Source organism: Oryx dammah, unplaced genomic scaffold (genome assembly GCF_014754425.2).
Source record: "Oryx dammah isolate SB20612 unplaced genomic scaffold, SCBI_Odam_1.1 HiC_scaffold_26, whole genome shotgun sequence".
Classification (NCBI taxonomy): domain Eukaryota; kingdom Metazoa; phylum Chordata; class Mammalia; order Artiodactyla; family Bovidae; genus Oryx; species Oryx dammah.
The window spans coordinates 35,159,212-35,303,390 of NW_024070210.1; the positions used below are offsets into that span (position 1 = coordinate 35,159,212).

Consider the following 144,179-nt stretch of genomic DNA (forward strand, 5'->3'; position numbering starts at 1 on the left):
CTAGCACAAAAACAGACACATAGATCAATGGAACAGAATAGAGAGCCCAGAAACAAATCGATGCTTATATGGTCAATTAATTTATAAGGGAGGCAAGAATGGGGAGTGTAGAACAATAATGGGGAAATGATAGTCTCAATAAACGGTGTTGGGAAAAGTGGACAACCTCTTGCAAAAAAATGAAATTGGGCCACTTTCTTACAGCATATAAGAAAATAAACTCAGAATGGGACTCACCTGGTGGTACAGCGGTTAAGATTCTGTGCTTCCAACTCAGAGGGTACAGGTTTGATTCCTGGTCAGGGAGCTAAGATTCCACATGCCACATGGTGTGGCCAAAACATAGAAGTAAATAAATAAACTCAGAATGGATTATAGATTTCAATGTAAAACCTGAAACCACAAAAGCCCTAGAAGAAAACGTAGGTAGTAACCTTTTTGACTTTCTTCTTAGCAGAGTTTCTTGAATATGTCTTCTCAGGCAAGGTTAATAAAAACAAAAATAAGTAAAGGGGACTTCATCAAACTAAAAATCTGCAGAGTGAAACAAACCAACAAAACAAAACGGCAACCCAATGAATGGGAGAAGATACTTGCAAAAGATAAACCAAAATGGGATTGATAGCCAAAATATATAAAGGAATCACAACTCAACATCAAAAAAACCCCCAAATAACCTGATTAAACAAAAAGATATGAACAGATATTTTTCCAAAGAAGACATACAGATGACCAATAGGCACATGAAAAGGTGCTTAGCTCACCCATCATCAGGGACATACAAATCAAAACCACAGAGAACTACCTCCTCACACCCGTTGGAATGGCTATTATCAAAAATATTAAAAAATAACAAGTGTTGGCAAGTATGTAGAGAATAGGGACCCCTTTTGCATTGTTAGTTGAAATGTAAATTATTGCAGTCACTATGGAAAACTGTACAGAGTTTCCTCAAAACACTAAAAATAGACTACCATATGATCTAACAATTTCAATTCTGGGTATTTATTTGAAGAAAAGGAAAACATAATTTGAAATTATAGGTATGCCTATGTTTGCTGTTGTTGATTAGTCACTAAATCATGTCTGACTCCTTGCAATCCCATGGACTGTAGTCTGTCAGGCTCCTCTGTCCATGGGATTTTTCCAGGCAAGAATACTGGAGAGAGTTGCCATTTCCTTTTCCAGGGATCTTCCTGACCCAGGGATTGAACTCGTTTCTCCTGCTTGGCGGGTGGATACTTCACCACTGAGCCACAAGGGAAGCCCTACCACTATGTCCGATGTAATATGTAGCAAATTTACAATAGCCAAGATATGGAAGCAACCTAAACGTCCATTGATGGTTGAGTGGATATAGAAGGCATGGTATACATATGTACAATGGAATATTACTCAATCATTAAAAAGGAATAAAATCTTGCCATTTGTGGCAACATGGATGGACCTGGAGGGTAATATGCCAAGTGAAATAAATCAGACAGAAAAACAAATATCATATAATTTCATTTATATGTGTAATCTAAAAAAAACAAAACAAGTGAATAAAAAAAACAGAAACAGACTCATAAATACAGAGAATAAACTGTTGGTTGTCAGGAGAGGGAGTGGGGGGAATGGACCACATTGGTGAAAGGGATTCAGTTCAGTTCAGTTCAGTCGATCAGTTGTGTCCAACTCTTTGCGACCCCATGAATTGCAGCACGCCAGGCCTCCCTGTTTATTACCATCTCCCGGAGTTCACTCAGATTCATGTCCATCGAGTCTGTGATGCCATCCAGGCATCTCATCCTCTGTCGTCCCCTTCTCCTCCTGCCCCCAATCCCTCCCAGCATCAGAGTCTTTTCCAATGAGTCAACTCTTCTCATGAGGTGGCCAAAGTACTGTGGTTTCAGCTTTAGCATCATTCCTTCCAAAGAAATCCCAGGGTTGATCTCCTTCAGAATGGACTGGTTGGGTCTTCTTGCAGTTCAAGGGACTCTATTAAGAGGTACAAATTTTCAACTATAAAACAAACATCACAGAATATAGTAAATAACATTATAACAATGTTGTATAGTGATTGATGGTAGCTGGATTTATTGTAGTGATCATTCCATAATGTATAAAATATTGAGTCACTATACTGTACACTTGAAACTAATACTATGTTAATTAGAGCTCAGTATTAAAAAAAATTTTCACATTTATATTTCTCTAAGAAAAATAAAGCATGCCCACAAAAAGACTTGTACAAGATTGTTTACAGCCACTTTATTCATAATAGCTGAAAACTGGAGCAATCCAAATATCCATCAACAGGAGAATGGATGGCAAATTATTCAATGGAACACTTCAGTTCAGTTCAGTCACTCAGTCGTGTCCGACTCTTTGTGACCCCACTGACTGCAGCAGGCCAGGCCTCCCCATCCATCACCAACTCCTGGAGTTTACTCAAATTCATGTCCATTGAGTCAGTGATGCCATCCAACCATTTCATCCTCTGTCGTCCTCTTCTCTTCCCGCCTTTACTCTTTCCCAGCATCAGGGTCTTTTCAAATGAGTCAGCTCTTCGCATCAGGTGGCCAGAGTATTGGAGCTTCAGCTTCAGCATGAGTCCTTCCAATGAATATTCATGGCTGATTTCCTTTAGGATGGACTGGATGGATCTCCTTGCAGTCCAAGGGACTCTCAAGAGTCTTCTCCAACACCACAGTTCAAAAGCATCAATTCTTCGGTGCTCTGCCTTCTTCACAGTCCAACTCTCACATCCATACATGACTACTGGAAAAACAATAGCTTTGACTGGATGGAACTTTGTTCGTGAAGTAATGTCTCTGCTTTTGAATATGCTGTCTAGGTTGGTCATAACTCTTCTTCCAAGGAGCAAGCATCTTTTAATTTCATGGCTGTAGTCACCATCTGCAGTGATTTTGGAGCCCCCTCACCAAAATAAAATCTGTCACTGTTTCCACTGTTTCCCCATTTCCCATGAAGTGATGGGACTGGATGCCATGATCTTCGTTTTCTGAATGTTGAGGTTTAAGTCAACTTTTTCACTCTCCTCTTTCACTTTCATCAAAAGGTCCTTTAGCCCTTCGCTTTCTGCCATAAGGGTGGTGTCATTTGCATATCTGAGCTTACTGATATTGCTCCCGGTAATCTTGATTCCAGAGTGTGCTTCATCCAGCCCAGCGTTTCTCATGATGTACTCTACATATAAGTTAAATAAGCAAGGTGACAATATACAGTCTTGATGTACTCCTTTCCCTATTTGGAACCAGTCTGTTGTTTCATGTCAAGTTCTAACTGTTGCTTCCTGACCTGCATACATTTTCTCAAGAGGCAGGTCAGGTGGTCTGGTATTCCCATCTCAGAATTTCTCACAGTTTATTGTGATCCACACAGTCAAAGGCTTTGGCATAGTCAATAAAACAGAAGTAGATGTTTTTCTGGAACGCTTTTGCTTTTTTGATGATCCAACGGACTTTGGCAATTCGACCTCTCATTCCTCTGCCTTTTCTAAATCCAGCTTGAACATCTGGAAGTTCATGGTTCATGTACTGTTGAAGCCTGGCTTGGAGAAATTTGAGCATTACTTTGCTAGCATGTGAGAGGAGAAGACTCTTGAGAGTTCCTTGGACTGCGAGGAGATCCAACCAGTCCATCCTAAAGGAGATCGGTCCTGGGTGTTCATTGGAAGGACTGATGTTGAAGCTGAAACTCCCATACTTTGGCCACCTGAGGTGAAGAGCTGACTCATTTGAAAAGACTCTGATGCTGGGAAAGACTGAGGTCAGGAGGAGAAGGGGACAAGAGAGGATGAGATGGTTGGATGGCATCACTGACTCAGTGGACATGAGTTTTGGTAAACTCTGGGAGTTGGTGATGGACAGGGAGGACTGGTGTGCTGTGGTTCATGGGGTTGCAAAGAGTCGGCCATGGCTGAGCAACTGAACTGATATGATATTGATACTGAGATGAGTGTGATTGTGCTGTAGTTTGAGCATTCTTTGGCATTGCCTTTCTTTTGGACTGGAATGAAAATTGACCTTTTCCAGTCCTGTGGCCACTGCTGAGTTTTCCAAATTAGCTGGCATAGTGGGTGCACCACTTGCACAGCATCATCTTTTAGGATTTGAAATAGCTCAACTGGAATTCCATCATCTCCACTAGTTTGTTCCTAGTGATGCTTCCGAAGGCCCACTTGACTTCACATCCCAGGATGTCTGGCTCTAGGTGAGTGATCATTCCATCCTATTCAGCAATAAAAATAACAGGGCTGATTCATGCAAAGGTAGGGATGGATCTTGCAAACAATACAATGAGAGAAAGGCAAACAGGAGAGTCCCTACCACTCCTATTTTTAAGATGACAGAAATCAGAAGAGTGAGCACCTACACGCTGGGAGATTTAGAATGGGGCCTGAGGAACTCAAAGGTTTTGAAAATGCTCTCATATCCTGACTGGGTGGTGGTTACACAGCTGATTACATTTAGCAAAACTCATCAGATTATACACTAAAAAAACCTATGCTCCTGAGTGTAATTACTTTATATCTATTTTTTTAAGTAGACGAGAAAAAATAGACAAGTAACAGGTAATAAAACTAATAATGATTTAAGGAGCAATTTGGTGTGATAATAAAACTTTCTTTAAAACTAAGCGAAGAAAATATTTCATTAAGTTCAGCTGATTTATGTAATTAAACAAGGACATTAAAAAGCCGGGCAAATAAAAAACAACAAAAAGCCCTGCAAACTCTGACTCCCCTCTCCCCCATCCGTCCTTTCTCCGACACCCGCGAGGGCCAGGTAGCTGCAGAGCGGACGCAAGCGTAGCTCACGGTCAACCACCCGCCACTCCCGCTTCTCGCCGGCCCAGCCCTTCCACCGCTCCGCCCTTCTTCAACAGAGCATCCCAGACACGCCCAAAGAGTCCGCTCACACCTACCCTTTGAATGGTCCATTCGCCTTTCAATCAATTCAGCAAGGAGCGAGCCAATAGCGAGTCTCGTCGAGGGGAAGAGGCGGGCACTTTTTACCGGAAGTGTTGGTTAAAATACCTCCAATCAGCGGCTCTGTGCGGGAAGTTTGAATTTTGTTGATTCTTGCTGTAGACGTTCTTTCTTCGGAGGCGGTGGTGGTCTTCCGGGCCCAGAGGGTTCCTTTTAGTTTGGTTGAGGTTTAACGCTAGAAACTGCCTCAGGTAGGTGGTTGCTGGGGAGCTGGAGGAGGACACGGTTCGCTTCTTTCTAGAAGTTATAAAAGGGTCCGAGGACTGGCGGCAACCCTCTGAACTTCGCTTGCGGGAGCTTCTTCTAGGACCGCATTACCTCTCCTTCCGGAAGCTGTTGACGCAGTCCTCTGGAAGAGTAAATATTTGTTGAGAAGATCTGTGTAGCAGCAGCATTTCGCCACCGGGGTGTAATTGGCATTTGGCCCCAACTTTATCCCAGTAGCTCCTTACAGATTATGAGACAACTAAAAACGCTTGGGTTGACAATCCCTAGGCAAGCAAGACTAAGTAAGGCCTTCTAGACTTTCAGGCTGGAAGAAACTCCAGTCAAGGGTAGAGAGAACTTAAATGTGTGTGAAGAGCCGGGCTGCGGGGTTGGGGATTTCATCTCCACTACCTTTTAACAGTGCTTATGTGGGCAGTTAATTTATCTCATCTGTATAAGGGTAGTTATACTACCTTTTAGGATTTAGATGATAATAAAATATGCCTTTAGTGTTAGTCCTTTCTCGCTTTGCTGTGTACAGTACAGTGCTATGCCGTATTTTAAATAACATACATAATTTTTATTTTTTCTTTAATAACTGCTTAATATTGTTGCAGGAAAAGCCAACTTTGACTCCAGGTTGGAACTGTTTCTTTGACTTGCTTTTCCGTTGCTTTTGTTATTATAATCATACATAATGTCCTGCCTCAGAGAATTCTACCCCTCTGCTTTACTCTTAAACTAAAATTAAAATGCCTTTGTTCAGAACCCTAGACATTAGTGTGCCATCTTCTTGGTCAGTTCTCAGGAATAAGTGCTTACCTCTACACGTTGTCTCCCCTTCATTGGCCTGCTGTGCAGCAAGGAGAGCAAGTGTTCCATAGTATTTGTGAGAAGTGGTAAAGTAGTAGAGGAAAGTTCTTGATAAAAAGCACAGTTCTTTATCACTTCCTCTGGACCCTTAAAAGAGAATGTTTTTAGCATTCAGTTCAGTCGCTCAGTCATGTCGGACTCTTCGTGACCCCATGGACTGCATCTTGCGAGGCTTTCCTGTCCATCACCAACTCCTGGAGCTTCCTCAAACTCATGTCCATCGAGTTGGTGATACTGTCCAACCATCTCATCCTCTGTCGTTCCCGTCTCCTGCCTTCAATCTTTCCCAGCATCAGGATGTTTTCTAATGAGTCATTCAAATCAGATGAATTCTCATATTTTATACTCTGTTGATTGCTTGAAATAGCATTTTAATTTGCCTCACTTATGCAGATTTTTATGTGCAGTTTTCTAGGGTACTTTCTTAGTTATTGTTGTTGAAGAGCATTGTGTGCCTATATATTTTTAAAATTCCTAGTGACAGACTTTCTATCCTTCCCTGCGCCCACCCCCCACCCCCCACCGCCCCGTTTTCTTTTAAGTTGGCAAGACTCTTTAGAGAATTGGTCCTTTTTCTCCAATTTGGCTTAGTTGTTCTCTCCACTAGTTGTTTAGGGAGGCTCTTAGGTTTTCCAGTTTCCTTTATTCTCTTCCTCAGTTGGAGCCTGGTAGGCTATATAGTTGATGAGGTCTCAAAAAGTCTGACAGGACTGAGCGACTTCACTTTCACTTTCATTTGGATCCACAGTTTCTTAGAACCCATGACATCATCTTTCTTGTTCTCTCTTGTTTTACTTCAATACATTCTCAGGGATCTTTCTAAGCAAAGAGTATATGCCAAATAAACGATATGACTTCTTATATAGCTAAAAGAATTTTATTCTGTCTAACCAAAGCAAGCATATGGTTATCCTTCTACATCATTATGGTACTTCTGGAAACCCTTTTTTCTCAGTCTCATATTTGACTGCCTATTTATCTTCTCTAACTATATAATAGACATCTTGTGGGTTGTTTTTTTTTTTTTGTCTTCTGGGTTGAGAAAAAGTGCTAGGCTGCCTGCATTCATCAGGGGAAGGTTAAGGCAACTATTCTGTATACTGTCCTTTGTTTACTTTTTCACCTGTTTTCACCTTTACTTCATATATTTTGCAGTGTTCTCTATGGTAAGCCTAGAATCTCTTGTTTATATTCCAGACCCTGGCTTCTGGACTTCACTTCACCTGTCAAACAAGTTCCTATTCAGAACCCCAAAAAGTTTGTAGCATCTTCTCTTTTGATAACTTTCTTCCCACTTTAAGTCACATGTATATTCCATTTTGTATTTTAACATTTTTATTTCAGAAAGCTCTGAAGTGGTATAGGAAGTGAACTGGAATCTTGAGTTTTTAAAATATAAAATGAAATTCCACGTAAGTTGGTCTTTCTCTCTTTTTCCTGACAGGATGTCTTCATCACATTTTGCCAGTCGGCACAGAAAGGATTTAAGTACTGACATGATTAGAACTAAAATTGCTCATAGAAAATCACTGTCTCAGAAAGAAAACAGACATAAGGAATATGAACGAAATAGACACTTTGGTTTGAAAGATGTCAACATTCCAACCTTGGAAAGTAGAAGTCTTCTTGAATTAGATGAGACATCTCAAGAGCTTGTTCCAGAAAAGGCCAGTATCAAGCCAAGTAAGTAAAGGTTGATTGTAATTTCAAGTGCTTTGAAGAGTAATATCTGAGAGTATTATTACCTGAGTATTATTACCCGAGAGTATTAATATCTGAGGTTTAAAAAAACCCTGACCAGAAGAATGGAGTTTTGAAATAACATTCTAAATAACTGTGTTTTCTACAATTAAGTACTGCCTATTTCAAGCAAAGACTGAACATCCCTATCTAGGCTAACGCCTTTCACCTATGGAATATTATAACATTTTTTACCTATATGGCCTTATAGGAATCCTAATTTCTTACTTCTAGAGCTTAGGTAAGATAAACATTAACAAGATAAGTTGATAAGGGTTATATAAAAATATAACCGATTATGAGAATTTGCATGCTGCAATTAAAAATAAATATGGATATGCTTGATTGAAGTATCCACAAAGTAAGGATACTAAATCAAAGTATTCATCCCTGTAGTTTTCCTAGAAGGATTTGGGGTGGTTAGGAGGGGAAGAACCAATTAAAAAAGAAAGGAATGGTCTCAGCAAAAGATAAAGATAATAAAAATGAGTGTCTTAGAAGGCAAGAGATACTATAGAATAGAAGGAAGAGAACTGGAGAGTGGCATGCATTTGCAGAATGAGTCATTGGACTCCTATTTAGGTGTGTTTATATAGCAGGTACTAGGAGCTAGATTGCAGTGAAACAAAGCAAAGATGAAGTTTGAAGAAATAGCAGAGAGATAGTCTTACAAGTTTTATAGAGAAATGAGATGTCACATTATTCGAAGTGTTCACTGCTTCAGTTTTTATTGTTTTTCCAGAACCAGTGTAATGCTTGACACACACAAGACACTCAACACATAAAGCTTAATTGCTTCTGTAAAAAGGAGGGGTGGGTTAAAACTTTCTCTGCTAGATTTGTCATTTTTGTGAGTCTAAAAGAAAGTGAGAGAAAAGAATTGGATTAATATGTTGTAGCGTTTTTGTTTTTGAGATGAAGTGATGGTTTATGTTTGAAGATCATAGGAAGTGGGTTGGTTGTTGAGAGGGATAGAGTAAAGGATAACATCTGTTAGGAGTTCAGAGGAAATGAAAACTGGGTCATAGAACTGAATAAGATGGACTTTGAAGAAAGAACTGACATTTTCTGTGAGAAGAGGTGATGTTATTGCCTTCTGAGTTGTCTTTTTGCTTCTACTTGGACCCTCTCAAACACTTCATTCCTCGGCCAAAATCTTTCAAATGAAATTTAACTTTGTCAGTGTACTATTAAAGTGTCTTTTATTCCTCATTTGCAAAGGCATAGAGGTAGGAGTCGGAGAAGGCAATGGCAACACTCCAGTACTCTTGCCTGGAGAATCCCATAGGCGGAGGAGCCTGGTGGGCTGCAGTTCATGGGGTCGCGAAGAGTTGGACAAGACTGAATGACTTCACTTTCACTTTTCACTTTCATGCATTGGAGAAGGAAATGGCAACCCACTCTAGTGTTCTTGCCTGGAGAACCCCAGGCACGGGGGAGCCTGGTGGGCTGCCATCTATGGGGTCGCACAGAGTCAGACAGGACTGAAGCGACTTAGCAGCAGCAGCAGAGGTAGGAGTGGGCCAGGTGTGTTCCAGAGAAAGTGAATAGGGAAGCATGGCTGGAGAAAGCAAGCAAGTTCCCATAGAGCCCTGATGGCCTTATTATTATAAGGACATTGGCTTTTACTCTGAAATATGAAATGTTTAATGGGTTAATGAGTGTTTCTCTGATTTATGATTTAAAGGCATCTCGTTGGCTACTGTGTTGAGAATAGATTGTGGGGTGGCAAGCATAGCCACAAAGAGACCAGCTTGAAGACTGTTGTAATAATTTAGTACATGGTTGACCACAGTGGTGAAAGTGTGAAAGTGTTAGTCGCTCAGTCATGTCCAACTCTTGGCGACCCCATGGACTATAGCCCACTAGGCTCCTCTGTCCTTGGAATTCTCCAGGCAAGAATACTGGAGCGGGTTGCCATTTCCTTCGCCAGGTATCTTCCTGACCCAGGGACTGAACCTGGGTTTCCTGCATTGCAGGCAGATTGTTTACTGTCTGAACCACCAGGGAAGCCAGAGTGGTAGCAGCAAAAATAGTTGGTTGAATTCTGAATGTATTTTGAGGGTTGAACCAATACGATTTCTTAATGGATTCAATGTAGGGGTTGATAAAGAGAAGTCAAGGAAACTTCCCTGGAGGTTCAGTGGTTCAAACTCCACTCTTCCACTGCAGGGGGTGAAGGTTCGATCCCTGGTAAGAGAACTAAGATCCCACATGCTGAGTGGCCAAAAAGTTAAATAAATATAGATGAGTAAGAAAGAGGAATCAAGATGATTCCAAAGTTTTTGGCCTGAGCACCTAAAAATATGAAGTGGCCATTTACTAAATTGTAAAGACTGGGGGAGTGGTAAGATTGAGAGTTCAGTTTTACATGTGTTAAACTGAAGATTCTTATTAGATTTAAAAGAGATTTTGAAAAGGTAGTTGGATATCCAAGATGAGTTCAGAGGAGAAGTCTGAGCTAGATGTATAAATTCAGGTGTTGCCAATTTATACATGGTATTTTGGTTTTTTAAATATTTATTTGTTTGGCAGTGCCAAGTCTTACCTGTGGCACTCAGTCTTCAATCTTCCTTGCAGCATATGGGATCTTAGATGTGGCATGTGGGATCTAGTTCCCTGACCAAGGTTCAAACCTGCATCCCCTGCATTGTAGGATAGATTCTTAACCACTGGAGTGCTAGGAAATCCCCTGGAATTTTTTTTTTCCTGAATATTTTCCGTATGCAGTTGGATGAATCTGCGGCTGTGGAACCCAGGAATATGGAGAGTCAACTGTAGAAAGGAAAGAAGTAGCATGCATTTTGTGTGCTGTTCCAGCCATATTCATTTGCGCATTGCAGGTGGGAAGTAGACGAAGAGAGGCCTTTAATTGGAATTGGGATTTTGCCAGAGTGTGAGAGGGGCCAAAAAGTTGAAGTAGTGATTATGATGATAAATCATGGACTCTAAATTGGATATGAAAACACTTGATGTGAGGGAGGTGAAAGACGGTGAAAATATGATCGTAGATCAGGAGCACGTAGGTACGTCCTGGTGGAGCCAAAGAATTGTTGGAAAGATAAGATATGGTAATCAGAGAGTGGATTTCTTAAAATTGGGCTGATGAAGGACATAAAGAGACCTCATAATAATGAGGTCTCAAGTGCCTGGTTATCTCATGAATGAATACGGGTGTGACAGGAAATTGGTCCTCTGAGCCCTTGAAGTTTCTGGCAGGGCCTGGATTGATCAGACCTCTCTCTCTTTGGCTGGTTAGTTGCATTTGACCACAAGCAGTGTGGTCTGTGAATATTATTTTATGTGTGCCATGACATGAGAAAGGTTGAAGTACTAGTATGGGTGTGATCGTAGGAATGGGTACCTGAGATACAGTGGAAGAAAGATCACTGGAAGAAAGAACACCTAAGAATTGAGAAGCTAGGGTACTGGATGAGTCATCAAGATTTGTGCAAGAATAGTGATGGAGACAATGACAGTGAGCCACGAGCTAAAGCCATCAAGGAAGGAGAAACAAACGTGGAAACAGATTGAGATACTGGGTAGTTAGATCTGATGACACGAAATGTAAAGCTGGGATCTTTAAATGAAGAAGAAGAAATAATCAGGAACCAACAATGAGGTCGTCTCTCCTCTTTAGGTGCAGTGATACTCTAGTGTGGGAGAAAAAACAGTCAGCCTCCTGAGAGGACAACTAGGGAAGCAGTGACTTCAGGGGAGAGCCAGGTTTCAGTTCAATCAAGAGCTGAGGGGAACCTTCAGAGAAGTCAAAGATAAAGGGGTTTGTTGGTGATTGACCACTTGATCATCTGTGCTTTTGCATATCCTGTACTCTGCCTGGGGGTTTCTTTTATTTAACAATTTTATCAAGGTCCAATTTATATACTATAAATTTCCGTCATTTTAAGTATATACCTTTTTGTAGTAAATTTACTCAGTTATGCATTTATGTATGGATTTATTTTTAATCCTTACCCAGGGGACAAACACTTACTTATTCCTCTGAACCCTTTTTAGGTGTGCTATCTTAAGGAAGCATTATCTGATCTCTCCAGATTGCTGTTGTACTAATTCTTTATTATGTGCATCCTCCTTTTTATTTCATGCTAAACTGAAACTGTGTTCCCTTGAGCCCCTCAAGGGCAGACATTTTATTTATTCTTCCTACCTAAAAATGTCTCACATATGGTAGCCACTTATATTTTTCATATAAAAATGTTTCAGCAAACCTTATTATATTAAATAAGCGTTATATTGTAAAGTGCGTCATAGTTTAAAGAAACATAAGAAGATTTATGTAGAAAACCTAAACTGAGCTAAAGAAACTGACAGGGAGCCCAAATATCAAAAGAAAGAAATAGTATTAGTTACCCCAAAATTCAGTGGCTTAGAACAATAAATGTTTATTAATTTACACAGTTTTTGTGGGTCAGGAATTTGAGTGCAGCTTGGCTAGATGGTTCTGGAGACTGCAGTCAGGATGTTATCCAGGATGCATCTAAGGGCTTGACTGAGACTGGAAATCTGCTTCTACCATACTGTTTGATTATTGTAAAGGATTCACTTCTAAAGTGACTCGTTCATGTGACCAGCAAGTTGATGCTGGCTTTTGGCAAGAGGCCTTAGTTCTTTGTCACGCGGACATCTCTATGGGGCTTCCTGAGTCTCCTTACGGTTCCACGTGGCCACTGGCATCCCCCCAGAACAAGTGATCTAAGAGTGTATGCTAAGTTGTGTGTGCTGAGTTGCTTCAGTTGTGTCTGTTTGTGACTCTGTGGACTGTAGCCCTCGAGATTCCTCTGTCCATGGGGATTCTCCAGGCAAGAATGCTGGAGTGTGTTGCCATGCCCTCCTTCAGGGGATCTTCCCAACCCAGGGTCTAACCTGCACAGGCATGGAGTTGTTCTCCATCATTTCCACAGTACTTTCTTGGTCACACGGGTCGGCCCTGTTCAGACGGCAGGGGATGACACAAGACATGGCTGCCAGAGGCAAGAATCCCTGGACGTCAGCTTGGAGTCTGGCTGTCATAGAAGTTAACTAATTTAAAAGGGAAGTAATACATCCCTAGTACATAGCAAGCAATTAGATATTTGAACAAGTGAAGTCAAAAGAAATAGGAATTTTAAAACAGAGTTGGAAATAAATTGAAGGACTAAGGAATTAACAAGAAGTTACTAAAAGCACTTCTTAGCAACAGTTGAAGTTAGAAGTTAAGATATTTGCCTAACTTTCTATCTGAAATATTTTATATACTGTTTTTTCTTTTTTCCTACTTAGAGTCAACAAAAACTGTTGTCTTTGATCAACGAAAACAGATGCTCCAAAAATACAAAGAAGAAAAACAACTTCAAAAATTGAAAGAGCAGAGAGAGAAAACTAAACGAGGAGTATTTAAAGTGGGTCTTTATAGACCTGATTTGCCTTGTTTTCTTTTCTCAAACCAGAAGGCTATGAAAGCTGAGCCAAAAAAGGTTAGTATCCTAACTTGATACAGAGAAATAGTTGCTTTTAACTGGTATTTTCTTTAAGAGATTAGATGACTAAAATAATCATTTCCCTGAGTCCCCTAGTTGATAGGGGTGGGAATGACATCATAGTAACTCTGAAGATGAAAACAGAGTCTCTTGATGTAACTGCTGGTAGGTTGAGATTGGATAAAACCAGGGGAGAGATTGGAAAAAACCTGGTAGAGTCAGGCTAAACAGTGAATGCTGTGCCAGAATATTTACCTCATGAGATATGCAGAGTTAAGGGAGGCTTATAAATGAGATTGTACCATTATCAAACTAATATTCAGGAAGATTACCTTGCCTTGAGGATTATAGTCTAGAAAGGCAAGCTTTTATAGATGGGAAGACCAGTTGTGAACCATATATTATGACTATTCTCTATACATAGATAAGGAGAAATGAGATAAGTGGACTGGGCCGTTGGTTTAAAAACAAGAAGTAGGTTTAAGACATCATTTTTCCTGAGATATAATTGACATTAATTTCAGGTGTGCAACATAATGAGTCATTATTTGTATACGTTATAAGATGACCACCGTAATTAGTCTAGTTAACATCTATCACCACACATAGTTACAAAAATTTTTTTCTCATGATGAGAACATATACGGTCTACTCTACAATGCTCAAACATACAGTATAGTATTATTAATTGCAGTCACCATGCTGAATACTATATTCCCAGGACTGACTTATTTTTGAAACTGGAAGTTTGTACTTTTTGAATATATTCACCCTTTTTGCCCATATTCACCCTTTTTGCCCAACCTGCACCTCTGGCAACCACCAGTCTGTTCTTTTTTTTTTTTTTTAAGTTTCAATTAATTTATTTGGCTGCACCAGGTCTTTAGTTATGGCACATGCAAGGTTGTTGATCTTTGCTGTGGCATGTGAGATCTTCAGTTGTGGCATTCCAACTCTTACCAGTGGCATGCCAGATCTAGTTCCCTGACCAGGGATCACACCTGGGACCCCTGCATTGGGGACACAGAGTCTTAGCCACTGGACCCTCAGGGAAGCCCCCCACCAGTCTGTTCTTTATCTAGGAGGTTGGGTTTTTTATTATTATTTGTTTAAACTTCCGAATATAAGTAAGGTCATATAGTATTTGTCTTTGTCTGACTTATTTCACTTAGCATAATGCCCTCAGTGTCCATTCATGTTGTCACAAAAGGCAACATTTCCTTCTTTTTTCATGGCTGAATAATATTAAACACACACAAATGGACTATTAGTTTCTTTGTTCACTCATCCATTGATGGACACTTGGCTATTATAAATAATGCTGTAGTGTACACGGGGGTACATGTATCTTTTTGAGTCAGTGTTTTCATTTCCTCTGGATAAGTACCCAGAATTGGAAATGCTGGATCATATGGTAGTTCTAGTTTTAATTTTTTGAGGGTCTTCCATACTTTTTCCATAGAGGCTACACCAGTTTACATTAACAACAGTGTAGTAGGGCTCCCTTTTCTTCATATCCTCACCAATGCTTATTATTTCTTGTCTTTTTGATAATGGCCTTTCTAACAGGTGTCATATAAGACATCTTAAGAGATAAATTTGACAGGACTGCTGACCTCAAGTAAGTAGTAAGGGGTAAAGGAAGTTGAAGAGTTAAAGATGATTGTTCTGAAGATAATAGTTTGAGCAATAATACAAGTTTTATAAAAGGCTCTAGGTTTGTCCACCTCAGTTCAACTAACTCAAGTTCATGTTTATTTTATGATTGACTATTATTTCATTGTATATAGGTACCATAACTTCTTAATCCATTCATCTGTCGATGGACATCTAGGTTGCTTTCATGTCCTGGCTGTTGTAATTAAGTGCTTCAGTGAATGCTGGGGTACATGTGTCTTTCTGAATTATAGTTTTCTCAGGGTATATGCCCATTAGGGGGATTGCTAGAAAAATGATACAGATGAACCTATTTTCAGGGCAGGAATAAAGATGCAGGTGCAGAGAACAGACTGCAGACACAGCAGGGGAAGAAAACGGGGGGATGAATTGAGAGAGGAGCATTGAAATGTATACATTACCATGTATAAAGTAGATAGCTAGTAGAAGGTTGCTGTGGAACACAGGGAACTCAGCCTGGTGCTTTGTGATAAACTAGAGGCTGGACGGGAGAGTGCGGTGGGAGGGAGGCTTAAGAGGAAGGGGATATGCATATACATATAGCTGATTCATGTTGTATGGCAGAGACCAACACATCAATGTAAAGCAGTTACCTTCTGATTAAAAATAAATTTTAAAGAAAGAATGTATGGGGAAAAAAATAATATTACAAACTTCGCTACTGCTAAAAGAGATGAGGAAGGCAAGAAAAGGAATAAGCGTAAGTGGGTGAATATTAATAACCTTTTAAAAAAAATCCTATTTGGAAATCAGGCTAGAGATTCATGCTAAGATGTGGATTTAGGATGTAATATTAGGAGTTTAAGCTGTAGGACTAAATGAAACCACTCCAGTAAGAATATGTACAATTATCTGAGTAAGGTCTAGAGAATAGCTTCAAGTGGGCAGCGATATGTTGACAAGGACTGATTAAATGGCAAGAGAATAAATGCTAAGGGGAGGGGCGATGTAAAGAGAATGATGAGTAAGTCAAGGATGAAGTTTGACATATACCCCAGCGTTCATTGCAGCACTGTTTACAATAGCCACAAAGTGACTTAGATGACCATTGACAGATGAAAGGATAAAGAAAATGTGGTACAGGTATATACAATGAAGTATTACTCAGCCATAAAAAGGGGTGGATTTGAGTCAGTGGTAGTGAGGTAACAAGAGCTTATTATACAGAATGAAGTAAGTCAGAAAGAGAAAACAAATATATTAATGCATTTCTATGGAATCTAGAAAAATGGTACTGATGAACCTGTTTGCTGGGAAGGATTGGAGACACAGATGTAGAGAACGGACTTGTGGACACAGCAGGGGAAGGAGAGGGTGGGATGAACTGAGAAAGTAGCATTGGCGTATATACACGGTCACGTGTGAAAGAGATAGCTGGTGGGGAGTGGCTGTATAAGCCAGGGAGCCCAGCCAGGCGCTGTGACGACCTAGAGAAGGGAGGCTCACGAGGGAGAGGAGATATATGTATGTGTGTATATATAATTATGATTGTTGTATGGCAGAAACCAACATTTTAAATCAGTTTCCTCCAGTTAAAAAGTAAATTTAAAACCTTAAAAAAAAAAAAAAAGATGAAATTTGAACAGATCAGTTGGACTGTAGATTAGGTAGACATTGGTGGTTTGCAATTTAAAGATACATATAAATGAACTCATTGACTATATACTCATTTAATACTGATTTAAGTAAGAATTGAATAATATAAAGCCCCAAGATACTGCTTCTTTTTTAGGCCTCATGAATCTCAATAATTCATTTGACAGATCTTTGATTATTTACTCTGTATGATCTTAGGATAATGTAGAAGAGACCAAAATTAATAGAATGTAGTTCAAGTGGAAAGATATAGATAAATATGTTCTATATATTAGAGGAAGGAGAGACTGTTTGCATTGGAGGAACATCAGAGAAGACATCTTGGAAGGGATTAGATTTAAGCTGTCTTTTCAAGAATATATAGGATGCCATTCATTGGTCTACACCGTAAACAACTTTTAAAATATGATAAGAAATATGTGTAAGAGAAACAAGAGACCCATCATTGTGTTAAATAGTATGATTCAGTGAGGAGTCAATAATTGTTCTTCATTTTGTTTAGGCAATAGCCATTGCTGAATTTTAATCTTTTTAAGTACTGTTAAGAAAAGCCTAATTTCTTTAGCACTAGGTTTTCATTGAGATTTGGAGAAGAAAAATGATTTCTCATCTAGAGAAGTCTGATTATGCTTCTTAAGAAATTTTATAGAGTTAATAAATACCTTATAATTTTTTAATCAGTCTTTTGCCTCAATTTTTCCCACATTTTTTGATCAGGTCTCCATTTTCTTACTGACAATGAACAGCTGTGTAATCATGAGATTTGAAGGCAAATTGTCAAAGCTAGGGAAGTAAGCTATACAGTATCTTTTCATAAACAACAAAAGAAGATCCTAACACTCAAGTTTGTTCATCTGTGTGCTCAGTCACTTAGCTGTGTGTGACTCTTTGTGACCACATGGATTGTCGTCCTCCCGGCTCCTGTGTCCATGGAATTTTCCAGACAAGAACACTGGAGCAGGTTGCCATTTCCTACTCCAGGGAATCTTCCCAGTTTGTTCATCTACCCCATTCCATATATGTCCAGCTAATCATACTAATGAGGATCCTAATATGGAAAATATGCTTTGAAATTTCTTCTCTTTCCTCATTGAAAAATATGAGTAAGTTTTGAAGCTATTAAATTAAACATATTTTAAATCAAACTAGAACCAGAAAAAAAAAAAAAAACACAGTAATTTAGGGAGTTCCCTGCCAGTCCAGTGGTTAGAACTCGGTGCTTTCACTGCTGGGGCTGGGATACAATCCCTTTTCAGGGAGCTAAGTTCCTGCAAGCTGTGCAGCATGACCAAAAAAACCCACAAAAGTTAAAAAAAAAAAAAAGAAAGAAAAGAAAACAGTAAGTTAGCAAGTATCTTTAGCCGTAAATGATTAATATAAAAATATAAATTTAAAATATAAATATTTTTTATTTATAACTTTAAAATGAGAACTTTGGACTTCCCTGGGATTCCAGGGATTAAGACTCCGAGCTTCCATTTCAGGAGGTGAGGGTTTGACCCCTGGTCAGGGAACTAGGATCCCACATGGCATGCTATGCAGCCACTCAAAAATAAATATATAAAATGGGAGCTTTATGGGAATAAATTTTGCAGTTTATTTAATATATTTTTAAAACTTTATCTTCTTTTGACTGTTTTAAGGATGTTCCATCTTCTGTACGGATTACAAGGTCAAAGGCCAGAAACCAAGTGGAGCTGACTAAGGTATAGTTGGTAGTTTAGTAGGTCACTGTTACTAAAATGACAAATTGTACTTTTTTTTCTGAGTAAGTAAATTTATTTTTAGTTTAATGTCAGCTTTAAGCAATAGTGATTGTTTTACCAGAGTTAATAGTACCAAAATAGATGCTGCTATATGGTGACAGAGCAGATTTGGCTACATGCCAAGGAAGCAGTCACTTAGAATACTTTGCACAGACATCCTTTATGAGATCTATACTAAACTCTGGCACATTCTTTTTCGTTTATTTACTGGGCTTTTATTATGTATCCCATGTCACCATGAAGCGCACATAGAAATATAAAGCACATAGGGTGAGTTTTATAAATTTATGGGTCTTCAAAACACTGTTTTGGATAAAGTTGCTAGGAGGATTACTGAAGTCAAGTGGGCAGGGAGAAAAAGAGTGTGCTGCTTTGTCAGGTCAGGAAGCTGTTTCAGGTAGTCACTGAATTTGAGTGACTGTCACGTTCTAGGCTCTAGGATATAATAGTGAATAAAACAAACAAAATTTCCTATTTTCAAGGACTTTACATAAGAGATAGTGTTAAAAAAAAAAAAAAAGAACCATGTAGTGTGTCAGATGGTCAAAAGTATTATGGGGGAGATGAAAGAAAAGAAAGAACGGAGCTGGAGAGTTTTGAAGTAGGTATAGGGTAGAATTTTGATCATGCCTCACTGAGTTGGTGGCAGTTTAAATGCAGTCTTTCAAGAAGTAGAAGAGTGAGTTGTGGGGAAGATCTTTCTTCCAGGAGAGGAATTTTCTAGATAAAAAGATACCTGTTGCATTTAAGGAGTCTCAGAAGATTATATAGTCAGTTATTTTTTTGATAGTTTTTCTAAATTCTGGGATTCTGAAAAAGTTTGTTAGGAAATTTATGTAATGGAAAACTTGTTTCTTCATCTCATTTAGGGTAGTGGATTTTTTGCTGGTTCCTTTACAGTATCAGATTTCAAATGAGATGTCAGTTTACACCTTAAAAATGTGGTGGTTTGGTTCATTGTGCAATTAAATCACCTAATTAATACCTTATCTTTTAAATAGAGTGAAAATGTGATTGATGTTCGAGCAATCCGACCTAGTCAAAGACAGACTTCTGAGAAGAAAGTGTTGGACAAAGAGAAAAAAGGTAGAAGTATTAGCAATTTTTGTAAGTTCTGATATTGCCACAATAATTTAAAACCACCAAAAGCAATCGGTTTTATTTTTTTTCCCCCGCAGCTGTACAACCTGTAATGCTGCCAGTGAGACTGACTCGATCATCTACTCAAGCAGCAAAGCAGATTGTCAAAGAAATCCCATCTACAGCAGCAAGAAAGCCAGAGACAAGGGCTATTAATGGTAAGAACAATTTCTTGATCAGTGACTGAACTAGGATTGTTTTGATCCTTGAGGGTTTTTGTGTTCAGTTTTTAAGATCCTTCTACTTCTTTGAGTAGGACAGGAGGAAATGGGAGATTCTAACTCCTGAAAGCAGGTTTTGTGCCCTGATATCATGTTAGCACACAGTGGGTGCTCTAATGTTGAAATGCTGAATTGGTGTAAGCAGTGATTCAAAGTAAAAAATTAATAGCCCCAATAATAGTCCATCCATTTGGTGGATTGAAGTGTAATTATGTAAGAAAGGTGTGAAAAAACACTTAATGATATAGTTAATGATATTAAGTGGGCAAAGAGAAACAGGTAAAACCCTGAACAGTATGATCAAAATTCTATAATGAAATATGTATGTAAACTTTTAAAAACATATTCTTAAGTGTCAACAGTGATTACCACTGAGTAATGTAAACTTTAGAAAAATTTTTGGTTTTGTGCTTTTTACAATTTTTTCTAATTTTCTATAATAAATATGTATTTTATATTTAGAGGCAAAAGGTAAAATACCTTAACACCTTTTGTTTTGTTTGGTTTTGAAAACAGATGGCCTATACTTGAAACAGGAAATTTCATCTGTTTCTATCCTGTTTTCTAATATGATTTTTAATCATAATGTCCTTTAAGCTGTACATTTCTATTACGCCTTTTTTCCTTTCCCAAATTACCTAGTATTTTTTTTTAACTTGTACTTTTAATGCAGAATTTTTTAATCTAGTTAAAATGGGTGTCTTATTTCACTTTTATTTTAGATAATGAAGCAGACAGAAAGGCACCAAATCAAGGAAAACCTGCCAAAAAGATAGGAACAAAACCTGACAAGGTAGAGTATAAACATCTGTTTATCTCTAGATACTTTGAAAGTCTCATTGCTACTTTCATTAAATGGAAATTAAGCATATAGAACTGCTTCAAGAAGTTGACTTGCCATGTGCCTTGAAACCTCTTGAACCATAAAGAAGCATCAGGAGGCTTTACTTGTTGTTTTTCAGATGTCTTATCCTCAGAGTTTTATAGTCAGAGAAAGCATAATTTGGTTAACAGGAAATAGAGAAAAGTGATAGAAACGCAGCTGACAGAAACCTTCATGTGGGAACTAGCTGAGAGAGGATGGAGTAGGGTGAAATGTTTTGACTCTGGATTCAGTTAGGCCTGAGTCTGAATATTGTCCTATTAGTTGTATAACCTTGGGCAAGTTATGAATTTGTTTTCCCAACTCCAACAGATAATACCTACATAAGAGTAGTTTTAAGAACTAAGTACTCTAATGTTTCTGACAGTGTCTAGCATAGTACCTTATAGGGTCTTCAGAAAAGAGTCATCATTTTGAGGCCCCAATGCCTTGGTTTATAATCAATGCTATAATTCCTTAACCTTAAAAAAGAAAGTTATACCGAAGTATAAGAAATGTGGCTATGTTGTACAGCAGAAACTGATACAACATTGTAAAGTAATTATACTCCAGTTAAAAACTTAAAAATTAAAAAAAAAAGAAATGTGGCTAGATTTTTAACTGAAAATTAAAAATCAGAATAAAATCCTCTAAAAATTTTGCTTGTATGGGTGGGTGAAATGTGTAAAGGTTGTCAAAAGTTACAAACTTCCAGTTACAAAGTAAGTTTGGTCTGGGGATATAATAAACCAACATGGTGACTATGGTTAATAATACTGTGTTGTATATTTGAAAGTTGTTAAGAGGATATAGGTCATAAGATTCTCATCATAAGAAAAGACATTGTAACTATGTATGGTGACAGATGTTGATAGACTTATTGTCTAGATAACTTTGCGATACATATAAATATCAAATCATTATGTTTCATGCCTAAAACTAGCATCTTTAAAAAAAAAAACAAATAATTAAATTGACAAAGAAAATAAGCTTCACATTAATCTCACTGTGTCACACTGAAAAATATCTTTCTTATCCTAAAGTTTATTTATAATCAAGGTTATTGTAAAAGGATTTGTTACTTGACAATAATAGTCGTCCAATAAACACTGGATTTCTGATTCCCAAATCATTGTAATTATCCACATAATTTAAATAAAAAGATGGGTATTTGTTAGTTGGGTAATTTTTCCACCTTAATTTTCATGTATTATAATTTGCTGTAATACCTAAAACCTATTATTTAGTCATTTTAATGAAGATTGGTTCTCTCTGGATCATAACAATGGTTTAGTTAGCTGGTCTACTGATTTCATATTTACATTCAACTGTATTTATTTTTCTTTCTTATATTCATGGGACACATATCTCAACTCTAATATTTTCAGACCTATAAAAATTGGCTTGACTATATCTCCAGGAGACAAATTCTCACTCTTTTCTGTTTCCTTCCATCCAGGTCATTTCTTTTAAAGTTGATAATGAAGAAAATACTTTGGATTCACAAACCAGTGCAACAAATGGAATGAATCCAGATGGAGTCTTATCAAAAATGGAAAATATATCTAAGACAAACAGTGCAAAAATGAGAGGGAAGAATTCCTTTGCACCTAAAGATTTTATATTTCAGCCACTAGATGGTCTGAAGACCTATCAAGTAACACCTATGACTCCCAGAAGTGCCAATGCTTTCTTGACACCCAGTTATACCTGGACCCCATTAAACACAGAAGTGTAAGAATTTAAAGTTAATAATGAATTCTTTGCTAAGATGGTTAACAATCACCTTTCTTAAATTTGTCTTGTGCTTTTTAAAGGTTAATGTTTAGTTAGTAAATTATTTTAATTATAAATCATGAAAGTTTGGTCTTTTAAAAAAATTCTTCAGAAGGGTACAGTAATGTACTAGACAGTTTTACTATTTCCTATACATTGTTTTTATCTGTATTTTCATGGTACTCTTTGTGGGTTTTTTTTGCTTTTAATAGGTGATGTTTTTATCAGTTCAGTTCAGTTCAGTCGCTCAGTCGTGTCCGACTCTTTGCGACCCCATGACTTGCAGCACGCCAGGCCTCCCTGTCCATCACCATCTCCCAGAGTTCACTCAGACTCACGTCCATTGAGTCCATGATGCCATCCAGCCATCTCATCCTGGGTCGTCCCCTTCTCCTCCTGCCCCCAATCTCTCCCAGCATCAGAGTCTTTTCCAATGAGTCAATTCTTCACATGAGATGTTTTTATAAAGACTTAGAAATAAATTTTTAGAAGAAAGAAACTGTAATACTGTAGCTCAGAAATGGCGGAGTTTTTTGTCTTTTTTGCTGAGTGTTATTTTAGAAAAATTACTTCTAAAGACAAAAATAATTAACTTGCAAAGTGAGGGAAAATCAGTTGGAATCTTTAATAGAAACAGCATGGTTGTTTTGCAAAAACTAGCTGGTAGCAAATTTACTAGAAACTGCTCAGCAGCATGCAAGACTATAGAGTGCTTATGTTCCATGAAGAGATTTTTGTAAACTTTGGATCTCATAATTAGTAAAGACAGACATTCCCACTATAGGTGTTTAAATGTGTCCAGAAAAGACACATTTTAAATAACTAGAAATGTTTCTATTTAATCCCAGATTTTTAAAAAGCAACATCATTTTGAAATCCTTCATATGAGGCTTATGTTTTAAGAGGTATATTTTTACTATTGTTTTTAGTGATAAGACTGAAGCAACAAAAGAAATCTTGGCACAAAAATGTAAAACTTTCTCTGCCAAAACAGTACCTCAAGATTCAAGTAAATCACAGTGTCCTTTGGGTTCTTTAACAGTTTGGAATAAAGGTATTGAATTTTAATTACTTTTTTACTTGCTTTTCTGAATTGTGATTTATCAGGTTATTAGGCCCTTTTCAACATATAGCCCAGGAATGTGATCTCAGGGTCAGGAAAGATGTGAAGACATGGTGAAAGGTAGCTGGAGAGAGAGAGAGTTGGAATGAGGAGTACAGACTGAGAAATAAATGTAACTTTGAAGAGATGAATATTGGGAGGCACTTTAGAGATATGTGGTGAATGGAATCTTTAAGTCAGAGATAAAATTTGAAAATTCATATTGGAAAATATTGGAAGATTTAAACAGATTTGTCTTGTGGGGGACATCATTTTGTGAGTGGCTGCTTTGAAATTTATATGTAATGTTTCCTTTAATCTATAGAACGTATCTCAAATAAAAATGGAACTACTAATGAAAATTCAAATGGCCTTTCAGTAAAAGAAGTCCCATCACATGAAGTAAATGAAGATCAGTTATCTCAGCCACAACATGATGTACCATATTTCAGGTTTGTCCATTTGTTCCTAGTATAAGAATTTTGTATTCATGTGTAGACAATTAAAACCAAGATTAACTATTTTTAGCCTGAATGTAATAGATGAATTGGGGGAAACTGAATTGTGGTGATTTTCATTTATCTTTTAAATTTTAATAATTTTTTTTTCACTAACTAGTTCCCAATTCAAAAGGTAGTAAAAGATACAAGTGAGAAGTCTTTTTCCCAAATCTGTCTCACAGAGGGGATAGTTCGAACCTTCCACAGAGGCAAGTGTTATTCATTTCTTGTGAATACTTCCAGAGTTAGATAATGCATATGTAGAATAACAAACATATTTTTTCTTTTTTTTTTAATATAAACAATAGAATGCTGTTTTGTTTCATATAATGTTAACTGTAACAGACATTCCATTTTAGTATTTAAAGAGCTTTCTCATGTTATTTTGAGTGTGTGTTTCCTAAAGGCTGCATAGTATCCAATAATATGGATATACCATAATTTACTGAATAAGTCCCTGTTGCTGATTATTTGCATTGGGTTCAATCTATACTATTATAATCAAGGCTGCAAAGAACAACATACATTTCGGTTCTCTCATGTGCAAATATATGAGGACCTCAGTTTGCATCTCCTTCAGCATGGTATGGGAGTTCCTATTTTCTCATACCTCCCCACCCCCCAAAGAACCAAATTAAAGTTTATTTTAAAAAAAAAAGAATAGGAGGCTCAGTGGCCCGTCAACTCATGAGATAGGATTATGTTTCTCTAGCTCTGAATTGAAAATTAAGTTCCTGTTTGGGGAACTTCAACATGTCACCTAAATGCCTTGGAAATGTATCAGAGGTGTGCATTTTGAGAAAGGCCCTTATATTCCACATCATACAGAAAATTATTATATCCTACAATTTTTGAATGAATATAGCAAGAAAATTCCCATACCATTTCCAGTACAATATTAACAATTTTTGAACTTTACCAATCAAATAAATAAAAATATTATCTTACTCTAGTTTTACTTTTTTTTAATTTATTTTTCCTTTTTTTGGCATGAGATCTTAGTTCCCTGACCAGGGATCAAACTGTCAGAGTCTTGAGCACTGAGACGCCAGGCAATTCCCTTTACTCTTGTTTTAATAGTCATTCTTCCTCTCATGAATGAGTATCTTTTTATATGTATAATGTTTTGGTATTGTAAGGTCTTTTAGAGGTTAACTAGTCTACTATATTGTTCAGCTGAGACATTGAGATGATAAGCAATTTATCCAATTAAATGATGTCAGATCAGAGTCAGGTGTCCTTTCTCATTTATTAAGCTATTCTCTGTTGCCATTGATTTAAACAGCTAAATTTGTCTTCTAAGAAAAACTATCCTCAGTTTTCCTGCTCAGATGTTTTTGTAAAGAAACATACTAAATTTACCTTAAGCCATGGTTTCTTAACCTTGGCGCTGTTGACATTTTAGGCTGCATAATTCCTGTTGTGGGGTCTTCTGCATTATAGGTTGTTTTGTAGCATCCCTGGCCAGCAGCACTCCTTTATTTCATGATAATCAAAAATGATTCTAGAGAGTGCCAAATGCTACCTGGTAGGAAAAATTGACCCCACTTGAAAATGCCACTGTCTTTGGATAAGCAAAGCCAAGTAAAATCTCTAAGCCCTTATCACTGTAATTTGAGACTTACAGGTTTTAGCTTCATCTTACTCACTCTTGGCAATTGGGTTGGTCATAGTTCCATGGAAAATAACTAAGAGCAGAACTAAGGAATGTCTGATTCTTTCTGCTCAGCATTTGGAAAATAAGAACAGAAATAACTGGAAATATTAGCCTGAAAAATGGGCTCTTAGTATTAACCATCCACTTAAGTTTTAGGTGTATAAGGATGGACATGGAATATCAGTATGTATTCATGGGCTTTAGTATATCGCAGTTCATAAAACAACTCAGCATCAGCTCTGGGAAATCAGTGTTGTGTAAGTGTCATAGTGCTAATGTATGTCATCATTGTAGAAATATTCTCCGGTCAGAAACTGAGAAGTTAACTTCACACTGCCTTGAGTGGGACAGGAAACTTGACTTGGACATTCCAGATGATGGTGAGGGAACACTTATATTTTTTTAATGTCTTAGCTTTGTTTATTTTAATATGGTTGCATTTACCTGAAACATAAAAATCTAGTGTTGTCCAACTTTATAGTTTCATTGTTATTCAAAATAGCAAGAATTTTCCATATGACATATATGTTCACTAATATCTCTGTGCTAAAATGGTACCTAACTTAAAAGATGTAAGTAGTTAGAATATTGACTATCATTCCTGAGAGTTAGACATTTGCCAATTTTATTATTAAATTTTTTTTACTGTGATTCCATGAATGACAACTATGTCTGATATTGCTTAATTATACAAAAATATTTTCTGAATGAAGATTACTGAAATCAATATGGATCAAATTTTGTGAAAAATTCCATAATCTTGCCTATTCAGGAAAGCTGTTTAGAAAAAATAAGTCATTTGTGTGCTGCCAGCTCAAAGTCCTTAGATATTGATGTACAATAAGTTGTTTAAGGCTGAGTTCTTATGCAATACAAGGAGAGATAGAATGCTTTGCTGTGTAGCTGTTGAGTATGAGAATGTATATTGCTAATTTTTAGCAGGAATTGAAACAGATAGTAAATGCTCTGTATTTGTATGACAAAGTTTTGTAGTAGATATTTTTTGTTTTGCTATAAAGTAAGAATTTGATTCTATAACTCTAGGATATTTAGAATGAGGTCACCTTATCAGCTGGTTGGATTGCAATAAAGATCTTGTTTTGTCCTTTAACTTTTAAAAACCTTGTATTTCCTCTAGCTAAAGATCTTATTCGCACAGCAGTTGGTCAAACAAGACTCCTTATGAAAGAAAGGTTTAAACAGTTTGAAGGACTGGTGGACAATTGTGAATATAAACGAGGTGAAAAGGAGACTACCTGTACAGATCTGGATGGATTTTGGGATATGGTTAATTTTCAGGTATGTGGTCAAATATTTTGAATATATTAACTTTGAGTCTTTTTTTTTTTTTTTTTTTTTTGAGTTAACAGTAATATGTGCTCAGTTGATAAGTCGTGTCCGATTCTTTGCAACCCCATGGACTGCAGCCTCCCAGGCTCCTCTGTCCATGGTATTTCCCAGGCAAGAATACTGCAGTGGGTTGCCATTTCCTCCTCTCGAAGATCTTCTTGACCCAAGAATCAAACCCAAGTCTGCTACAGCTCCTGCCTTGCAGGCAGATTTTTTTTTACCACTGAGCCACTGGAGAAGCCCCTAACAGTAATATAAAAGGGTTAGTAGTAGCTTCTGGGGCTAACCTCGTGGCTCAGTGGTTAAGTATCCACCTGCCAGTGCAGGAGACATGGATTCAATCCGTGATCCAGGAAGATCCCACATGCCTTGGAGCAACTAAGCCCATGTGCCACAACTATTGAGCCTGTGCTCTAGAGCCTGGGAGCCCCAACTACTGAACCCACGTGCCCAAACTTCTGAAGCCCTTCTGCCTTAGAGCCCATGAACCTCAACAAGAGAAGCCACTGCAATGAGAAGCCTGCACACCACAACTAGAGAGTAGCCTCTGCTTGCCACAAGTAGAGAAAAACCTGTGTGGCAATGAGGATCTAGCACAGCCAAAAATAAATAAAGTTAAGAAAAAAGAAAAGTAGCTTCTTATGCACCTGTAATATTATTGGGTTGGTGTAAACATAATTGTCATTTTCCCGTTGTTGAAATTTGCTGTTTGATATCGGAATACATTCTTAATAAATATGGTTAAGTTATACATCATTTTTAATGCACATTTCTCACTTTATGTTTTTTGCTGACTTATTACTTGCTGTTTGTTTTATATTTATTTTGGACTATGGAGATGTTTGACAAAAGGCGAATTTGAGCGATTTCTTTTTTATTCAAATTCAAAATGTGTTGTAAAGCAGTGGAGACAACTCGCAACATCATCAATGCATTTGGCCCTAGGAACTGCTAATGAATGTACGGTGCAGTGGTGGTTCAAGAAGTTTTGCAAAGGAGACAGAGCCTTGACGATGAGGAGCACAGTGGCTAGCTGTTGGAAGTTGACAAGAACCAAATGAGAGCAATCATCAAAGCTGATTCTCTTAAAACTACAGAAGAAGTTGGTGAAGAACTCAGTGATGACCGTTCTGTGGTTGTTTGGCATTTGAAGCACATTGGAAAGGTGAAAAAGCTCAACAAGTAGGTGCCTCATAGCTGACCTGACAAATCAAAAATATCATCATTTTTAAGTGTTGTCTTCTCTTAGAATTCTATGCAATGATGGACCATTTCTCAACCAGACTGTGACATGCAACCGAAAGTGGATTTTATACAACAACTGGTGATGACCAGCTCAGTGTTTGGACCAAGAAGTTCCAAAGGACTTCCCAAAGCCAAACTCACACATGGTCACTGTTTGGTGGTCTACTGCTGGTCTGATCCACTACAGCTTTTTGAATCCTGGCAAAACCATTACATCTGAGAAGTATGCTCAGCAAATTGATGAGATGCACCAAAAACTGCAATGCCTGCAGCTGTCATGGGTCAACAGAAAGGGCCCAGTTCTCCACAACAATGCCCGACCATACATGCACAACCAGTGCTTCAAAAGTTGAACAAATTGGGCTATGGAATTTTGCCTCATCCACCATATTTGCCTGACTTCAGTAGTCATCTATGGATGTGAGAGTTGAACCATAAAGAAGGCTGAATGTTGAAGAATTTCAAATTGTACTAGAGAAGACTTTTGAGAGTCCCTTGAACAGCAAGAAGACCAAACCAGTCAATTCTAAAGGAAATCAACATTGAATATTCATTGGAAGGACTGATGCTGAAGCTGAAACTCCCAATGCTTTGGCTACCTTATTAGAAAGGTGGCCAAAGAGCTGACTTAATAGAAAAGAACCTGATGCTGGGAAAGATTGAAGGCAGGAGGAGAAGGGGAGACTAGAGGATAAGATGGTTGGATGGCATCACCGACTCAATGGACATGAGTTTGAGCAAGCTCAGAGAGATGGTGAAGGACAGGGAAGCCTGGTGTTCTGCAGTCTGTGGGGATGCAAAGAGTGGGACATGACCTAGCAACTGAACAACACGCATATTCACCCAACTTCTTGCCGACCAACTACTACTTCTTCAAGCATCTCGACAACTTTTTGCAGGGGAAATGCTTCCACAATCATCAGGATGCAAAAAATGCTTTCCAAGTGTTCATCAAATCCCAAAGCACATATTTTTATGCTACAGGAATAAGCAAACTTATTTCTTGTTGGCAAGAATGTGTTGATTGTAATGGTTCCTATTTTGATTAATAAAGATGTGTTTGAGCTAGTTACAATGATTTAAAATTCACAGTCTGAAGCCACCCTTTTGCACCAACCAAATAAATGAGATGTTAGTACCTTTGTAAACTGTAAAGTGCTGTCAAAATGTGATGACCGATTTCTTCTCCCCATATAATCAGTGTTTTCTATTTGGGTTGGAAATTGAGTTATATTCAACTGTTGAATAATCTGTTATGCTTCTACATGTGAGAAAATGAAATCTCTTCTTTAGTAGTTGAGTTCATCTAGCAGTTACTGAGTTCCTGTGTGTGCTAGACATTGTACTAGGAGTTGATAAAATAAGGCACATTTTCTGCCCCAGAGAAATTCCAATCTAATGTAAAAAGTGCTATTAGAGAGGGAATCACTAGGAAGATTAGTAAAGGCATGGGAGGAGATGACAGTTTCCAGCTTCTTGGGCATGTTTTAGTAATAAGTATATAAAAAGCCATTTCAAGAACCTATAAGAAAGAAAGTGAAAGTGAAGTCACTCAGTCATGTCCAACTCTTTGCGACCCCATGGACTGTAGCCTACCAGGCTCCTCTGTCCATGGGATTCTCCAGGCAATAGTACTGGAGTGGATTGCCATTCCCTTCTTCAGGGGATCTTCCCAACCCAGGGACTGAACCCTGGTCTCCCGCATTGTAGACAGATGCTTTACCCTCTGAGCCACCAGGGAAGTCAAGAACCTATAGCCAACACCTATTAGACATTTCAAGAAAGCCTCAAACCTGAAAGAAGGAAGCCAAGAAAAACAAAAGAAAGGTATTTGGATGGAGGAAGTGGACCAATCTAGGAGGTATAGTATCCAAATAATAGGGATTCCAGAAAAACAGTACAGAAAAAATAGGAAATCAATGAAGTGGTTTAAAAATTTCCCCAGAACTGGAGGACATGAATTCAAGATTGAAGGTGCCTATTGAGTGCCCAGCACTGTGAATCAGAATAGACCCACACCAGCGTACTTCATTAAGTGTAACTATATGACTCTTGTGATGGAGAGAAAACTCTAGAAGCTTCCAGAGAGAAAACAAGTTTCATATAAAGGGTCAAAGATCAGAATAGCCTTGGATTTCTCAACTGCAACATTTAAAACTGGGAAAAGAATGCCCTCAAAATTCTAAGGGAAATAATTTTCCAACCTGGAGTTCTGTAGCCAACCAATCAAGTGGATGGGCATTCTCCAGGCACAACAGTCTCAGATACTACCTCCGAAGCACTCTTTCTCAGGAAGCTAAATGAGAAAGTATCTCACAAAAATGAGGGAATGAACCAAGAATGGGGGAGAAGATGAGTTTGATCCCCAGAAAGAGACCAAGAGAATTAAGGCCGGGGGGAGCCAGGAATGTTCCAAGCAGAGCAGGGGGCCTCGGGCTCCTCCAGACCTAATTCTGGAAAGTGAAACTGAGTAAAATACTTGATTTGTTTTTAAAATTGCATTAAGAGGAGATTTATACTTACTGTGCAGAGTTTAGAATGAGTCAGTGATAGATATCATACATGAACAACTAAGCAAGTGAAAAGCAAAATGAGAGGAACTCCCCTGGTGGTCCAGTGGCTGGGACTCTGCGCTCCCAATGCAGGGGGCCCATGTTCGGGCCCCAGTTGGGGAGCTGCATCCCTCATGCCACAGCTAAAGTTCTGCTTGCTGCAGCGAAGATCCTGTGTGCTGCAACTGAGATGCAGTGCGGCCAAATAAATAAATAAAATATTAAAACACAAGTCTAGAGAAAATGAGTAAAGGAACATAATTGTCTAAATAACTGTATGACTCAGATGTGAATAGTGTTTTGTTCTTTTTTTTTTTAATGTGGGCCATTTTTAAAATCTTTTTTTGAATTTATTACAGTATTGCTTCTGTTTTATGTTTTGGTTTTTTTTGCTACAAGGTATGTGGGATCTAAGCTCCCAGACCAGGGATCAAACCCGAACCCCCTGCATTGGAAGGCGAAGTCCTAACCTTTGGACTGCCAGGGAAGTCCTGTGAATAGTGTTTATGTAATCATACTGTAAGCATTACTTTGTGACCAGTTTTTATATATCTGACAATTTTCACATTGATGAGTTGGTTCACTGCTGCTGCTGCTGCTAAATCGCTTCAGTTGCGTCCAACTCTGTGCGACTCCACAGACAGCCCACCAGGCTCCCCCGTCCCTGGGATTCTCCAGGCAAGAACACTGGAGTGGGTTGCCATTTCCTTCTCCAATGCATGAAAATGAAAAGTGAAAGTGAAGTCTCTCAGTCGTGTCCGACTCTTAGCGACCCCGTGGACTGCAGCTAGTATACTTCAATGGTGATCAATTAATTTTGTGTTTCCTAGTATTGTTATTAAATTATAGATTTAAAGATATTGGATGTGTTTTCATTGTTTATAGTTACCATCTTTATTGATGCTCATTTCTCAGCTTTGGTCACTGGGAGCCTCTTCAACAAATTGGCTGTTGGGACCTTTTTTTTTTTAAGAGTTGTATTGAAGTATGATCTACATATCATAAAATTAGCCCATTTCAAGTGTTCTGTTCAATGATTTTCAATAAATTTACAGAATTGTACAACCATCACCATGATCCAAATTTAGAACATTTTTGTTATTGAAACATTTTTTATTTGGCCTTACCACTCAGCATGAGGGATCTTAGACCCCTGTACAGGGATTGAACCCAGGCCCCAGCAGTGAAAGCACTGGGTCCTAACCATTGGACCACCAGGGAATTCCCAAGACAACTTTTATCACCACAGAAAGGCCCTCTTTGCCTATCTGCAAATCAGTCTGCATTCCCACTCCTAGTCCCCCAGCAACCACTAATCTTGCTGTCTTTGTAGATTTGCCTTTTGTGAACATTTTGTATTAAGTTAGACTAATGCAGTACGTGGTCTTTTGTATGTGACTTTTTTCACTTAGCATGATGTTCTTGAGGTTTATCCATGTTGTAGATTGTATCTGAACTTTAACCAACTGATGTATGTTTAGATTGTTTCCACTCTTTGGTGATTATGAAGTCATCTATGAATATTCACGTATTGTGTGGATTTATGTTTTTATTTCTCTCGGGTAGATATGTGGAATATTGCTGGATCATATAGTAAATTTATGTTTAACTTTTAAAGAAACTGCCAAACTATTTCCCAAAGTGATTACAGCATTTTTCTTACCAACAATTGGTGTGTTCCTTTTTTACCGTATTCATACTTGTTATTGTCTGTCGTTTTTAGAATAACCATACTAGTGGGTGAGAAGTATCTCGTTATATAATAGTTTTGGTTTGTGTTTCCCTAATGATAATGATGTTAAGCATCTTTTCATGTGCTTATTAGCTGTTCATATTTTTTGGGGTAAAATATCTAGTGAAATATTTTGCGCATTTTTACATTGGTTTGCCTTTATTATTGAGTGGTAAGTGTTTTCAATATATCATGGACACAAGTCCTTTATCAGTATTATTTGCAAATATTTTCTCCCAATTTGTGGCTTGTCTTGTAATTTTCTAAATAATTTCTTTTGAAGTGTAGATATTTTAAATTTTGATGAAGTTCAATTTATCAATTTTTTTTTCTTTTTGTGATCATATCTAAGAACTCTTTTTGCATAACCACAAATCACAAAGATTTTCTGTTAGTTTTTTTTCTAAAAGTGCTATAGTTTTAGCTCTTACAGCTAGGTCTGTGAGCCATTTGGAATTTTTGGTGTGTGTATAGTGTAGGTAAAAGTCTAAATTCATCGATTTTCTTGAGGATATAAAATTTTCCCAGTACTGTTTCTTGAAAAGACTGTCTTTTCCTCATTGAACTGCAGTGGCACCTTGTTGAAATTCAGTAATCATAAAGGTAATTCTGAGTCATTTTGACATTTAAATTTTTTTTTGAGAGAGGTTGAGAATACTTATGAATATAAATACATAGTAAGGGCACTTGAAGAAAATTTACTAAACTGTTGACAGTGGGTACCTCTTTGGAGGAGATTGGAAATATCAAAAGGATGGGGATATTACTTTGAATTTTTTAAAGTGAGATTGTGAGAAGGCAAACCACAGACTAGAAGAAAAATATTTGCAAATGATATATCTGATATTTGATACAGACATATCTGCATCAAAATATACAAAGAATCCTTAAAACCACCTTTAAAGTGGTTTTAAAGTGGAGAAAAGACCTGAGCAGACACCTTGCCAAAGAAGATATACAGATGGCAAGTAAGCATTTGAAGAGATAAAGCTCAACATCATAGATCACTAAGGAATTGCCAATTAAAACTACGATGAGATGCCACTGCATGCCTATTAGAATGGCAAAAATCCAAACCACTGACTTCACCAAATGCTGGTGAGCATGGCAGGCATCAGGAACTCTAATTCATTGCTGGTGGGAATGCAAAATGGTACAGACAGTTTGGCAGTTTCTCACAGAGCTAGATATGCTCTTATCATATAATCCAGCAATCACAGTTCTTGGTGTTTACTCAAATGATTGAAAACATGTGTCTACACAAAAACGTGTACACAGATGTTTATAACGTCTTTATTCATAATTGCCAAAACTTGGAAGTAGCCAAGATGTCCTTCAGTAAGAGAATGGATAAATAAACTGTAAAAAAGAGAGAGAAGGGTTGTGTTCAGATTGTGTAATTTAGGAAACAAAAACATTTAGGATATCTCTCTTAGCATTTTAGTGATCAAAAATAATTTAGGAGAGTTATTCATATATGACATCCATTATGTGGATTTTGAAGGTTTAGAAGACAAAAAATAACAATAAACAATTTTACCATAAGAGTTTTTTACTTGAATACTGAATTGAGAATGATTTAGTCTAATTTATGTTGCCATTCTCAATTTTTTTTAAGCTTCAGTTTATTAGTTTATCATTTTAATGTGGGTTTTTTTAATTGATCTGATAAATTTATGCTTTATTTATTAACAGATAGAAGACGTGAACCAAAAATTCAGCAATCTGACCAAACTTGAGGAATCTGGATGGCAAAACAATAATAATACAAGCAAAAAAGTTTTTCGGGTAAGTCTGTGGGTTTCTAATATAGACTCTTCTAAAGAATTTTTATTTTCCAGCTTCAAAAACATTTAGCTTCAGATTTTTAAAATCATTTTATAAAATAAGTTTCATATCCTGATTGTCTTTAAAGAAAGAATAAGGAAATGAACAACACGAAATTCAGGATGATTATTTTTGGAGGGAGGAATGATAGGGGCTGTGATGGCATTAGGGGCACCCCAGGAGCTTCTGAGGTACTCAATAGCGTGTATGTGTGTGGTGGTTTTATTCTTTAAATTGTGTTTATACATAGCAGAAGTAAATAATTTATATAATGCTTAGTATGTGCCAGATGTTGTTCCAAGTACTTAACATGTTTTAACTCATTTAATCCTCAACAATCCTATTGAGGTGGTACTGGGTACTGTATCTGGAATGTGAGGCCCAGAATAGATTAAGTTACTTGCCCAAGGTGGAGCTAGGTTTCAGGCCAGACTTGCACATTCCAGAATCCCTGCTTTTATCCAGTACAGTGGATTGTGTGTCTCTTTTGAGTGATACATTTCAAAATGAAAGAATTTTAAATAGAAAAGAGGAACATTGACTCTTTAGAATGTCTGTCTTTTTCCCTACATTTTATTTTGTAAAATTTCCTATTACTTTTCTCTGTGAAATTCACTTTATCATGATAGATTCCAATGTTACATATTTGTAGATTTTTTTTTCCCTAATAATGTTTATTTATTTATTTGGCTGTATTGGGTCTTCATTGCTTTGTGAACTTTTCTCTAGTTGTGGTGAGTGGGGCACTACTCCAGTTGCAATCTGCTGGTTTCTCTTGTTGCAGAGCACAGGGTCTAGGGTATGTGGGTGGGCTTCCGTAGTTGTGGCACATGGTCTCAACAGTGGTGGCTTCCAGGCTCTAGAGCACAGGCTCAATAGTTGCGGCGCACAAGCACAGTTGCTCCATGGCATGTGGGATCTTCCGGATCAGAGGTCGAACTTGTGTCTCCTCCATTGGCAGGCGGATTCTTTACCACTAAGCCCCAGGCAGGCCTTCTAGTAATGTTTTAAACTCATTGGTTCAGATGAGCACTTTTCAAACCTCCAGTTTTCCTTTTAGATTTTAGAAAAATGCCTGTGGTTATAAAATTAGGCTTCCAGATTCGTACTTTATTATGCTGTGTAATCCAGATAAAAAACTGTTTTGACTCCTTAGGAATTTAAGATGTTAGAGTATTAAAGAAAGCTTTTAATAAAATTGTTTTGCTAATTATTATGACAAGGACTCGAAGGACACTGACAAAATTAAACGAATGAGTTTTAAATATACTAAACAGTGAAGGATACTTGAACATTTTGAAGCTACTGTGGATATTTCTTATTGAGTACTTAGTCCTGGAAACATCAGTATCATCAGTGATGGACATAATGGCTGTAGCAATATGGCAGAGCCTTGTAATTCTGTATTTTATCACCAGGTGTCTCTCTCCTCCTACTTTATTTATAAGCTACTGTTAAGCTATGGACAAATAAGATTTATCTTTTACCTATATTTGATACCGTTCCCTTCTGATTCCTATTTATTGACTTCTCATTCCATCACTTAGCCTTGTTTTCTACCTTTCCCTCTTTTTTCCATCTATTTTTAGATATATTTAAGTGTCTTATCTTTGTTTACATTAGAAAAAACAAAAACAACTAAACCTATGAGGTCCACATCTCCCTCTAGTTATCTGTACCTTCCTTTTCTCATTCCCATTTCTTTCTTCCCAGTCACAAAGTTCTCTATACTCTGTCTTTACTATTTTGATTCCCATTTACCTCTCCAACTCACTGCCATTCAGCTTCACCCTCTCCAGGCCTCTAGAACAGCTGTAACCAAGGTTATTGACCCACTAGTTCTGCAGTTAATAGACAGTTAATTATAAAATCTAGTCCCTCTGCATTATTAAATACAGTCGACTTCCTCTTTCTGAAATTATATTCTACTGGTCTTCCTCCTACCTCTGTATCCATTCTTCAGTCATGATTGCAAGTTTCTGTTTCCACTCGTCCCTTAAGTGTTTGTGATATTCAAGTTTCTACTTCAGCTCTCTTCCCTCCTTCCACTTTCTTCGTGTGCAGTTGTACCCACCCTGCAATGATTCCCAAATCTATATTTCAAACCACACTTACTGCTGACACAGTAATACTTTAAGTATCAAGATACATATAAGCTATTTATCCCAAACTGAAACCATCTGCACACACATTGATGTTTCCCTGTTCCAGAGAATGGTGGTACCATCCCTCCAGGGGCCCAAGATGGAAACCTGGTTATCTTCTATGATCCGTTCTGTTTTTCACCATTTTACCCTTGCATGTCTAAAAGATTGCTAAGTCCTCTCAATTCTTCCTCTTAAACATCTCTTGAATCTGTTTACTTTTTTCCATTTTTCCCCCTCCTTAACCTCAACTACTGGCATCTTTTCCCAGTGTCACTGTGGAAGTCTCCTTCCTAACTGGCTTGTCACCCTCCAGCCCGTTCTCCAGGCTGGACAGAGTGAGTGACCTTTCTAAAAGGCAAATTCGGTAATCCTAACCTCCTGCTTAAAAGTCATAGGTAATCTCTCTTCTTTTGTCCTCTGTGTAAATGGCCACATGTGAAGGATTCTGATTAACTGTGCTCACCTCATGCCAACTCCTCTGTGCTTTTTCACTTCTGGTTTTGCAAACATGCTCTTCTCTCTGCCTAGCCCTTTCCTTACCCCATCTTGTAGCTCACCTATTTCTGATTTCAGCTTAGGTGTGACTTCCTGGAAGCCTTCCTTGGTGCCTCTGAAGGTTGATTAATTCATAAATTCAGCCCTCTGAATTTAGTGTGAACATGACATTTATTCTTCTCAGTGTCTTTATCTAGCTCTTCCACCATGAGGCTGAGACCTCCTTTAACATTTGGCCCCAGCATTTTAGCACATACTAGGAGCTTGGTAAGTATATATTGAACATGTTAAATATTTTACATATGCTTTATTTGTTTTTCTTTTAAAATGATAATGTGTGAAAGTATTAATCACTCAGCCATCTCCAACTCTTTTGTGACCCCATGGACTGTAGCCCACCAGGCTCCTCTGTTCATTGAATTCTCCAAGCAGGAATACTGGAGTGGGTAGCCATTCCTTTCTCCAGAAGATATTCCCAACCCAGGGGTCGAACCTGGATCTTCTGCATTGCAGGCAGATTCTTTAGATGATAATGAGTAGCTTTAATAAGTGTTATAATTTCTCTTCACAGAAAAAAGTTGTCTCGGGTATAGCAAGTAAACCCAAACAGGATGATGGTGGAAGAATTGCTGCTAGAAATCGCCTCGCTGCCATAAAAAATGCAATGAGAGAGAGAATTAAGCAGGAGGAACAGGCTGAGGCAGCAGCCTCTGTAATGCCAAAGGAAGTGGATAAAATAGTGTTTGATGCTGGATTTTTCAGAATTGAAAGTCCCATTAAATCATTCTCAGGTTAGTTTTTTCTGCTGAGACTACTTAAGGGAAATACTTTCGTTGGATGGACACTTGCGTAAGAGTTGAAAAACAGTTTTCATGTGAAGATTTATGTGTTTTCACTGTGATTTCTGAGAAATAGCTTATGGAAAATAAGTTTGGTTTCCTTTTCATTTGGAGTGAAAATTTTCCTCCAGTGTTTTTGAAATGTAATGAAAGTACCTATTCCCTGACTTTAAAATACTGCCATGTAACCATCTCTTAATACTTTAGGAAGTCATTCTTTCTTATGATTTTCTAACTCTGGTTGTGTTTTTCAGTACCTGTTTTTCATAGGCTATCTTTATTAGATTGAATTTATTTACTTAGATTGAAATTAAATATAAGCCATAAATGAGAGGTCATAGTTGAAGTAATCTGTTCCTTAAATCTTGGTAGACACTTCTATTAAAGCTTTAAGTGCTAGATGTTTATTTCCAAGGAGAAGCAGACCAAGTCCTCTTTAAGTACTAATTAGCAGAAGGGATTTTTTTTTTTTTCTGTTATCTGTGTCCACTAGGAAGATTTCTGACAATAAATTTGAGTTGCTATCTAATATTTACTTTAAAATGTAAATTTATCACCAAGTATTTTATAACCTCCCAATCAATTTCGGTATCACACCTAGTGTGTGGTTTTGATGTGTTTCCTTTATTCTAAGCAGCTATGCTCCCTGGATGCCCAGGAGTTGCCTCACTCCTGATGACACGGCTCCTTGCTACTTACTTTCCAAGGATCCTAGTAGTTTGCAGGACTGTGGGTTCACTGCTGTGTGTTCTTTCATGTCCCATCTTGGCACTATGACTAGAGAGATCAAGGGTTTTGACCAAAATTTATCTTTTTGAAATTGGGAGTTTTAATTATAGAACACATAGGTTATATGAGGTTTGTTATAAAACAGAAGTCCCCCAAGAAGCCCCTATTTGTTTTGTCCTCAAGACCACCACTTCCAGTGCTTAGAGGAATTTATTTATGGCCTTTTCTAAATAAAGTGTAGATTTTTTTCTTGAATTATTTCTTTGATATACTTTCCTTGGTTCTCTGATCTTTATTCCAAAAGCACAGGTCTTTCTCCTGGTAATAGGCTATCATTCTTTCCTGTACTTGTCATTTTCTTCTACTTCCTGAATTTCTTCAACTTTCCTGTTGACGATGTTTTTAATTCCTAAGAGCTCTCTCTCATTCTTTGGATGTTCCGTTTTATAACATTCTGTACTTGTTTCTTAAGTGTGTTGTCTTATCTTTCTGCAGACATTAATGATAACTTTTATGTATTCTTCTCCTGGAAAGTCAATATTTGTTCCAAAATACTCTTATCTGTTTGGTTTTGGTTTCTGTCTCTTTATCAGAGGCTTCCCTTGGGTATCTAATGGCGGTTCACTGCCTGCTCACAGCGATAAGCAGGGCTTTGCATGGCAGCACATGGGTGGTAGGGTTTTTACTGTGGGGATGATTAAGCTGTATTATTATGCTATATTTAAGTCTTTCTCTCATGGGCTAGTCACATTCTCATGGGGTTGCTAAGAGTCTGAGCGACTCACTTTCACTTTTCACTTTCATGCATTGGAGAAGGAAATGGCCACCCACTCCAGTGTTCTTGTCTGGAGAATCCCAGGGATGGTGGAGCCTGATGGGCTGCCATTGGGTCGTACAGAGTCGGACATGACTGAAGTGACTTAGCAGCAGCAGCAGTCAGGTTCTCCAGAGATCTTTCCAGTCTGCTGCCTGGAGGGTATAATTCTGGCTGTCAGTCTTTCAGGAGCTACATGGAAGGAGGGAAGCTGAGTGTATCAACAGTTTTAAAAATACTCATTTCATCCCCCCTTTTCCACATAGTACTCATCTTTGAATTGTATCCCCTAAACCAGAGACCCTCTATTTCAACTTTTTAGGGGAAATAAGCCTCTAGTTTTTTTTTTTAATCTTTATGGTGGGAGGGGATTGTTCACAGCTGCCCAGCTGTGCATAATGAGGAAAGGCATCTGGACTCTTAATTGTTTTTTAAACTGACTTTGAACCAATCTTCCTGTTTTTACCTGTGCTCCTAGCGATTCTTGACGCCACCAATTCTTTTTGAGGAGTACTGTGGTATAAACTGGGCTGATTCACATCTTTCCTGACTGGTGGCTTAGGATTTATTTTCTCAGGTTTACTAGGAAATACACTACTCATCCATCTATATTGCACTTCCAAAATTTCCTGAGTTTTGTTGTCTGTTTCGCCTGTCCTTGAAAATTATATTTCAAATTTTAAAAGTCTCTGACCTTAAAAAAAGAGGATGCTTTGTCCTTGTAGTGTTCTCCCTTTTAAGATTATCTCTTTACTGTTTATAGTAGTGAAATGTTAAGAGGAAGCCTTTAGTGTGTGTGTTCAGTATCATCTTTAACTGAAAGTCTCAGGCATTTGACTTTAACAAACATTGTTTTATAGGAGAAAGAAGCTAGTTGGTAGGGGAATAGGAAGAATTGGCACTGTCTCTCTAACTATAGTAAAAAATGAATGAAAGAGCTTTTTGGTGTTGAGATGATTTCTTTCATCTTCTAGGACTTTCTTCTGAATGTGTTTCTCAAAGACTTAAAACACCTCAGTCTGTCAGCAAAACTGTGTCTGAGACCAGGGCTGAGATGGGCCTTCTAAGACAAAGTACATCACCAGAAAATCCTGGTCCTCAGGGTGCCAAAAGTGAACATGTTGATAAGACTTTGATTTCAAATATTCCTGGAAACAGGTATTTCTTTAATGTGTTATTACTAAGAGTTTAACAGATGTATACGTTAAATACCATTTCCAATTGTTAACCTGTTAAGTATGCAACACATATATTTTTAAATTTCACAATGACCATAACATATAGGCAATATTTCTGTTTTATAAAGGAAGAAATTAAGACTTCAGATTTCAGATTTGGAAATGGTCATATCTAGAAGGATAAAATAAATTCTGCAGAACTAAGAAGAAAAGAAACAATGTAGTGTTCTTTGGTGCTAAACAGTATAGTGTTCTTTTGTATGCAGTTTTGGTGCTTGACACATCTGAGCTCAAAACCAGTCATGTGACATACTATGAAACTTCAGGTCAAGTTTAATTAACTCAGCTTCAGTTTCATCATGTATAAAATAGTGCTGTTACGTCCCTGCAGGGTCATTAAGAGGTAGGCACTTTTGTACCAGCCTTTATGGAAAGTACCTTGGGAATCCTGACTTGACAGATGGCAGAGCAGACAAGAGGGAGCTAATACGTACTGAACAATTATTAGGGGCTGGACATGGTTCTGGGTTCCTATCGAATATTATCTCATTCAGTCCTCAAAACAACCATGTGAGGTACTGAATCCCCATTTTTCAAAAATGAGAAGATTTGGAAAGTGACTAAGTTACCCAAATTCACCTTGAGAACACCCTATAACTTGAAATGGGGGAAACAAATGAAAGTTTTTCTTCATAAGTATTTCATGGAACAAGTTGTAAAATTTCTAGTTTTTAATGTAAGCCACAGTGTATTTAGCATTTGTGGCAGTTAAAATACTTTAGATGCTTTAAAACTCTGTGGATTATAAGATACCAATTTATTGTCATTTCTTATCCTGCAGTTCATTTTCTTGTACTAAGAAGATCCAAAATTGTATTTAAGTGATATTACATGTGCTATTTAGGATTTCTCTTTACTTTTTAATTTCTAAAAATAGTCTCAAAAGAGCCTTTTTACAAACAACTTTGTACAATGAAGGCAAAGTGAAGCTGAAAACCAGAAAAATAGAATATACTTAAAAAAAAAAAAACTCCAAGAGATTGAGACAGATGTTTCTAATAAAATGTGAGTTAAGAACTTCAGGATTTGAATGTATTGTGCTGTAGCTAACAAGTAAATGTAGCCAACTCCAGCTATACAATACTTGCATGTTGCTTCCATCCCCTAGAAATAAGCTTTAGCTTACCCTTCCCTAGTATGTGGCTCTGGATTTGGCTGAGGTTCAAAAGATTTCCAATAGACTGACCAGCATGGTCAAAGGCTTGCAAGCATTCTGGGGAAAATGCATTTGGTTTCTAAGGCCATCCTGTAGTAGCTATCATCAAAAACTAATCTATTTGGATCAGGTCTGATCTTAGATGAGGGCCCATCTCTGACCCATAAAGGATAGTCTCAAAACAAGTCAAGACAGCAATATGTTTAATTTTCTGAGTACAGTGCTTCTTTTTTGTTTTTCAGGAACAGCATAGGAGAAGATGCTAAGTGTCTTGGATTACAAGATTTGATTGAAATAAACCATGTAAGTCCTGTTCCGATGCATTAGGTAGCCCAGGATGTTATCTATTGGTATCAATATATATAGTAACTCCATAAACAACCCCCAGAATTTCCACTGGAAATCTTAATCAGTCATATGAAATGATAGTTCTTATTTCAAAGACCTTTGGCTTGTTTGAGACCATAGTGCCAATTTGTATTTCACCTTACATCAAGGTTATTTTTGTAAATAAAGTTTTATTGTACTACAGCCACTGTCATTCATTTATATATTTGGCTGCTTTAAAAAGACAATGATAGAGTGATCAGTGTTTGTGTCAGAGACTGGCTTACAAAGCCTAAAATATTTATAGTTGACTCTTGAACAACAGAGGGCTTTCCAGGTGGTATAGTGGTAAAGAATCTGGAATCGAGCCCTGTATCGAGAAGATTCTTTGGAATCGGAAATGGCAACCCAACTCCAGTATTCTTGCCTAGAGAATTCTATGGACAGAGGAGCCTGGCAGGCTGCAGTCCTTGGGGTCACAAAGAGTTGGACACAGCTGAGCACATACACTTGAACAACAGCAAGAGGGCTGTGCCATCCCTCTGCACAGTTGAAAATCCACGTAAAACTTATGTTGGCCCACTCCTTATACTTGGTTCTTCCATGTTAGTAGTTTCGCATCTGTGGGTTCAACAACTGCAGATCCTATAGTATTTACCACTGAAAAGATTCTAAGTGGACCCTTGCAGTTCAAACACGTATTGTTCAAGAGTCCATCATACACCTGGCCCTTCACATAGAATGTTTGTCAGTCTCTGAACCGGGATATTGGTACTTGCTGAGAAACTTTTCTTCAGTTATACTATCGCTGTAATATTATCTGATCTCATTGTTCAAGAAGCAAGATAGTAGGATGGATTTATAGTGTTCTTTAGCTTGTACTCAGAATGTCATCCCTTTATTATTATTTTAAATAGTGACAAGACTTTTTATGTTTATTTAACTTTTGGGTAACTAAATATAAAAACCATTTTTACTTCCAGGATATAAATAAGATAAACTTTGAGATAGATTACTTATCTAGTAAAAGAATGAATTCGGCTTTCCACGCTGGCAAAGTAGCAGATGATATTAATACTAACAAAAAGGAAGAAATTTCAGATGTTGTGGAAGGAATGGAACTAAATTCAGTTACAACGCAAGATGTTTTGATCATTAGCCCTGAAAAAAATATACAATCACAAAATAACATCTCATGGGAAGAAGAAACAAAAACTTCTCAGCCAGGTAAGGTTTTTTTAATGTATTTAAATAAGGTTTCATTAAAAAATGAACTTGTCCTAAAGTATAGATTATTGTAGACACTTCTGGATATAGTTTCCAAGAATAAAGGTTGAGAAACTGGACACTTGCTGTAAATATCTAATGAGAATTAGTTCTTGTTGTGGTACCCCTTAAACTTTTTTTAGTTTTCTTCTTTTCCATCAAAGAACCTCAAACCTTTCTTTAAAACGTCCTTTTTTTCTGCCCTAATACCTTTTCTTACCTATTTTGTTGCGATTGTTCTTCAATAGGAAATGGCTCTTGTATTTATGTTATAATGTAATGTGTGATGGTTTCACCTCGTGTCTTTACCTGTTACCCTATGGTGCTGTTCTGGTTGGGGCCTAAGGTAAAATAAACATTATAACATTGGGCAGACACTTAATGCACTTCTGCTATGTTCTTATAGCGTCTTTGGGGTACCTTTAAATTACAAGCATGAGATTTATTTAGAGAAGACTTAGTATACTGAAATTAAGGATGAGAATTTTACAAAGAAATTAAACTACATTTAAAAAGATATTATAGCATAAGATGGCCCACATTTTTCTTCGCCTTTGATATTTGGAAGTTTTCATATCTTTTAAGTCTGTCATTTTCTAACAACCCTTAACTGCGAGAATATTCTTTAAAAAGTTAAAAATTATTCTTTTTTTTTTTTTTTTCAGTATTACGTGATAATAAAAGTCTCACTACTGGATGCCATCTTCTTGATTCAGTAAGTTTTCAATTTATTTGAAAAGTTCTTTGTATTTTATATTTGTTTTATAAAATGAGTGTTATTTTTCAGTTTATATGCACAGTTTAAAATGTACATCTTATCACTATTTATTCTGAAGTCCTTTTTTGTTCATTTTTTTCTCAAAATGGGAAAAAATTTTTCATATACTTTATAGTATGCTCTAGTATTAAACTGAAGATTTAATTCTTTATATGGTTTATGTATCAAATTTGTTGTGACAGATTGGTTGAATACTTGAATATTTAGTATGCTTAGTATTTCTCAGTGATGCAAGAAAAGGATAACGCAAGATTTATACCCTTTTGAAGTATACAGTTGAGAAGAAAATGTCTATCCTATCTCCAGTCATCAATGCTTATTTTCATTGTAATTCTTTTAGATTGCTATTTTTATGTCCTGTTATTTTATTTGGAAGCCCCCCGACCTTTACTTTTTAGTGACCTCTTGCCTCTAAGTCTAGTCCAAACATTTGCCTGTCTGTGAAGCCTTCCTATAAAAGCTCTCATCTCTCACCTGTTCCTCTGTAGACAAAGGCGTACAGTACATGCAGTACACACATTTAATCTCTTTTTGAGAGTATAATATGAATAAACTATTGTATTCATAAAACATATGATGCTTTCAGGAATCTATTTCCCTTATTAACTATAAGTTTCTCTTTGGGCAGAGCTGTCTGATTCATATTCATGGATGCTGGCACTTAACAGTAGGACATAAATGGAAGCATGCTCTCTTGCCTACTGAGTGTCTGCAGCATTGGTTTTCAGCCCCACTCCCAGATATTTTTATTTCAGTGATCTGGTTTTGGACGTTCACCAGGCAATTTATGTAGCCAGGGTCAGCAACTCTGGTTTACAGCCTTACCTGGAAATTTTCCAGGGACAATTGTTAAAATGAGTCAGGGAATGGGCTTTTTTGGTAATCTTCAATCTCAGAATATAAAAAAATCATTAAGGCAAATGTAGGATAAAACAGCAACAATTTTTGTTAATCTCACGAAGCCTGACAAATGCTTGGCTTTCTTACACCACTAAGTCCTTAAGGACCTCTGACTATGTTGACTTTTTATTATCTTTCAAAGCTGCCTTCTCCATATTCAGCCTTCAGGGCTCGCTGCATCTCAGGAGCAGAATGGTCACTGTGACGTGCACTGTTCATTCTTGGTTTCAGCCTTCTTTACTCAGAGGCTGACACCTAGACGGACAGGGATTTCAGCATGAGGCCAGTTTATAGAAACCTGATTTAATCTTGTTCCCAGTTTTCAACTCTATATGATTGGTTCTGATAATATATGATATTATAAATAAGTCTAGAAGTTAATCATAACATTATGGTTTTCATATATTATTAGTAATAAAATTGCTTCACAGTTATACATTTTCTTGTTGATAAATCTTAGTATCTTATAACTTAGTCTCCCTGTAAGTTATTTTCCATTCCCATATATATTAGGATTTATATTCTAGGATTTTTTTAATAGGTATACCTTTGGACCCACATTATTACCAGCTCTATTACCAGCATAATTTAAACCTGAAGTAGGGCTTGAGGGAGAACAAAGAGAAGGATCCTGGCAGGATCACACCAGTAAAAGTTCTGTTAATTACAATGATGTGGACTAGGATCTGTGGAATCTGCCTAAGTGGCTTCAGTTTTATTCATCCTGCATATGTTACTGAAGTCTGTCACCTTTTAAGGCATGTATTCCTTTTTTAAAAAATTTATTTTTTTTAAATTTATTTTTAACTGGAGGATAATTGCTTTCCAATGTTCTGTTGGTTTCTGCCACACAAAAGCATGAATCAGCCATAAGTATACATATGTCCTTTCCCTCTTGACTCTCCCCCTCACCTCCCATCCCATCCCACCCCTCTAGGTTGAGCTCCCTGTGTTATGCAGCAACTTCCCACTAGCTAGCTGTTTTATATATGATAATCTATATGTTTCAGTACTTCTCAATTTGTCCCACCCTCTCCTTCACTGTATCCAAAAGTTTGTTCTCTATGTCTGCATCTCTATTCCTGCCTTGCAAACAGGTTCATCAGTACCATTTTTCTAGGTTCCATATATAAGGTATATATTCCTAATATACTTTTCAATTTTAAAAAATCTATATTTTGAAATTAGATCCATGGAGGGTAGCATAACATTATGTTGCTAAGAATTTTATCACTGTGTACGAAAAATGTTGTTTATATTATTAATTAATCCACGACTAATTTGAAAGATTGAACACTCACTTGGTAAAACTCTTGATAATTACTTTAGTGGCTTCTCTTAAATTTCTTCTCCAGCCAGGCCTAAACTGCAGTAATACCTTCATTCAGGTGGGGGGAAGACATCAAGAACAGGCCAGACACATTTCCTTTGGTGGTAACCTGATTTCCTTTTCACCTCTGAGGCCTCTCAGTGGAGAACAACCAGAAGAATTTTAAATTTAAAAATAAATCCAGATATGTTTCTTCATGTCATCAGTGCTGTGTTCTTAGAATATTGAAAAGTTGAAGAGTGTTTGTGTTCACTACTGTTCCAGCCACTTGTAGACTGTTGACCCTCCTTAGGTGGATGCAGAACCTGTGGATACTGAGAGCCTGCTGTTAAGAGATTTAAGCATCCTTGAATTTTGGTATCTGTGTGTGCGTGAGGGGACGGGGTGATCCTGGAACCAATCCAGCCACCCCCCTCAGGATTCTGAGGAATGATTGTTTAATATTTTAATATTCAGTGTTCATCAAAGTGTATTTTAGCTATGATACTATTTCTCAAGGGAACTGGGGATATGTTGTATATTAACCAATGCAGAATAAAAATGTACTGTGCCTTGCCTCTCTTGTTTAAAATGTATAAGCTTAAGTATACCTGCTCAGAGCTTACTAACATTCTTCAATTTAATTGAAATATGTTAAACTTTGACAAATATTTGCATTCTTTTATACTTTATTCTTAGTTTGAACTCTTAAATTTGTTGATATTGAATAGCTTGCATATTGCATTTTCAGGGTATGTGGAGTTTCTTTAGCTATCAATCAGTATATTTGGAATACTTTCTCCTTTATAAAACTCTTGACTATAGGATTTTAGAAGACAGGGTCATCAGTACAACAGAGCACTAAGCTGACTCATAGTAGCGGAAGCTTCCCATCAGACCTGGGGCCAGTTATTTCTGTTTGCAAATGAGGTGAGTGTTTGGGGTATTCACTGAACAAGCAGCACCTTTTTGGAAAATTCTTTAAGATGAGGGCCTTCCAAACAAGAAAGGAAAAGCACATCCACTTTTGTTAGAGGAAGTTGTGTTGGGCTTGTAGAAAAGACAGTATTATCAAAGTTGGGAGTTTTCTAAGGGTCCAAGGCCATGAACATGTAAAAGAGATGAGTACAGAGCAACCCAAGACTTAGAACATACATAAAGCGATATGTAATATAACAATAAGATAACATTTGCCCTCAAGGATGAAGTCAGTGTGTGCATGCTCGGTTGTGTCTAACTCTTTGCGACCCCGTGGACTGTAGCCTGCCAGGCTCCTCTGTCCATGAGATTTTCCAGGCAAGAATACTGGAGTGGGTTGCCATTGATAAAGCAGATGAGACTAAAACAATGTCAGTCAGTAAACATTTTTTTTAGGTTTAATAAGATGTACTGTTGAATCACTTAGAAAACTTTTGGCTTTTAAAGTAACAATGCAATGAACTCCAATTGGCTTAACAACAGGAAGTTCATTATTATAATGTTGTCATGGTGATTTCAGGCACTTCACAGTCAACAGCTCAATGATGCATCAAGGTCCAATATCTGTTCACAGTTCATTCTGGCATCCTTGGTGTCAGCATCTCTAATGCTGGGTGCTTGGGGGTGATAAGATGGCTGCTAGTGGTAATCAGAGCTATGTCCTTCCCTTTAGTTTGGTTAGGCCAATTAATGCCACGTCTCCATCTGCCTCTCATCTGGGATTTACTTAATCAGGATTCCCTGTTTTACCTGGGATTATACCTGGGTAAAACCAGGACTGTTAGGTAGCAGGGAATGAGTCAGTTAGGCAGCCGTCAATATGCCCTACAACTGGATGGAATGTCCTTGGGCTACTGGATTCTAGAATTATGAGGTATTAAGAAAACCTTTAAAGACAAAATGAAAGAAAACTGGGTAGAACCAGAGCTTTTCCAAAAATGAAAAAAGAAATGAGATGAAGTGAAAATATGAAGGCCTATCCCCCTCTCGACAACTTTAAAGGATCATCCCAGCTCAGAATCCCTGTAGGGTAGACGGAGGCGTGGATGCTGCACTTCTCTCTCTGCCCAGTCATGTACTTTCTTGCCTTCACAGCTGTTGAGAGAAAGGGCATATACTCCCTCATAAACCTCCTGCATTCTGATCTCTGCAGGAGATCATGGTTGAGATGGTACTGTAGAAACAGTAACAGATCAAATAATAATTTGGTTTTCTGTAAAAGGAAGTGGTCTGAGCATATCCTAGTTTTGAAATTATATTAATCTTTGACCTTCCTGGTAATGAAGAAGGGCAGAAAGGCATGGTTGATAGAATATTGACAATGGGATTTTCAAATAAAAACCTACTTTTTTCCTTCTACAAATCTGGAGATTTCATAAAACCAAAAGAACCCAAAGGAAGATTGATGTTGGTATAAATTAATGATTTGAAACCATGAAGTATAGTTTAGAGAGATAAAATAGTTAAAAGAAGTCCAAAAGTTTATATGTATGTAAACTTTTCTTATTTCTTGAATATGTTTCCTTAAGTAAGACAATAGAAGAATGATTTTTTTGTAGTATCCATTGGTTTTTACCAAACTATAGAAGAGAGAGGTTAATTTTGTGGTAGTATTTACTCCTCATTTCTTTTTAAAAATACAGTTTCAAATATTGAAAACTGGGAGACTCTAATGCAGTATTAACATTGCCACATATTTCTTTTTCCTTTAAGTCCATTGTGTATTATCAACAATAAATTGCCCCAATTAAATTACATATAAAGACAAGTAACTCTTAGAATATTTATTAAATCAGTGATTTACAAGAAGGACATTGATGAATAAAGGTAAAATTTTTCACTCAACATGAAACCTTTAAATGTGTAAGGTTTACGTTCAAATTCATTTCTTTACAAAAGTATCTGCCCATTTAAGATTATAGCATAGTGTGCGAAGCACTGGTGAGAGTTATGTCACCAGAAATTGCCAGCGTGCTGATTTCCCCAAAATTTTTCACCCGATGATTGTACTCCAACAAGTGAGCATCATTGACTGCAACCTTGAAAACGTCAGGTTCAACCAGCACTTGTATCTGAAATGGCACGTACACAAAACTGTGAGAAATGCCCATTCCTTTTAAAACCTAACCTCAGGGTGTCTAAAATTTCATCTTTCTGATCACTTGTAGAACTAATTAAAGTCAGAAAAGTAACTTTCCAGAAAAAAATAAATTCCAAATTATTCAAAGATTTAAATGGAACAAAATGATAAATTTTTAAAAGGGTATATAATTGAAGCCACAGAGGAAAAGATTAATCATTCCTCTACATAAAAACTTAAAGCTTTTGTATGGTCTCAAACACTGAAAGTAAAAATAAAAATAAATGCTAAAGTAGGAATTGTCTGTTTAGAGAAGTGAATGTTATGAAGATGGATAATAACCAGTTTTGGCAAGAGTAAGAGAAACAAGCTCCCAGTAGTTAGAGGATGTGTTAATTCTAACATCATTTTGGAAGCAGCACTTTGGCAATATCTTCATCTAAATTTTAAACATATATATTTTTTGAGTAAAATTACTCTTCTAGGAAGCAAAGATGTATTAGGATAGTTATCACAGTATTTTCGTAAAATAAATAAAGCTTTCCAGGTTTTATCTGTTTGTAATATTTCCATACTCCAAATTTTAATCAGTAGGGTACTGGTTGAATTACTGCATGTCTAAACAATGAAGTATTAGGTGACAATGTTCTGAGAAGGAAAGATGTCCACCAAATGTAGAAGATAGACCCTGTTAGTCCCTGCCCCTGAGGAACTGATGGTCTAGCTGTTTTATTGCCCACTGTATAGTCAACACTAACCCAACACTGTGGACCTAATATTTGTTGAAGCCATGCTTAAAAATAAAAGTGTTGCTTGTCATAAGAAAACACTGGAAAGATAACTCAAGTTGTAAGTTTTGTGAGGATGGGGGAGGGGTAAAGGATGGAGGACTTTTTAGTAAAAAAAATCTGTAAATTTTTCTTTTCATAAACAAGCATGAATTAATTTTAGAGTTTAAAAACTAGTTTTGATTGCCATGCTAACCATGCCATTTTAAGGAATTAAATCTCAGCCCAACTATATCATAAAGACTTTCTAGGAGACTTCCCTGGCAAGTAGTTAAGACTTCTTGCTTCCACTGCAGGGGGAGCAGATTTGCCCCACAGGCCTCACATTACAGCCAAAAAAGAGAGAGATTTTCTGCCTTTTAAATTAAAGATGCTATGTTTCTCATTTCCAGAAAATCAGTTTAGGGGTGACTAAACTCAGAGGGCTGGTAACAGGGACAATGGTGAGGTGCCTAAATGGAGTTGAGGAATGTTCCACTATTTCTGAGACCATTCCCCTGGGATGGGGAGCAGATGTACTGGTTAGGTGTCCCAGGACAACTGATGAAAATTAATTTCCAGTGTGTTGTGGTTTAAGCTTGATTCCCCATGAGAAATATACATTATCAATATATAATAGCAGTAACTTACTTTGAAAGGTTTACCACTTTCAAATGGGAAAGCCATTTGTCTTTCTTCCTTTCCCCAGTTATTATTCAGCTTTGAATTACAAACGATGACTCTCTTGTTCTCATCGAAGCGTGGGTTAAAGTGGAAGGCGACATCATTCCCTCTCTTGAAATCTAAAGCAAGTCTGTTTTAAGTCAAAAGTCAGAGTTAGTAAAATGATTCGAGTTGTACATTTGTATCAAGTGAAGAACATATACTTTTCTAAAGAGCAAATCATTTATAAAGTACAGGACAATTTTCTAAACAGAAAGCAAATAAACCATAGAATGGGTTCAAACTGGAAAGTATACTGGGCCAAGTACAGTACTTCTACCTCGTGCATGGGATGTGTGTTCCAAGACCCCCAGTGGATGGCTGAAACCACGAATAGTATTGAACCAAATTATCTGTCCAACTATACACATATACTTTTTCCTATATGGACATATAATAAAGTTTAATTTATAAATTAGGTACAGTAAGAGATTAACAACTAATAAAACAGAAAAACTATACAATATATTGTAAAAGTCATGGTCTCTCTCTCAAAATATTGTATACATTTAATACCTTTCCTATCTGAACTAAGCATTTATGCACTGGGGCCATAACTTCTACAGTTTGAGGTATGACAAAAAAAAAGCATGAGTTTCTTTTCCCTTTCTCATAATTTCATGGACAAAAGATTTGTATTTACTCTAGATCTTAGCAACCTCAGTGTATAATTGTTTCTTTCCTTATTGAGTACTGTCCCCTTTTCACTTCAAGAGAGCCCTTTACAGCTTCTCTTTGGCATATGTGAATTGCCAGCATCACTACTCTTGCTTTTGGGGCCATTATTAGGTAAAATAAGGGTTATGTGGACACAAGCACCAGGGTGCCGTGACAGTAGATCTGATACCTAATAGACCAGATATGCAGCAGAAAGGGATGGTTTTGTAGCCTGGGCAGGATGGGGCTGGACAGCATGAGATTTCACCATGCTGTGTACAGTGTTGGCAACTTAAAACTTATGAATTGTTTATTTCTGGAATTTTCTACTTAATATTTTCAGACTGTGATTGACCTTGGGTAACTGAAACTGTGGAAAGCAAAACCTCAGATAAGGGGCACTACTATATTCGACATACTACCACAGTATCCCACAGTAAACAAGACAATATGTGTTGAGTTTTTAGCCTTGTTGTCTTTGGTTATATCCTATTTATCTGTATTTCCCTTTTTACTATCTCTGCATATAAACATGGTCAAGGTTTCTTTGCAGAGGTTTGGGGCCACTTTGAGGGCACTTTATACCTGACATTATGGGAATATGCCTACCTCTTTCCTGTCCTCACAGTTTACTTTCAATCCCTATTAAAAGTAAACTAGTCACATAAAGTGCTATCAAATCCCTAGCTTCCTCATAGTTAACTGGAAAACCTAGTCCTAAAACAGCAAGAATGATATAACATAGTTAATGTTCAGTATCCTGTTGCTGAGTTGTAAAGTCATAATAATAAATGTGTTAAACATTCTGTGATGTGAAGTGGAATTAATGGAAGTGCTGGATAAACTTTCTACCCTGATCTCTCTCCTTGGATGTTAATACAAACACAAGTTCTCTGGCTATTAAAGCACTACCCTTTCCACACAGTTTCTCAAAAGTGTGCTCCCCAGAGCACTAATATCAGAAGCAGCTGGTTCTGTTAAAAAAAAAAGCAGCTCTTGTTTTAAAGCAAGGTCTGCATTCTAGACCTATTAACAATGATCCTTTGGGTGTTTTCATTCACCCAGTAACATACATACAACCATCAATGATTAAATTCACAGGAAAAGAACCAATATAGTCAAATGGCAATAGAACTTGTATTTGATGGGCAACACTTGTACTTTCTCAGCAGTGAAAAGGTAATTGTCATCTCTACCACTTCAAGGCTTTTTCTTCTTTCATGTGATTCCTCACAAAGATGTTGCAGCTCAAAGCAATACATTTCTCAGTTTACTACCACTTTAATCATTTCAACCAAAATTGGTTGTAACCTGCCACAGTCTCTAACCTTTCTAGTGGTGATGGTGGTGGTTTAGTTCCTAAGTCGTGTTAGACTCTGCGACCCCACGCACTGTAGCCTGCCAGGCTCCTCTGTCCATGGGATTTCCCAGGCAAGAATACTGAAATAGATAGCCATTTCCTCCTCCAGGGGATCTTCCTGACTCAGGATTAGAACTCGTGTCTCCTGCTTAGCAGGGAGATTCTTTACCACTGAGCCACCTGGGAAGCCCAGCCTTTCTAGTGTGATAGTCCTAAGTAAAGCAAAGATGCCATTGTGGTTCTGCTTAACAGCAGCTGCCTCAGGAGAGCAGATATTACCTAATCATGAGTGCTGCCTGCACAGGAACGGGGCTCTGGGTCCTGTGTTACTTTGGGAGGCAAGGTGGATGAGGATACAGGCAGAAGATATATTGAGTATATGTTTTATAACTTGCTGTGAGACCAGTTTTTACTGTGTAGGGAAGTACTGTGCTGAGAGAAGCTGTCTAGGCTGTGTGGCAGGAAGAGCTAGCTTAAGATAGTGACTACCATGTAGAACCAGAAGAGGCTGGCTGGAGGTGGAGTGAACTGGTTGGCTGAATGTAAAATGATCTGATCAGAACCTGTCCACCTCCTGGTAACAGAGGAGGTTGCTCCAGCTGATTCACCAGGATCAAAGTGACAGGTACTCACAGAGGCTGTTTACAGAATTAAATAAACCTGTGTACACAGCTTGAATTTGTACCTTTTGTGTATTGTCTATAGACAAGACCCAGAAACAGATTAATTAATGGCTATTGGAGCTTTAATGGTACCACCAACCTCAAGGACAGACATACTGAACAATTTCAGGATATATGTAAATATAACCAGTGGTGATAACCAGAGTCCGGTGTTCCAAGGCAGCTGTAAATCAGCATGGATTTTCCGAAGTGAACTCAAAATCTTAGCCCCTTCTCGTTCACCTCAACCAAAGCAATACCAATGGTGAAGACTGATTTATTTTGACAAATTACTTTAACTTGTAAAGTTTTTTCAAACCTTTTAAGTAAATAGTGTCTACTCAGAACACTAGGGTTCCCCATGTCACTTATCATCTGTAGACCAGGCCAAGAGTATGAACATGGAAAAGGCAACCAAGCTCACAAATCTGAGAGTGTATCATGACCTTCACAGCTCCAGGGAGATTGTACCAATATGAAGACAGGAGATATAATATTTAAGCTCTCAGATCAGCTAGGCATCTTTTTCTTCTTGACCCAAGACTTAGCAAGGGATTTGTCCTCTTGGTGAGACTGTGTATTGATTTATGGGGAAATCAAACTATGGTATAGCCAAGATTCTAAATGTTATTTTTAAAATTCCATTAAAATTTAAAACAGATCACCCTTTATTCCAAAATCAATCAATCAATATGTTAGACTTGCTAATTTTGCTCTTTACCTGTTCGCATTGGGCTTTACTGTACCCAGGATTGTTATCAGCATGCGAGGCATGATTCCTCCAGGAAAAGGCAGGTCATAAGGCACATTCTGGGAATAAAAGAATGCGTATATATCAAGAAAGAGTCATGTTCCAGGGGAGTTTCCTGGCAGCCCAGTGGTTAAGATGCTGTGCTTTTGCTGCGGGGAGTGTGAGTTCACCCTAGTTCACCCCAGTTGGTGAACTAAGATCCCACATGCCATGCAGCTACCAACCGCCCCCCCCCAAACAAGTCATGTTTTCTTGAGAGAAGAAAGAAAAAGACATTGCTAGAGTTCAGCCACTATTAATATATGTGAATAATATGTAACCCTACTTTAAACCATCTTTTCAGACTCTCAGGCCACCTTGTCCAGGGTCTGAAGAGAGATGGCTCCCTACATAACTACAACAATCAAGAAAAAGGCCATCAGTTAATCAGTGCCAAAGACAATATGTTCCCTTCTGGAGACTGTATCTCTCATGATAAGGGCCATCCTAATCCATAATTCATCCATGGAGCCTGTTTTTTGGAGAGGCTTAAGCTAGACCTTGCAATCAACATTAACATCTCTGTGCCACTCTTAAGATCCTTGTCATATGACATGTTCGTCCTGGTGGCTCTGCTCCCTGCAGGCAAACACTGGCACCTTCTAGGCCTCTGAGGCGTTCTTCTGTTTAATTCACACAGGCCCTGTGTGGTGCTTTAAAGGTGGCAGGTACTCAATGTTTGTTGAATGGGAACTTTCCAGTTAATACCTTCCCCAGTTCATTCAACAAATATTTACTGACCGTCTGTGTTCACGGTGTTATAAATAGTTACACTGCTCTATCTTGGCTTCTTCTCTTTTTCCTTTAAGATTATTTCCCCCTGGGTTGGACCATTGCCCAAGTCTTTTTCTCTCTAGCTCTGATCTGATCTGTATTAGTCCTGTGCTTCTTCCCATCTGGCTTTGCTACTGGTGCCACAAATCCAACCAGTGTGAACTGCAATGGTCTCCCCTGCCTCTCCCCGATCTGATCCCCTTCCTGAGTTCCTGGTTTGGGCTGACCCTTGGCTGACATTCTCCCTGTCCAGCCTTGAAAAGCCAGTCGTTTTTTGACTCTTTGTTGTTGGGGTTTAGTCACGAAGTCATGTCTGACTCTTTGGCGACCCCATGGACTGTAACCTGCCATGCTTCTCTCTCCATGGGATTTCCTAGGCAAGAATACTGGAGTAGATTACCATTTCCTTCTCCAGGGGACCTTCCCCACCCAGGGATCAAACCTGTGTCTCCTGAATTGGCAGGCGGATTCTTTGCCACTGTTAAAGTGCTGTACTCAACATGTCAGAAAATTTGGGAAAGTAAGCAATGACCACAGGACTGGAAAAGGAAAGTTTTCATCCCAATTCCAAAGAAAGGTAATGTCAAAGAATGTTCAAACTACCATACAGTTGTACTCTTTTCAAATGCTAGCAAGGAAATGCTCAAAATCCTTCAAGCTAGACTTCAACAGTATGTGAACTAAGAACTTCCAGATGTATAAGCTGAATTTAGAAAAGAACAAGAAATCAAATTGCCAACATCCATGAATCATAGAAAATGCAAGAGAATTCCAGAAAAATGTCCACTTCTGCTTCATTTGACTACATGAAAGCCTTTGACTGGATCACAACAAACTGGAAAATTCTTAAAGAGATGGGAATACCAGGCCACCTTACCTGCCTTCTGAGCAATCTGCCTTTAGGTCAAGAAGCAACAGTTAGAACTGGACATGGAACAATGAACTGGTTCAAAATTGCAAAAGAACTCGTTCAAAATTGCAAGAGGAGTATGTCAACGCTGCATATTGTGACCCTGCTTATTTAACTTCTGTGCAGAGTACATCATGTGACATGCTGGACTGAATGAAGATTGTTAGGAGAAATATCAACAACCTCAGGGGCTTACCTGGTGGTGTAGAGGTTAAAGCGTCTGCCTGCAATATGAGAGAACTGGGTTCTATCCCTGGGTCGGGAAGATCCCCTGGAGAATGAAATGGCAACCCACTCCAGTATTCTTGCCTGGAGAATCTCATGGACGGAGGAGCTTGGTGGGCTACAGTCCACGGGTCGCAAAGAGTCGGACACGACTGAGCGACTTCACTTTCACTTCACTTCACTCAGATATACAGATGATACCACTCTAATGGCAGAGAGTGAAGAGGAACTAAAGAGCCTTTTGATAAGGATGAGAGAGGAGAGTGAAAAAGCTAGCTAAAACTCAACAATCAAAAAAACTAAATCATGGCATATGGTCCCATCACTTTATGGCAAATAGATGAGGAAAAAGTGGGAAACTGGCAGATTTTATTTTCTTGGACTCCAAAATCACGGCAGATAGTGACTGCAGTCACAAAATAAGAAGACTCTTGCTCTTTGAAAGAAAAGCTATTAAAGAGTAGAGACATCACTTTGATTCCAAAGGTCTGTATAGTCAAAGCTGTGGTTTTTGCAGCAGTCATATGCGAATGTGAGAGTTGGACCATAAAGAAAGCTGAGCACCAAAGAATTGATGCTTTTGAATTTTTGGTGCTGGAGAAGACTTGAGAGTCGCTTGGACAGCAAGGAGACCAAACCAGTCAATCCTAAAGGAAATCAACCCTGAATATTCATTGGAAGGACTGATGCTGAAGCTGACATTCCAATATTTTGGCCACCTGATGTGAAGAGCCTACTTATTAGAAAAGACCCTGATGCTGGGAAAGATTGAGGGCAGGAGAAGAGGGCGACAAGGGATGAGATGGTTGGATGGCATCAACAACTCGATGAACATGAGTTTGAGAAAACCCCAAGAGGTAGGGAAGGACAGGGAAGCCTGGTGTGGTGCAGTCCATTGGGTCACAAAGAGTCAGACTCGACTTAGTGACTGAACAAAAACAAGACTTAACCACTAGATTCTGGGGTTCCTCCTCTTCAATCTCTTTCCCACTGCCTCTTCCTTCAAGAATTTCCATTTTCCTGTCTAAACTGACTACCTGTGTGTGGTCCAGGTCCTGCGCATCGCCTCTCATGCGCCTGATGCTGTCTGTCTGCTCTCCTCTAAGCTGACCAATAAGCAGAGCAAATACTCCCTGTGCCATCACACTCCTGGAAGGGGCTGATCTCACACTGCTATTGAACTCTTTTCTCATATATGTATCTTTTCTCACAGCTAGACTGTTTGGAGATGGGTCTGGAACCCCCAGAGTTGGGTTTTACGGTTAGAATTCATTTATTAAAATGAGTTTTAATATAAATGAAAATTCAACCCTTAGATCACAAAATTATCTTTAGAAGGTTTTTAAAAACCAGATTACTGTGGTTGCCCCAAATTTCCCCTCTATGACCATGGGAAGGTTGTATAACCCTTTATTGCCCTATTTCCTTATTTGTAAAGTGGCGATAATAACAGTATCTTACAGGGTGCTTATGGAGTTGAATGGGAGCATCCATGAATAAGCACACAGCTGGCGCATGTTATATATTCGGTGTTTATCAGTAATAATGACAGCCATTACTATGATCTTGATTTATATTAAAGCTGCTTTACAGTTGCCTTCAAAACACATTGGCTTCTCTTTAAACTAACAGTACATATACTAAGCACCGGAAACTAATTTTTCTATTGAACCAACATACACTGTGCCTGGTCCTTGCAAAATGGCTCTAAGCAGTGAGTTTCAAGCTTCAGGTCTCCCGAAGCCCTCTGCAGGTCACTAGTGCCCAGCGCCAGCTTCCAGTCAGAGCACTACAAAGTGATGACAACTACCGCTCCAGACAATTACCATTTTCTTTCTTTTTTAAATATTTATTTATTTGGCTGTGCTGGGTCTTAGTTGTGGCATGTGGGATCTAGTTCCCCGATCAGTGGTCAAACTCAGGCCCCCTGCACTGGGAGCATGGAGTCTTAGCCGCTGGACTGCTAGGGAAGTCCCAGCCGTGTTCTTTATTAACTTGGTCCTGAGCACACTGAAGTTTACTAAATGATTCACTCCATCTTACCAGGGGTCCAGAAGGGATGCCATAGAAGCTGGCAGCAGGGTAGCCTCCAAGAGCACTTGGCTGTGCAGGGGGTGGGTAGGCCCCAGGTCCGGGGTAGGCACTCGGTGCAGTTGGTCCAGGATAAGCAGGTGCTGTTGGGCCAGGGTAGGCCCCAGGAGGTCCTTGTCCAGGGTAGGGGCCAGGAGGGGACTGTCCAGGGTAGGGGCCAGGAGGTCCTTGTCCAGGGTAGGGGCCAGGAGGGGACTGTCCAGGGTAGGCCCCAGGATAGGCCGCTCCTGGGTAGCCTCCTGCCCCGGCAGGCTGGTTTCCCCATGAACCAGGCCAACCTTGGGGGTTTGGTTTTCCAGATCCACGTAAGGCATCATTAAGCTGGAAAAAAAAGACATTAAAAAAATTATAGGATGAAGAACAATCACAACAGAATTTTCAGGAATATGTGATCTAAGAATTAGAGGGATGTGGTGAAGATACGAAATTCACATCAATAAAGTTTTTCCAACCTTTTAGTTTTGAGTTCCTAAGACCAAAATTTGACTATGGTATTATACATGCTTTATCACTTTACTCTTGCCTCCCATCATCTCAGATCATTGAGGGTTGCCTTTTTGTAATTTGCATTCTTTATGTAAAAGCACATACTTTCTAACTGACATGGAAAAAAAAAGTCACAAAACTCAGTATACTCTTGGGCTGCAAAACCTGCCACCAAGGTGGCCCTGGTTGTGTTGGCCTTCCCTTTGCGGGATGTCTACTGCACTTTGGGTACACCAGGTAAGTTACCACTTAGTGGCATCCAGGCTAGTACCAGAGAGGCTGCCTTGTACACAGGGAGAAGCCTGCGATGTGGAGTCAGAAGATTTGGTATAAAATTCAGTGCCATCCATCAAGAAATCCAGTGTTATCGATCAAGAGCTCCAGAGTTTCAGAGCTATCATGTCACCTGTTTAGGACTTAGTGTCTTTGCTTGTAAAACGGGGATAATGATCTATTTCACATGATTGTTGTGACAAACAAGTGAGGCAGCATTTGGGACGGCTCTTTACAGACTGCAAGACTCTGTGCTAGTGTTGGATTGTGTCCTTTCTAGGAAGAGACTGCTTTCTCCCTGCCTGTTTTCTACAGTATTTAGCACGCTGCCAGGTGGTACATGGAAGATGCCCAGGAAAGACTTCTCCACTGACCGAATATGATCTGCCAGGATTGCCTCTGATGCATCGGGAACACAACCCTAGATCTGGTGTTGGGGTAACACAGTGAGGCTGTGAAGGGAGCCGGTGTGGCCTGGGGGAGGGGGAGGGAGAAACAGAGGGCTCCGTGATGATGGAAAGCAAACCTGACTTAGCAAACAAACCTGAGCAGAGCTCGTGGCTCTAGGTGACGTGTCATTCCATTAGGGAGTTGGGGAATACATAAGCATACTAATAGGAATTGGTTTTGGCTGCTTCTTACTCCAGCATTTGGGAAGGGAGAAGGAGTTGAGGGCACTTTAGGGTTAAAAAAAAATCAGGTTGCTCAGAATGAACCACACTGCCCTCTGCTCAGTTGGCTTCTCAGCTCCTGCCAGCAGAATCCACCAGCTTCTGTCCTAGGCCTTTGGTAAAGGGGTTACGGTTAGTGAGGCCTCTCTCTGCCTGGCTTTCTTCCCAAACCTGTTGCTGCAAAAACAAGACTCCACCTAACAAGCCCTCATTGGACAGATGAGGCCAGAGGAAGCCACGTGGTGGGAGAGTTAAACAGGAAACTTGAGTGGTTAAAAAACAAACAAAAACCCCTCATCCTGCATGAATGTATATATATTAAGGTAGGAAAACAGACATAAAACACTTACCGAAAAACCGTCTGCCATTTTCCTGAAAGGAGGAAAAAAAACAGGGGTTATCATTTGAGCCTAAAAGATTTCACTGGTTTCTGTGTGAACATCACAAACAGCTCATTGCGCAGGTCAAGTCAACGTACAGGCATTCTCTTAACACAAACAAGTCTGTTCTCCAAATACGCCAAAATCAATGGTGGGGAACCACAAAAATGTCTCAAAGGGTGAGGATGCTCTCCACCTGAATCACCAGGCCCTATTTAACTCATAGCTGAACTCTAATCACACTATCTTGTGGCTGAATCCTGGAAGTAACAGGCTATACAGTACAAGTGGGAGAGCAGGAAGTACAATACTCTGCTGTTTCCTAGGTAACAAATGTAAACAGTCCTGGTTTGTCTTTGGTTCTCCTTCACCTTCCTTCCTGTGCTCTTTTTTTCCACCACCTCATAAAAAGTGTTCATCAGATGAATCTTGCCCACCTCTCCTCCGGTTCTCCCTGATAGCCCCACACCCCCTTCTAGGTTTTAGGAGGAGGCCGTTGGTTCTTCCTCCTAGTGTTTGAAAGATAGTCTCTGCCTTGCCCACTCCACTGCCTAAGACATAGCTGCTGCTGCTGACTTATTTCTTCATTTGCACAAATGTGTGCCTGTTCTGTGCCAGGCACTGGGCAGGCTCAGGTCCGGGTGTGCAGACAGAATTGGCTAAGATATATCATCAAAGGGTCCAGAGGCCAGAAAGGGTCACAAGTAATGGGTGCTGTGAGCCAGACTATGTGCTACGAGAAGTCACAACTGGAAAGATGACTTCCAACAGGGACAGTGTTGAGCTAAACCTTGAAAGGAAGGTAAGACTGGGGATATGAAGCAATAGCAAAGAAAGGTGAGCACAAGATGTACTTTTTTAAAAAAAAAAGGTGTTTGTTATTCCAAATGAAAATATCTGGCAGTATAACAAACCAAGTTTTTTTAAAAGACAATTTGGAGGAAAATATTTTGGGGTAGGATGCTACCAAAGAGGGTTGGCCTTGCCCAAAGCTGCCTCAGTGGGGGCCATGAGACCACTACTCCTGCTTCTCTGGCTCCTCCCTCAGTGCCAGTTCCCAACAAACAAGATGTTCTACACTTGCTCCTGGAGCTGGTGCTCTGGCGGTGAGGAGAGAAGGGCAGCTTGGGACTCCTCAGGCCTGGGTTATTTTCTCAGCCCAGAATCACCTGTGCTATGGTCAGTTACCTGGATCTTCAGTAATCAGAATCTTTTCCCTTAAGCTGTCTACATGTGTGTGCTGAGTCACTTCAGTCATGGACTCTTTGCTACCCTATGGACCCATAGCCCACCAGGCTCCTCTGTCCATAGGATTCTCTAGGCAAGAAAACAAGTGGGTTGCCATGCCCTCCCCTCCAGGGGACCTTCCTGAGCCAGGGATCAAACCCACATCTCTTACATCTCCTGCACTGGCTGGTGTGTTCTTTACCACCAGCACCACCTGGGAAGCCGTAAGTTGCCTACTTGTTAAAGTTATTCAATTATTCTAAGAAATGATCCATTAAGTGGTGGCTGCTTGATAGGTCCTAAAAATACAAAATCTAGACTTTTTGGTAAAACAAAAGCAGACAAAAAGTCCTCCTAGAACTTAATGTATGTTTCATGTATATACCAGATATTTTATCTTACTCTGCTGTTACTTATAATACAGTTCAATATTACCTTCCATTAATTTTTTATTTTTGCACACCTCTTTTAAAATCTGGACATTCTCAAACATATTTGGATACACTCAGGTTATCACTATGCCCATCTTCCAATTTGGAAACTGCAGGTGATCTAATTGGGAAGTCACAGTGACTCTCCCAGGGCTTGTTTCACTGCATTTAGTATATAATATTCTACTCTTTAACACAAAAGTCGGTGCTCCTCTGTACTTCCTTCCCCAAAAGACTGCCACTGCCTAGAGAAGTGTGCTGCTACCACAGGAGGAACTTAAGAGTTGTTACAGGGACTTCTCTGGCCATCCAGTGGTTAAGACTTCCCCTTCCAATGCAGGGGGAGCAGGTCCGATCCCTGGTTGGGGAACTAAGATCCCACATGCCTGGTGGCCAAAAAATCAAAACATAAAATAATATTGTAACAAATTCAATAAAGATTTTAAAACCAGCTTAAAGAGTTCTTACAGAAAAGGGAAAGAAAGGACATTTCTTTCTTTTCCTTTTTTGGCTATGCCATGAGGCATGTGGGATCTTAGTTCCCCGACCAGGGATGGAACTCGTACCCCCTGCAGTGGAAGCACAGAGTCTTAACCACTGGACTGCCAGTGAAGTCCTTTGAAAGGATATTTCTTAAGTCAAGAAATAAAGCTTCTCACTTTGGACGCCAGAAAGAAACAATTTTGGACTTCACAGTAGGCAGAAAGTTTAGTTCCTTTGATTACACAAATTCTTCCATTCCTGAGCAACATAGCAGTGGCTTAGCAATAACTTCGTAAGTGTTTTGACTTCTTTTAAATATCCCCATTGTGCTGGGGCTTATCCCTGACCTCAGCACCACTGACATTTCCGGTGGGATTCTTCGTAGGGAGGGGCCCTTCTGGGCATCATGTGCGTCCCTGGCTTCAACACACAAGCTGACAGCAGTGCCCCCTCCCCCCGGCCCCTGCACTGTGATAACCTAGAATGTCTTAAGATGTTTCGAAATAACCCTGGGGAAGCAAGAGGAGGGCAAAACTGTGCCTGGTTTGAGAACCACTGGCCTGAGCTAATGAAGATGTGTATCCTCACATAAAAGTACCCATTCAGGTCAATAAAAAACAGGAAGGCGGTTTCAGTTGTTACAACTGGCTAAAGCTGTGCCCCTGGCCTCATAAAGGGTCATGAATACGTGTGCTTAGTCAGTCATGTCCAACTCTTTGCGACCCCATGGACTGTAGCCCACCAGGCTCTTCTGTCCATGGGGATTCTCCAGGCAAGAATACTGGAGTGGGTTGCCATGCCCTCCTCCAGGGGACCTTCCCAACCCAGGGATCAAACCCAGGTCTCCCACATTACAGGCTGAGCCACCAGGGAAGCCCATCTATGAATATAAATCCAATTAAACTTAGATATGCTTAAAGGCTGATCACAACCAGAAACTCATACGAAGACAGCTAGCCCAAAATGTAACATTTATTCTTTTCCAAGTCTCTGTTCAAACATATTCCGTTTATTTTGGATTGGAGTGGAGCGGGTTGCGCTCTCCCTCTCCAGTGGGTCTTTCGACCCAGGGATCGAACCTGGGTCTCCTGTATTGCAGGCAGATCCTTCACCATCTGAGCCACCTGGGAAGCCCCCTTTTCCAACTCGACCAAAATAACTGGAGCATCAAAGCAGATTCCACTGTTTCCGCTGTGTTTCATGTAACACCAAGGATGACAGATTGGATTGTGCTCTGACACATTAGAAGCCTGTTAGAATAATGACACCCTGTATTTGTGATGTTTTCAGTTTATAAAGCACTTTCACATACCTTTCTTATTTTGATTCTGATAATAATCTTATGAGATTGACAGGGAAAAGTTAATATCCTTACTTCAAAGGTGAGGAAACTGAGTCTCAGAGTTAACATGGTGGCCCATTCTGTCATTGGCAGGCAGGGACCTGAGTCCAAACATCCTGACTCCTAATTCTGACTGATTTTATACTGGTAGCAAACCTCACACTGACATTTTAAAGTATAGTCCTTCTAAAGTATTAGTTACTTCATTTAGAAATTAATTCTCTGGCTTACTCATTCGGAACTGCATAAAGATGCTGAAATTGTAAACAAAAAAGAGATCACGCTTTTGTCAAAAACTAGCTGGGTGACTCATGCAGTGTGCAGTGATACTGAATACAAGGATGCCATTTTGCACAGTCACTTTGCTAATTATAACCACGTTTAAACTGATAAAGCTTACTTTCCTAAAAGTTGGGTATTCGTTGTTTTGATTATATCAGCTCCCAACCATCAGCTCTCTGATGGAAAGGTTTCTAACCAATGTTCTTTTTAAATCGAGGTTAGCAACCTTAGAACTTAAAAGGAGAACCAAAAAACAATTTTTAAAAATCTGTTTGGATAAACATCTTCCTACTTGCCTGGAAAATTTCTTTTTAGATGAGTAGCTTATATAAAGAGACAATCAAATGTAAAAAAGAAAAAAAAAAAAAAACTTCCCACTGTACAAATACTATAGGTATGTGAACTCTGGCATTCCCAGAATCAGAGAATTTTGAAGTCAGATAAGAAACACCTCATCAAAGGCAAAAACATTTTAAAAATACGATCTGAATCCTCACATTTGGAAAAACCTACAAGAATTAGTTCAGTATCACTTTAGAACAAGGAATTTAAACATGAGTCAGAATGCAGACCACTTTTAATTTGCTGTTAATTGCAGCTTTGCCTTTTAATAAAGAGTTGCTATCCACTATACTATGTTATTCTAGACCCATGTAGCAATTAATTCAGTTGCCTGGATTCCCAGGAGGACTTATGAAATTTCTGCCCACAAAGGGCCCCAACTTTTATAAAAGCTGTAAGGGAAGTAGATCATAAACTATTTCCAAGCACTGCCCGCACTCCTCTCCAAAGAACACAGGAGAGGCGGGCTACTTCCTGGTCTTACTGAAACATGGAACAAGGCTTGAGAAATGCTTATTTGCAAAGCCAAATTCAGAGATGCTAGTTTAAAGGAAACTGGTCCTTTCCTAGGATTTCTTTTTCATCCCAGTTCCTCAGCCATAAGGAAGTTAAAGTTACTTTGTACCTCTCAGTTACTGATTTGTTTTTCCCCATATGGAAAAGCTGAGTATCAGTTAAGAGAGAACACATGATACTTAGTCAGCAGCAAACTAGAATTACTGCCCTGGCAGGCTTACCACTCAGAATTTAATGAGAAGAATTCATTCAGGCACCAGACCACAAAATGTTAACTAGCTGTCCTCAGCAGAAGCCTCTGTCCCAAACTAAAAGGAAAGAGAGGCTAAGTTTTTGATCAGTTACCATGAGTCTCAGGTACAAGAAGTTTACAAGCCAACTGGTACTTTAGGTAACATAAGCACCTCAAATTTTATTATATGAACATAGATCTCTATTAGGGATAAGATGTAGAGTCTGACTGAAGAGAGTTCTAGGCAAACAGTATCTAAATCATAGCTGAGACCAATAACAGCCTTCTGACCTCACTAGAAGGCAATGGCGACCCACTCCAGCACTCTTGCCTGGAAAATCCCATGGGTGGAGGAGCCTGATAGGCTGCAGTCCATGGGATCGCTAAGAGTTGGACACAACTGAAGAGACTTAGCAGCAGCAGCAGCAATATGTAATGGAGAAGGCAATGGCAACCCACTCCAGTACTCTTGCCTGGAAAATCCCATGGGTGGAAGAGTCTGGTAGGCTGCAGTCCATGGGGTCGAGAAGAGTCTGAGATGACTGAGCAACTTCACTTTCACTTTTCACTTTCATGCATTGGAGAAGGAAATGGCAACCCACTCGTGTTCTTGCCTGGAGAATCCCAGGGACGGGGGAGCCTGGTGGGCTGCCGTCTATGGGGTCGCACAGAGTCAGACACGACTGAAGCAACTTAGCAGCAGCAGCAGCAATAAATAAAAAGTCTTTTTATAAAGCTCTGCTGCGTATTTGTAGCAGAGCAAAATATCATTGAACTGAACGAACTGAAAGACCTTTCAACAGAGCGAGACTAGCCTCAGTTCAGTTGCTCAGTCGTGTCCGACTCTTTGCGACCCCACGAATCGCAGCACGCCAGGCCTCCATGTCCATCACCAACTCCCAGAGTTCACCCAAACTCATGTCCATCGAGTCGGTGATGCCATCCAGCCATCTCATCCTCTGTCGTCCCCTTCTCCTCCTGCCCACAATCCCTCCCAGCATCAGAGTCTTTTCCAATGAGTCAACTCTTCGCATGAGATGGCCAAAGTATTGGAGTTTCAGCTTTAGCATCAGTCCTTCCAAAGAACACCCAGGACTGATGTCCTTCAGAATGGACTGGTTGGATCTCCTTGCAGTCCAAGGGACTCTCAAGAGTCTTCTCCAACACCACAGTTCATTTTAAAAAATGAGCTTTTGGGGTCAATCTATCAAACAGTGCTCCTCCTCTTCTGCTTCTTATGTAACTTGGTGAGGCATCCGCCTAATACTTCTAAGCTCAAAACGTTCAAGACCCATCATCAAACTTCTCCCCGGAATATGGAGAGAATGCTGATTTTAAGCAAAAGCCCCCCACATGATTAATTTAGGCAGCTCCAATCTCCCAAAGATTAAGGGTGAGGCACAGTCATCAAAGGGATGGATGACATGACTCTGGGGATTCAAAGACAATGTCTGAAAAGGACATTCTTGTGGGACAATGAATTTTATTATTGAACTTTTATGGAAACACTGTTTCCTAGCATGAAAGATCAACTGTGTGAACTTGGGGCAAGTGAGTCAGAATTTTGGAAGTTGGTGAAAATTTTTTCTCATGCTCTGTGCCAAGTGGTCAATTCTTATTGCCACCATTTTCTGCAGAACAAAATGAGCCTCTCTTCCATTCCTTTTCCAGAATCCTAGAAACAGACTGGGTCACTGAAGTCAAACCGTCCTCATTGTCCAGCAACCCAATTCCCAGGAGTCACTTTACAAATATTCCAGGTATCTGAAATCAGGATCGCTAAGGACAGGGCATGAAGCCTAAGACACAACCTCAGCCCCAGTGTCCCAGAGCTCCTACTCGTAAAAGCGCAGGCATAATTAGTGCTTTGATTTGAGCAACTCACAATTTAGAATATGTCCTCAAACATGTTTTAAAAGCAACCCCTCCCCACCTCAACTAGGGCTCTGCACACTCGGACGAACATTCAATTCTGCCACACCCCACACGTCCGCAGCACAGGTCTGAGATCGTTCATGCTCAAATCTGGACTGGGATATGCAAAAACTGAGGGTGTGCGGTCTTTGCCAAGCCGGGCACATGCCCACTCAGCCTAGGGGCAGCACCATTTTCTGCGGGATCAGCATCCAGAGGGCGGCTGCAGCCCCGGACTCTGTTGGCCTGAAGCAGAACACATCCCCAACCCACAACCAAGCTAAGAGTCGAGGAACCGCCCGCAGAGTGCCGGGGCAGTCTCCACCGCCGACGGAGGCAGGAGCACCTTGTTCCTCCCGCCCAGCTGGAGCAGGCAGCTGGGAGGATGCGCGCGCGCCCACCACACACCACGGGCCAGCCGGGGCGCGGGGCGCGAAGCCGGGGCTGAGCCTCCCAGTCGCCGCAGAGAGTGACACGCCCGTCCACCGCGAGAAAATGCAAGTGAGTCTTTGTAAGTCGTTGCTAACTTTCCTCGAGTCTCAGACTCCTCTCTTGAGGGCTCGAAGCCAAGGAACCTGGGCTCAGAACGCGCGGTCCCCCGGGGAACCCAAGCCCCCTTCTCCGGCTCCCGCCCAGCCCGGCAAAGGGGGCCGCGCACCGAGCTGCGCCGGGGCGCCCTGGCCTTGCAGCAGGCGCGCCTGCACCCCCGTCCCGGCGCCCCCGCCACTTACCCGACGCCTCTGCACTGGCTCGCGCGCCGCGGGGGAGGCTCGGGCAGAGGCGGTGTGGTCCTGCCGGGGCGGTGGCCGGCTCTGCGCCTCAAATACGCCCGGCCCGGCACGCCTCTCCCGGGGCGGGGCCGCCACCCCGGCCGCCCCCGGCCTCTCCGTGCGAACTAGGCTGGGCGAGTCCTGGCCCCGTTGGACACCCGGGTGCCCAGGCGCCGCGGATCCAGGACGCAGAGGAGACGCCTGACTCAGGACAGCGGTGCGTGGGACCCGCGGCCTCCATCCCCTCAACGTCCAATCGGTCCCCTCCGCAGCCGCCAGAGGTTGGGTTCACCGCCCTCTCAATAGATTCACCTGCCAAGTCCTCAGGCCAAGATAGGGAGAGTCTGCGAAGCTTTTAGTGACAGGGAGGGTCCTGTCACGTTTTTTGAGATGCTGGGTGAGAAGCTCCATGTCTTGTTTTTATTCCCCTTCTGAACTGTGATGCGGGTACACACCTCTCAGACCAGGAGCCCTAGACTGTTTTGCTGTTTGCTTCCCACTGCCTCCTCAACATCTGCCCTGTATTTGGTAGGTCCTCAGTAAACTGGTTAAATTTGTTTAGTAAATGAATGATTAAAATAGTGAATCACTTCCTAGGAAGTCTGTTTTCTCAAAGATTGGAAAGAGTCCTGATGGAGGGGAGAGTTAAATACAAATGTACCTTTGAGAAAAGTAGGGAAAAAATAAAGGTATGGCTCTAAGAAGGGCTTCGCTGGTAGCTCAGCTGGGAAAGAATCCACCTGCAATGCAGGAGGCCCCGGTTTGATTCCTGGGTGGGGAAGACTCGTGAAGAAGGGATAGGTTACCCACTCCAGTATTCTTGGGCTTCCTGGTGGCTCAGAATAAAGTAAAAATAAAGTAAAATGAAGAATCTGCCTGCAATGCGGGAGACTTTAGGTTTGATCCCTGGGTTGGGAAGATCCTCTGAAGGAGGGCATGGCAACCCACTCCAGTATTCTTGCCTGGAGAATCCCCATGGACATAGGAGCCTGGGCTGCAGTCCATGTGATCACAAAGAGTCTGACCTGACTCAGCAACTAAGCACAGTACAACATTTCTCTAAGAAAGATTGTTACAAGTAGTGATGTTTCCAAGGGAAGTGGTATTTGTCAATAGCATTTCACTGGATAACAGCTGAGTAAAATGACTAAGGATGTCTTAGATATGTATGTTTTTTTAATTCAAATTGACACTCACAAAAGTTGACACACAGACATAGAAAACAAATTTATGGTTATCAATGTGATAGTGAGGGGAAGGAACAAATTAGTAATTTGGGATTAACAGATACATACTCCCAGACAAATAAGATATAAATAATAGACAACAGGGACGTACTGTGTACCACAGGGAACTATAATCAGTATCTTGTAATACCTATAATGGAAAAGAATCTGAAAAATAATGTGTGACTGAATCACTTTGCTGTATGCCTGAAACATTGTAAATCAACAATACTTCAATTTTTAAAATGAACTCAAAATGGATTAAAGACCTAAATGTATGACCTGAAACTATAAAGCTCCTAGAAGAAAACAGAGAAAGAGCTTCTTGACATTGATCTTAGCAATAATTATTTGGATATGACACCAAAAGCACAAGCATTAAAAGCTTAAAGTAAACAAGTGGGACCTACATCAGACTAAACAGCTTCTATACAGCAAAGGAAACCATCAACAAAATGAAAAGGCAGCCTACAGAATTGGAAAAAATGTTTGCAAATCATATATCCAAATAAGAGTCTAATATCCAAAATATATAAGGAACTCATTCATACAACTCAATTGCAAAAAGAAAAAAAAAATGGGCAAAGGAACCAAATGTTTCCAAAGAAGATATACAAACGGCCAACAGTACATGAAAAGGTGCTCAGTGTCACTAACTGTCAGGGAAATGCAAATCAAAAGCACAATGAAATATCACCTTGTGCCTGTTAGAATGGCTACTGTCCAAAGACAAGAGATATGTGTTGGAGAGAATGTAGAGAAAAGAGAACATTTGTGTACCATTGGTAGGAATGTAAATTGGTGCATCCATTGTGGAAATGGTTTAAAGTTCCTCAAAAACTTAAACCAGAATTACCATATGACCCATATGGTATGTACTTCTGGGTACATATCCAAAGGAGATGAGATCACTATCTTGAAGAGGTATCTGCTCCACCATGCTCATTGCAGAATTATGTATATATAATAACCAAGACCTGGAAAAAACCTAAATGTCCATTGATAGATGAACAGGATAAAGAAAATGAGAGCTTTATATCTATGGCCATGTGCTGTGCTCTGCTTAGTCGCTTCAGTCATGCCTGACTCTGCGACGCTATGGAGCATAGCCTGCTAGGATCCTCTATCCATGGGATTCTCCAGGCAAGAATTCTGGAGTGGATTGCCATGTCCTCCTCCAGGGGATCTTCCTGACCCAGGGATCGAACCCAAGTGTCTTACATCTCCTGCATTGGTGGGCAGGTTCTTTACCACTAGTGCTGGTCGGGAAGCCCATCTATAGCTATATACTATGTCTATATCTCTACACATTCATACACACACACACATGTTGACTTAAAAAAAATGCACAACATGAGAGTTGCAAGTTAAGTTTTATTTGGGGCAGTGTGGGGGCTGCAGCCCAGGAGACAGCACCTCGGATAGCTCTGAGAAACTGTTCCAAAGAGATGGGTGGAAGGACAGTATATATGATTGTGGTAAAAGGGGGAGTACATGCAATCAAGCACATTTATTTTTTTTAGAAAGTTTCTGTTGGTCTCATGAAGCTTCTTCTAGTCATGAGAAATAGTCATTGCCATGAAGGGTTTTAGTGCTTTTCTAGATATGAGACGATACACGAATTGGACTCATAATATCAGCTCCTGAGAATAACTATCTGAAGACCTGTCCTGCCAGTTTCCAGGAGCACAAAGTGCCTCACTCCAGCTCTCCACCCTGAACTCCTTCAGCGGGGTGTGGGAGGTCAGCAGCTAACAGCAGCACATGATTTAATTCTTGTAGCGGTAGATGGCAAGTGCCAATTTGTGGTTAACACACACAGTGAAATATTATTCAGTCATTAAAATGGCAGGAAGGAAATCCTGCCATTTGTGACAGCATGGATGAAACCTCAGGGCATTATGCTCAGTGAAGTAAATCAGAGAAAAACAAATACCGAAATAATCTCACTTATATATGGAGTCTAAAAGTCAAGCTCATAGAAACAGAAATGTAGAAACATAATTTCGTTGCCAGAGGTTAGGAGATGAGAGAAGTGGGGAGACGTTGGTCAAAGAGCATAAACTTCCAGTTAGTTACAAGATGAATAAATTCTGGGATCTGATGTATAGCATGGTGATTATAGTTAACAATGCTATAGTTAACAAGGGCTTCCCTTGTGGTTCAGCTGGTAAAGAATCTGCCTGCAATGTGGGAGACCTGGGTTCAATCCCTGGGTTGAGAAGATCCCCTGGAGAAAGGAAAAGCTACCCAATCCAGTATTCTGGCCTGGAGAATTCCAAGCTGTATAGTCCATGGAGTTCCAAAGAGTGGGACATGACTGAGCAACTTAAAAAAAAAAAAAAGTTAACAATACTTAGAAGTTGCTAAGACAGTAGATCTTAAGTATTCTCTTCACATACACACAAAAGTAACTGTGAAGTGATGGATATGGAAACTACTGTGGTAATTGTTTCATATATATGTATATATATTTATTATATACAGATATATCTCATTTTATATGTATGTATAACTAAAGTTTCAGATAATGTTGAATTGGCCAAAATCATTCGAATGGACTTTTTGGCCAGCCCAATATTAACAGCTACTGTTCATCAAGCACTTATTATGGGCTTTTGTACTTTTTGTTTTTTATATTTATTTATTTAGCTGCATTGTGTCTTTAGTTGAGGCATGAGAACTCTTAGCTGTGGCATGTGGGATCTAGTTCCCTGACCAGGGATCAAGCCTGGGCCCCCTGAATTGGCAGCATGGAGTCTTAGCCACTGGACCACCAGAGAAGTCCCTGTTTATTTCTGTTTATTGTTGGTTCCTCTGACTTTCTTTTACTTCCTTCCCTGACTGCACAGTTCTTTGCTGTATGAATGATGAACCCAAGAGGGATATAATAGGACTCCATATTTGCTAAGTAAACAAATTCATAGTGTGGGCCCTGGAGAAAATTCCTGAGGCTGTTTGATTTGATTACTTTCAATGCTTTTCACTTGTAGTTAACTATTTAATGCCTATTAAAATGACTAAAAATTTAAGAATGAAGCACTCAGTAGGTTGTGGGTGCTTCCTAATAGGTTTGCTATGTTTGTAAAATACAAAAAATAAAAAACAAAAAAATGTTAAAATGTCTTTTCTCCAGGGAACTAAAAGCTGACCGCTTATTTCAGATAAATAAACCTATTCTCAAAACAACTCCACAACTCCGTGATGAAGCAGTTATCAGCCAACTCTTTAGTACATTTTTACAGGAAAGTTAAATTATGTATACTCTCTTTTAACTTTGCCTTATCTTTTTGCTGGAAGATGTAGATAAGTATTATTGTCTCCATCTTACTATCAGGGAAAGTGATAGTTACCCAAGATCATCCATGTTTAGGAACAGAATCCAGAAGTCCTGACTTTTACAACTCATCTAGACAAACACTGATTGGAGAATCCTTGCAGGGACTCACTTATGTAGACTATGGAGGAAATAAGGTATAATCTGGTTCATAAATAATTCCTGTCTTCTCTAAAATAACCATATAATTAATTGTGTAAAGATAAATACTTTCATCCAGATAAGTTTTTCACTGTAGGAGGGTTCACTTGATGGAGTTGGAAACGGGTCTGCAGCACTTAAGATACATTTGAAAGTGCCTTAATAGTTGGTACTGCTCTTGCATTGCTGGCCCCTCTAGATTTATACATAGAAGTCACTGTATGCTAGGGATTGTTTATGAAAATAGAGCCCTTCTCTGAAGAGGGTACCTGGCAACCAATTTACTCGACAGAATCATTCATGGTAAATGACTCATCTAGGAGTATTCAAAAGGAGTTACCCAAAGGAATGACCTTCGCCTCTTCAGAAAATGCTGTAAATCTTAAGACTTTGAGTCATGAGGCCACAGGGCCAGGAGTGGCATTGCGTAAAGGGCTAACCTCTGGTAATAAGAAAAAGGGATGGCCAGCTGGTTGTTATGGAGGCAAGGGATGAGTCACCCTCTTCTCTTTCTTTCCAGTGATCTTCCGGGATAGATAAAGCTCATGCCCTTGCTATTTAGTGGGCTTGCTTATGCTAATAATCATGTGCTCAGAAATCTTTTTGGCTTCACTTCCTTAATTGCACATCCTCATGCAACAATCTTTGGTGTCAGATCCATGCCCCTTAAGCTAACAGAAGGGTTTTGAATGATCCAGGTGTGTCTAGGAATTTATAATTTGTACACATGCAGGAAATGGGCTTAGTAGTACCCAACCCAAAGCGTATAAAACTCTTCCAAGATAAGTGTATAAAGCAATCTAATAACATTGATAAAAACACTATTGAGTAACTTCTATATACAATCACTATGCTATTTGAAATAAGGAGCAAGCCCAGCATTAGCCCTCAAGCAATAGTTTTGCTGATTTCCACTGATAACAGATTTTTAGGCCCTTGATATGGAAGCAGTTCAGTTCAGTCGCTCAGTCGTGTCCGACTCTTTGCGACCCCATGAATCGCAGCACACCAGGCCTCCCTGTTCATCACCATCTCCCGGAGGTCACTCAGACTCATGTCCATCGATTCCGTGATGCCATCCAGCCATCTCATCCTGGGTCGTCCCCTTCTCCTCCCACCCCCAATCTCTCCCAGCATCAGAGTCTTTTCCAATGAGTCAACTCTTCACATGAGGTGGCCAAAGTACTGGAGTTTCAGCTTTAGCATCATTCCTTCCAAAGAAATCCCAGGGTTGATCTCCTTCAGAATGGACTGGTTGGATCTCCTTGCAGTCCAAGGGACCCTCAAGAGTCTTCTCCAACACCACAGTTCAAAAGCATCGATTCTTCGGCGCTCAGCCTTCTTCACAGTCCAACTCTCACATCCATACATGACCACAGGAAAAACCATAGCCTTGACTAGGCGGACCTTAGTCAGCAAATTAATGTCTCTGCTTTTGAATATACTGTCTAGGTTGGTCATAACTTTTCTTCCAAGGAGTAAGCGTCTTTTGATTTCATGGCTGCAATCACCATCTGCAGTGATTTTCGAGCCCCCAAAAATAAAGTCTGACACTGTTTCTACTGTTTCCCCATCGATTTCCCATGAAGTGATGGGACCAGATGCCATGATCTTCGTTTTCTGAATGTTGAGCTTTAAGCCAACTTTTTCACTCTCCTCTTTCACTTTCATCAAGAGGCTTTTTAGTTCCTCTTCACTTTCTGCCATAAGGGTGGTATCATCTGCATATCTGAGGTTATTGATATTTCTCCCGGCAATCTTGATTCCAGCTTGTGTTTCTTCCAGTCCAGCGTTTCTCATGATGTACTCTGCATAGAAGTTAAATAAGCAGGGTGATAATATACAGCCTTGACGCACTCCTTTTCCTATTTGGAACCAGTCTGTTGTTCCATGTCCAGTTCTAACTGTTGCTTCCTGACCTTCATACAGATTTCTCAAGAGGCAGGTCAGGTGGTCTGGTATTCCCATCTCTTTCAGAATTTTCCACAGTTTATTGTGATCCACACAGTCAAAGGCTTTGGCATAGTCAATGAAGCAGAAATAGATGTTTTTCTGGAACTCTCTTGCTTTTTCCATGATCCAGTGGATGTTGGCAATTTGATCTCTGGTTCCTCTGCCCTTTCTAAAACCAGCTTGAACGTCAGGGAGTTCACGGTTCAGGTATTGCTGAAGTCTGGCTTGGAGAACTTTGAGCATTACTTTACTAGCATGTGAGATGAGTGCAATTGTGCAGTAGTTTGAGCATTCTTTGGCATTGCCTTTCTTTGGAATTAGAATGAAAACTGACCTTTTCCAGTCCTGTGGCCACTGCTGAGTTTTCCAAACTTGCTGGCATATTGAGTGCAGCACTTTCACAGCATCATCTTTCAGGATTTGAAACAGCTCAACTGGAATTCCATCACCTCCACTAGCTTTGTTCGTAGTGATGCTTTCTAAGGCCCATTTGACTTCACATTCCAAGATGTCTGACTCTAGATTAGTGATCACATCATCATGATTTTCTGGGTCGTGAAGATCTTTTTTGTACAGTTCTTCCATGTATTCTTGCCACCTCTTCTTAATATCTTCTGCTTCTGTTAGGTCCATACCATTTCTGTCCTTTATTGAGCCCATCTTTGCATGAAATGTTCCCTTGGTATCTCTAATTTTCTTGAAGAGATCTCTAGTCTTTCCCATTCTGTTGTTTTCCTCTATTTCTTTGCATTGATTGCTGAAGAAGGCTTTCTTATCTCTTCTTGGTATTCTTTGGAACTCTGCATTCAGATGCTTATATCTTTCCTTTTCTCCTTTGCTTTTTGCCTCTCTTCTTTTCAGAGCTATTTGTAAGGCCTCCCCAGACAGCTGTTTTGCTTTTTTGCATTTCTTTTCCATGGGGATGGTCTTGATCCCTGTCTCCTGTACAATGTCACGAACCTCCATCTCACCATGATGGAGAGGAGGAGCTTTGAGGAAGCTGGTGGCATGCCAGAAGATCCAGAGGGCATCTGGATGAGGGGAACTTTTGTTAAGGAGTGCCAGGAGAGAGTAGAGAAGAGAGAATAAAATAAGTGGAGGAGAAAGCAGAACCAATTTTTAATAGGGAGATAGAATTGGGGACTTCTCTGGCAGTCCAGTAGTTAAGACTCTGTGCTTGCAATGCATGGGGTGAGAGTTTGAACCCTGGTCAACCTGATATGTGGCCCAGCCAAAAAAAAAAAAAGTAGAATTGGAGAGGATTATAGAGAGGACAGTAGGAAAATTATGGACAAATAAAAAGTGTGAGTGAGCTGAAACAAGGCAGAAAAGAGATGATGAAAAACTACCCAGAAACCAGCATTGACACTGGGGCCAAATAAGGAAAGAATGTCTGACAAAAGATGAAGCTCTTATAAGATATAAACAAAAATATGTTGATAGTAAATAAAGGCAACAGAATACAGGAAAGCCAGATAAGGGAAAACAAACAAATCTTTCCAGTTTTTATATTTGGACTCTGGGGAATCCACGGCAAGTTTGGCAAATCTGTGTCCAAGGAATATTAACACACAAGTGACAAGTGAGAAGTGGAGTCGGGCACTGGGACATTTGGTCTATCTCATGCCAACACCTGGATTCTGAATTTGGAATTATGTGGAACATGTGGCTGCCAGACGGAGGGACTGAAGGGGATACTAGTGTTATGGGGAACAAAATACATCTTGTGAAGCAGAGAAATTTCCAGATCTAGGACAAAGTGATTGTGTCTGTGTGCTATTTCAATTCCTGGTTGTTTGCACATACTCCCCTTCATTTTAGAAGTATTTAATGGGGGTCTAATATATGCCTCAACCATTTTGCAAAATCCAGGTCTTGAAGGAGTTCTTCAAAGCCTGGTCAACAAGTGAGATGGGATCAGTGGCAGTGACAAGCTCAGTGCTGGTTTTGCAGGTCCCCTGTTACACTCTAGAACTCCTCGGGAGTACAATGGAAGCCGTAGCCTGCTTTGAAGGGAGACCCCACCCCTTCTTGGATGGGAAAGACAGTATCACCAGAAAAAAGGTCTCTTGGCACCACAATAGGTAGAAAGGGCCTTCTCCAGCCATGTATCAGCCTGGCCATCTCAGTGATGCCTGCCCTGGAGCCTGACACTAGGCCTGGCTTCTTCCCAGCTACCACCTAAACCCCCATGCCTGCCACAGCCACTTTTCTCGATAACTGGGCTTCTGGAACATCCAGCAGACCCTGCCACAGCTGCTGCCATTACTGAGAAAGCCAGAGCGAGGATCTGTGCATCAACCACTATCTGAACTGCCTCTTTATTTAGTGATTTTTTTTTTCTTTTTGGCTGTACAAGCTTTTCGTTGCAGTGTGCAGGCTTATTTGCTCCATGACATGTGGGATCTTAGTTCTCCCACCAGGGATCAAACCCTCATCCCTTGCATTGGAAGCTAAATTCTTAACCAGTGGACTACCAAGGAAGTCCCTCTAAGGTGCCTCTTTGAGGGACCATCAAACTAGGAAAAGGATAGAGAATATATTCACTTGCTAGGGCTACTGAGACAAAGTTCTACAGGCTTGGTGGCTTCAACCACACAGATGTATTTTCTCACAGTTCAGGAGGCTCGAAGTCTGAGATCAAGGTGTCAGCAGGGTTGGTTTCTTCTCAGCCTCTGTCCATGGCTTGCAAATGGCCACTTTCTCTCTGTGGCCTCACATGTCTTTCCTCTATACATATTTTTGTCCAAATTTCCTCTTCTTATAAGGACATCAGACTTTCCTGGTGGCTCAGACGGTAAAGCATCTGCCTATAACGCGGGAGCCTGGGTTCAATCCCTGGGTTGGGAAAATCCTCTGGAGAAGGAAATGGCAACCCACTCCAGTACTCTTGCCTGGAAAATCCCACGGATGGAGGAACATGGTAGGCTACAGTCCATGGGGTCACAAAGAGTCGGACATGACTGAGCGACTTCACTTTTATAAGGACATCAGTATATTGAATTAGGGCCCACCCTAATGACTTAATTTTAACTTAACCTCTTTAAAGACCTTGTCTCCAAATACAGTCACATTCTGAGGTACAGGGTGTTAGAACTTCAACACATGGATTTGGAGGACACAGTTCAGTTCACAACAGAGAGAGAATGGGAAGGAGTGGGGAGGGGGTGACCGTATTTCAGCTGGTGTGATCAGGGATCCTGTCTCCAGGGAGGTGAGAACTGAGCTGAGATGTAAACAATGAGGAGCGACCAGCAGGAACAGCACTGAGAGCAGCGGCAGGGACAGGTGACAGGGCAGACACCTACTTGGCATCTTCTCCCGCCCGTTTCTCTCAGAAGCCCCTTCCTGGCGTCTGAGCAGGAGAGGCTCCCAGCAGCCATGTTAGCACCACCTCTCGCCCCCATAGGAGTCGATGGAATCAGGAGCAAACTCTTGAAACAGGCTGAGCATTTGGATTCTCTCACCTGGGAGCTTGCATGTGGGCCTCTGAGAGACTGTCAGTCAGTCGGTACCTGTGGCTGCACCTGTACCATGTGGACTTGGGAGCTACGTGAAGAGCAGACAAAGCTGAAGAGATCAATCAAGAAGCCTCAAGGGGAGAAGAGACAAGACACACAGAGCATTCTGACATATTTAAATGTCTGGTTCCAGGCCTTTTCAGAGCCCAAGTCTCATTTCTGCATTTGGATTTTATGGGTCACTCTTGCCCACCACCCCTAACACCCTACCTTTAAAAAAAATCCTTTTTCTGCTGAGGTTTGCTAAAGCTGGTTTCTGTCAGTTGCCATCAAGGAGCCCTAATATAGAACCTAGGCCCTCACAGGACTTCGCTGAAGTCCATGTGACTTGTGAATGGCTGGGTCATCTGTGTGTGAGTGCATGCTACTTAAGATCTGAACCAAAAAAGAAAAGAAAAGAGAGAAAAAAAAAAATTGAGGGAGTGGTTAGGATTCTGGGCTTTCACCACCATGGCCTGGGTTCAGTCCCTGCTTGGGGAACTAAGATCTTGCAAGCCACATAGCACAGCCAAAAAAAAAAGAAATAAAGAAAGACTTGAATCAGAGAGAACTGGCTTTCAGTGTTGTTGCCATAGCTACCGCTACGTGACTCATGTTCTAGGATTTCTACACTGAATCTTAACGCTGCCCATCCACAACTCAGGGGCCTGGGAGATACCCCGCTCTTGGGAAGTCTTTTCTGGGATCTTGGCATTGGGCAATACCTTCTCTACTAGGTGGCCTGTCCACTGTCAGCCCAGCCTTGCTTAGATCCACAATTTTCTGATCTTTGTCCCCAACAATCACTCATGAGTGCTGGCCTCCACCTTGCTGCATTCTCCAGAACTGTCATTCTACTCCTCACATGCTCCTTGGTGGATTCTATCCTCTTCTTCCTCCCCAAATCATACACACACACACCCAAATCATGCAAACCCCTCTCCCCACACCGCAGAATCACATAGGCTTGCTTAACATGGATTTCCTCCAGCCTGTTGCTAACACTGGAGCAGCTGAAACACTCCCTGGGCGTGTCTCCTCCAACGTGCTGGTCTGTTAGGTTAGGAGAAATGGAGAGGAGGAAACCAGCTGGAAACCAGCCACTATAGATAAGCTTATAGATAAGCCTCCACAGAGCTACTGCTCTCAGTGCAAACAGAACTCTGGACACGGCCAACCCCGAGGCAAGGTGGGGTGGAACAGGATTGACAGACTCCCACTGGGAGATCAGTCCAATCTGCATACAGGCACCATGTCAGCAAGCGTGAATATCTCCATGGAATGAACTGGGAGCTCTGTTTTGTGTAGAAAATAGGAGAATATGGAGGAAGATTCCCCCCTCTGCACATTTGAAGGGCATGCCATGTGCTCTGAATCCACAAGGGCAGAACCAAGGTCATAAATCTCAAAGAGAAGCTGAGAGGCACACAGGTAAGCTGAGAGGCTGTTTACTATAAACTGCGGAAGTCTATTGCCTAGAAAAGTACATTCTGAATCATACCCAGAGCGTGAGGCAGGAATAAGTGGTAAGTACTTTTCAGAGGCCTTTTTCTTTCTAATCCAGGTTGTAAGTCAGAGCTCTCCAAACCTCTTGTTATCATTCAGTTCAGTTCAGTTCAGTCGCTCAGTCGTGTCCGACTCTTTGCGACCCCATGAATCGCAGCACGCCAGACCTCCCCGTCCATCACCATCTCCCGGAGTTCACTCAGACTCACCTCCATCCATTCCGTGATGCCATTCAGCCATCTCATCCTCCGTCGTCCCCTTCTCCTCCTGCCCCCAATCCTTCCCAGCATCAGAGTCTTTTCCAATGAGTCAACTCTTCACATGAGGTGGCCAAAGTACTGGAGCTTCAGCTTTAGCATCATTCCTTCCAAAGAAATCACAGGGTTGATTTCTTTCAGAATGAACTGGTTGGATCTCCTTGCAGTCCAAGGGACCCTCAAAAGTCTTCTCCAACACCACAGTTCAAACACATCAATTCTTCGGCGCTCAGCCTTCTTCACAGTCCAACCCTCACATCCATACATGACCACAGGAAAAACCATAGCCTTAACTAGACGGACCTTAGTCAGCAAATTAATGTCTCTGCTTTTGAATATACTCTCTAGGTTGGTCATAACTTTTCTTCCAAGGAGTAAGCGTCTTTTAATTTCATGGCTAGAGTCACCATCTGCAGTGATTTTGGAGCCCCCCAAAATAAAGTCTGACACTGTTTCCACTGTTTCCCCATCTATTTCCCATGAAGTGATGGGACCAGATGCCATGATCTTCGTTTTCTGAATGTTGAGCTTTAAGCCAACTTTTTCACTCTCCTCTTTCACTTTCATCAAGAGGTTTTTTTGTTCCTCTTCACTTTCTGCCATAAGGGTGGTGTCATCTGCATATCTGAGGTTATCATTAGCTGTCAGATTAGAGCTGGATTGACAAGCTCCTGATATGATCATGGGACCTGAGAACTATTTGCCCATGATCCCAGCAAGAGTAAAAGTCAATGGCCTTACAGTCCAATAGGAATTGGTCTTACAGCCCAATTTCTGTTTGGGCTAAATCTAGCATAGAATTGGAGGCTGGGGTGGAATTGGACCATGGAAAGTGAAGTTCATGTTTATAGAGTTGAAAATGAGTACTATAACATTTACGTTAATAAAAGCTCTTTCTGGCAGCAAAGGAAAAGTCAGAGCATGGTAATTGATTCCTGGTGATGTACTAGCATAAAAAAAGTAGGAACAAATGTACCTGCTACTAGTATAAGATTCCAATAGATTAACGGTTATTTATTATCTCCCTGTAGATAAACCCCCGGGGAGCGGTGGCTGCACAGGCACAGGAAGGCCTAGAGGAGCTATCCCACGTTGAAGGTCAGGAACGGTGGTGGTAAGGAGATACCCCTCGTCCAAGGTAAGGAGCAGTGGCTGTGCTTTGCTGGAGCAGCCGTGAAGAGATACCCCATGCCCAAGGTAAGAGAAACCCAAGTAAGATGTTTATTGACTATGCCAAAGCCTTTGACTGTGTGGATCACAATAAACTGTGGAAAATTCTGAAAGAGATGGGAATACCAGACCACCTGACCTACCTCTTAAGAAACCTGTATACAGGTCAGGAAGCAACAGTTAGAACTGGACATGGAACAACAGACTGGTTCCAAATAGGAAAAGGAGTACGTCAAGGCTGTATATTATCACCCTGCTTATTTAACTTCTATGCAGAGTGCATCATGAGAAATGCTGGACTGGAAGAAACACAAGCTGGAATCAAGATTGCTGGGAGAAATATCAATAACCTCATATATGCAGATGACACCACCCTTAAGGCAGAAAGTGAAGAGGAACTAAAAAGCCTCTTGATGAAAGTGAAAGAAGAGACCGAAAAAGTTGGCTTAAAGCTCAACATTCAGAAACGAAGATCATGGCATCTGGTCCCATCACTTCACGGGAAATAGACGGGGAAACAGTGGAAACAGTGTCAGACTTTATTTTGGGGGGCTCCAAAATCACTGCAGATGGTGACTGCAGTCATGAAATTAAAAGACGCTTACTCCTTGGAAGAAAAGTTATGACCAACCTAGACAGCATATGAAAAAGCAGAGACATTACTTTGCCAACAAAGGTCCAGCTAGTCAAGGCTATGGTTTTTCCTGTGGTCATGTATGGATGTGAGAGTTGGACTGTGAAGAAGGCTGAGCGCCAAAGAATTGATGCTTTTGAACTGTGGTGTTGGAGAAGACTCTTGAGAGTCCTTGGACTGCAAGGAGATCCAACCAGTCCATTCTGAAGGACATCAGTCCTGGGTGTTCTTTGGAAGGAATGATGCTGAAGCTGAAGCTCCAGTACTTTGGCCACCTCATGTGAAGAGTTGACTCATTGGAAAAGACTCTGATGCTGGGAAGGATTGGGGGCAGGAGGAGAAAGGGATGACTGAGGATGAGATGGCTGAATGGCATCACGACTCGATGGACGTGAGTCTGAGTGAACTCCAGGAGATGGTGATGAACAGGGAGGCCTGGTGTGCTGCGATTCATGGGGTCACAAAGAGTCGGACACGACTGAGCGACTGATCTGTGAACTGTAGATAAACCACAGATTCCACTATAATCATTATCACTAGAAAAGAAAGAAAGTGAAGTCACTCAGTCATGTCCAACTTATTGCGACCCCATGAACTGTAGCTCACCAGGCTCCTCCATCCATGGGATTTTCCAGGCAATGGTACTGGAGTGGGTTGCCATTTCCTTCTCCAGGGGATCTTTCTGACCCAGGGATCGAACGCGGCTCTCCCACATTGTAGGCAGATGCTTCACCCTCTGAGCTACCAGGGAAGTCCCCCTGGTGCTCATTTGGCCTCTGCCAATTTATTTCTTCCTTCAATCATCATGTGGTCATTCAGACATAATTATGTCTACTATTCTCCAGACATCACGGTAGAAGAAGACATAAAAGTAAATAAGACAGCCTTCCATCCAGTTCTAAAGTCTCTCGCATGAACCTTTCCTGTTCAAGGGAAGCCCTCGACTGGGTCAGGAGCCCCCAACTACTGGGTCAGGCACACACATAATAAAGTAAGTACAGGGACTCCTTGGTGGTCCAGTGGTTAAGACTCTGCATGTCCACTGCACAGGGCGTGGCTTCCATCCCTGGCTGGGGAACTAAGATCTTACACTCTGTGCTCAGCCAAACAAAAAACCCCATACACTGTGATAACTGCTGGAGTAGAGGAGTATGACACATTCTAGGGGAGGACAGAGCAAGGAGCAATGTATTCTTCCTGGGAGTGGGAAAAGGTGGAGCAGGGCCAATGGAGACAGTTCGACCAAAGTCACTGAGGGTAGGTGTGCCAGGCATGGTAGCAATGATAGGAGTCAAGGTTTAATTGGGTTTATTATGTGCCAAGAACTAGGTAGGACTGTTCTCCTCATATTGCTGATGAGGACACTGAAACACAGAGTCCAATAACACAGAGTCAAGTAGTTCAGGGTCACAGAACCATGGCAGAATTGAAGTCTGAAACCAGGGCAGGTTGGTCTCAAGTCTCTGCAGTGAACCAGTGCTATGCCATCTGATCTGGGAGGCACTGGGCACATGGTGATAGGTGTGCTGCAGTCAGATTCTAAATGGCCTTTAATGCCATATGCTTTATCCTAGGGTGAGGGAGCCTTTCTAAACGGGCATGAATAAATAATAAATAAACAGACATAGATGTTTGCTTTGGGGGGATAAAACAAGGGCTGGATGACTGATGAAGAAGAGAGACTGAAAGGAGGCAACGCACAGAGACTATTGTAATACTTTAAAGAAAATATCCAGAGCAGGGATAATGGGAACAGGAGAAGGTTATCACATTATCTCACCGAGGAAGGCTTGGAGCTTGATGTCAAATACCTGGCACGCGTGCCACCACTTGAAGCAGAGCTGATGACTGATCACTGTACTTTTTCTTAGTGAGGTCACATGCGGCCTCAGCATCCTTCTCAACACAGCGGTGCTCCAGGTACCGACTGCTAATTGGTTAGAGTCGGTACCTTAGATGAAACCTGTTCGCCATCCCTGTTGGTATAGATATTCTAGGTGTGGAATTCAATGGAAGACAGAGGCCTGGAAAGTGAATGGCATCTCCCAGCTTGGACAGAAGACAGAGAAGGCTGAGGATGGAACCCTGGGAATACCAGTCACTCAGCTGTGTAAGGAGAGCACTGTCCGGCAGAGAAGAATGTTGCCAGGTGGAGACAATCAGGTGTGTTAGTACTGGGAGAGGCTGAGGGCCACAGCGAAGCTGCCATAAGGATTCATAGCGGGGGGACCCTCACTGCCAATCTTGAGAGGATAGTTCAGTAGTGTGGGGTGAGCAGGAACCAACTTACATGGTTTGGTGGCTGAAAAGAGGATGAAGAATATAGAACTATTCTGTCAAGACGCTTAGAAGCAAGGTTAAAGGGAAGAACCACAGCATGTTGCTGACAGGAAAGGGGGTCAACAGGATGAGACTGATGTTGGAGAAAGGAAAGCCGCTGGGATACAAGGAGGCAGAAGGGACAAAATAAGAACAAGGAGGATGTCTTCTTGGAAAGATAAACACTTATCACAGAGCATGAATTACCTCTGTAGGCTTTCCAGGTGGCGCAGTGGTAAAGAATCTGCCTGTCAATGCAGGAGACGCAAGAGATACAGGTTTGATCCCTAGGTCAGTAAGATCCCCTGGAAGAGGAAACGGCAACCCACTCCAGTATTCTTACCTGGAAAATTCCACTAACAGAGGAGCCTGGCAGGCTACAACTCATGAGGTCACCAGGAAAACACCAGGCACCGAACGAACCCATGTTGAATAAAGTGACTAAATGGTTGAATGGCATCCCCTTTTCGTAGACATGAAGGAAGGAGTAATTAGGACTAATGTTCTTGATAGCAGTGGGTGAAGAAAAGAATTTTTAACTGGTGATAAAGGTGGTGAAGGGACTTCCCTGGTGGTCCAGTGACTAAGACTCTGTGCTCTCAATGCAGGGGACCTGGATCAGGGAGCTAGATCCCATACACAGCAGCTAAGAGTTTGCATGCCACGACCAAAAGATCCTGTGTGTCACAATGAAGATCAACGCTCCTTTGTGACAAGTAAGACCTGACACAGCCAAATAAATAAAAAGAAGGTGGTGAAGAGTGAAGGTGTGAGCAGAGAAAGTGGTGGGCTAGTTACGGTCAATCCACCAGAATTTGTGTAAAAACTATACAGAATTTTCACCCTTAAAGTCAAAGAAAGGAAGGCAACAGTCAATATTCCCTTTCGAAACACACACTAAAAGTCATATGACTAAGGGTTTCTAGAGCTCAGTGATTAATGATGGATATGGTACTTCCTTTATACTTTTCTTTCAAGAGATAACACCCAAGACAAACACAGAGTAACCGGCTCTGTCTTCTAGCCTTTTGCTGATGTGCAGAAGCTTTTTAAAATAAATAGAAGTACACTAGTTTTACAAATGTAAGTGTGATCGAGTATGGGGGAAAGTGTTTCTTCCACTTGTCTTTTTTTCCCCCTTGGGAACTAAAAAAAAAAAAGTTTTCCCTTTGCCATAGCCTGTGAGAAAACAAAAATTATATAGCTGTTTGCCAAAAAACACAGTTCTGGCAGCTATATGATCATATTTGTACCTCTTTATAATTAAGATGAGGCTTGAAAAAATACTTTTATTCCTTTAATGATACTATAGAGTCTAGGTTATTCCTTCTGCTCTTTCTCATCTGCTTATCTGATTTTTCTGAAGGCTAGGCACTTTTACGTATCAATGATTTCTGGGTTACTAAGAACTTTAGACAGCTCTCTCTAACCGTGTCACCCCATGTCCCACTTCTTGAAGAGACAGAACCCGTCTATATGGGGACTCTACTGGTGGATTGCCAACTCCTTAATTCTCCCCAAACAGATGTGAGATTCTTAGATCTGAGCAAGGAAAATCCAACAAGGTTTTGACCTGGAGGTCAGTTGGCCCTGTAGGAGCCCCCAGGGTGGGTTTTGCAGAGCTGGAGAACAGGCAGACTCAGCCATCCCGAAGAAAGGCGTCCTTCTGACCATCGCTCTCTAAAGCCAAAATCTTACAGAGTAGACGGGTTAGTGTTTTGCGTTAGGTTCCTTTGGTTTTTAAAAGAGGTTGCTGGCGTTTCCTTATTTGATCACAATGGCATCAAGTCATGTGCTTCTGTGTTTGGACATCAGGGTACCTCCTATTCCTGGCTAAGTGGGTTTAGAGGCACGTGTCATGTACCCAAGCAAAAGAGTCTCTGGGGAATCCCTGCTTTTCCTGTTGCTGCAGCTGATTGTGTCCAAGCATTTAGAAATAGGGCGTCCTCACAGTTTAAGTGCTTGTGAGGAAATCATAGGTAGAACTCAAGCCAAGTAGCATGGTTTATTGGGTGAGTTGGCAGTAAAGGTTCTCACGATCCAGGAGACAGGCTTCAGACAAGGACAGACAGAGCCTTACATCTGGGTGGAGCCCCTCAGGACAGTTTAAAGCTGCAGGCTGGACTTGAATCAAAGGAAGCCTCTGCATCGAATGGAAGCAGTGGAGAGTCTGATGTTAGTCAAAGCAATAATGAGCTGTGCTTTAGGACCTGGTAGCAAAGGAGGAGCCCTGGGGAGTTAAGGGCAAAAGATCCAGTCCTCATATTCATAAAGAGCCTCAAATTTGGACTTCTGCCCTACCTACAAATGAGGTTATGAATTCAGACACAAAATTGTAGTTACAAGAGGGACAAAAGATACTATTCATCATATAATTTTAATTTCAAAAACATTAAAATATAGTATGGTTTTGAAATTTTGCTTAGCCTTTTATTTTTTAAATAGGATCCTCAAAAGGGCTTCCTTGGTAGCTCAGCTGGTAAAGAATCCGCCTGCCATGTGGGAAGCCTAGGTTTGATCCCTAAGTTCAGGAAGATCCCCTGGAGGAGGGCATGGCAACTCACTCCAGTATCCTTGCCTGGAGTATCCCCATGGACAAAGGAGCCTGGTGGGCTACAGACCAAGGGGTCACAGAGTTGGACACGACTGAGCGACTAAGCACAGCACAGCACCAGAGCCTCAAAAGTGGAATAAACCTGTCTTCCTTCTGCTTTCCTGTTAGCAGAGGGACATGTAGTAAATAAGTGTTTTTTAGTGAGTAAATTTATTTGGCTGTGCAGGGTCTTAGTTGCAGTGTGTGGGATCTAGTTCCCCAATCCGGGTCAGAGTCTTAGCCACTGGACCACCAGGGAAATCCCATAATAAGTATTGACTGAATAACTCGGAGCCAGGGAGTATGAATAATACATGCTTATGGAGAGTTTACCAAGAAAAACAATTCTACACCCTTTTCCTGGCCGTCGGTGTTCCCTGCTCACCCCCAGGAGTGTGCTCCCTCAGGGTGGCTAGCTCCCATCTGCGCCGGGGTTGCTAGAACTGCTGGGGGCCCCACGCAGAGCCCGCAGCGCCCACACAGAGCCCTCAGTGCCCACACATTCTCAGCTTCCTCTAATCCTGGCTGCTCCTTGAGTGGCTCCTCTCATCTCCTGAACACCTCGGGCGGTGGATCAAGCAAGATACATCTGGAAAAGGACACATGAAAAAAGACAGGTTTCTTTCCCTGCCTGAGGGAAAACAAATCTCACGATGATGTCCAGTTCAGGTTTTGCTGCAGAGCCGAGCTCTCTCTGCCCACCCCACCCTCACCCCAAGGCCATGGGATGAAAGACAACACTAACGCTCATTTCTCCATTGGCTGTTCACACGCATCATCAGTCGTGGAAGCCACACCTGAAGCCTTTCATCTAGAAATGTGTTGTTGTTTAATCGCCAAGTCATGCCTGACTCTTTTGCAACCCCATGGACTGTTGGGGTACCTCTGTCCATGGGATTTCCCAGGCAAGGATCCTGGGGTGGGTTGTCATTTCCTCTGCCAGGGGATCTTCCCGACTCAGGGATCGAACCTGTGTCTCCTGCATCTCTTGCTTTGGCAGGTGGATTCTTTGCCACTGAGCCCCCTGGGAAACTCATTTAGAAATTGCAGCCTCATGGACTGCACCCTCTGTCCATGGAATTCCCCAGGCAATAATAGTGGAGTGGGTTGCCATTCCCTTTTCCAGGGAATCTTTTTGACCCAGGGATTGAACCTGGTCTCCCTCATTGCAGGCAGATTCTTTACCATCTGAGCCGCCAGGGAAGCCCAGATTAATGAACTCAGAGTATCAGTATAATCAGTCACACAGCTTTAGTATTTGAGCTCTTTCAGTTAAACAGTATAAGGCCCAGGACACCAAGAATCACCAGTGCAGACAAACAGGCAGCGATTATCTGTGGCGTGATAGGAATGATCATCTCTTTTCAATTCGATTCAACAAATACTTATCTAGGCTTACTCTGGACAAGCACTGTGCCAGGTCTTGGGAGGAGAGAGAATCTTCTTCTTGTCCTCAGAGACCTTGAAAGCAGTTCGGTATCATTCAGACTTCAGGCTTGGGAGTCAGATAGATCAATAGGCAACACTACTTGGCAGAGAAACTGTCTTATCCAGGGTCTGAATAAACTGTATGGTTCCTAAGCTCTGCTCTCAGCAGCCCTGTCAAGGACCAGCCCCCTTATCCTGAGTCCTCATTCCTGGCTGGGCCCCTGCACTCTGCTGCCAGAGTTGGCAAAAGCCAGGCACCTTCTTGTCCCTCTGCTCGAGTCTGCTTCTTATAACTTGTCACCATATTCCATCTGCTCTCCAGAATGCTTATCTGTGGCCATAGCTGAACCTCCAGGGTGCTGCCTGCCTGAATTTATAGGATTCATCCATCACCTGGCCTCTCATAAGACCAGCTTCATCTGGGCTATGTCAGTTTTACTACTGAAATAACCTCTGTTGCCCCAGTTCCAGGTAGATAAGTTTTCTTAAACCTCACCTTTAGCTATATCACACCTGTTCAGAAACTCTCAGTGACTCCCCGTGACCTCTAAATTAAGATGAAATCTCAGCCTGAGGGTCTCAGTTTGGCATGATCTCACCTACCCTACTTCTTTAGTTTCATCTTCCCATCTGTGTGTAACATACCAGCCTAAGTGGCTTCACCCTCAGTACACTAATTGAATTGCTTAAGTATTTTCTAACCTTTTATTCCTGTGTCCTTTGCCTTTGCTGAACTTTGATGGGATTTCAACATAGGAGGATAGAGAGAGATGGAGGAAGATGGCTAAATGGAGCAACAGGAAATGATGACACAGGTATAGGAAGTGTCCAAAGACCAGAGAGGAGATATGTTCGGTGACTGGATAGTGGGCACATACACTCCCAGAATCATAGCCCTTAAAGAGGAAGCTAAATGTATCATCTGGTCTACCCCTGGCCTTCATGCTGGGGAAATATTGTTGTTCCTCTTCTCTATATTAGATCACTAAAGGTCAGAGAGGTAAAAATGACATAGATGCTTAGGCCAACAAATCAAGGTCATCCTATTGAAGCCTTTAAATGCCAGGTTAAACAATTTGTACTGACTTCAGTCAATGGTGGGGACTATTGACAGCTTTCACTGGGGTAGGGACACGATTAAATCTGTTGTGGGGGCAGTACTTTCAAACTGTGGGATATGATCTGCCCATCACTTCATGAGAAATAGATGGGGAAACAGTGGAAACAGTGTCGGACTTTATTTCTTTGGGCTCCAAAATCACTGCAGATGGTAACTGCAGCCATGAAATTAAAAGACGCTTACTCCTTGGAAGAAAAGTTATGACCAACCTAGATAGCATATTGAAAAGCAGAGACATTACTTTGCTGACTAAGGTCCACCTAGTCAAGGGTATGGTTTTTCCTGTGGTCATGTATGGATGTGAGAGTTGGACCGTGAAGAAGGCTGAGCGCTGAAGAATTGAGGCTTTTGAACTGTGGTGTTGGAGAAGACTCTTGAGGGTCCCTTGGACTGCAAGGAGATCCAACCAGTCCATTCTGAAGGAGATCAGTCCTGGGATTTCTTTGGAAGGAATGATGCTAAAGCTGAAGCTCCAGTACTTTGGCCACCTCATGAAAAGAGTTGACTCATTGGAAAAGACTCTGATGCTGGGAGGGATTGGAGGCAGGAGGAGAAAGGGGTGACCGAGGATGAGATGGCTGGATGGCATCACGGACTCGATGGCCATGAGTCTGAGTGACCTCCGGGAGATGGTGATGAACAGGGAGGCCTGGTGTGCTGCGATTCATGGGGTCACAAAGAGTCGGACACGACTGAGCGACTGAACTGAACTGAACTGAGTGGGTCACAAAGTCAATTTCAAGAGTCTCATGATAAAAAAAATAGCAGAGTGCAATGGTGGGTTTTGTGTTTTGTATGTGTGTACTGGGTAGTAAAGTAAAATATATTTCCTACTGTGAGTCACAGCCAAAAAATTTTGAAAGCCCCAGAGTTAAGAAGATTAATCTGACAGCAAATCATAGGCTGAATGAAGGGTGCAGAGGAGGAACCTGAAGCCTAGGAGTCTAGTTAGGATGCTCTCTCCCTAGCCCAAGTGGGCAGTAAGAAGAATCTGAATGGAAGGGAGAAGCCATGGGAAAGGAGATGAGGGGGCGGACATGAGGTATTCTGTAGGGTAGGAAGGTAGAGTCTCAGGACGTTGGATTGTGGGGGCTCAGGGAGAGGGAAGAACCAGTCAGAGATGACTGAAAGTCACACTTGAATGCTTAGAAAAATGCTGGTGCCCAAAGCCAAGGATGGGGAGCCAGTTGGAAGAAGGGGCTGGTTTGAGGACCAGCACAAAAGATTGATGGAAAGATACACAACCACCATCAGTACTGGATCAGTCAGGGCCCCGGCAGGGGAAGGAATCCACTAACACGGTTTCAACGTAGAGACTGAAGGAAGGGGGGATTTCCAGGGCTGTGGGCAGGCTTAAGGGAACCAACCTGGGTTGATGAGGTGCCCAGAGATTAACCACGGTAGGAAGCGCTGCCTCTCTGATTCCTCTGGACACCAATCCTATAGGGCAGCATTCCCAGCTTTACTCTTCCATCCCTGAAACATGTACCTGACTGCCCCTTGGTTTGTCACTCTCATTATTCCTACTGCTTCTATTATTTCTGGCTTTACCATCACAACTGACAAATGTTTATTGAACCCTTACCCTGTGCCAGGGTCTTTACATGCTTGATACTTTTGGGGGGCCTGCCATGCAGCATGTGGGATCCTAATTCCCTGACCAGGGATCAAACCCACCACCCCTGCATTTGAAAAGTGGAGTCTTTACCCTTCCTTGGACCACCAAGGAAGTCCCTAAATGCATGATTTCATTGAATCATATTATGTGTTCTTTCTGACAATAGTTCAACTTTACAGATAAAGGACATTTAAAAAGGGACATTTAAAAAGCTTGCCTTACCACACAGATAATAAGTGACAAAGCTACAATAATGAAGCAGGCAGTCTGATTTCTTGACCAGTCTTCATCCCTGCCATGCACTCCTAATTCTTGAGAAAGAGAAGACAACAAAGGGAGCAAATTGATGGGGCAGTTAACCACAGCAAGACTTAGAATAAGTCAGTAGTGATGTGAGACTTTAAATTTTATACCAGAGGAACCAGGCATCCTGTGGTTCCACTTTCCTAATTCTTCTTCAAAGCTCTAGTGGGACTTGTCAGTCTAGGCTTGATCTAGAATATCATCCTCCCACTCACCCACTACCCACAGAGTCAGCTGCTAGAGTCGTGATCTCCAGTTTAAGCTGGGGGTGGAACTGGTTTGCCCTAGTTGCCTGGCCATGGACATTGCAACCTCTTTCCAAACCTCCTTCTCGGTCTTCCTTCTGGATAGGGCCTCCTAGTTGTCCCTTGACCACCTTCTCTGCAATTGCTTGAGTCAGGTCCAGGTTGGGAGCCCCATGATTCTTCTCAGGGCCTGGGACCGCTGCACTGATTGTAGAGTGGCCCCCTTCAGCTCCTTCTGCCCTCTTCCACTGCCCGTCTTGGAAGTGCTGCTTTTTCCGACGATCCAGTCCACATCCCTGTGCAGGGTGCCTGAGTGTGTTCTATCTGACCAAGTGGTAAGGCCCTGGCGATCCTGAGTCCACATTCACACAGTCCAAGCAACCCTGTGAGCCTCCTTTTACTCCTTGGAAGAAACGTTATGACCAACCTAGAGAGCATATTCAAAAGCCGAGACATTACTTTACCAACAAAGGTCCATATAGTCAAGGCTATGGTTTTTCCTGTGGTCATGTATGGATGTGAGAGTTGGACTGTGAAGAAGGCTGAGTGCCGAAGAATTGATGCTTTTGATCTGTGGTGCTGGAGAAGACTCTTGAGAGTCCCATGGACTGCAAGGAGATCCAACCAGTCCATCCTAAAGGAAATCAGTCCTGAATATTCATTGAAAGGATTGATGTTGAAACTGAAACTCCATTACTTTCGCTGTCTGATGCAAAGAACTGACTCATTAGAAAAGACTCTGTTGCTGGGAAAGATTAAAGGCAGGAGGAGAAGGGGACGACAGAGAATGAGATGGCTGGATGGCATCACCGACTAAGTGGACATGAGTTTGAATAAACTCCAGGAGTTGGTGATGGACAAGGAGAAGGCAATGGCACCCCACTCCAGTACTCTTGCCTGGAAAATCCCATGGATGGAGGAGCCTGGTGGGCTGCGGTCCATGGGGTTGCTAAGAGTTGGGCACGACTGAGCGACTTCACTTTCACTTTTCACTTTCATGCATTGGAGAAGGAAATGGCAACCCACTCCAGTGTTCTTGCCTGGAGAATCCCAGGGATGAGGGAGCTTGGTGGGCTGCCGTCTATGGGGTCGCACAGGGTCGGACACGACTGAAGCGACTTAGCAGCAGCAGCAGCAGGGAGGCCTGGCATGCTGCAGTCCATGGGGTCGCAAAGAGTTGGACCCGACTGAGCAACTGAACTGAACTGAACTGAACCGAAGTGGCCCCAGCCAAAATCCCGAGACCAGTCTGTCTGCCTTCCCCCCGAACCTCCAGCTGTCCACCACCCTGTACATCAGTACACTCTGGACCTCTCACAATGCCCTCTTCTCACATATGAAGGGCTCAATACCCTGCTCAGCTCGCTAATCTGAGAGGCCTGTGGAAGATTGAGCAAGGCTCCCCCAGCTCACGCCTGTAACCTCGTGCTCCCTCCAGGCTGCCTTCTGATGACTCACTGCCTTCACACTTGTGCCTTCCCTCCCCTCTTTATTTCAGGAAATGACTTTTGAAAATGATCTCTCCACCTTCTCTCCTTGTAAATTGGTTTAGCTGCACCGGGTCTTAGTGGTAGCATGTGGGATCTAGTTCCCTGACCAGGGATCGAACCCAGGCCCCCTGCCTTGGCAGCATAGAGTCATAACAACTAGACCATCAGGGAGGTCCCCCTCATTTTGTTAACAATAGAAAAATACATACAGAGAAGAAGAACAACAATCTCTAATGCTGTTAGTAACACACATGGACACATAGGCACACACATGAGTGCGTGCATGTGCACACACACGTATACACACTCTCCAAAGAAACTTTTAAAAACCAGGTTTATAGGGAAAAGGACTGTGGGCTCTCCTGGTGAAGGCAGTAGAACATTAACTACATTGTTTCCATTGCTACCACAGGTAAAGAAACTGCTTCAAACTGGAGAGGAAAAGAATAAGGCAGTCCAGAAGACGGGTAAGCCTGAGATAAACTGTATGTCAAGAAGGAAAATTCAGCTACTGTAACAGCTCAGTCTCTATGTCCAGACAAATTATGTCCTAGGATGCTGGTTGCAAACTTTTTAGTATTAGAACTTTTTCAGACAAATCTTATATAAACTCTAATTTTTAAAAAATGTTTAAATAATTTTTGTATACATTTTAAGTTAAAACTTATTTAGCATTCACTTCTTATAAAGTTAATCTATGAGGAAAAATGACTGTCTTGATGAATTCCAAATTTGGAACAATTAATTTATATAAAACCATTGCAATCTTCTGTGCATTTAATTTACTTTTATATTATTTTAGTCACAAAGAGTAAACAAATATTTTTTAAAAAAACAAAATAAGGGACTTCCCTGGTGGTCCAGTGGTTTAAAATCTGCCTTTCAATCCAGGGGACATGGGTTCGATCCCTGGTCAAGGATCTGAGACCCCACATGCCTTAGGACAGCCTGTGTGCCAAAACTAACACTCAACACAACCAAATAAATAAAATACTAAACACACACACACACAAAACAGCTTGCCTAGTCACCTGTCTGTTCTTTAAACTGATCCACAAGTTTGAAAAATGGAATACCAGAACACTTAAAAATTTCCAAATAATCATAATTAATACTATTGAATTTCTTGTTTTGGATGCAAAAATCAGACATGGACTACCCAACATCTTTTATAAGCAGTAGAGCCATGTGGCAGGTTGTGCATTCACTTGTGAAAGCCTCCTGAGGCCTGACAAGAACATGGGCCAAATAAATAGATGCTTCGGAGTCTGGTGTGACTGCATGCTGTGTTTTGGAGAACTTCATCACAGGAACAGTAAGAGGCCAGTGCAGATCCATAATTCTCCTAACTGATGGCACACGACTAACTAATCCATGGTGATAGAGTCAGATAGTGATGGGAGAAGGGTGCCAGTGACCTGAAAGGGCATACATGGCGCCTTCCCTGGTGGCGCAGTGAATAGGAATCCACCTGCCAATGCAGGGGACATGGGTTCAATCCCTGGTCCAGGAAGACTGCACATCTGCAGAGCAACTAAGTCTGTGCACCACAACTATTGATCTCTCGTGATGCAACTACTGAAGCCCGTGCAACTAGAACCCATGCTCCGCAACAAGAGAGGCCACCGCAGTGAGAAGCTCACATACTGAACCTGGAGAGTGGCCCCCGCTTGCTGCAACTAGAGAAAGCTCACGTGCAGCAATGAAGACCCATCTCAACAGCAACAAAAATAATTAATAAAATCAAAAGAAAGGGCAAAAAGGGATTCTAGAGTGATGGACGTTGTCTGTATCTTGAGATGGGTAGTGATTATATGGAGTATGAGCTAAATACTTAAGAACTGTGCATTTGACTGTAGGTAAATTATACTGCAAAGCCTTATTAGCTGAAAGAGAGAGGGAGAAGGGAGAGAGAAGCAAGGAGGGCCCAAGAAACTCTGTCCCAAGATTTGTTTAAAAACCTGTGAGCAAAAGTGCTTTCCATTGGGTTAGGATCTGGTAGCTAACATGGCTGCATGTTTGTGGTTTTAATTATAGTTTTAAAAATGGTTTTAAATATATGTTAAAAATGAAATCCACGTATATCTAAATGCAAAATTTAAATCAAATGTAGCTAGAAAGTGAAATTCAAATCAAATTCAAATAACTAGTGACCTCACCTTTCTTTTTCCTCAGCTCAGCTTAGCAAGTGAGAGAAAACTAGCCAAAGGCAAAGAGGCAGAAAGCAGGAATTTCTTGGTGGTCCAGTGGTTAGGACTCAGCACTTTTTCATAGCCAAGGGCCTGGGTTCAATCCCTGGTCTGAGAACTAAGACCCCACGAGTCTCATGGAGTGACCAAAAAATAAAAAAAGAAGTCAGAAAGCATCTCTCGTCCTTTGATCATGAGAGTGAAAATGCGTTTCACGTTTCCCATAGCTCGTTAAATGCCAGGTTCAAAATGTCCTGTTGAGGAGGGGTGTCCACACGGGAGATGGGTGTGGCCATCACATCAGTGTGTTAGCCTCAGCAGTCTAGGCTTCTGTCGGCTCCTACCCTTCCATCTGTCCGAAATATCTCCTTGGCAGGATGAACACTCAAGTCTGGTCTTAGGGCCATGCGTCCCCCCTTCAGATCATTGCCCGAAAGAAGTGGTTTTAAGCTATGAAGAAAACAAATTAGGTCTGCCTCAGTTTGTCTGGGTGAACCTTCAGGTTCCAGCAGACCGGCTTCTCAGATGTACTGGATTTTCATCTTCCAGTTTCAGAAATCTGAACTAATTATTCCTTGGAAGCAAATCTCGGTTTCAAAGCACTCCTCTCTGCCAGGTGAAGGGCTACATTCTGCTTTGGAAAACTCTGTCCAGGCTGGGGTTCAAGACCAAGAGTGGTTAGAGCTGGAGGCCACAGGCTGGTAAGAGATTTACCAAGTCTTCCCAAAGAGAGGTTGCTTCTCAGTCTTTTGCCCTTTTTATAAGTAAGTTTTCACATGTATAATATCACGTAAGAAACGAATTGGCAGTCTAGGTTCGATGCAGGGTACAGGATGCTTGGGGCTGGTGCACTGGGATGACCCAGAGAGATGGTATGGGGAGGGAGGTGGGAGGGGGGTTCAGGATTGGGAACTCATGTACACCCGTGGTGGATTCATGTTGATGTATGGCAAAACCAATACAGTATTGTAAAGCAAAATTAAAAAAAAAAAAATAAGTAAAGTTTCAGGCCCTCCCTCTGCCTGAGCCTTCATATCCCAAAAGGTATTTGCCTTTCTAGAAGCCTCTTCTTTCAGATCAACCATGGGTTAATCTGATCTTGTACATTTCTGACAGGCTCTGCTCACCTTTTATTTCACTCTCACAGACCTGTGGGTGTCTTTGTGAACTGGCCTTGAAATTACAGACTCCACAGTCTAGATTTTCTCTGCCAATTCTCTGTTTGCTTGTTATGTTGCAAGAATGTGACCTAGCAGCCTCCACACCCCATGACTCAGCCTCTGTCTAATGAGCAGTGTGTTCCAGGCCTTCCTGGGCCAGCATCTCCTCTAATGAAGGCCAGGTGCTGCCCAGGCTGCCAGCGCCCTGCCTGAGCCAGGGTGGGAGTCAGAAACACTCCCCACAGGTGGGCAGAGGGAAAGGAATGGTGAATTCCAGTTTGTTCCACTCCCCATCACTGAAGTCACTCTTGGCCCTTCCCCGGCACAGCCTGGGAGGTGCAAGTTAAGGGTTAGGAAGAACTTTCGTTGTGAGATCCATTTTGAAGGGGGCTGGCAGAGGGCTATTTCTCTCTCTTTTCTTTTAAATCAATTCTTTGCAGTGTTATGTTAGTTTCTGCAGTATAGGAAATTGAATCAGTTATACATATATATATATTTCCTCTTTTTTAGATTTCCTTCCCATTTAGGTCACTACAGAGCACTGAGTAGATTTTCCTGTGCTATACAGTAGGTTGTCATTAGTTATCTAATACATAGTAGTGTGTATGTAAATCCCAATCTTCCAGTTTATCACAGCCCCCTTATCCCTTAGTACCCATAAGTTTGTTCTCTACATCTGTGTCTGTTTCTGCTTTGCAGTTAAGTTCATCTGCATCATTTTTCTGAATTCCACATATAAGTGATATTGTATGATATTTGTTTTTCTCTTTCTGGCTTGCTTCACTGTCTGTGACAGTCTCTATGTCTATGGAAACTCCTCAAAAAACTAAAAATAGACCCACCATATGACCCAGAAATCTCACACCTGGGCATATACCCAGAGAAAATGATAATTCAAAAAGATACATGTACCCCAGTGTTCTTTTCAGCACTATTTACAATAACCAGAACATGAAAGCAACCTAAATGTCCATTGGCAGAGGATGGATAGAGAAGACAGAGCATGCATACATGATGGAATATTCAGTTCAGTTGCTCAGCCATGTCCAACTCTTTGTGACCCCATGGACTGCAGCAGGCCAGGCCTCCCTGTCCATCACCAGCTCCCAGAGTTCACTCAAACTCATGTCCATTGAGTCAGTGATGCCATCCAGCCATCTCATCCTCTGTCATCCCCCTCTCCTCCTGCCTTCAATCTTTCCCAGAATCAGAGTCTTTTCAAATGAGTCAGCTCTTCGTCTCAGGTGGCCAAAGTATTAGAGTTTCGGCTTCAACATCAGTCCTTCCAATGAACACCCAGGACTGATCTCCTTTAGGATGGACTGGTTGGGTCTCCTTGCAGTCCAAGGGACTCTCAAGAGTATTCTCCAACACCACAGTTCAAAAGCATCAATTTTTTGGTGCTCAGCTTTCTTTATAGTCCAACTCTCACATCGATACATGACTACTGGAAAAACCATAGCCTTGACTAGATGGACCTTTGTTGGCAAAGTAATGTCTCTGCTTTTTCATATGCTGTCTAGGTTAGTCATAACTTTTCTTCCAAGGAGTAAGTGTCTTTTAATTTCATGGCTGCAGTCACCATCTGCAGTGATTTTGGAGCCCCCCAAAATAAAGCCTGCCACTGTTCCCACAGTTTCCCCATCTATTTGCCATGAAGTGATGAGACCAGATGCCATGATCTTAGTTTTCTGAATGTTGAGCTTTAAGCCAGACTTTTCGCTTTCCTCTTTCACTTTCATTAAGAGTCTCTTTAGTTCTTCGCTTTCTGCCATAAGTGTGGTGTCATCTGCATTACTCAGCCATAAAATGAAATGAACTTGTGGCTAACTGAATAGTGGCCACCTCTTACTATGAGACAGGCAGTTGATATCCACCTAGGATTTGTGTGAAGAAGTCTATCTTATTTTCAGCTAATTTGTCTTTGATTTGTGGGGCATTCAGTTTGCTGGGGGGAAAAAAAAAACCAACATATGACTGTTAAGCTTCTGGGGGCAAACCAGAGAAAATCATATAATTAGCAGCTCAACGATTCTCAGAATCTCTGTCCAGAAAAAGAAAGAGATGACAGAGAGAAAGAAATCACTGTGTTCTAGAGCTGTGGCAGAAGGCCAGACAGGATAATGGCCACAGAAAAGATGAATGAATTCAGTTTAAACATATGCCTCTCTTTGGAAAGGAATCACTTAGGGAAAGCTTATTCATTAATTACTACTCCTACTAAATGGGAAAACTTTAACTGATTTTACCTTAAATTCTTTTAATTGTAAACTCTTTTCATCAGATTTTTAAAAATCCAGGCCTCCTTGCAAAAATGGAAACACATTTCTGTCTCTGGATGGACTGTAACAAAAACAGAAGGCTTCAGTTCAGTTCAGTTGCTCAGTCGTGTCTGACTCTTTGCGACCCCATGAATCGCAGCACCCCAGGCCTCCCTGTTCATCGCCATCTCCCAGAGTTCACTCAGGCTCACGACCACTGAGTCCGTGATGCCATCCAGCCATCTCATCCTCTGTCGTCTCCTTCTCCTCCTGCCCCCAATCCCTCCCAGCATCAGAGTTTTTTCCAATGAGTCAACTGTTCTCATGAGGTGGCCAAAGTACTGGAGCTTCAGCTTCAGCATCATTCCCTCCAAAGAAATCCCAGGGTTGATCTCCTTCAGAATGGACTGGTTGGATCTCCTTGCAGTCCAAGGGACCCTCAAGAGTCTTCTCCAACACCACAGTTCAAAAGCATCAATTCTTCGGCGCTCAGCCTTCTTCACAGTCTAACTCTCACATCCATACATGACCACAGGAAAAACCATAGCCTTGACTAGATGGACCTTAGTTGGCAAAGTGATGTCTCTGCTTTTGAATATGCTATCTAGGTTGGACATAACTTTTCTTCCAAGGAGTAAGCATCTTTTAATTTCATGGCTGCAGTCACCATCTGCAGTGATTCTGGAGCCCCCCAAAATAAAGTCTGACACTGTTTCCACTGTTTCCTCATCTATTTCCCATGAAGTGATGGGACCAGATGCCATGATCTTCGTTTTCTGAATGTTGAGCTTTAGGCCAACTTTTTCGGTCTCTTCTTTCACTTTCATCAAGAGGCTTTTTAGCTCCTCTTCACTTTCTGCCGTAAGGGTGGTATCATCTGCATATCTGAGGTTATTGATATTTCTCCTGGCAATCTTGATTCCAGCTTGTGTTTCTTCCAGTCCAGCGTTTCTCATGATGTACTCTGCATAGAAGTTAAATAAGCAGGGTGACAATATACAGCCTTGACGGACTCCTTTTCCTATATGGAACCAGTCTGTTGTTCCATGTCCAGTTCTAACTGTTGCTTCCTGACCTGCATACAGATTTCTCAAGAGGCAGGTCAGGTGGTCTGGTATTCCCATCTCTTTCAGAATTTCCCACAGTTGATTGTGATCCACACAGTCAAAGGCTTTGGCATAGTCAATAAAGCAGAAATAGATGTTTTTCTGGAATTCTCTTGCTTTTTCCATGATCCAGTGGATGTTGGCAATTTGATCTCTGGTTCCTCTGCCCTTTCTAAAACCAGCTTGAACGTCAGGGAGTTCACGGTAAGGCTTAAAAATAGTTTTATGAAAAGAGATGAAATCTGAGCACAGTTCATACCTTTACCAGTGATTTTTCTGTTTGCTGCGTGTTATCTATGAATCATCTGAGACAAAACAGTTGGTAGGCTGCTGGAAGGACGTGATGGGCTCTCTCAGGAACGGCGCCCTAGTTTGTGGTCAAGTCAGAGACAGAATGTACGTAATATGAGTTTCAGCCAACTAATCCTACCCCACAGGGTGGCTACCCTTCCCCTCCTGAAGGCCCTGGAATGGCCATACCTTGGGCTGGCTCCCGGCCCAGCAGGAAACACAGAGCTCCTGGCCCCTACTGCCAGAGTGTTGCCTGGTTCCTGATCACACCCATTGATTTGTTTGCTTTCATTTATTTTGGGGAGGATTTTTAAATTTATTTATTTAAAATTTTTCATTGAAGTATAGTGTTGATTTACAATGTTGAGTTAATTTCTTTTTTAAAAAACTTAAAAAATGATTTATTTATTTTTGGCTGTGCTGGGCCTTCGTTGCTGTGTGGGCTTTCCTCTAGTTGTGGAGTGGGAGAGCTACTCTCTAGCTGTCGTGTACAGGCTTCTCTTTACAGAGCACAGGCTCTAGGGCGCGGGGCATGGGCTCAGTAGTTGTGGTGTTCAGGGTTAGTTGCTCTGTGGCATACGGGATCTTCCCGGATCAGGGACTGAACCTGTGTCTACTGCATTGATGGGTGGATTCTTTACCACTGAGCCACTAGAGAAGCTCTGCTGTGTTAATTTCTGCTGCACAGCAAAGTGAGTCTGTTATTGTTGTTCATTCGTCCAGTCGTGTCCAATTCTTTGTGACCCCATGGACTACAGCACGCCAGGTCTCCCTGTCCTTCACTATCTCCGGGAGTTTGCCCAAGTTCATGTCCATTGAACCAGTGATGCCATTCAACCATCTCATCCTCTGCTGCCCTCTTCTCCTTTTGCCTTCAATCTTTCCCAGCATCAGGGTCTTTTCTAGTGAGCCGGCTCTTCACATCAAGTGGCCAAAGTATAGGAATGTCAGCTTCAGCATCAGTCCTTCCAATGAATATTCAGGGTTGATTTCCTTTAAGGTTGACTGGTTGATCTCCTTGCTGTCCAAGGGACTCTCAAGAGTCTTCTCCAGCATCACAGTTCAAAAGCATCAATTCTTTGGCTCTCAGCCTTATTTATGGTTCAGCTCTCACATCTGTACATGACTACTGGAAAAATCATAGTTTTGCCTCTGTGGACCTTTGTCAGCAAAGTGGTGTCTGCTTTTTAATACACTGTCTAGGTTTGTCATAGCCTTCCTTCCAAGGAGCAAGCATCTTTTAATTTCATGACTGCAGTCACCATCTGCAGTGATTTTGGAGCCTAAGAATATAGTCTGTCACTGTTTCCATTGTTTCCCCATCTATTTGCCATGAAATGATGAAACCAGATGCCATAATCTTAGTTTTTTGAATGCTGAATTTTAAGCCAGCTTTTCACTCTCCTCCTTCACCCTCATCATGAAGCTTTTTAGTTCCTTTTTGCTTTCTGCCATTAGAATGGTATCATCTGCATATCTGAGGTTATTGATATTTCTCATGGCAGTCTTGATTCCAGCTTGTAACTCATCCAGCCTGGCATTTCGCATGATGTTCTCTGTATATCTCCAGTACTTTGGTCATCTGATGAGAACAGCTGACTCACTGGAAAAGTCCCTGATGCTGGGAAAGTTTGAGAGCAGAAGGAGAAGAGGGTGTCAGAGGACGAGATGGCTGGATGCCATTACTGATGCAATGGACATGAACTTGGGCATACTTCGGGAGATGATGAGGAACAGAGAGGACTGGAGTGCTACAGTCCATGGGGTCACAAAGAGTCAAAAATAACTGGGCAACTGAACAAAAACCACTCTGCATATAAGTTAAATTAACAGGGTGACAATATACAGTCTTGTACTCCGTTCACAATTTTGAACCAGTCAGTTGTTCCATGTAAGGTTCTAACTGTTGCTTCTTGATCTGCATACAGGTTTCTCTGGAGGCAGGTAAGCTGGTCTTGTATTCCCATCTCTTTAAGAATTTTCCACAGTTTGTTGTGATTCACACAATCAAAGGCTTTTGCCTAGTCAATGAAACAGAAGTAGTTGTTTTTCTGAAATTCCCTTGCTTTCTCTATGATCCAGCAAATGTTGGCAATTTGATGTCTGGTTACTCTGCCTTTTCTAAACCCAGCTTGTATATCTGGAAATTCTCAATTCGAGTACTGCTGAAGCCTAGCTTTAAGGATTTTGAGCATAAACTTACTAGCATGGGGAGTGAGCACAATTGTCCAATAATTTGAATATTCTTTAGCGCCGCCCTTCCTTGGAATTGGAATGAAAACTGACCTTTTCCAGTCCTGCGGTCATTGCTAGGTTTTCCAAATTTGCTGGCATATTGAGTGCAGCACTTTAACACCATCAGCGTGGTGTTATTTTAAATGGTATTTTGGTGTTTTAAATGGTATTCTAAATAGCTCAGCTGGAATTCCATCAGTTCCACTAGCTTTGGTGGTAGTAATGCTTCCTAAGGCCCACTTGACTTCACACTCCAGGATGCCTGGCTCTAGATGAGTGATAACACCATCATGGTTATCTGAGTCATCAAGACCTTTTTTGTGGAGTTCTTCTGTGTATCCTTGCCACTTCTTAATCTCTTCTGCCTGTGTTCCTGCCCATCCTTGCATGAAATGTTCCTTTGATATCTCCAATCTTCTTGAAGAGATCACTAATCTTTCCCATTCTATTGTTTTCTTGTATTTCTTTGCATTGCTCATTTAAGAAGGCCTTCTTATCTCTCCTTGCTTTTCTCTGGAACTCTCATTCAGTTAGGTATATCTTTCCCTTTCTCCCTTGCTTTTTGCTTCTCTTCTTTCCTCAGCCATTTGTAAAGCCTTCTCAGACTACCACTTTGCCTTCTTGGATTTCTTTTTCTTTGGGATGATTTTGGTCACTGCCTCCTGTACAATGTTGCAAACATTTGTCTATAGTTCTTCAGGTACTGTCTATCAGATCTCATCCTTTGAGTCTATTTGTCACCTCCACTATGTAATTGTAAAGGATTTGATGTAGATCATACTTGAATGGCCTAGTGGTTTGCCCCACTGTCTTCAGTTTAAGCCTGAATTTTGCTGTAAGGAGCTGATGATCTGAGCCACAGTCGGTTCCAGGTCTTGTTTTTGCTGACTGCATAGAGCTTCTCCATCTTTGGCTGCAAATAACGTAATCAATCTGATTTCAGTATTGACGATTTGGTGATGTCTATTTGTAAGTTGTATCTTGTGCTGCTGGAAAAAGCTGTTCCTTATGACCAATGCCTTCTCTTGGCAAAACTCAGTTAGCCTTTGGCCTTCTTTGTTTTGTAATACAACGCCAAACTTGCCTGTCACTCCGGGTAACTCTAGACACTCTACTTTTGCATTCCAATCCACTATGATGAAAAGGATATCTTTTTTTGTGTTAGTTCTAGAAGGTTTGGTAGATCTTCATAGAATCAGTCAACTTCAGCTTCTTTGGCATCAATGGTTGGAGCATAGACTTGGATTACTGTGATGTTGAATGGTTTGCCTTGGAAATGAACTGAGATCACTCTGTCATTTTTGAGAGTGCACCCAAGTACTGCATTTCTACTCCTTTGTTGATAATGAGGGCTACTCCATTTCTCCTATGGGATTCTTTTCCACAGTAGTAGATATAATGGTCATCTGAATTAAGTTTGCGCATTCCTGCCCATTTTAGTTCACTTATTCTGAAGATGTTGATGTTCACTCTTGGCATGTCTTGCTTGACCATATCCAATTTACCTTGATTCATGGACCTAACATTCCAGGTTCCTATGCAGTATTGTTCTTTACACCATCGGATTTTACTTACCACCAGAAACATCCATTGCTGAGCGTCATTTCTGCTTTGGCTCAGCTGCTTCATTCTTTCTGGAGCTATTAGTAATTGTCCTCTGCTCTTCCCCAGTAGCATATTGGACACCTTCCAACCTGAGAGGCTTATCTTCTGGTGTCATATCTTTTTGCCTTTTTATACTATTCATGGGGTTCTCGTGGCAACAATCCTGGAATGGGTTGCCGTGAGTCAGCTCTTCACATCAGGTGGCCAAAGTATTGGAACTTCAGCTTCAGCATTAATCCTTCCATTGAATATTCAGGATTAATTTCCTTTAGGATTGACTGATTTGATCTCCTTGCAGTCTAAGGGACTCTAGGAGTCTTCTCCAATACCACAGTTCAAAAGCATCAATTCTTCAGCATTCAGCTTTCTTTATGGTCCAACTCTCACATCCATACATGACTACTGAAAAAAAACATACAGACCTTTCTCAGCAAAATAATGTCTCTGCTTTTTTTTTTTAATTAAAAAATTTTTTTAAATTATTTGTTTTAATTGAAGGCTAATTACTTTACAATATTATAGTGGTTTTTGCCATACATTGACATGAATCACCCCATGGGTGTACATGCGTCCCCCATCCTGAACCCCCTCCCACCTCCCTCCCCACTATCTAGGTTGGTCATAGTTTTTTTCTAAGGAGCAAGCATCTTTTAATTTCATGGCTGCAGTCACTATCTGCAGTGATTTTGGAGCCCAAGAAAATAAAGCATTCCACTCGTTCCATTGTTTCCCCATCTATTTGTCATAAGTGATGGGATCAGATGCCATGATCTTAGTTTTCTGAATGTTGCATTTTAAGCCAGCTTTTTCATTCTCCTCTTTGTCTTTCATCAAATAGCTCTTTAGTTCCTCTTCACTTTCTGCCATAAGAGGTGTGTCATCTGCATATCTGAGGTTAATGATATTTCTCATGGCAATCTTGATTCCAGCTTGTGCTTCATCCAGCCTGGCATTTCACATGATGTACTCTGCATATAAGTTAAATAAGCAGGGTGACAATATATAGCCTTGACATACTCCTTTCGCCATTTGGAACCAGTCTATTGTTCCATGTCTGGTTCTAACTGTTTCTTCTTGAACTGCATAAAGATTTCTCAGGAGGCAGATAAAGTGGTCTGGTATTCTCATCTCTTTAAGAATTTTTCACAATTTGTTTTGATCTACAGAGTCAGAGGCTTTAGCAAAGCCAATGAAGCAGAGTAGATGTTTTTCTGGAATTCTCCTGCTTTTTCTATGATCCAACAGATGTTGGCAATTTGACCTCTGGTTCCTCTGCCTTTTTCTAAATCCAGCTTGAACATCTGGAAGTTCTCGGTTCACATACTGCTGAAGCCTGGCTTGGAGAATTTTCAGCATTACTTTGCTATCATGTGAAATGAGTGCAGTTGTGTGGTAGTTTGAACATTCTTTAGCGTTGTCCTTCTTTGGGACTAGAATGAAAATTGACATTTTCCAGTCCTGTGGTCACTGCTTAGTTTTCCAAATTTGTTGGCATCTTGAGTACAGCACTTTAACAGCATCAGTTTTTATGATTTGAACCAGCTCAGCTGGAATTCCATCACCTCCACTAGCTGCTGAATCATATGGCAATTCTATTTTTAGTTTTTTGAGGAACCTCCATAGTGTTTCCCATAGTGGCTGTACCAATTTTCATTCTCACCAATGGTGTAAAAATGTTCTCGTTTCTCCACATCCTCTTCAACATTGATTATTTGCAGACTTTAATGGTGGCCATTCTGACCAGTGTGAGGTGGTACCTCATCATAGTTTTGATTTGCATTTCTCTAATAATTAGCAATGATGAGTGTCTTTTCCTGTGCCTGTTGGCCATCTGTATGTCTTCTTTGGAGAAATTTCTATTTAGGTCTTCTGCCCATTTTTTGATTGGGTTGTTTTTTGTTGTTGTTATTGAACTGTATGAGCTGTTTTTATATTTTGGAAATTAGACCCTTATCAGTAACATGATTTGCAAGTAGTTTCTCCCATTCCATAGGTTGTCCTTCCATTTTGTTTATGGTTTCCTTTAATGTGCAAAAACTTATAAGCTTAATTAGATCCCTTTTGTTTACTTTTTGCTTTTATTTCTATTGCCTTGGGAGATTGACCTAAGAAAACATTGGTACGATTTATGCCAGAGAATGTTTTGCCTATGTTCTCATCTAGGCATTTTATGGTGTCTTGTTATTTAAGTCTTCAAGCCATTTTGAGTTTATTTTTGTATATGGCATGAGGTTGTGTTCTAGCTTCATTGATTCACATGCACCTGTCCAAATTTCCCAGCACCACTTGCTGAAGATATTTTTGATAAAACTTCAGTTTTATAGAAAAATTGCATGAAGAGTACAAGGAGCTACAATCTTTGATCCATTTGTTTGCATTTTTGTCTTATTTACATTCTGGTTCATGTTCTCGTTCTCTCTCCCCTCATTTAAAAAGCAAGTTGGAGACATGGTTTCCCTTTACTCCTAAATACTGCAGTGTGCATTTTCCAGCAAGACATTCTCCTACTGAGCACAGTTCAGTGAACACAATCAGGAAATTAAACACTAACAGTACTACTATCAGAGAAGGAAATGGCAACCCACTCCACTATTCTTGCCTGGAGAATCCCGTGGCCAGAGAAGCCTGATGGGCTGCTGTCCATGGGGTTGCACAGAGTCGGACATGACTGAAGCAACTTAGCAGCAGCAGTACTACTATTTCATCAATTGTTCCCAAAATTTCCTTACTTTTTTTTTCCCCCGAGTCCAGGATTACATCCAAGATAATGTACAAAATTTAGTTGTCAACCTATTTATTTTCCTTTATTCTGGAACATTACTTCAGCTTTTCTTTTTGTGTCTTGACCTTAACATTTTAAAAGAGTATGAGCCAGTTATTTTGTAGAACATCTTTCAATCTGGGTTTGTTTCATATTTCCTCATGATTAGATTCAAGTTATACATTTTTGACAGGAATATCACAGAATTAGTGGTGTGTCCTTCTCCCAGTATTCCAATCACAGATACACGATATTAAATATTGGTTTATACCAATATAGCAATGTTATGGTTCAATGACCTGAAGTGGTTTCTGCTACTGTGAAGTTTTTTTTTTTTTCCTTTGTAATCAGTAAGTAATTGAGGAGCATACTTTGCAACTCTGTAAACTATTCTGTCTTTTTGTCAAACTTTTACCTATCAGTTTTCTACCTCAATGAGGGCCCCATTAAGCAGGCTTCTGAGTCCTTTCAACATGATTCCCTGAGTATTTCTTTGGGGCTTCCCAGTGGCTCAGTGGTAAAGAATCTGTCTGCCAATAGAGGAAACACAGGAGATGCGGTTGTGACCCCTGGGTCAGGAAGATCCCTTGGATGAGGGAATGGTAACCCACTCCAATATTCTTGCCTGGAGAATTCCATGCACAGAGGAGCCTGACACACTGCAGTCCACGGGGTCACAAAGAGTTGAACACGACTGAACAATCCTGCTTGTTGGCTACCTTACCTTTGTCATTTTGACGTTCTGCTATAATGCAGTAGTTTCCCTTTACCTCCATTTATTTATTTGTTCATTTGCTTATTATTTTATTTATTTGTTTGTTTGGCTGGTCTTAGTTGCTGCACGTGGGATCTTTGTCATGTCACTTGAGATCTTTCATTGAGGGAACGGACTGTCCAGTTGTGGTGCCTGGACTTGTTTGCTCCATGCTCCATGGCATGTGTGATTAGTTCTCTGATCAGGCATCGGACACACAGTCTCTGCATTGCAGGGTGGATTCTTAACCACTGGACCACCAGGGAAATTCCCATTTATTTATTTATCAAACCTGTGTTCCCTGCATTGAAAGCCAGGTTCTTAACCATTGGACTACCAGGGAAGTCCCTTAATATTATTTATTCTAATGTGAGATGATAGCAGATTGGGCCAATGGGAGCCCCATTCAGCTGCCTTCTGAGTCCTTTCAACATAATTGTTTGAGTATTTCTTTACTTTTTGGCTCAGTTCTAGGCTCATCCTTTACTTTTCCTGTCCTCAACCCTGGAGTAAGTCACTTCTCAAGGATTCCTGGTTCCTTCATTGGCGAATGGTATTTAGAAACCAAGATCTGGGGGTTAAATTATTTGTTCCTACTGTATCATTTCTTTTAGTCCCTTTTAGCAGACAGAAATAGATTTTATTACCTATATATAAATACAGAAATAGAGGCATAAATATATATTAGAAATATAGTGTCTGTGTGTATATATATACACAGAGAGAGATATTAGACATAGATATATAGTTATACTGATAACCCCAATTCCAATGCAAAAAACGCCTTTTCTTTATCTGTAATTTCTTTCCCCAACAGCTGGAAGTCTGTCTCCCATTTACCTCATGCCCAAGAATATACAGATTGTGGTTTTAGAATTGCTAATTCCTAGCACTGCTAGAAGTCAACCTAATTAGGGTTTGATTTGTTTACAATTTTTTAGGTAAAAGTTACATACACTGAAAGGAACAAATCCTAAGTATGTAGTTCAACAGCTTTTGACAAATAGGTGCGCCCATGGAGCCCACATTTCTTTCAATAATGGTACATTCGTCTCTGTATGTTCTCAGAAAGTTCCGTCGAGTTTATTCTCAATTAGTCCTCCCACCACCTGAGGCAACCAGTGTTCCTGTATTTTGATTAGTCTGAAGACATTAGCTTCTTGGTTTTGAGCCCCTGTCTTCATCCTGTGCTCTTCTTCCTCCCTGACTCTCATGCCACCTCAGGGCCTGGACTGAGAGGTTCTCATATCTGCTCTTCCTTAGCAATCCCAGATCTGATTTCCAATTCCTCCTCTAGTCTTTTTCAATTGCTTGGTGCCAATGAATCTGCTGCTTCTGTGGAGTAGATGCTGATTCAGTTCCTGCACTAATTTATATTTCTCATTCCTTCTGGATTTTTGACCTTGTTCCAAGGGATGTCTGGCCTGGAATGTGTTTCCAGGACAATACAATTTATGAATGATAGTTTCAGTAAAAGGCTCCACACCCCACACTTGGCAATATCTCCCTGTCTGATCCTGCGCGATGCCTGGATTCTGAGGCATACCTATTCCTCTGTTCCTAAATCTTGCTTCCTTCTTCCAGTTGAGTGACAGTCACAATTCTCCCTTCACAGTGACAGCCAGAGCCAACAGCTGGTGAGGATTTTCTCACAAGGATACCTTGTGAGCATGACTGTGATAGACAAAACCATGTACCTTGTGGGTGTTTAGTAAATGTGAAACCACTCAGCCCGCCACTAAGACATGGCAACTGGCCAGAGTCAGGGGCATAGTCAGAGAAGGTGGACAGACCCTGTGCACCCTGTAAATGAGTAATGAATAACTCCCTTTCAGTAGTACTCAGCCTAGCCAGATCTATAGTATGTAGGGCGGAAACTAAGGTGAGGCCCCAGAACCAGAAAGGCACACTCGTATTAATATTAAGGAAACAGTGAGGCTATAATAGCTCATTTTCCAGGCTCCCTAATGAAAAGAGTCAGTGTGATACAATCATAAGGGCTTCTGAAAAGGCTCCTTCACATGAAGGTACTTAGCTCCACCCTTCACGTTGGCCCTTGATTATATTAGCAGTTTAATAAGCAGTTGCTTGTTTGGATTTTTGTGTGCTTGGATTGCCCCGAGCAGGGCTAGGAGCTTCTTGAGGGAGATGACAGCGTTGTGCATTTTCCTGTTTTCCTCTTGCCTCAGCACCAGCTCCTGGTCAGGTGACAGGACGTGTTCAGTAGATACTTCTGTATTGAACTGAGTCTTCTTAGTGTTTTGTTGAAAGTTTTAGTATCATTTTAGGTTTGACAGATTTGTTAACAAAAGAAACCACTTGTTACACACACAATAAGCAATTTCAATATTTAACAGGGGCTTATTTGACTTAATTTCAATATACAATAATTAAAATAAATAGAAACAATAGAGAGAGGTAATAGTGTGTACATCACCAAATTGGGCTGAAACATACATTCAGACTTTAGTAGCACTGAGTAACAGCAGTCTGGAATGGAGAGGGTGGGTCCCAGGCAACGTGTGTCTACCCCATGGGTGAAACTACAGATCGCCACTTTGGGGGCTGCCGCTTATAATCTCAGGTTGCATACTGATATCATCATCAGTTTGTGTGCAAAAATGCAGCTCTGGTTTAACTGTTACAATGCTGTTTATTTAACCTTGTGAGTTATAAGACTTCTTAGACCCCAGGGGGCTGGTCAGGCCTCCAGGTGCTTAAGGATTCCAAGACCTGCTCCCTTTCTAATCTAAAGTGTCACCTGACTTGTTGATAACAGTTGGTGTGCTTGCAGACAGGCATATAGTCTAGGCAAGGTCCAGGCAAGGTCAGAAGTCTGTCAGAGTCCTGCTCCTCTACTTCAGAAACCTGAACAAGACTACCTCCATTTTAATTTCCCTAACTCGACTTAGTCACCTTAGTGAGGTCTTCTTTCCAGTGTATCCCAGTTCCCAGTGTAGTACCAAGCACAGAATAGGCATTCAGATTGGCTGAATAAATCATGCTGCTGCTAAGTTGCTTCAGTCTTGTCCGACTCTGTGCGACCCCATAGACAGCAGCCCAACAGGCTCCTCCATCCCTGGGATTCTCTAGGCAAGAACACTGGAGTGGGTTGCCATTTCCTTCTCCAATGCATGAAAGTGAAAAGTGAAAATGAAGTTGCTCAGTCGTGTCCGACTCTTAACAACCTCATGGTCGCTAAGCAGCCATGAGGCTGTGACCTCATGCAGCCTACCAGGCTCCTCTGTCCATGGGATTTTCCAGGCGAGAGTACTGGCATGAGGCACCATTGCCTTCTCCAGAATAAATCATGAGCTAATTCCATGAAAGTTGTTACTGAATCAAAGTATCATTCCTTTTAGGAGTCTGCATTTTTTTGGAGAGGATAACAATGAAGGAGCAAATGCTTAGTAACTCGAGTGGAAGTAATCTCATAGTGGAATTATAGGTAACAAAGAGTCTGGACAGTATAAAGGGGTCATTATATTCTGCTGATGGACCCCTTTTGCTGCTTATCTTTCTTGAGTTTTCTCTTCTGTTCAATTTTTATTTGATTCTTTTGGCCCATCAGCAAATTGGCTGTCACAGCTTCTTCTAAGGGGCCCTGTAGACACCAGAATCTCCTAGTGGTAAAACTTCTAAAGCTTTCTGCTTTGATCCCTGCTAGCAATACTGTGGAGGTTGACACCAACAGGCAGGCAGCCAGTGGCTCTGTAGGGCTATATCCCCTTCTCATCAGGTGACATACATTCTGGGACTTGGTTCCAACTCTTTTGCTCAGGTGCCTAGCTTTGTAGGATCTACATCTGCTATGCCTACCAGTGCTGACCTGACCTCATTCAAGCTCATGTGTCTTACTGAGATGATCTTAATTCTCTGCTTCCTAATGAGTCTACCTGCAGCTGGTTCTGGTAAGATGGAAAGTGATTTGGCCCTCATCTCAAATTTATGGTTAGCCTCCTACTGAGGCCATTACACAACCCTCTAGTCATTATATGCAGGACAAGGCCAGGGAAACATAGGCCATCCAGAACCCCATGTAGAACTCTAACCAGATGAGCTGGACTGGGCCACAACTGAAGTGGGCAGTTTCATTTTGATCCAAAGTCAATGGTTCTCTGTCAGCCTTGGCTTCAAGTAGAGTCATCTGGGAAAACTTTAAAAGATTCTCATCCCCAGACCCCATCTCCTGAGCTTCTGATTTAGTTTGATTGGGATATAGCTCAGTTGGTAAAGAATCCCCCTGTAATGCTGGAGACCCTGGTTTGATTCCTGGGTCAGGAAGATCCTCTGGAGAAGGGATTGGCTACCCACTATTGGCTAGCCACTATTAGCTACCCGATATTCTTGGGCTGCCCTTGTGGCTCAGCTGGTAAAGAATCCGCTTGCAATGCGGGAGACCTGGGTTTGATCCCTGGGTTGAGAAGATCCCCTGGAGAAGGGAAAGGCTACTCACTCCAGTATTCTGGCCTAGGGAATTCCATGGACGTTATAGGCCATGGGATCACAAACAGTCTGACACGACTGAGTGACTTTCACTCACTCACTCAAAGGCCTGAACTTGTTTATTCTTTATGATGAGCTTTTATATAAGTGCTAAAGTACTTTTGTACCAAAAAAAGCTATGAGGCCATCACTAGTACATTTGAATTTATTATTACAAATTTTTGTTATAAATTTTGATTGTTGTACAGTGTTCCATGGAGCACACATGTTTTACCAATCACCTGCCATTGTTGACCATTTAGTTTGTTTCCAAGTTTTAACTATTATAAAAAGGAAACATAATGAAAGCAATCTTCCTATGCATTTTCCTATTTGAGGCATTTTGTATTTCATTAGAAGAAATTCCCAGAAATTTTATTACTGGATAAAATAGTATGAAAATATTTTAGACTCTTGATATTGCCCAATTGCTCTTTGAAAGGCTCTTAACCAATTTGCACTCATTCCAGAATGGATGAAAATTTCCATTTTACCCAACATGGGCCACTTGCTAATGTAACAAAGCATTTATTCTTTATTTCAATGTGTGTGTCTATATTTGAGGCTTATATTTTAAGAAAACCTCCCCAAGAGAACAGCAGTAGTCTTGACTAAAAGTTGGCCAAGCGTTGAGTCCCTTTTCTTTGGCCCCTGGAGAGCTTGCACTCTGATGGCAAAGGCCCAGGAAAAGAACCCCAGGGAAATATGCACTAAAGAAAAGAGGCCTCTCTGCTAAAGCTTCAGGCCAAATGGGCACCTCCTAGGGAGGGGCCCTTCTCCTCCCTCTGCCTTGGGTTGGAAGTGACCCAAAGAACCAAAAGCACATGACCCCAAAGAGAAAAAGCAGGAGAAAAATCTGTTATGCATAGCCAGGAGCTGCGAGTCCCTGCCAAAATTCTGGGTGAATCTACTCCCCAGTCCTTGATCCTGACTCATAGAGGCCTCTGGCTGTGCTGACCACGCCCAGCAGATGTGCCTCCTTTGTACCCCACCCCTGTAGCCTTGGCTTTTTTTATTTTCATTTTTAAATTGATGCTATGTATTTATTTTTTATTTGGCTGCATGGGATCTTAGTTGCAACATGCAGAATCTTCGTTGTCATGCAGGATCTTTCTCTTCAGGGCATAGCCTCTCTAGATGTGGCACACAGGCTTAGTTGCTCTGTGGCATGTAGGATCTTAGTTTTCTGACCAGGGATCCAACCCATGTGCCCTGTATTACAAGGCAGATTCTTCACCACTGGACTACCAAGGAAGTCCCCACCCTGGCTTTCTAGATTTTTTTTTTTTTTTAAATCACTAAAGAGCTACTGCTGCTGCTAAGTCGCTTCAGTTGTGTCTGACTCTGTGTGACCCCATAGATGACAGCCCACCAGGCTCCCCTGTCCCTGGGATTCTCCAGGCAAGAACACTGGAGTGGGTTGCCATTTCCTTCTCCAATGCATGAAAGTGAAAAGTGAAAGTGAAATCGCTCAGTTGTATCTGACTCTTAGCGACCCCATGGACTGCAGCCTACCAGCCTCCTCCATCCATGGGATTTTCCAGGCAAGAGTACTGGAGTGGGGTGCCATTGCCTTCTCCGAAAGAGCTACTGGTACAGCATAAATAATAAAAACAGAAATGCCAAATTTGGAATGTTCCCCCTCACCTACTTCAATTCCCTTTCCTAGATGTAATCTGGTGAATGTGCATTCTTCTAGATCATTTACCAGTACTGGCATGTGGGAGACTGTGGGGGTGAGCATACAGGATTTTTAAAATATATAAATGGAATCATGCTTTATGTAGTTGTCTCCAGCTTGCCTTTATCATTTAATATTAAAGTGTAGACCGTTTTCTGTGTTATTTAACGTGGAGCTGCCTCATTATTTTCATGGCTGCATGATGACCCATTGTATGTAACGATAGCATCATTTAACACATTGGGCCATTGGAGGCTTTGCTTGCTTCTCATTTCTCTGTGACGACAGTGCTGCAGTGAATTCCTTTGGGTCCATGTTGTTGTGCCATCTACTGACTTTGAGTGTTGCCACTGCCAGAAAACTCCTGGCTCCAACTATTCACACCCCAGGGTATCTCTGCCCCTCCGGGACTCATTTAAACCCTGGAGGAGCACCACCAGGCTCAGTCCTGACCTCCACTCTCGCCCTATTGTCTTGCTGTTGTAGTCGCAGTACACCTTATGGCCCAACTTCCAGAGTCCTGACAACCCCACCACGTCAAAGTGAAAGTGTTGGTCATTCAGTTGTGTCCAGCTCTTTGCGACCCCATGAACTGTAGCCCACCAGGCTCCTCTGTTCATGGAAGTCGCCAGATAAGAATACTGGAGTGGGTTGCCATTCCTTTCTCCAGTGGATCTTCCCAACCCGGGGATTGAACCTGGGTCTGCCGCATTGCAGGTGGATTCTTTACCATCTGAGCCACCAGGAAAACCCACCACATCATGGAAAGGTGCAAAAAGTACAGCTAGTGTCCCTCTGACTATTGGGAGGGAAAAAGAAGGCCAGCTACTCCAAATGCAGTCAAGCTGGAGGAGGTATCAAAGTGATTTTTAAGATTTCCAGTCTTAATCCCGAGATGGATTGAGAGTCCGAAACAGCAGTAATCACTGACATAGGAGACAGAAGCAGCTGAAGCGGTGTGAGAAACTCTCCAAAGCAGCCGGGGGAGCCAGGGTGTGTGTGTGTTTGTGTGTGTGTGTGTGTGTAGCCCTAGACCAAATGTCCTTGGTCCATGGATGAAGATAGCCAATCCTTGATCTAACATGTTGTTGTACTTTTGTCCTTTAAGATTTTCAAGCCCCCTCATCCTGTTAGAAGCAATAAGGGCTGATGAGAAGCAGGCTGTACTCTGGGCAACAGGAAACCTGGTTCCATTTATGAGTTCATCAGGCCCTGCCATGGAATTTTGAACAGCTTCAGTTTGCTGCCCTGTGTTTTGTGTTTTGAGACTCTCTTGTCTAGAGGTGCCATCTGCATCTTTGGGGTGCAGGGGTTAGATTTCTTGTTCTGTTTTCCCTGCAAGGTAGTGCTAGTGTTAAAAGCGAGACAGGCAGGGAAGCTTTGCCATTTGGAGATGTTTGCTGGATTTGACTTACCTGCTTGCATGTTTCCTTTTTTACTTTCTGGACACCCAGAATGAACATATGTTTGTAGTAGTGGAGGCTGGGGATGAACTTCCTGTGTGGCAGCCCTCCTGAAATGTATTTTTACACGCACAAACGCAAAGGCAGATGTTGACCTGCTCTCTCAACCCTTCGAGAACTCTCTGGGGAATGGTGATGTGGTCACTGTTGGAGTCAAGCAACAAAGTCTGCTTTCATCAGGGATGAGCCACATTTGAGCAGTAGTAAAGTTGCTCATGGAAAAGTTATTTAACTTTTTATATACAGCTTGGTGAATTTGTGCAAATTGACACACCTGTCCCACTCAGATGACTACTACCTAGGCCCAGAAGTGGACCATTACCAGCACCCCAGTAGACCCCTGTGTCCCCGTCCCAGTTACTAGTAGTGGTATAACCGCTAACGTGTCCGACTCTTTGCAATCCCATGGACTGTAGCCCGCCAGGCTCCTCTGTTCATGGAATCAAACCCGGGTCTCCTGCATTACAGGAAGATTCTTTACCATCTGAGCTAACAGGGAAGCCCCAACCTTTCAATATTTTGTATTAATTTTGCTGTTTTGAACTTCATATAATTTGTGAAATTTTTTACATTTTGCATAAATCTTGTTCATTTATTCTCATTACCACATGGAATTCATGATAGAAGTATACCACAGTCTACTTATCCATTCTGTGTTGGTTGGACTTGGGGTTGGTTTCCCTTTGGGGCCAGTTCACGTTATTCTGCTATGAACAGTATTGCATATACTTTCGGTGCCTGTGTGCATGCGTTTCTGCTGTATACATTCCTCCAAGTGGAATTGCTGGGTCATGGGGTTTGCATACATTCAGCTTTTAATAGACCTTGGAAACAGCAGTGCTGAGGGTTAGGAATGTGTTTTTGATAGGGGACAGAGCACAGGGCTATCGGGCCCCAGGCATCTAGTCCCCTCCCAGGCTTAAATTATAGGGAGCCAGAGCAAATCATTCACCCTCTGTGTTTCCTCAGCTGTAAAGTGGAAATAATCAGTATCTGCTCTGTTCCTTGCTGTAGGTGGGAAAGCCCTCTCTGCAAAATCTCAAGTTGCATGAATGGAAGCTGTCATTAACATGGAAGCAGGGGAAGGAGGCTTTTAATTATTAACGAGAACTAAAGAACAACTATACTTATGTGAATTTCCATTTCCAATTAAAAATCCAGAGATTAGATTAACTGCTCTGCTAGGCCAAGTGGTTTTGCCAGAGGGGCCTGTAGTATTATTCTCTCAAACCCAAACACAGAAAGTAACCTCCCAAGGCTGCCTCCTCTGTATCTTACCAGAAGATTCCTTACCTGCTTGGAGGCCCAGTGATTTAGTCGCTAAGTCATGTCCAACTCTTTGCTACCCAATGGACTGTAGCCCACCAGGCTCCTCTGTTCATTGAATTCTCCAGGCAAGAATACTGGATGGGTTCCCAGTTCCTTCTCCAGGGGGTCTTCCCCACCAGGGGATCGAATCGAATCTGGGTCTCCTGCAGTGCAGGTGGATTCTTTACCAACTAAGTCATGGGGTCTTCCCAGTTCTTCCTGTCAGTCCCCAAATGCCTCAACTTCCTCCTTTTCTCTGCATCAGCCTGGATTTTCTTGATCTGAAAAAACCGTTTAGTGTGGCTCTGCCTAACTGCACCAGGGAAGCCAAAGGACATGTGCATTCTATGTCCTCTTGCATTATTAAACCTCAAGTTTCAGTGATGACAGGGAGGTGCTTTGGTCTCACAGTGAAACTAAGTTTACAGACATTTATGCTATCAAGGTTGTGCTATGCTAACTCAGGGGCTGTAAAAAATAATAATTAATTGAAAGTCATGTCAAAACCTCTTCCATCCTATTGGTTACCAAGCAGATAGTCACACAAGTAGGTGGCAGTGCCCTCTTCTGGCCAAAGCTAGACTTGCATGGCTGTGGCTAGGGGGAGACGCTTGTGACTGGGGTGTGGGGGCTGGTCGTCCACTTGGGAGCAGGCACATCTCAGGGTTAGTCTTGTGATAGTGGATCACATTTGGGAATCCACCCTCCCTTTCCTCTTTAAAAAGGAAAGATCACAACTATGATAGTTAATTTTATGTGTGGTTAACATTCAAATCGGTACTTTTCTACCTTCAAAATGCAGGTGGGCTTTTATCCTTAAGAGCAAATACTGAGGTTTCCCAAAGAAATTCTGCTTCATGGCCACAACAAAGAAACTCTGTGTTTCTAGTCTACAGATCTTAAATTCGATACTACAACATCAAAACTTTTCCCTGAATTTTCAACCTGCCCTACAAATTCCAGACTTGTCAGAGCCCATAGTTATGTGAGCCAAATCCTTAAAATAAAACTACGTGTGTGTATGTGTGTACAGTGGATCCTTGAATAATGTGGAATTTGAAGAGTGAAAGTGTTACTTGCTCAGTCGTGTCTGATTCTTTGCAGCCTCATGCCTGTACCCTCCAGGCTCCTCCATTCATGGAATTCTCCAAGCAAAAGTACTGGAGTGCATTGCCATTTTCTTCTGCAAGGGGTCGAACCCAGGTCTCCTACACTGCAGTCAGATTGTTTACTGCCTGAGCCACCGGGGAAGATGAAACCATTATTATGTCACAAAAGTAAGTTCAATAAATCTTGGTAATTATTTGAAACAGCAAAATTATTCTTTTAAGTCTTAATATGAGGCTTCCATAAAATTTAATCTTCATCATACAACTTATCATCAATTAACAGTTGCTTGCCTTCTGACAATTTAGAAAAACTTTCACAAGATTATTTAATTGGTCAAAATCTGTTTTTTTTTTTTTAATAGTGAAAACTTTTATACTTGAAATTAGCCGGCTGGACTCAGTTTAGATGATCCCAATTTTGCAGGCCACATCCAAAGCACCATAGGAGCCAGTCAAACATATGCCTTCTTCTCTCCGTTAGGCCTGACCAAGGTGTTGACCTCAGCCACATCAGTGTCGTAGAGCTTCTTCACATCCTGTTTCATGTGGCGCTTCTTGGCCTTAACATCCACAGTAAACACCAGTGAGCTGCTGTCTTCCGTTTCCTTCGCAGTTGATTTGGTGGTGAGGGGGACCTTGATGATGTGGTCAAGCTTGTTTCTCCTAGGGGTGCTCTTCCAAGGATATTTGGGCTGTCTCCTGAGCTGCAGTGTTTTGGGACTTAGGAAGATGGGTTATGTCCAGATCTTTTTTTTTTGTGGCTGTGGGTGCCTTTCAACACTGCTTTCTTAGCCTTTGAAGCCTTTGCTTTGGCTTCAGCTTTGGAGCAGCAGGGGCTTGCTTCCTTGCCCTCAACGCCATCTTTGAGCAGTCAAGATCTGTTTGTTTGTTTTTTTTTTTTAATTGGAGGATAATTGCTTTACAATGTTGTGTTGATTTCTGACATACATCAACATGAATCAGCCATAGGTATACATATGTCCCTTACCTCTTGAACCTCTCTCCCACCTCCCACCCCTCTAGGTTGTCACAGAGCACTGAGTTTGAGCTCACTGCATCATATAGCAAATTCCCACCAGCTAATCTCTCAATTCATCCCACCCTCTACTTCACCCACTATCTCCACAAGTCTGTTCTGTATGTCTACATCGTCTATTCTCTATGTCTGCATCTCTCTTCAGTTCAGTTCAGTTCAATCGCTCAGTCGTGTCTGACTCTTTGCAACCCCAGGGATCGCAGCACGCCAGGCTTCCCTGTCCATCACCAACTCCCAGAGCCTGCTCAAATTCATGTCTGTCAGGAGTTGGTGATGCCATCCAACCATCTCATCCTCTGTTGTCCCCTTCTCCTGCCTTCAATCTTTCCCAGCATCAGGGTCTTTTCCAATGAGTCAGTTCTGCACATCCGGTGGCCAAAGTATTGGAGTTTCAGCTTCAGCATCAGTCCTTCCAGTGAATATTCAGGACAGATTTCCTTTAGGATTGACTGGTTTGATCTCCTTGCAGTACAAAAGACTCTCAAGAGTCTTCACCAATACCACAGTTCAAAAGCATCCAATTCTTCTGTGCTCAGCTTTCTATATAGTCCAACTCTCACATCCATACACAACTACTGGAGAAACCATAGCTTTGACTAGACGGACCTTTGTTGGCAAAGTCATGTCTCTGCTTTTTAATATACTATCTAAGTTGGTCATAGCTTTTCTTCCAAGGAGCAAGCGTCTTTTAATATCATGGCTGCAGTCACCATCTGCAGCGTTTCTGTTGCTGCCCTGCAAAGAGGTTCATCAGTACCATTTTTATAGATTCTGTATATATTCATTAATGTATGATATTTGTTTTTCTCTTTCTGATTTACTTCACTCTGTATAACAGTCTGTGGTTCATCCACCTCATTAAAACTGGCTCAAATGTGTTCCTTTTTGTGGCTGAGTAATGTTCCATATATATGTACACAACCTCTTTATCCATTCATCTGTTGATGGACACCTAGGTTGCCTCCATATCCTAGTTATTGTAACTAGTGCTGCCATGAACATTGAGGTACAAGTGTCTTTTTCAATTATGCTTTTCTCAGGGTTTATGCCCAGTTAGTGGGACTGCTGAGTCATATGGTAGTTTTAATTCTAGTTTTTAAGGAATCCCCATACTGTTCTCCACAGTGGCTATATCAGTTTACATTCCCACAACAGTGCAAGAGGATTCCCTTTTCTCCACACCCTCTCCAGAATTTGTAGATTTTTTAATAATGGCCATTCTGACTGGTAAGACCTGTTTTTAAAGTTAGCCCAATGGTTATATTTAGGTGGAGGGATTTTTATTTATATGTGTGTGTGTGTATTGTGTTTCCTTCAGTGATTCATCAGAAGGACCGTAAGACCTAGTAGCAGGTTGTACTCACTGAGATTTATGATAGCAAAGGTTCAGAGCAAAAGCAGCAGGAGGAAGATATGCATTAATGGGATCCAGAGAGAGTCAACCCAGGCTTCCAATGTCCTTCCTTGTCTGAGGTCACACAGGAGTACTCTTTCACTGTTGACTACGGACTCATCTGTGAACTGTCTTTGCCCCTAGAAAGCTTGTGAGTCTCAGAGTCCAAAGTTTTTATGGGGAGCTGGCCACATAGGTATATCCTGTTATGCAACCAACCATGAGAAGGCAAACTCAGGACCCTAACAATGAAACCAGGTGCAGACCGTCGATTTTTATGTTAGTGCAAAGCAACCTGACAAGCAGGTAATGATATGGTCCATTGCTCCAGGTGTATATAACACACCCATCAATCACTAACAGAAAGAACACTCTAAGGCCACATTCCCAGGGGTTGGGTAAGGGTTAATCACAGGTCCCTTGAATACAGGTAGTGAGTAGACAACCAGACCTGCTGAGTTAACTCTTTCCTCACAGTCTGTATTTCCTTAAATGTCTATGATTAACCTCTATTATTTAATCAGAAAAGTAACTATTACTATAAAGGCATCCATAGTTAATGATTTTCCTTTTTAGTCATTTAATGATGCTGCTTTATGATCTCAGTACGTTTCGCTGTAGTCAGCAGAGCTGCTGAGAGAAGTAAAGTCACCCTACTGACACTTCCTGGATGGCCAGCAGAGCCTTCATACTCTGGGAAAAACATAACAGGCTGGGACAGAGCACGGGAGGCCCAGAGGGAACCACAGCAATACCTAGTCCAACTTCCCCACCTTAGAGATGAGGCAGTGGGAATACTAAGCAGTGAAAGGATTCGCCCAAGGTTCTAATTTAGGTCTTTCAATGAAAAACCTATCTTCATATTCCTGAAATGGGAAAAGGCAATGTTTGATCAGTTGCTTCTGATTAATTTGGGCAGAACTGAAGGAGCCCTGCCTGAACTAAGTGTGTGTATGGCCCAATCTCCTTTGGTCTACATAGAGGCTTCCCATCCCTTCCCACCAGCCCCTCCGTTCTCCAGTGGCCCTACAGAGGCACCAGGACTCTGTATCTAGAGCCTTGCCCGTGTTATTCGGCCGGTGGTCTGGCTTGGAACCTTGGAAGAGCTTAGTTTCAGCTTTACTAAAATTTCTCTTTCTTTCCCCGTCAGTGACTGTGTTATAGTTGGGAGATGGTATCTGTGGTGGCATCTGTCTCTCCGTGAGTGCATGCTTAGGCACTCAGTCATGCCCAACTCTGACCGCATGGACTGTAGCCTGCCAGGCTCCTCTATCCACAGAATACTCCAGGTAGGAATACTGGAGTGGGTTGCCACTTCCTCCTCCAGGGGAATCTTTCCAACCCAGGGGCTGAACCTGTGTCTCCTGCGTCGGCAGGTGGATCCTTTACCACTGAGCCTCCTAGGAAGCCCGTCTGCCTCACCACTGGGCTGCAAGTTCCTTGAAGGCCTCTTGGAATCATGGAATCCAGAGGGTATGATTACAGGTAGTGAAGTCAAGGGTTTGAGTTCTGGCTTAGCATCTCACTGGTTTATGTAATTTGAGTGAGTTACTTAATCGAAATAATACTGCCTCCCTTATAAAGTTACTGGGAACTAGTAACTTAATTAGCATATTGTTTACCATTCTAAAATGTTCAATGAAAAGTGAAAGTGAAGTCGCTCAGTTGTGTCCGACTCTTTGCGACCCCATGGACTATAGCCTACCAGGTTCCTCCATCCATGGGATTTTCCAGGCAAGAATACTGGAGTGGGTTGCCATTTCCTTCTCCAGGAGATCTTCCCGACCCAGGGATTGAACCTGGGTCTCGCACACTGTAGGCAGATGCTTTACCATCTGAGCCGCCAGGGAAGTCCAAATGTTCAATAAATGTTGGCTATTTTTTTTTTAATAGGTATTACATTTATTTGGGCTAACTCTATTCTCTGATCTTTTTAAACAGTTTTATTGAAGTAATTGAGAGGTAACATACACTGTATATATTTAAAGTATATAATATTATAAGTTTTAACATGTACACACCTATGAAACCATAATCAAGTTAATGAATAATACATCCATAATCTCCCAAAGTTTCCTTATATCTTTTTTTAATTTAAAATACTTTATTGCTAAAAAATGCTAACTTTCATCTGAGCCTTCAACAAATTGTCATCTTGCTGGTGGAAGGTCTTTCCTTATATCTTTTTGTAATCCCTTTATTTGTCCTCAGGCAATCACTACTCTTTCTCTATGGATTAGCTTCCATTCCTTAGAACTGTATATAATTGAAATCATATAGTGTGCACTACTCTTTTGGCTTTTCACTCAGCATTATTTTGAGTTTCATCCAGGCTCTTGAGTGTATTAGTGGCTCAGTAATTCTCCTCTGTTGAATTTATCAACTACTGAGTAGATATACCACAATTTGTTTATGTATTCACCTCCTGATGGATATTTGGGTTGTTTCTGGTTTTGAAATATTAGAAATAAAGCTTCTGTGAACATTTGTTTACAAATCTTTGTATGGGCACATTCTTACATTTCTCCTGGGAATAGAATGGATAGATCATAAGGTAGGTAAAGATTAATTTTTTTAAAGAAATTGCCAAATTATTTTCCAAGTGTTTGTACCATTTTGCATTCTCCTCAGTAGCGTATGAGAGGTCCAGTTGCTCTGCATCATTGACAACAGTTGGTATGATCAGTCTTTTTAATTTTGGATATTCTAATAAGTGTGTAGTGGTATATCTTTGTGATTTTAATTTTTATTTCCCTAATGACTAATGATGTTGAGTGTTTTAAAATATGCTTTTTTTGCCATCCATGTATCTTTTTGATGAATTATCTGTTCAAAGTATTTGCTCAATTAAAATTTAAAAAAAATTTTTAATTCTCTTTCTTTTTTCTTTTTTAAATCATGAGACTATGGTAACACATTTACAGGAGACTTGGTATTTGCACTGTTTCAATGGGGTTTTTGTTTTCTTATTTTTGAGTTTTGAGACTTTAAAATTCTTAATTTAAAGAAATACAATTTATTAGTTTTTTTATTTTAGGGATCATGCTTTTGGTATTCTTATCCAAGGTCACAAAGATTTTCTCCTATACTTTCTTCTAGAAGTTTTATAGTTTTAAGTTTTATGTTTAAGTCTGTAAATGTTAAGCTAACTTTTGTATATGGTGTGAGACATAAATCAGAGTAATTTTTATCCCCCTTGGGTAGCCAATATTTCAGCAGTCTTAAGACAGTCCTTTCTCTGCTAAATCACTTTACATGTTTGTTGAAAAATCAATTTACCACATATGTGTAGTCTATTTCCACACTCTATTTTCCCCCCAATGATCTATCTTCATGCCAACACTATACTGTCTTGATTACTGTGTCTTTTCAACAGTCATTTAGCTATTCTAGGTCTTCTTCATTTTCAAATAAAATTTAGAATAAGTTTGTCAAGTTTTACACAAAAACCTGCTGGGGCTTTGAGTAGAATAGCTTTATATGTAAATTCAAGAAGAACTGACATCTTAATAATACTGTCTTCTGGACCATCGAGTATCTATTCATTTGTTGAGGTCTCCTTTAATTTTTTTTAGCTATGTTTTGTATTGATCGTTTTCAGTGTGCAGGACTTGGACTTCTTTTGTCAGTTTCATTGTTATATATTTGACATTTTTGGAACTAGAGTAAATGGTATTTTTTTTTTTTTTTTGCCATGCTGCAGGATCTTAGTTCCTTGACCAGGGATTGAATTCAGGCATGTGGCAATGAAGGTGCTGGGTCCTAGCATTGGTCTGCCAGAAAAGTTCCAAAATGGTATGTTTTTTATTTCAGTTTTCAATTGTTTGCTAATATAAGAAATTTGGTTGATTTTTTATATATTGAACTTGTATCCAGCAGTCATGCTAACTCAGTTATTACTTAGAAGCTATTTTTGTAGACTCCATAGGATTTTCTTCATTGACAACCATGTCCTCTCTGAATAGACAGTTTTACTACTTCCTTTTTGATCTGATTGTGTTTTGTTTCTTTTTCTTGCCTTATTATACTGGCTTGAACCAGAACAGTGTTAAATAGAAGTGGTGAAAGCACACATCCTTCCCTTATTCCTGATTTTAGAGGGAAAACCTTCAGTCTCTTATCATTTAGTATGATGTTATCAGTAGATGCCCTAAAACAGATTGAGGAAGTTCCCTTCTATTCCTAGTCTGCTAGGAGGTTTTTTTTTTTTCTTTTAACCAAGAATCAATGTTGGATTTTGCCAGGTGATTTTCTGCATCTATTGATACAATTTAGACTTTTTCTTTTATAGTCCTTAATACGGTGAATTATATAGATTGCTATATATAAATAATAGCTTTACTAGGATATAATTCATAGAGCATAAAGTTTACCCTTTTAGAAGGTACAATTCTGTGGATTTTACTGTATTTATAGAGTTGTGCATCCATTACCACAATCAAAATTCCATAACATTTTCATTCCCCCAAAGAGAAACTCTGTACCTACTAGGAGTCACTCTAATTTTCCCCACTGTCCCCAGGCCCTAGGGATCACCTATCTACTATCTACTATAATACCTATCTACCTATCTACTATAATCACCTATCTACTTCTATGGTTTTGCTAATTCTGGACATTTCGTATAAATGGAATCATTCTCAATGTGGTCTTTTGTGACTGGCTTCTTTGGTTTGGCATGTTTTCAAGGTTTATCTATGTTATAGCATATGTCAATATTTCATTCCTTTTTAGCTCTGAATATTTTATGGTATGCATATGCCACATTTTGTTTATCTGTTTATCATTTGATAAATCTGGATTGTTTCCACATTTTGGCTGTCATGAACAATGCTGCTATGAACATTTGTGTACAGGTGTTCGTGTGAACATGTCTTCATTTTTCTTGAGTATACAGCTAAAGAGTAGGATTGCTGGCTCATATAGTGACTCTGTTTAACATTTGAAGAAACTGCCAGGCTGTTTTCCAAAGTGGCTGTACCATAGTGGAAAGGTTTTACTGTTGTTGCTTTTGTATTTCTGGCTGTGCTGGGTCTTGGCTGTGTGCGGGCTTTCTCTCGTTGCTGTGGCGGGGTGGGGGTGCTACTCGCTAGTTGTGGTGCGCAGGCTTCTTACTGCAGTAGCCTCTGTTGTTTAGCACAAGCTCTAGGTGCATGGGCTTCAGTAGTTGTGACACCATGGGCCTGGCTGCCCCTCGGCATGTGGGATCCTCCCAGACCAGGGATCAAACCCATGTCCCCTGCATTGGCAAGTGGATTCTTAACCACTGGACCACCAGGGAAATCCCACAATGAGAAGGTTTTAAATTATAACTTCAATTTCCTTAAAAGATAGTGCTACTTAGATTATTGTTTCTTCTCGAGTGAGGATTGATAGTTTATGTTTTCCAAGGAATTTGTCACGTTCATCTAAGTTGTTGAAATTATTGGCATGTGAAAGTCGCTCAGTCGTGTATGACTCTTTGTGACCCCAGATTGTGTAGTCCATGGAATTCTCCAGGCTAGAATACTGGAGTGGGTAGACTTTCCCTTCTCCAGGGGATCTTCCCAACCCAGGGATCGAGCCCAGGTCTCCTGCATTGCAAGCGGATTCTTTACCAGCTGAGCCACAAGGGAAGCCCAAGAATACTGGAGTGGGTAGCCTATCCCTTCACCGGGGGATCTTCCCGACCCAGGAATCGAACCAGGGTCTCCTGCACTGCAGGCGGATTCTTTACCAACTGAGCTATGAGGGAAGCCCTTATTGGCATAAAGTTGTTGATATTTCCTTAATCTTCTTTTAGAATCTGCAGAATGTGTAGAAATGTCATCTCTCATTCCTGATACTGGTAATTTGTATTTCCTTTTTTCCCCGATCAGCCTGAAAGTAAAAGTGTTAGTCACTCAGTGATGTCCGACTTTTTGCGATTTCATGGACTGTAGCCCTCCAGGCTCCTCTGTCCACGGGATTCTCTAGGCAAGAATACTGGAGTGGGTTGCTAGTCCCTTCTCCAGGGGATCTTCCCAACCCAGGGATTGAACCTGGGTCTTGTGCATTGCATAAATTCTTTACTGTCTGAGTCACCAACGAGCCCCAACCTAGCCTAGGTTTATCAATGTCATTGATTAGATCAGCTAATTTAAAAACTGTGTGTGTGTGTCACTCTGTTATGTGGAAAATTATCTTCATCTACTAACAGCCTCTAAATATACTACTAGACAAGCTGTCCCAGAATTCATGGAATATAAAAGATCACACAACAAACTGAAATGCTTGGATTACAAAGTTTATTAAATAGTCAATGTAAAGCATAGTATGAGAAACTGGTTAGAAAGAAATCTATGGCAAGATAGGAAAATTGGGGTTGCTCCCAAGTGAGCTGACCAAATTATGCAATCAAGGGTTTCTCTAATTTCTCCTTTGGAATAAACCCAGGGATGGACAGACCATTCCCCAATCAGCACAGTGCTGACAATGATTCTTCCACTAAATGGCTTATCGAGTGTGGCAAAGTCAGGCACTTTAAAGTATATTAAGATTATAAAAAGAAGACTGCCTCTTACGCCAGGCTGGGAAAATATTAGTTTAATGGGACCTCAGAAAACCCAGATCTCTATGAAAAGTGTCTCCCTGATATGGTTACCCTGGATGGTCAAGGGAGTCTAAAGACTTGAAACTGAGTTTATTGGAGTCTCTGCATTTGTCAGTGGGAACACAGCTGACTTAATCTAGTAGACAAAACCGGGGGGAAGGAAGTAGAGCCAATCACAAGTCTTCCACCCTGTTGTGTGTGCTCCGTTTCACATCCTCTACCACATGGCTTCTCTCATAGCTCAGTTGGTAAAGGATCCACCTGTAATGCAGGAGACCCTGGTTCAATTCCTGGGTTGGGAAGATCCCCTGGAGAAGGGAAAGGCTACCCACTCCAGTATTCTGGCCTGGAGAACTCCATGGACTATATAGTCCATGGGGTCGCAAAGAGTTGGACATGACTGAGCAAATTTCACCATCCACATGGAGGCAAGTACCCCCACTCCTGGCCCTCCCTCCTGCACACGAGGGTTGCCCACTTGGCCCTCTTATATTGTCTTCCGGTCATTCTTCTCCCAATTTGTCTCCTGCCAAAGTCCTGCTCATCCTTCAGATGGTAGCTCAAATGTCGTTGCCTCTGGCAAGCTTTACTTGACTCCTACATATTAAGTTATACTTTCCTCCCCGTCATTTATCACAAATGTGAAAGTGAAAGTCGCTGAGTTGTGTCTGACTCTTTGTGAACCCATGGACTATACAGTCCTTGGAATTCTCCAGGCCAGAATACTGGGGTGGGTAGCCTTTCCCTTCTCCAGGGGGTATTCCCAACCCAGGGATAAAACCCAGGTCTCCCACATTGCAGGTGGATTCTTTACCAGCTGAGCCACAAGGGAAGCCCCTATCACAAGTGTTATTAATATTATTTAGTAGTTGTCTCTTCCACTAACTTGTGAGCTGTGTGAGAGCAGAAACTGAATACTTCACTATTAAATTACTAACATTTGGCAGAGTCAGTGATTAATAAAAATAACAGTTGAATGAAAAACTCTTGGTGCTGATATATTTTTGCTCATTTAAGTTAGGGCTGTTCTGTCTGCCTTCGTCTTAGGTCAAAGTCTTTTCAATTCCCTTTATCCAAGGCTCAGATCCTCTCACACACATTCCAAGAAATGACCCTCTTATCTATTCCCCGATCCAAGTAGTAGTTGGCATCACTGTATGGGCTAAAATCTCTCATGTAATTTGGAGCAAAGGAGCCTTGGAAGAGCAGGGCTCTCTGTTTAAAAATGAGGTGTTCAGAGTTCCAAGTGGCCCGAGGCTCTGTAATGAATAGGTCTTGTGTACTCCCAAAGCCCAGCAGGAAGGAATGGTGTAGCTGTGGGCAGCCATGAAGTGAGTTGTGTTCCCAGATATGCTGCTGCTGTCACTGGAAGTAATGCTGGGAAAGCTGTTCCAGGGTGGGGCTGGCTGTTCTCTGGAATGTTGGGAACACAGGCTCCTCAGTGGTAGAATAGCTACACTCAACCTGTTTCAGTCACTTCCTCTCAGAGTACTTGCCTGCCTCTCATCCCACTGGAAACCCACTCATACAGTGCTTAGCCCACCCCAAAGTCAGCTGCTTTAACACTGAGTAAAGACGGTAAAGAATCTGCCTGCGATGCGGGAGACCGGGGTTCAATCCTTGGGTGGGGAAGATTCCCTGGAGAATGAAATAGCAACTCACTCCAGTATTCTTGCCGGGAAATCCCATGGACAGAGGAGCCTGGCGGGCTACAGTTCATGGGATGTCAAAGAGTCGGACACAACTGAGCAACGACTACATATTTACATGGGTGTGATTAGGAAACTGTGGCTGGAGCAAAGGAGCTGGAGGTAAGGACTGTCTCCCTCTTGTATTCCCTTTTTTTCCCTGCATTGGGGCTTCACTGTGGTGTGTAGGCTTTCTCTTGTTGTAGAGCATGGGCTCAGTCAGGTTGCAGGATGTCGGCCTCTCCAGTTGCCTTGAACTGGGTTATTGCCCTGTGGCATATGGGATCTAGTTCCCCACCAGGGATTGAACCCGCATCCCCTGCATTGCAAGGCACATTCTCAACTACCAGGGAATGTCCCAGGCCTTTTCCTGAAGTGCCAGATGCCTTGAATGGAGACCTGCGTCACAGAGGGGAAAGAATGCAGCCAGGAGCACTCACAGAGCTGAATTTTACCCTGGGACTCAATGGGATAATGCAATTCAAGCCCTTCGGAGACTGTAGCGCGCAAAACATGATAGCTGTTCAACCATTAGGTGCTTCCTGGGTCTTCTCAGAGTCAACTGCGCCTCCTGCATCTGGAACATCACACTGGATGAAAACGGCCTGTTTACTTTTCTCTTTCCTCTGCTAGACTGTAACACACAGAACAAGTGCCTTCCAGGTTCCATGATACGTTCATATTTGTTGAGTGCCTATGACATCAAGCAGTAAATTCTTTACCTGGATTACTTCATTTAATTCTTAAAACCCTGTGGAGGTAGGAATTATTGTTATCATCCAATGTGATATATCTTGTTCTAGTCACTAAATTGTGTCCAACAGTTTTGCAACCCTGTGGACTGTAGCTCGCCAGGCTCCTCTAGACAGTGTATTAAAAAGCAGAGCCGTTAAAAAAAAATACTTTGCTGACAAAGGTCTGTCTGGTCAAAGCTATGGTTTTTCCAGTAGTCATGTATGGATGTGAGAATTGGACTATAAAGAAATCTTGAGTGCTGAAGAATTGATGCTTTTGAACTGTGGTGCTGGAGAAGACTCTAAATTTAGAGTCCCTTGGACTGCAAGGAGAGCAAACTAGTCCATACTAAAGGAAATCAGTCCTGAATGTTCATTGGAAAGACTGATGCTGAAGCTGAAACTCCAATACTTTGGCCACCTCATGTGAAGAACTGACTCCTTGGAAAAGACCCTGATGCTGGGAAAGATTGAAGGCAGGAGGAGAAGGGGACGACAGAGGATGAGATGCTTGGATGGCATCACCGACTCAATGGACAAGAGTTTGAGTAAGCTCTGGGAGCTGGTGATGGACAAGCCTGGTGTGCTGCAGTCCAGGGGGTTGCAAAGAGTCAGACACGACTGAACAACTGAACTGAACTGACCGAGGTTCCTCTGTCCATGGGATTTCCCAGGTAAGAATGCTGGAGTGGGTTGCCATTTCCTTCCTTAGGGGATCTTCCCGACCCAAGAATTGAACCTGGACCTCCTGTGTCTCCTGCACTGGCAGGCAGATTCTCTACCACTGAGCCCCCAGTAAGTGGAATATATGCCTGGTCAGGCTCCAGAACCTGTGCTCTTTACACTGTACAGATACCACCTCATCCTCACTCTAATTATGTTTTCCTCACTTTTCTCCATTTATTCTACCACCACCATGGAACATATCCTCCCAATCATCTCCTCCTGTGTGTGGGGACTGTCTTTACTCTAGGATTCTCTTTGTACTAACCTAACCCAATGCCTTATATAATCGGATGCTTTATAATCACTTCTCCGCTTGCCTCACGCTGGGTTTAGGTATCTGTTATACTTTCACTAGACTGACACTGGACAGACTCTATGCTTTTGTAGGGTTTTTTGGCCACACTACATCATATAGGATCTTAGTTCCTTGACCAGGGATTGAACCTCTGCCCTCTGCAGTGGAAAAGTAGCGACCTAACCACTGGACCACCAGGGAGTTCCTGTGCTTTTGTGTTCTTAATGACAACCATCTGTTTCCTAAAGCAACTGAGATTTTGTTATCAGGAAGAAATAAAACATTGACACTAGGTATGACTGTATGCTACTGATATATATCTGAATTCTGGCCTTTCTACCTTTCTTAAAAGAGGGTCTGTGTGAAACTGGGGTTTCCTTTCAGTATTATGCGCTCAGGCTCCATATGCTTTAGCATATAAATTGTACATCCCAAAGAGTATTACATATCTTTGGAGCCAAATAAAATAGAATGAATACTCATGTATAGCCATCACCCCTATCAATAGAACAGTATCAGACTCTAAGTCCTTCATGTACACATCTCAATTGCCTCTCCTTCCAACCCTCCCCCTGGTAAATGCTAATATGCTTTTCATTAAACAGAGTATGAGTTGCTTGAGAGCAATAATTTTCTAACCAATAAGTCAGATGTGACCCCCACGTACTTTGTTATGAAAGGTACTAGCAGCAAATGGATATTCAAACTTGAAGTATTTTGAGGTTTCACTTTCTATTCAAACATTTCATCAGATGTTTTCAGTGAGCTGTTTCCAGTTCTAACTTCACCACCACTGTGGCATAATAATGCACTAAGCACAGATGTGTCAACTAAAGTGTGGTCAATGTGAAAAATTTATTTTTGCCACAGTGGGGGACGTGTGCTTTTATGACAATGCTGTCAGAATGCTAAGCTAGGAAGATGCTGCAGGTGGTGAAGATCAGTATTCAAACCGTTGGTGTACCAGTACACCACCACCAAGGAGAAATGGTTTCCTCGACTCCAAGAACTTTGCCATGTAACCATGTGAGAAGACTTGAGAACTTGGTTGTGGCAGCAGGCATTCTGACAGCCTGATGAAGACTAGTGTGGTTAACACCTGAAGCACTGCATCCTTACAGGAGAGCCACCAGTTTTGGTATTCAATGTGCCTCAAGTGGCAAAAAAATGGAAAACTATTACTCCTGCCAACTGTTACTCTTACTTCAGATATTTCTGAAGTGGTTTAACAAGTTTTCATCATTTATTTCCTGCCACTAATATACCCTCTGTTGATGATTTCACTGTCCCCTCCCCTCTACTATCATTGTGAATGAGAAGCACTCCCATCAGCCCAGGACTGGAGGTGAAATGCAGTTCTACCAGAGATTTGCTGTTTGTATGCAACAGCTAAAGAGCCCTGAAACTGGACATAGTTTTCAGCATCACTCAGTTTGTGACAGGATTAAGTTAGGAAAGAACTTGGAGCTTTAAGGGAAATTGCTTCCAGAACGGGGAGGGGCGGGGGGAAGACATTTGAGGCTATGAGGCAGAAACCTTTGGACAGATGCCCAGAAAAGTAGGAAGCCTATTCCCATCTCTCCTTCTCAATACCTAGCATCTCTATTTTAAAAAGGCACAGCTTCCTGGTCTAGGATCAGAATGTGCTCTTTTTGTTGGGAATTTTTTGAAGGCAATTGTGGCTGCAATTAAGTGAGATACTGTTCTTCACTTTAATAAGATGCAGTGTAAGTGGCACTCTAGATAATATATGTGAAGGAAAGGTCAATTCTATGCTGACACATGTTTTTTTTTAGGATGATTTTTTACCTCAGGAAACAAACATGGAAAATCTCCATTTGCATTCCAGTAGTCAAGATAACCATATAATTTATCCTTAAATCCAGACCCTTTTGAGAATACAAGGAGTATGCAATTAATAATTACACCTGGGCAACATAAACCAGAGTGGTCTCAGGCAAACTGGCATGTATGATCACTTATAATGCATCCTTTGTGTTTAATAAACATGCCAACACACCGTGTACATTTTAGCCTTCAAGCTTGACTGATTCTGATTTTACCAAGGTCTTTTAATTTGCCTGACTTCCCTGGTGGCTCAGACTGTAAAGTGTCTGCCTACAATGCAGGAGACCTGGGTTCAATCCCTGGGTGGGAAAGATCCCCTCGAGAAGGAAATGGCAACCCACTCCAGCATTCTTGCCTCGAAAATCCCGTGGATGGAGGAGCCTAGTAGGCAATAGTCCATGCGGTCGCAGAGTCAGACATGACTGAGCGACTTTTATTTGTTCTTAGTTGCACGTGAGACCTAATTCCCTGACCAGGGATCGAACCCAGGCCCCCTGCATGGGAGCAGAGTCTTAGCCATTGAACCACCAGAGAAGTCCTGACAATCTGATTTTTTTAAAAAAGCATTTATGCAGATACTATATATTATTAGATGTGTAATCTTTTAGTTATGCTAATATACTAAATAAAATCATTTGGCTAGTGGTAAGAATGTTCCATTTTTCCCTCTTGGTACTTTGAGCATTATCATGTTTTACAGATAAGGTAAATCAGCACAGGAAGCTAGTCAACTGCACCAAATCACACTGCCAGGCTGAGCTCAAGGCTAAAAGCTCTGTGCATGAATCCCCAGCAATTGTGCTGCTCACTGAATCAAGAACAGCTACATTCTAGAATTTGATCAGATTTCTACTACAGACTCACCAGAGGTGGAGACTTATTACCACCTTTCAGATGAGAAGTTTTGTGAAGTTTGTAAACAGGCTTTTCTTAGTTCAGGTCAATTGTCTTCATTCCCCTTCTATTAACAGCCCAAGATCCAGTCCTGATCGTTAGTCCTGTAGTTTGGTCTTTTTTTGTAAAGATTTCTTTGGGCATTCAAGAAGGGATCCAGGTATTCATTAAGTTTAGCACTTGGGATTTTTCTGTGTTGCAGTAACTAAGCAACAGTTAAGAGGTTTTAACTTAGCATGTCCTGTATTGGCAAGTTTAAAAAAAGAACTGTCAGGCCATACTTGGCAGAACCTCCCTGGGACTCTCCCACCCTCTGTAGAGTTCCTGTACATCTTGGCTGCTCATCTACTAGTAACAGAGACCTCTTTTGTCTCAGCCACTCTGACAGCCTTGTCCAAGCCTTTGCCACTTGGGGGCAGATGGATAACCAGTGTCTTCAATAATCGGTAGGGCTGACACTAGTGATTCGATCATCCAAAACCTTCTGCTAACAATTCTCAAATCCCTATTTAATCTACTTTAAAATGCTACACCTCTGAAGATTATGTTTATGAAAATACAACTCAGTAAGTTAGCCGTTTTAAGAACTGTGCTTATTTACCAAACTGCAAGGATATACATTTCAAACACTAGTTTTTTAAAGTATCTGATGAAACTCATTCAGTGACATACACTGTGTGAAAGGTATGAAAGTGAAAGTCGCACAGTTGTGTCTGACTCTTTGCGACCCCACGGACTATAGCCTTCCTGGCTTCTCTGGCCATGGAATCCTCCCGACAAGAATTAGGGAGGCCTATGTGAAAGGTTTGCTATGTAACATTCAATGTTATATGGATTTGACTTCCCAGGTATACAATTTTGGAAGCAGTGCTACAGCACTGAGGCAACCATGGCGGGCACATGTGAGATGGAGAAGCTGTTCTTAGGAAAGCTGCATTTTGCAGCAAAGCAGCAGAATAAAATTTTGCCATCAGTCACACCTGACTGTACTCAGTTCCGTAACATACCAGGTTAGGCTGTCTCTACCTCTTAGCTGTAGTTTCATTATCTATAAAATCGAAACTAAAAACTGACCTTTAGGTTTGTTGTAACTTAAATTCCAGGTGTTAAGAATTCAGTGGGCCAAAGTATATAAAATGTACATTAGACCTATTGTTATCAGCTCCCAGGAAATGAAACTGGTAGGACAACACATGAAGCTCAGTTTAACTTGGCCTCTTTATCTAAAAAGTTAACCAGATGAGTGTCTTCCTAACCTCCCCATAGCTTTGGAAATCTTCTCAGTGGTGTCTTAAGGACAAGACCAGGTCAGGATGTCCACTGAAAAAGGCAGAGGTCTAGACTGATAATCAAGGAACTGCATATATAAAGGTATCTGGTACTGGGGATCTGAGCAAGGGATAATCAAGTGGACACAATCTTTAAGTCTTGATGCCATGCTCATGTAATTAGACCTCAGGGTTTACTTAACCTCTTTTAAAGATATTCTTACCCCTAAAAGAGGCTCTTTTTATCTGTCTTACAAAGCAAAAATTTATCTTGTGTGACACTAACACTTTAAGCATAGCTTAGAAATCTAGATGGAGGGAGATTCTACTGTAATCTGATCTCAGGTAATCTCAACTAGATGTGGTCATCTAAAATAGCTTTAAAAGTTTAAAAGGAGCCAAACTTTCTGTCCCCTCAAACACCTTATCTGTGTTATGAATGAAATTGTGCCCCCTTTTCTCCCCTAATCCATGTTTAAGTCATAAGCTGCAATGTAATGGTTTATGGAGATGGGACCTTTACAGTGGGATCAGTGTCCATTTAAGAGTCAACTGAGAGCTTTCCTCTCTATGTGGGAGCAGTGAGGAGCTGCTAGCCAGGAAGCGGCTCCCATCGAGTAACTGAATTAGCTGGCATCTTGATCACGGACTTTCTAAATTCCAGAACCGTAAGAATTTCTCGTTTGAGCCATCCGGTCTATGATCCTTTGTTACAGCAGCCCAAACTGACCTATGGTGGAACTGTGGAACTGCTTCAGGGAAAGCAGAGAGGAATCAAGCTGAACCTGCTGTCTTCATTCCTAGAATCCCAGAGAATTAACACAAAAACCTACCCCCATGAGAATAATGTTTAGGTGCTATAGGAACAAACTCTAGGAGGACCAAATTCTCTTCCGGTATTAGAATTCTATTGCACTGTCTTGTCTAAAGTGTGCTTATATTAATAGTTAGGATTCTACTTTACTTTAGAGATCTGTTGCAAAGGGACTAGTGCTAACTTTTAATATGGTGATGAAACTGCTTGTGTCAGATATCCAGGCAAGAACGTGTTTGCCAAAGGAATGTCATTTCATGATGGGAAAACCTCCCAGCCCTGCTCCAGAGTGGTCTTATATTTATTTCACTACCTATTTCACAGCTCCACTTTAAGTGGGTCCTTTTAGGAGATATGAGTTAAGACATCAAATGCAAATTTAAAAAAAAAACCAAACATTTTTTTTGAGGGGTCCAAAGCAAAAAGCAGAAATCCTTTTCCAAAACAGAATATACCACAAATTATTTCACTCATTTATAGCCCCACTCATATCGGGTTTCAAGAAATGCTAGCAAACCCCCTGTGGACAGAAAGCAACAACTATATGCCAAGTTAAAACAATGTGACCCTTACTGCAGGCACAGCAGCATCTTTTGTAGAGGAAAGGAGGGGTGTGCGGCAGCAGGGGCAGATAGGGAAGGCTCCCTGATTTCATGTGCACAGATAACCTGGTTACAAAGAATAGGCCAGCCTTAAAGGGAGGAGAGGGGATCCTCACCAGGGACACTGCGTGGCTGAAAGATGGGTTTGTGGAGGAGGCATGTTCCCAGGCAGCCTTAGTGAACACAGGTCACATGGAGAGGGGTGTCCCCTCAGGCTGTTTTTCTTTCTTTATGACAACAAATTTGTAGTTAATTAGGCTCTGGACTTTTTCTGGGAAGCCCACAATTGGGCCTAAAGATTAAGTGAAAGAAACTGCGAAACCATGAAAATACATTAAAAAAAAGTTTTCAGGTATAATACACAAAAGCAAACAAGTTTATCTTAAAAAATATCAAGTATCACATCCATATACTATCCCTAATTATAATTACGTCTTAAAGCAACATTTGTCTTTGTTTACAAATACAGCAGCAGGTGATAAAACCTAACATCTCCAACGGATTGCTTACAGTTTATAATACAAACAAATGTATATGTGGCAAATCACATTTTAGGCAGTTTAACTTAAAATGCATAGACAGTTACATACATTAAATTTGTCATTATTAAATCAATGAAAAAAAATTACAATATCAAGGAAAAAATACAAAACCTTTATAGAGCACACATAAGTCAAGTTTACTTAATGGCAACAAATCAGGATCTGCTGATCAGTGGCAGGCAGTGAAAGTGCCTTTATCCAGGGGAAAACTGAAGAGGCAAAACATCCCGTTACTTTGTGTGCTTGAATAGTTCCATCAACAAATACTACAGTTTTGAAAAGCTTTTCCTTACTTAAAAAAGAAAAAAGGTATTCCATACTTTGTTCTTTAAATGCCCAAAGGCTAGTCCAAAACTTCCACCAGGAATACTAAAATGTTTATCCAGGGAACTAATACTGGGTGTACTCATCAAATCTGTAATGCCTGCCCCTACCTAGGCTATAAGCCTCTGAAGGGCATCCTCTTCATCTCTGTATCTCTGGCATCTGACAAAAGCACCTGGATTATGGACATTTAAGTGTCTGCTGAATGAATGCAGTCTTCAGAGGCTTTCTATTGCTAGAAGCTTGCATGGCCATTTCTTTAATACCAATTATTTTATTGGCAATTTTTGTTCTACCTGGCAGAATTATGAAATTAAAAAGAACAGTGCCTGTCCTCAACACTAAATATTGCTCTATTAAGATAAAATTATAGTCTTCCCTGAAAGCCACCCACCACTTTCTATGCATAGTACAGTGGATCAGTGTGGTCCATCTGAATTAAGCCTTATGCTTTTCAAACACTTGAACACTTGAAGGTCTGTGCTTAGGTTTAATTTCCAAGGTTTATACACCAGGCATTTTATAAATCTAGCACTAGATTATTCAGGGTGAGAAAGGAAGACACTGGCACGAATCTCCTCGAAGTGTAGGCAACTGACTGATTTGCAAGCTAGGCACAGTATTTTAACTGAAACTCTTAACTAGAGCTATGTTGATATACACAAAGTTCCATAAGTTGTACATTTGAGTACAAAAGGTAGCACTAATAACTGTGAGGTAAAAATATCAGGGGCAAAACCGACTTGTCTCCTAGAAAATATTCCAATATCCCACTGTAGCAGTGTGGTAGACCACCCCTTCTTCTCTGCCCATTTATTAATCTGTCCACGGAATTCTCCAGGTAGGAATAATGGAATGGGTAGCCATTCCCTTTTCCAGGGGGTCTTCCTGACCCAGGGATCGAATCTGAGTCTCCTGCATTGCAGGCTGAGCAATTACTGTCTGTCCATTACAGTCTGAGCCACCCTTATTATTCTCTACTGAAAATGGTAAGCAATAAAACAAAGGAAGGAGGCCCTTTAGTAATTAAAAAATACACTTATTCCTGAATAATCAATATATTACTTTACAGAAAACAGGGCTATGCAGTCAGAGCTGTAAACAGCTATCTTCAAAAGCATTAGGCCAAGTCTAGTAAGACAAGCCAAGGCATTGTAAGCACTTCTTTAAGGAGCCTTGATTTTTGAGGACTGTGTGTATGAGTGAGGACCCAAGGTCTATATTTGAATTTCTGCCACTTTTAGGCTCAACAATTTGAAAACCTAAGATCCTAACTCCAGACATACTATTCCTCAACACATCTCAACTATTTTCATCAAATTTATCTTAAAGTTTCTGCTCTGAAAGTCCAAATGCCAGTATTTTTACTGCATACCCCCTTAAGGCCAAACATACTTTCTAACAAGCAGCCTGTTCCACAAACCAATCTCAGCCTAGCATAATGTTTTAAAATATTCCCTAGTAAAGACAAAAAACCTTAGATGCTTTCTTCCATTTTGCCCTTGACACAACTCCTGCTTAACTCCACCCTGAACCCAAAAATACCTGCTGGCCCAGAGTACGTTTAAGAATTGAGATGTCCCTCCCCCAAGTAGAGAAATTCTATTTCCTTCAATTTTGATTCATTAAAAAAATTTTCCCAAGTATCAGTTGGAAAACCCTTAAAAAGCCAATTTTAAAATGGCAGTATCGTCTAGGGTACGCTGGGCAGTGTGGGTTGCAGCAGTTAATATAAGGGGTAGTAGTTCCAAATCTTGTATTCATGGCCCTTCAAATCCTTTAGCATAAGATTTTCTCTCATAATAATAAACAGATTCCACGATTAAGATTCCCAAACTTGCTACCTCTTCTTCTTGTAGTCAAACATTATCCTCTCTAGTGTTAAATATTTTATCTAAAGCCAGAGCTGTCAACTTATCCCAAGGTAGGACAACAAAAATAAGCAAAAGGAGAAAGAGATCTTTGTTGCCATCTCACTTTTCCTATCATCCTTCCAAAATTAGCTAATATTATGATATTAACTGATAATTTAAGCTATGATACCTTCTAAGGCTACTGCCTTACAAATTGAAGGCTAGAACAGATTTCAAGAGTACTGTAGATAGCTGCCACTTGTCCCTGCAAAGAACTGAAAGAAAAAGATTGTGCCACTATGAAAAAGCTAACATTCCCCAGTCTGAAAATACCTAAACAAATTAGTTTCAATTCTGAAAGCTTGAATCTATCATTTACTTAAGGGAGGCCTAAATACTGAATGTTACTCTAGAAAGTTGACAATCTTGCTTTCTTAAAAGGAGGTAGCTAACAAACCATTAAACTGGCAGCATTTGGCATTCTTGACATTTTAACTATGAGAGATAAAACCACCAAATATTTTCTTTCTAAGCAAAAGTAAGAGCTCCTGCATAAATCTCTCATATATTGGTCAAGAAAGTCACAAATACATTTTAGTAACCTAATGGATACATTCAAAATTTCAAAATGTTATTGACAAGTAACATGGTCAGTTCTATCCCAAATCTAAAAATATGATTTAATGATAAGGTGCCAAAAAGCTATTTTGAAGGTTACAAACAACACTTATTTTTAAGTAACACAGTCACACTACTTTAAACTCAATTGTAGAGATCTATACTTTATGATTATGCTCAGTGTTAGAGCTAGAGAATAATTTTTGGGTGGCACTCATTCTTCTACCTATTTACCTGTCTTACTGTCAACAAATACAGAACTGAACTGTTAACCATAAGTACTTTACAAACAGATCCAGGAAAACTATGTGAGACACAATAACATAGCTTAACCAGACTCTGAAAGACATTACCATATTTCAGTCACACTTCTACAAAGAACAGTCATGTCTGTATGACTGAGGTTCTCTAAACATAACTTCTGTGTTTGTGATAGACCCTTAGAGGGGGCCAGTTTTCAGTATCAGGGAGGAATTACGGGATGTACCCCTTCTAAAAAATCGAGGGAAAGGGGACTACAGGAAAGGCCCTGTAGAAGAGTGTTTTGTGGGAATGCACATTACTTATTACTATGAAGTAGTTCCCAGGGTCTCCTCCAATTTGAGGTTCCAGACAAAGGAGAGAATTATTTCCTCCTTGAGCTCTTCCAAAAGCAATATGGACAGTTCAATCTATTCTAAAACAATACAAAGAGATCACCAATTCTCTAAGAATATAATTTACATTTACACGTCGGCCTGCGTTAAAAAGAAACAAGTTTCCACAAAGGGCATATTTTAGAGCTGTATGGCCCATCTGGCTAAAAATAAAACATATCAGTGGAACTAAAAATGAAGGAAAGTTTTTACTAAAAGCTCAAGGATAAAAATGAACTCAACATCTGACAGTAATCACCAACAGTTTTAAAATGTATATCCAAATTTTAACCTCAGAAGGACCAGGTTTATTTATCCTGTAGGGAGAACAGCTCAAGATGTTGAGAAGCATCATTTGTTTAAATTATGACAATGTGATTGTTTTCAAAGTGTGTTTATTTAGGGGAAAAAGTGATTATATAAGTGTTTAGTTTCATAATTTAAACAAATTGAAAAGTCTGTTTTAAACAAATTGTAGCAAAGAGCTATTCAATATACGTAATTACTTTAACTTTCCATAAAAACCAAATAAAAATCACATTTGAATGATTTCCATTTACATTTTTATCTGATTGTATCCATCAGATGTACTATACATCCAAGCACAAGAGGCAGACATCTTCTGAGAGGTGCAAGAGTTGTTCTTTCATGAATGCCCTCTAAGAATAGGAAAACAGCAATTTTTATATATGCATTCATGTGCATATATCTATGTACTTCAAAAAGCAAAGCGTCATCTCTTCATCCATTGTTAACTTAATGGTAAGACTGCAATAGAAAAAAGAAAAAGTAAACTTCTAGATTTTGTAAATGGAGTTTATTAACTCCTTGCTGTGACTTAAACTTATTGCTTAATAAATCCAAACAGCAAATCATCACTTATTCTGGCATACACTTTACTAAAATATTTAAAACCATATATATATATGGCAAAAAGTTACACTAATGAAAAGTTTCAGGGACACTTTATTAAGATTAATTGGTTGTGATTAATCTGGTTGGAGATCTGATTAGTCCTTTTAAGAATAAACAGATTTTCTTTTTCCCTGTGGAGAATGTGACTTGGCTCAATTCATAGGGGAACACGGTGCTTTTCTACTTGGTCATATGCCCAAGACAGGTCCTCAACTAAGATGTCAACCCTACTCTAGCCTGGCTGACAGTAGAGCACACAGCATTACATATAATTGGCAATGCAGAAGAGTGCTATAATCTTGAGCTCAGCACTGTGAAGGATCTAACATAACCCTGGCTGAGAAACACGACAGCTGTGTGAGCGATGGGCAATGCTACACATTCGTGGCTCTGGATTCTCTAAAACCTACCTCTGTATCTAGCCAGACTGGGAGAGATGACTTTCACTGAACTTTGTGCTTTGGTTTGATGCTATTAAAACATTACTGAGAGAAGTTAAAAAAAAAAAAGTCCAATGAAACACATCTCTGAGTTTACCTCAAGAATGCTGTTGAGGATACCGCTTACTACATTACAAATCCTTTGAGGGATATCTGAGTAATTTTTGTATTTTTAATACCAGGAATACCTGTGCTTTCATCCTTTTAAATGCTTTATCTAAATTTGTCTGAAGGTTGAAATTTACTTATTTTATATACACACCCCTTTAAAAAAAAAAAAAAAGGTTTAAAAGCTTTCTAATTGTCCATCCAAAACTGGAGACAGTTTTTCAGCTTATGGGACTATTACTGCATGTTAATAACAAATTAAACACTCACATGGGGGCCACCAGGCATCGGTGGAGCACCAGAAGGTCCTGAAGGCACTTGAAAAGGATTATTGGGAGTGGGATACAGTCCTGGTGTGGGATACGATCCTGCAGGGGCAGGATACGGCGCTGGTGGTCCCCAGGCTCCTGGTGGCACAGTGCCCCACGGAACAGGTGGGGCCGCCCCTGGTGCCTGGGGAGGAGGAGGAGCGGGGTATGGCCCTGGAGACGGATATGGCATATTGGGAGTGGGATACTGCCCTCCCATTCCTGGTGCCCAGGGTCCTGAAGACATGGATCCCCATGGACCTAAAGGACCAGCTGCAGTTGGATCTGTGGGTGCACCATATGGTCTTGGAAGCTCAGGAAAGGGCATATTTGGTGTAGGATATGGCCCAGTGGGGCCAGGGCCTGGATAAGGACCCCCAGGTGGGGGGCATGAGGGTCCAGAAGGAGGAAAGGGAGCCGGGGGTCCCGGAGGCGGTCCGGTGGGAGGCACGGAGGGGTACATCCCTGTTGGCGTTGGTCCAAAAGGCACGGGGGAGGGTGTTGCACTTGGCGGGAGTCCAGATGGCACGGCAGGTGGAGCACTTGGGTTATTCCAGGGGTTGGAACCTGGCCAGCCTTGAGGAGGTTGGCCTGGTTTCGTATTGCTCACAGCAGAGGTTTTGGCAGGGGAGTTTTCAGGTAGCGCATCTGCCAACTGGAATACAAAACAAGCATGTCTTATTGATCTTATTCAGGGACAGGCAATGCCATACACGATTATCAACCTATGAAGGATGGTAAGCTATAACGTCAGGAATTCTTCAAAAGCCAAGCTGTTCCGTTTAAAAACCACCTCGTTTAATACAAAATTTAGGAGTTTCCTTGAATATCAGCTTTACAATGCAAATTCCTCAGAGAAGCTCAAGTTTTCTAAATACAACTGATCAACACAGTATGAACTGAATCCTGGCTTTTCCTCAAACAAGTCACATACCCTCTCTGAGCTTTGGTTTCCTCATTTTCAAAACAACAGTTTAGGGTTAACCTGAGGCCTAAATGAGATAACTCACTCAATGCACTTAACACAGTGCCTTGTATATAATTATCAGTAAATGTTGGCTATAATTAGCACTATCCGGTTAAAAGAAAACAGAAGTAAGCCTTTAAAAAATTATACTTAAAGATTCATCAAGAAATAAATACTACAGAATGCATTTTCAAATATTATAGCTAAATAAAGACAAATCATCCATCAAAATCACATGCTAAAAAAAAAAAAAAAAAAGAAGAATAATCACAAAAAGCATTTCTTTTAAATTGGAAGACTTCGGGCCCACAGTTAGGACCATGTCTTTTTTCTAAGAGCCAAAAAACTTATGAAGAATAAATGCATCAACTTACCGAAAATTCATCAGACATTTTCCTAAAAACAAAACCAAAACAAAACAAAAAAAGAAGGAATATTTCAAAACCAGTTTATTATATTTTATATTCTTTAAGGAATTATGCATATATTATTTAAATGGAACCTTAATAATTTATAAAATGACTTTCTTCATGTAGGAAAAATCTCCAAAATAGTTCATACACCTTGATAAACTTCATCCCTTTTTACTGGCTATACAGCATATAAAAGTGATCCATAATTTACTTTGTACTCTCAAGTTGGTGGCTGTTTAGGCTGTTGCATTCTGAGTTTTTTAAAATGACAACACTGTGAACATCTCTAAACACCTATCTTTTTGAGTCTATTACGAGGAAAAAGCACTAGAAGTGAAATACACAGTCAACAGGTAAGGTCATCTAAAATCCATCTCAAAAAGGCCATCCCAACTTATACTACCTTTTTAAAGCTCCTCTTCACCACTGGATGTTACTAAATTTATACATCATTTTCAATGACAGGTTAAAGATTGGCATCTTGTTTTAACTTACATATGATTATTAAGTGGAAAGTAGAGCATTATTTAAATTTAATACCCCATTTAGACTTCTTTTTCTGTGAATATGCTTGGACCACTTTCTACTCATGCTATTTCCCAATCTATTCCTAAGAAAGCAACCACTTGTTTAGTTTTTGCTTGTTCCTAGATTTCATATAAACAGAATAATACAGTGTGTACTTTTTTTGCATTTGATAATTTTACTAATTAGTTCTACTAGTACTAGTTTGACTCAGTCGTGTCTGACTCTTCGCGACCCCATGGACTGCAGCCCACCAGGCTCCTCCCTCCATGGGATTCTCCAGGCAAGAGTACTGGAGTGGGTTGCCATTGCCTTCTCCAACTAATTAGTAGTACATCTTTTTTTTTTTTTTAATGCTTTATAAGACATCAAGGGTATTAGATGACACACAAAAAATTCATCTAGGCTTTCTAATAGTATTTATACAGTTTAACTTGTTTAAAAATCTTGTTTTTCTTTCAAATAATAATTACTGAGTAATCTTACTCCTTGGAAGAAAAGTTATGACCAACCTAGATAGCATACTGAAAAGCAGAGACATTACTTTGCCAACAGAGGTCCATCTAGTCAAGGCTATGGTTCTTCCCAGTGATCATATATGGATGTGAGAGTTGGACTGTGAAGAAAGGTGAGCGCCGAAGAATTGATGCTTTTGAACTGTGGTGTTGGAGAACACTCTTGAGAGTCCTGTGGACTGCAAAGAGATCCAACCAGTCTATTCTAAAGGAGATCAGCCCTGGGTGTTCTTTGAAAGAAATGATGCTAAAGCTGAAACTCCAGTACTCTGGCCACCTTATGCGAAGAGTTGACTCATTGGAAAAGACGGATGCTGGGAGGAATTGGGGGCAGGAGGAGAAGGGGACGACAGAGGATGAGATGGCTGGATGGCATCACCGACTCGATGGACACGAGCCTGAGTGAACTCTGGGAGATGGTGGTGGACAGGGAGGCCTGGCGTGCTGCGATTCATGGAGTCGCAAAGAGTTGGACACAACTGAGCGACTGAACTGAACTGAATCTATCTTTTCTTAACTGACCCAACAAGCTACCTTTAATACGTTCTATAGCTGCTACTGATAACAAACACTGAAAATCTATCTACCATGCTAAGTGCTTTAGGTGCATAATCTCACACATAGATGCAGATTCTACTACCACTCCCAGTTTACAGCTGGAGAAAAGGAAGCTTAGCAAGTTAACTTGTTTCAAGTCACAGAGCTAGTGACAAACACTGAGATTCAAACCCAGGAACAGTCTGATTCCAAAACCATCAGGCCACAGAGCCTCCATCATTTCCCAAAGGTCCTGTGAACACTATGCTACTGATCCACAGTATAACATTCCATCTTATTAGGGCAGCTTTATACTTTTAAACAAACTTTATGACCTACTATTATTATTTTTTCAGGTTTTCCTGACTACTGTCATGCTTCTTTTTTCTAAGTCACTTTGTGAAACAAACAAAAAATCCCAACAGCACAATGATAAAACATAATTAAATTTACAGATTTAGGGGACATTTGATATATTTAAAATATAAAAATATTATCATTTGAGAAACAAGGTATATCATCCTGGTTCCCATCACTGTCATTTATTATCACTCAATAGTTTTTAAAAATCAAGACTCCTATACATTTTTTGTGAGTTAGATTTCTAAATGGTAAACTTTTTTCCATGGTTGTAAACTGGGTCTTCCATTATGTTTTCTAATTGGTTGGTTGTTCATATACAGGAAAAGCCTTTTAAATTTT

The 144,179-nt window shown here is 40.9% G+C and overlaps 3 protein-coding genes across 4 annotated transcripts in view; 1 reads left to right on the plus strand and 2 right to left on the minus strand.

Annotated features, from left to right (window-relative positions):
- The first annotated feature begins 5,042 nt into the window (after positions 1–5,042).
- Positions 5,043–46,965, plus strand: DLGAP5 (DLG associated protein 5). 2 transcript variants are annotated; one of them, XM_040226390.1, is made up of 19 exons: positions 5,043–5,187; positions 7,521–7,759; positions 13,097–13,290; positions 18,210–18,272; positions 19,334–19,418; positions 19,511–19,630; positions 20,416–20,486; positions 22,015–22,289; positions 23,261–23,385; positions 23,759–23,885; positions 25,885–25,970; positions 26,729–26,889; positions 34,165–34,257; positions 37,510–37,729; positions 40,295–40,478; positions 41,957–42,017; positions 43,025–43,268; positions 43,973–44,022; positions 46,341–46,965. In XM_040226390.1, exons 2-19 carry the CDS (start codon positions 7,522–7,524, stop codon positions 46,479–46,481), a joined length of 2,538 nt encoding a protein of 845 aa, XP_040082324.1. In that variant the 5' UTR covers positions 5,043–5,187; position 7,521; the 3' UTR covers positions 46,482–46,965. The 2 variants fall into 2 exon arrangements, with proteins under 2 accessions (XP_040082324.1, XP_040082325.1); XM_040226391.1 differs by having other exon boundaries at positions 5,056–5,187; positions 46,345–46,965.
- A 2,076-nt stretch (positions 46,966–49,041) lies between these two features.
- On the minus strand, positions 49,042–67,737 carry LGALS3 (galectin 3). Its single transcript, XM_040226392.1, has 6 exons — positions 67,622–67,737; positions 60,092–60,113; positions 58,264–58,632; positions 54,243–54,331; positions 50,771–50,933; positions 49,042–49,344 (listed from the first exon to the last, which is right to left on the minus strand). The coding sequence occupies exons 2-6, from the start codon at positions 60,107–60,109 to the stop codon at positions 49,189–49,191; spliced, it is 795 nt and encodes a 264-aa protein (XP_040082326.1). The 5' UTR covers positions 60,110–60,113; positions 67,622–67,737; the 3' UTR covers positions 49,042–49,188.
- Positions 67,738–135,122: 67,385 nt separating this feature from the next.
- Positions 135,123–144,179, minus strand: part of MAPK1IP1L (mitogen-activated protein kinase 1 interacting protein 1 like) — a 13,853-nt gene continuing 4,796 nt past the window's right edge. Inside the window, exons 2-4 of the mRNA XM_040226393.1 lie at positions 141,862–141,883; positions 140,483–141,175; positions 135,123–139,517 (exon numbers count right to left, since the gene is read on the minus strand). Of these exons, the coding sequence (XP_040082327.1) occupies positions 139,506–139,517; positions 140,483–141,175; positions 141,862–141,879 (723 nt within the window). The 5' untranslated portion in view covers positions 141,880–141,883 and the 3' untranslated portion in view covers positions 135,123–139,505. The remainder of the gene's footprint in view (positions 139,518–140,482; positions 141,176–141,861; positions 141,884–144,179) is intronic.

What these genes read in the sequence shown, in the direction of transcription:
- LGALS3 (XM_040226392.1), bottom strand. An exon ending in GTAAAGCCCAATGCGAACAG is followed by an intron (nt 50,934 to 54,242) that starts GTAAAGAGCAAA and finishes GACTTAAAACAG; the next exon opens with ACTTGCTTTAGATTTCAAGA. An exon ending in AAAGTGGTAAACCTTTCAAA is followed by an intron (nt 49,345 to 50,770) that starts GTAAGTTACTGC and finishes GTGCCATTTCAG; the next exon opens with ATACAAGTGCTGGTTGAACC.
- DLGAP5 (XM_040226390.1), top strand. Translation starts at nt 7,522, where the DNA reads ATGTCTTCATCACATTTTGCCAGTCGGCACAGAAAGGATTTAAGTACT. An exon ending in ATTTGATTGAAATAAACCAT is followed by an intron (nt 42,018 to 43,024) that starts GTAAGTCCTGTT and finishes TTTTACTTCCAG; the next exon opens with GATATAAATAAGATAAACTT. An exon ending in GATGCCATCTTCTTGATTCA is followed by an intron (nt 44,023 to 46,340) that starts GTAAGTTTTCAA and finishes TTTCTTCTCCAG; the next exon opens with CCAGGCCTAAACTGCAGTAA.